At 44.6% G+C, this 111383-nt stretch overlaps 1 protein-coding gene across 5 annotated transcripts; it reads right to left on the bottom strand.

Annotated features, from left to right (window-relative positions):
- Positions 1–46064: 46064 nt before the first annotated feature.
- Positions 46065–110815, bottom strand: ERCC6L2 (ERCC excision repair 6 like 2). 5 transcript variants are annotated; one of them, XM_081213529.1, is made up of 19 exons: positions 110603–110808; positions 106211–106635; positions 100558–100677; positions 99176–99369; positions 97211–97372; positions 96617–96824; positions 94553–94693; positions 89685–89798; positions 88686–88805; positions 84777–84848; positions 82668–82813; positions 80684–80779; positions 80478–80577; positions 70200–70352; positions 67699–67779; positions 64653–65829; positions 60601–60755; positions 49660–49847; positions 46065–48959 (listed from the first exon to the last, which is right to left on the bottom strand). In XM_081213529.1, exons 1-19 carry the CDS (start codon positions 110613–110615, stop codon positions 48041–48043), a joined length of 4584 nt encoding a protein of 1527 aa, XP_081069655.1. In that variant the 5' UTR covers positions 110616–110808; the 3' UTR covers positions 46065–48040. The 5 variants fall into 5 exon arrangements, with proteins under 5 accessions (XP_081069655.1, XP_081069654.1, XP_081069653.1 ...); XM_081213528.1 differs by lacking the exon at positions 110603–110808 and adding an exon at positions 110426–110597; XM_081213527.1 differs by lacking the exon at positions 110603–110808 and adding an exon at positions 106834–106887.
- Between the last annotated feature and the right edge of the window lie 568 nt (positions 110816–111383).

The raw sequence follows: 111383 nt of genomic DNA, 5'->3' as shown, positions 1-111383 counted from the left end.
CTTCGTGACCCCATGGACCAGAGCACGCCAGGCACTCCTGTCTTCGACTGTCTCCCGCAGTTGGGTCAAACTCATGCTGGTAGCTTCAAGAACACTATCCAACCATCTCATCCTCTGTCGTCCCCTTCTCCTTGTGCCCTCAATCTTTCCCAACATCAAGGGCTTTTCCAGGGAGTCTTCTCTTCTCATGAGGTGGCCAAAGTCTTGGAGCCTCAGCTTCAAGATCTGACGGCCCTGTGTATCACCAAGTAAAACCATGGTTTAGCATGATGACAGCAGACCAGGTGAGGAACAGAAGAGCACTGCAGCCACAGTCTTTGCTGTGGAAATCTGCTCATTCATACTAAACCATTATTCATAGAATCATAGAGTTGGAAGAGACCACAAGGGCCATCGAGTCCAACCCCCTGCCAAGCAGGAAACTTAGCATTATGTAGGAACCGGGTCATTTTTGTGTTCCGTTCTGCATGAGATAATCTGGGTGCAAGTTCATTATGGAAGGCTTCTCTTCGGACGACAGAGGCAGTTTTCGTTATAATGTGAAATTCTGGGGGTTTTGACACAGAAAATGCAATGCGCACAATCTCATTAGCCATTCAAGGAAAACACAGACAAGTCCCACGGCTGCCTGCTTGGGGGTTTAAGCCTCAACCAACTACGTTGGCGGGCCTGTCAGAGCCATTATGAAAAAGTCCTATCCGGAGGCACTGCATGTGGGAATGTTACCAATTGGGAATCAGGCTGTCTTTGTAGTACAAAATGTTTTCGTCAATTAAAAGTGTGCTCTGGGATATAAAAAAAAACCTTGCTAGGTGCTGATAGATGAGGTTACGTCATTCTCTCTCTATTTACCCCCCGAGAAATAAATTCCTCAATATAAAAATATAAATTGTCTCTCCTCAGAGAGGGTACATTTTGCTCCCAATGGTAAAGTGGTCTGTAATCTTTTCAGTCCCAGAACCCATCTTCAAACCCAATCTGCTATATGAGATCCGCTTTTATTTTTTAACTGTGTATATTCTTTTTCTGCTTCTCCCTTTCATGATTTTTCCTTAACCCACCCCCAATACAATCTTTCTGCTATGCCCTCTCCTTCCTTCCTTCCTTCCTTCCTTCCTTCCTTCCTTCCTTCCTTCCTTCCTTCCTTCCTTCCTTCCTTCCTTTTTTGCACACTCATGCCTAAATCAAACTGAATAAAATAATGGTTGTGTCCTTGGTATAACCCACCTTAGGTTGGCGCGCAATCTAATTTTTGGACCCAAACCACTAGTTGCAAAATCAGAGTATCAGAGGAGCCAGAGCAACACTGCTATAGAGCCAAGACCCTAGAGGAGCCATCAGATATCAACTCCCAAGCTAATGGTTAGCATAAGGATTTTTCGAGAGTAGTCTTCACCAACCCGGCACCTTCCTGTTGGTTTGGACTACAACTCCCATCAGCCACAGACAACACAGACATTGGCAAAGGCTGTCATAGGGTCTAGCCTAATAAGCATCTAGCCTAAGCGTACTTAAAGGTAAAATTAAAGGGACCCCTGACCATTAGGTCCAGTCATTGCCGACTCTGGGGTTGCGGCGCTCATCTCACTCTATGGGTCGAGGGAGCCAGCGTACAGCTTCCGGGTCATGTGGCAGCATTACTAAGCTGCTTCCGGTGAAACCAGAGCAGCGCACGGAAACACCGTTTACCTTCCTGCTGGAGTGGTACCTATTTATCTTCTTGGACTCTGACGTGCTTTCGAACTGCTAGGTTGGCAGGAGCAGGGACCGAGCAACGAGATCTCACCCTGTCGCGGGGATTCGAACCGCCGACCTTCTGATCGGCAAGTCCTAGGCTCTGTGGTTTAACCCACAGCGCCACCCGCGTCCCTACTTACTTACTTAAGTAAGTAAGAGTACTTACGCAATAACAAATCATTATATCAGCAGGGAAGTAATATATTGCGCAAATTTATTTATATATATATTTTAAAAAAAAAATGTTTCCAATTGCTCCCCAAATGTAAGTAAGTTATTAGGTGTTACAGTAGCAAACTCTGTTTTATATGGTACTTTGAAGAATACAAACATTAAGTCACATGAAATCAAAGTGTTGGCCAATAAGATCTCTGGATGGCTTGCTCTTTTTTCAGCTGTAACAGTCTTGTCATGCTGTTTTACAAGGCAGTAATCCGGCCACCAAACAGAGGGACTCTCAAAGCAAAGCCTTCAAACTTTATCCCAGCAATGGTGGGCGGGGGGGGGGGGTCAAGTTATGACCTTGTAAAACAGCACGACAGAGCTGGGACAACCTTTGCGTCAACTGCCTAAAAACTATATTTTATTTTTTTAAAAAGAAAGAAATCATAGTAACTTGCTCAGAGGAAGAGTTGAGAGAAAAGCATTACAGGAATGCCCCGTTATAACAGCGGCAAGTGATCAAATCGTCTAAGAGCCGTTCCCTTGCTTTAATCAATATCACTGGATGTGAACCAAGAAATCAAATTATACTTGCTGGGGCTTCATAACTTGAACAAGACATTTCTTTCTTTCTTTCTTTCTTTCTTTCTTTCTTTCTTTCTTTCTTTCTTTCTTTCTTTCTTTCTTTCTTTCTTTTGTCCTTCCTTCCTTCCTTTTACAGTGGCAACTTCATAGTCGTCATCGTCGTAACAACAACAACAACAACAACAACAACAACAACAACAACAACAACAACAACAACAATATATTACTTATATTACCAATCTGGCCAGGCCTCCCCAGCCACTCTGGGCAGCTTCCAACAGGATATTAAAAACATGATGAAACTTCAAACATTAAAAACTTCCCTAAACAGGGCTGCCTTCAGATGTCTTCTAAAAGTCAGAAAGTTGTTTATTTCCTCGACATCTGATGAGAGGGTGTTCCACAAGGTGGGCGCCACTACCAAGAAGGCCCCCCTGCCTGGTCTCCTGTAACTTTGCTTCTCGCAGTGAGGGAAGGCCCTCAGAGCTGGACCTCAATGTTCGGGCTGAACGATGGGGTTGGAGGCGCTCCTTCAGGTATACTGGGTCAAGGCTGTTATGCTAAATATTCCCATAACACTACCTGCTGGATTAATTTAACTGTCTAGAGCTAATTGTTGTGCTCTATAGCACCATCTCTTAACAGAAAAATTCTCAGCATTTTCCCCAGACGGCATGATTTCAATGTATGCTGTAACTAGAGGTTTAGCTATCAGATCTTTATGAGGCCTGTGTTCCTTACCTCTGTGAAAATAGAGAGCAGCGCTAAAACTGGGTTTCACCCTACAATGTAACTACTGGTGACAAAAAACACTTCCTCAAAGGACTTGGCTAGATTGGTAAAGAAAAAGTGTTTTATATGCGTTGTAAATACATTATATGTGAAACTGGGATAGCTCAGTTGGTAGAGCTTGAGACTTGTTATGGTAAAATCTGGGTGCGAGGCTACTCTGCCACCCAGCTCGTCGGACTAAGTCCGCGGGTCCCTGCGGAAGAATATGAGCTCAGCCGGACGCAGGAGCAAACTGCAGAAGATCCAAGTTTATTGCGCAACAGGTTCAAGACGAGATTGAACAGCGAGAAAGGGGGAACTTTTGAAATTTCCCTCCATGTCCCAGAATACAGTGCAAAATACATCCCAGTTACATCATGAATACATTAAGAAGAGGTTGGGTTACACAGATTACATCATGAATACATTAAGAAGAGGTTGGGTTACACAAATTACATCATGAATACATTGAGAAAAGGTTAGGTCACACAGGATTAACATATGGAGGAGGGAGGAGGGAATATGCAGAGCTGGAGATATGCGCAGATAAGCACATCCTGAGTACCTGATGAGAAGACAATGGTCCATGTATGCATGGTCTGCCACCTGGCATTGCCCGGAGGAAAGGCTTGGCAGAGTGGTTTGACAGGATTAGGGTCTTGACACCTTGCTTGAGGGATTATGGAGGACAGGGGAGGTGTCATGGAGTCCTAGAGAAATTGAGCAAATTGGCACGTTGATTTCCTATGAATTTTATAGATTTTAGTCCCTTTTGACATTGACAATTGGAAATAAATGGATATATTGTAGCGAAGAAGGAGGTGAAGAAGACATGCCCCCCTTCCGTATCAGACTCTTAATCTCAGGGTTGTGGGTTCGAGCCCCACATTGGGTCAAATATTCCTGCATTGCAGAGGGTTGGAACAGATGATGCTTTCTCTTTCATCTCTATGATTCTATGAAATCTTAGGGACACGGGTGGTGCTGTGGGTTAAACCACAGAGCCTAGGACTTGCCGATCAGAAGGTCGGTGGTTCGAATCCCCGCGACGGTGTGAGCTCCTGTTGCTCGGTCCCTGCTCTTGCCAACCTAGCAGTTTGAAAGTACCCCCAAAAGTGCAAGTAGATAAAGAGGTACCGCTTCAGTGGGAAGGTAATGGCGTTTCCGTGTGCTGTTCTGGTTCGCCAGAAGCGGCTTAGTCATGCTGGCCACATGACCCGGAAGCTGTACGCCGGCTCCCTCGGCCAATAAAGCGAGATGAGCGCTGCAACCCCAGAGTCGGCCACGACTGGACCTAAAGGTCAGGGCTCTCTTTACCTTTATGTCTGAATACAAATCCCAATATTAGTTTTAGTTAGATGTACACTGCTGTATAACTCATGCATGAACTATGTGCAAAACCTGCTGTGGATTTGTTGTCCATCAAGCGTGCGTTGAGACACAGCAACAACACACAACTGGCACTAGAGAACTGAAATTGCTGTCCTGTTGTGAAACAGTGTTTGTACCACAGGATCCCGAGCTACTCCAGGCCTGGTTTGGGGGTTGCCTCAACCATTTTTCCAGAATTCTGCCATATCAGTCCCACAACTTTGGACTGTGCAGCCGCAGCCCAGTATGAAAACTCTTTTTCCTTTCAGCCCACAATACCAATAAACAAGGGCCAGCTCTGCATTCCCCGCCCCAGGAGTACAAACCAGCACAATCCATTCTTTATCCCTTTAAATCATAAAAGCTTAGATTTTGAGGGAAACAACTCTAATTGATGACAGATACATCACTGACTTGTGGATTCCACATTTATCTCACCGTAATAATTTTCCACTGTGTTGAGTAATGAGAAACAAATTGCCAGCAGCCTGGCACCAAAGCGGATGGGAAGGGCAGATTCAACAGACTGTCTAATTGCAGTAAATATTTAGGGAAGGAAATCTCCTTACGTTTCAATCTAAGTTCTAAGTTCAATTTGTTTGTTGCATCCAAGCAAATTGAATTTCCAAATACAATTACCAGCATGCGTACATGAAATCTTGTAAAGGATTCATTAGGAAAGGAAACTGGCAGCCTTCACAATAAAATAAACAATGAGGAAAGCCCATCGCCCTGCAACAATTTGATTGCATCCCCGGAAAGAACAAGTCAAGAGGCAAAGTTGCTGATAATTCTACATAGAAGTAGAAATTCCTGGGGCTGTTTCAAACCAAGGGTCACTAGTGGTTCCATGGTTCCATGGAAGAAGGAAGACCAACCTGGCCACGTCTACCGGTCAGTGAAGCTGAAGCTGCTCCAAAGCTTGCTTTCCTCTACCCTCCCCATTCCTTTTTCCTTTCATGTGTATTACAAAAGTGAGTCTTCAGGCAGAGACTGACTTATCTACTTGTACCAGCGCTTAGAATATGTTTAGATGATTTAGAAGTACCACACATTAAAAAATAATGCGTATGTCCTACTCAGCAAGTACTCCTGTATATAGTGGACAGTGTATAGATTGCCATACGTTTCACTGATCCAGTACAAATGTAGCATTTCTTATTTCCTAACCAAGGCTTGTACACTCTTTCCCTTCTTTCTCATCTCCCATATACATGGTTTATTTTAACCATGGTGCAAGAGTACGTCTGAACCAGAGTTAACTATGGTTAATGTTCCCTCATAATAGGGATGCAGGTGGCGCTGTGGTCTAAACCACTGAGTCTCTTGGGCTTGCTGATCAGGTCGGTGGTTTGAATCCCCACGATGGGCGGAGCTCCCTGCTCCTGCCAACCTAGCAGTTTGAAAGCACACCAAAAAAAGTGCAAGTAGATAAATAGGTACCGCTCCGGTGGGAAGGTAAATGGCGTTTCCGTGCGCTGCTCTGGTTCACCAGAAGCGGCTTAGTCATGCTGGCCACATGACCCGGAAAAACTGTCTGAAGACAAACACTGGCTCCCTCAGCCTGTAAAGCGAGATGAGCACCACAACCCCAGAGTCGTTCACGACTGGACTTAACTGTCAGGGGTCCCTTTACCTTTTAATGTTCCCTCATAACTATGGTTTGCAAACACATTTCAAACCCCAGGGAAATGCTGGTCAGTAACCAGTGCAGATGTGACACTGTACTGTGGTTAATACAAAACAAGGAAGGAAGGGGAATTAGGTGCAACCAGAAAGCAAGTGTGCAAGCCCATGACATGCTCCCCATGTCCTAATCACAGGAGATTGGGAACAGTTTGTATGCACTGGGCCACTGTGTAAATGCACATGCAGTGAAATAAATGCATGTGTGATCATTGGAGTCCCATTCCCCTGCCCCTAGTTCTTCCTACATGGATGTGATTTCAATGCGCCATGTTTGAAGCGCCCCATGTATATTGTCCAGACAAAGGTTTTCGTTTTGCTTTTTCAAGAAAGAAAAAAAGATTGAGTTGAGAATGGGATTTCATTCAAGGCCTCAGAGTAATTATACATTTTACATATCTTTCAACGCAATGCTTTACAAAGCCTGGGAATGCTCTTGCAGGCTTGTAACAATATTTCCACACTGCACATTTACTGCAGTTACTCATTAAGTCAAATTGTTAGCACATGAAGTCATTGTAGCGGGGGGGGGGAGGGGAGAGATGTAAGGCACAATATTTGCTGGATGCAAAGATGAGCCTTTAAAAAACCCCATAATTGTGCTTTGCTTCACAGTCAAAGCAAAATTCCATTGACCATACAGATTGCGATTAGTATGAAAATGACTTTTGCATTAGATTTCAAAGCAACTTTTTGTTTTCAGCTTCTTGTCAAATCACTGGTAGATATCAGAGTTTCAGATCTGTTCAAGTAGAAATTAAATAATAACCCATTAGTCTATATATATATATATATATATATATATATATATATATATATATATATATATATATGACAAAATAAAGATTATTAGAACTGCAAGCTTTTCTGGGTAGAATAATCAACTAAAGTTTCAGTTGATTAATTGGTGGGGGTCAATTTTAATAGGGGGAATCATTTCTAATCAGTAAAGATGTTAAATATGGGCAGGCTATTTTGGTTCTGGCATGTTACTGAAGCATGTAATAAAAATAAAATGTTTTACATATTCTTCTTTTCTGACAATGCAGAACAGCTTTTTGCACAGGGGTGTTGCTTAGGTCACAATTTGGGGACTAGAAAAATTGCTTTATTATAAATGCATACATGTTGGTTTTTTCAGTAATGTATGCGCTTTGAAGATGATTGAATTTGCCTTCTCCCTCCGCCACAGACGCCCCCCCCCCCGAAATCCTTTGGCTGTAACATGAAAAGTGATTGATACAGCAAACCAGAAAAGTGATACTGAAATAATGATACGTATTTTGGCTATGTGGTCCAAGAAAGACGCCTGGAGAAAGACAATATTACTATTTGCAGCTGTAGCAGGATGAATAATGATAATTTCCAAAAGGGGAATCCTGACCTGTAGGCATGAAGAGTCCACCTGCCTTATTCCATGCTACAAGGCTCAACTGCACATTATGTTCAAAGGCAAGTTTGCACTTGTTTCTTGTTTTCTTTCTTTTTCTTTAAATGAGTGCTGGGAAAGAGGGCAGAGAGGTAGGTCTGGGCCACAAAAGAGGCAGAAATGGTTTTAACCCTTTCTACTCACACCAAAGGGACACGGGTGGTGCTGTGGGTTAAACCACAGAGCCTAGGACTTGCCGATCAGAAGGTTGGAGGTTCGAATCCCCGCGACGGGGTGAGCTCCCGTTGCTCGGTCCCAGCTCCTGCCAACCTAGCAGTTCAAAAGCACGTCAAAGTGCAAGTAGATAAATAGGTACTGCTCCGGCGGGAAGGTAAATGGCGTTTCCATGCGCTGCTCTGGTTCGCCAGAAGCGGCTTACTCATGCTGGCCACATGACCCAGAAGCTGTACGCCGGCTCCCTCGGCCAATAAAGCGAGATGAGCGCCGCAACCCCAGAGTCGGCCACGACTGGACCTAATGGTCAGGGGTCCCTTTACCTTTACTCACACCATTGTGGTGGTCAATTCTGTCCCCCACCAAAAACAGGCTACTGTTTGTTCTACAGAGCAAAGCCACTACAGTTGTACCTCGGAAGTCAAACAGAATCCGTTCCAGAACTCCGTTCGACTTTCAAAATTTTCAGAAACCAAAGCGCGGCTTCTGATTGGCTGCAGGAAGCTCCTGCAGCCAATCAGAAGCCGCGGAAGCCCCATCGGACATTCAGCTTCCAAAAATAGTTCGCAAACCAGAACAGTCACTTCTGGGTTTGCGGCATTCGGGAGCCAAAACATTTGAGAACTAAGCTGTTCAAAAACCAAGGTACGACTTTATTGGTGCCAATCATATAAAGCAATATGACTAAATGCAGGACAAAGTGGGGTCTCATCCATGACTGACCTTCCTTCACATTTGGTCCCCACAAATATTTTTCAGTTTTGTATTTATTGACTATCCTGAATCATCAGGAACTCACTTCTCTGTCGACTCTTTGGAACCTTAATTTGTACAGAGAGATAATTCTCATTTTTCGGGCGTGGTTGCCTTTGTGTTCCAGTCTTGATATATGTGAAGCAAAGATGGGAAAATCCATCAATTTCAGCTTCTCTCATTTCATCATTTTTCCTGTACCAAGTCCAATTCTCCACATTTTCATTTCATGCAGTTTTTTTTTTTAAAAAGTCCTCATGAAAATTCACCAGCGTTTTAGTGTGAATTTCTACTAATGTACACATTTTGTAAGTAATGTTGCCAAAAATATTTTTGCAAAACAATTTCTCCTACTATAATGCATTTCTATATGCAATTTTCATTAATCCATGCATTTTATGTATGCTTTACCCGAATGCATGCATTATTGTGATGGGCTTACTTGGCTGGAGAATGGAATTGCAAAATTCAAAGAAGTGCAAGTTTCTTTTTTTCCCTTGGCTTAAAAAAAATTTATACAGACAGCAAAACAAAGAAGCCTAAATTAACATTGCCTTCTACCGATAAGAAATAATAATAACTGTCAGAGCTGCTTCCAGATCCTAGCTCACAGAGGATCACGCTAGCCAGCGTTCACTTTATAAAAGTCTTTATTGAGTTACAGTTTCCATTCTTAAGCTGCTGCGTGCAGCTCTACGTCTTATGGGTTAGACCGGCGAAGCTCCGTCTGAGTCTCCGCCCCCTGTGCACCAGCTTACTAACCTAGTCTTACTCCACCTTTTCCGCCTGACCGTTCTTCTCTGGGTCCCTCTGCCCCCCGTGGTCTCTTCCTTCCGGGATTCTTCTGACGCGGACCCCCCGGACCCTCCTGTCTCCTTGCGCCGGGCTTTAGGACCTGGCTCCCTTTCCGGGCTGCTTACTGCGCCACCTTCCTGTGCATTTGAACTTGGCGCGCGCGCCCAACCTTCCACTTTCCGCCTGACCGTTTCTTCGCTCCCCGATGGAGGTGTGGCCACTCCTGACTCGTGCCCTCCCTCCTGTTGCGAGCTGCCAGCGCCTGATACCTGGTGCCCTTCTTCTCCCCTGCTCTCTGTTGGTGACGCTGGTCCCGGTTTCCAACTGCTCCCCTCTGAGCCCCCTTTGGACCCTTCTTCCTGGGGTGTCCCCCTAGGTTCCCCCCTTGTTCTGGCCACTGGTGCTCCTTTCTGTGAATCTTCTGATTCACTGGAAAGACTCGGAGATCTTGGGTCGTCGTCATCACTCATCTTTTCCTCTGCCTCCTCCCCCTCACTCTCTGTTTCCTCCCTTGCCCTCGCCTCTGCTCCTGAACCCCTGACAATAACTATTAAAATAATGAAAATACTAAAAGTACATTTACTTCCCTTTTTAAACCTATTCTGGTTACAATATACTACTATTCTATAAGAATCTATTATATCCTTTGCTGTCCCATATATTATTTTATTTCCCAAATTCAACCTAAACCTCCCCTCCTCCCCACTGCTTCCCTTCACCTGTGTGAGATCTTCCCATCATCATATTTTTTTTCTAGTTGCTTTGAAAAAATAGAGTAACATGAAAACTGTTAAATTATAATCACTTCTTTTGTCCTTACACTCTTAACAATTGCCTATTAAGAGTTCTGCTTTAACACCACATTTCTTCCTGTATTCCCCTATGTATTCCCATTCTGTGTAGAATTTTTGATTTGAGCAGCCCCTGATTGCTGCAGTCATTTTTGCCATCTTGGCAAACTCACAAATCTTCACTTGCCATTCTGTCATTTGTGGTACTTTTTCTGTTTTCCAGTATTTTGCCATAAATATTCTTGTGGCTGCGGTTATATACAAAAATATATTCCTTTTGTCCTTGGGTATGTTGTTTGTCAATAAACTCATACTCATTGACTCTGTTTTTTTTTAAAATAGAGCAAGTTTCAAAGGATGACTGCCTTTATGTTCATGTATTGTTTTGGGAAGGGACGCGGGTGGCGCTGTGGGTTAAACCACAGAGCCTAGGATTTGCCGATCAGAAGGTCAGCGGTTCAAATCCCAGTGACGGGGTGAGCTCCCGTTGCTCGGTCCCAGCTCCTGCCAACCTAGCAGTTCGAAAACACGTCAAAGTGCAAGTAGATAAATACCGTATTTTTTGCTCTATAAGACTCACTTTTTCCCTCCTAAAAAGTAAGGGGAAATGTGTGTGCGTCTTATGGAGTGAATGCAGGCTGCGCAGCTATCACAGAAGCCAGAACAGCAAGAGGGATTGCTGCATTCACTGCGCAGCGATCCCTCTTGCTGTTCTGGCTTCTGAGATTCAGAATATTTTTTTTCTTGTTTTCCTCCTCCAAAAACTAGGTGTGCCTTGTGGTCTGGTGCGTCTTATAGAGCGAAAAATATGGTAGGTGCCGCTCCGGTGGGAAGGTAAACGGCGTTTCCGTGCGCTGCTCTGGTTCGCCAGAAGCGGCTTAGTCATGCTGGCCACATGACCCGGAAGCTGTACGCTGGCTCCCTCGCCCAATAAAGCGAGATGAGCGCCGCAACCCCAGAGTTGGTCACAACTGGACCTAATGGTCAGGGGTCCCTTTACCTTTACCTTATTGTTTTGGGAAGTTGGCATTTTATGTAAAGTTACCTTCAAAGGTGACCTGAAACAAATTTCTCCTTCATCCCTAATGGAAAGACATCTGCCCACATGGTTCAGATTCCTAGCATGTCTATAAAAGCCTTTGCAGTGTGGTTGCTTCCACCCTCCTTGTTATTCCCATGCTACCTGGGCTACCTGTAAGAACCTGCCCAAGCAGTTAAGCTTCCTGGCTTCTGCACAAACCTCACAAGAAGCGCCTTGGGAGGTCCTTCGTTTGCGTGGTTTGTAAGCGTGCCTGGAAGGGTGAGGTGAACCGTACAGGCAAGAATCCTCTCACCTGTGTGGACTGCATGTAGCGGCAATTGCACAAGCATCCCGAAATCTCTTTTCAAAGAAAACAGGGGTGGGAGAAATAAAGAAGGGGAACATACAGTGGGCCGGGGGCTAGCTTTCTTCCTGTCAAATGTTGCATTCCTTTAGGGGCAATCTGTGGAGAGCTTCTTGTGGAGCTGAAGCCGGGAGTGGGCAGGGCCAGAGCGAAAAGTAGGGTGGCTAGTTAGACATTGCTAGAAAATAACAACAGCAGCAAGAAATTCAAAGACTATTTAACTCAATATTGTAATATAAGATAAATAGAAAATTCTTGGAAGTAACAAATAGGCCTAGGGGTAGAATAAGGATATGTGGTAGTAAATATTAAGGATTAGAATAATAATAAAGGAGAAGTGGTTAGTTAATGAAAAGGATGAATATTATTAGAAATAGGAAGTTGGAGAACTGTTATACAGGTGATATAATGAAATTCAGATAGAGGGGATTCGAGGAAGTCAGTTACCAATGTAATGAAATTATCGATGTGAAATAATAATTCTATTTTGTGGTTTTTTTGTTTTTTTATTGTATGTTTTGTAAAAAAAATCTTTCTGTGATAATTGTGAAAATCAATTAAAAATTTTGAAAAAAAGAAAAAGAAAACAGCAACAACAGTGGCAGCAGCAACAGCAACAGCAATTTTATTATTTATACCCCACCCATCTGGCTGGGTTTCCCCAGCCAAATTAAGATTTGCATTGGATTCCGAGAAAGAATCCAAAAGAGAACACCAGTCTGCATGATACTTGCATACGGAAAGGTACACGTATTCAGGCAAATTTAGAAATAATGACTGAGATTTAAATGGAAATACAATACATATCACCAGAGCAAGGAAGACACCTACTACTGTATAAAGTAGGAGACATGGCTACTGTGGCCAAAATAAGACAGGGCACCTCGTTCTTGCTTTCTCTCTCTCCTGTGGGGCAGCGGTGGCATGGCTAAATTACTCTTCCAGAGGTATGAACTTGTACAGAGTTTTTGAAATTAGGCCAAGAAGGGCCTTGTGTGACACCAGGGCTGCAGATTGTTGACTAGCCACAAAACAGAACCCATTCCTCTAGAACAGGCATAGGCAAACTTGGCCCTCCAGATGTTTTGAGACTACAATTCCCATCATCCCTGACCACTGGTCCTGTTACCGAAGGATGTTGTGAGTTGTAGTCCCAAAACATCTGGAGGTCCGAGTTTGCCTATGCCTGCTCTAGAATGAGGAGAAAGGCGATCATAAGGGGGTGTAACCTACAGACCCTAAGCACCTGATCTTAGAAATTAAGGACAAGGGCATAATATGCCTTGTTTGCTTCAACGTGGGCACACGGCTGTGTGTGCAGAATGCTTTAAGTGTGAAGTACAGTGGTGCCTCGCAAGACAAAAAGAATCCGTTCTGTGATTCTCTTCGTCTAGCGGTTTTTTCGTCTTGCGAAGCAAGCCCATTGAAGGATTAGCGGATTAGCGCTTTTAGCGGCTTTTAGCGGCTTATCAGCCTATCGGATCAGCTGATAAGCGGCTTAGAAAAAGGGGGGAGGGGAAAAAACCCGCAGGAACTCGCAAGACATTTTCGTCTTGCGAAGCAAGCCCATAGGAAATTCGTTTTGCGAAGCACCTCCAAAACGGAAAACTCTTTCGTCTAGCGAGTTTTTCGTCTTGCGAGGCATTCGTCTTGCGGGGCACCACTGTATAGAGATTTGAGGACTTTTGAGTCACAGGTTTGGGATTCTATGAAAAATGACGGGATTTAGTAAAATGACAAATTGGTACTCTCTGAAAGGATTAACACACTGTGTGTGTGTGTGTGTGTGTGTGTGTGTGTGTGTGTGTGTGTGTGTGTCTTTCGACCTCCAATCAGCTACAAAAGCTGGGGCCTCACAACGGCGCAAACACAAGAAAGCAGGCAGAACAGCAGAGCTGTTTCCTCTGTCCCTGTGCGAACCCCAGAGCAAGAAACAAAAAGCAAGCAGACAGCTGGCACCTTGAGATATTTGATATGGCATCGGAGGAAGACGCTTTCTGGTTTAAATCCAGAAGGGGAACAGATCCTCTTGCTTTTGCTGATCTTCACTTAAAAGCCTGACTGCCAAAGACAGAGTTGGTTTTAATTTCAAAATCAATACGAGGATTTCAGTTTTCCTTACTTCTTCTGCTGCTCCTTGTCATTGACACATGGACATTTTGTTCCCTGTTTGCTCTTCCCAGGACTCTTCAGTGGAAGCCATGGCTGTTTGAAGTGGGAAAACACTGTTTTAAAGTGAGAATGAAGACGGGCCCCCATTTTCTGCTTCCTTCTCCATTCCCTCCCTCTGGCTTTTCCCAGCTCCAGCTCCCTTGCATTCCACCTTTCCTATGGCCCACACCCTCTCTAGCAAAATATGTCACTTGATTAGTAAAAATGTTTGTTTTCGCTTTCCCCCGCCCTCCTGAAAATCACACTCTTTTACCCATTTCAAAACGAATTGCATCAAGGTGCTGAGTGGAATCCTGGGCTACCATCAAACAGAGCTGGCTTGCTGCATCCAGAACAAATTGTTTTGTTTTTACCAGCATTGCTTCAAGGCAAGCTGTGCATCTTTTTATCCCGGTTAATTTATAAGCACTGTGGATTGCAAACTGTCATTCCACGAGCAAATGCCTCCTCCCAGTTTTACCAGCTGCTGAAATATATTTGGGAGTTTCAGCAGCACATATAAGCAGAGCGAGTCACGCAAATGGGTTTAACTGATAGCACTTTATCCACACTTTTGCCAAAACAAGCTACAACAGTGAGAGCGGTTTCCTGTAATTCTGTGGTCTTTTAAAGGTAAAGGGACCCCTGACAATTAGGTCCAGTCGTGGCCAACTCTGGGGTTGCGGTGCTCATCTCGCTTTACTGGCCGACGTAGGGAGCCGGCGTACAGCTTCCAGGTCATGTGGCCAGCATGACTAAGCCGCTTCTGGAGAACCAGAGCAGCGCACGGAAATGCCATTTACCTTCCCGCCGGAGTGGTACCTATTTATCTACTTGCTCTTTGACGTGCTTTTGAACTGCTAGGTTGGCAGGAGCAGGGACCGAGCAATGGAAGCTCACCCCGTCATGGGGATTCGAACAGCCAACCTTCTGATCGGCAAGTCCTAGGCTCTGTGGTTTAACCCACAGGGCCACCTGTGTCCCTGATTGGTCTTTTAGCAACACACTATAGAGCTGACCTAGTATCATTTCAGTGCCATATGGGCGAGTTTAGTGTTGACTTTGCATGATTGTAATTCCAACTAGGTGCCACAAAAACACAGCTTTGCTGTGGTAATGCATCTAGGTAATACATCTAGGAAAACAAGTCAGCACCAATATGGCTCCTGGCTACACTTTTCTGACTGTTTTTCATTCTTTTTCTCAGCATGAACCCTTCAAGCTTTTGCCTGAGCTTGAAAGCAAACATAAAACCTCCATAGCAGGCCAGAGGAGAAACAGGGCAGAATGAATGCTAGCTGCAGGCAGCTAAAGGTATTCAAAAACAACGACTCACCCCCTGTGGCACAGTCCACAACTTTTCAGCCATCTGATTTTGCTAAAGTACAGATTAAGCCATCTGTGCACAAGAGGGAGGTATCATAGGGTAGCAGCCAGATGCAAAAGCCAGGCAAGGCTCCTGTTTAAATTTTTATCTTCTGCAGAATTCTTAAAGGTGCAGGAAGTCCTGCTTTCTCCACCTGGACACCCTAAGGTATCAGCAGTGTCAGGGGAACCTCAAAGTTTCCAAAAATACAAAAAAAGAACCTGAGTGGGGGATTAAAAAACAGCCCAGTGAGGACTGAGCATGCTCAATGGACATGGAATACAGACTGACCATAGACTGTACCTAGTAGTTTGTCAGTGAAGGGGTGCTTCTAGGTGCTCAGAAATGACTTAGTATGTTGTGTTTCATGGCTGAGAACTGCACTTTGACATGGACCTCTGACTGCAGGGGAAAGGAGGGCCAAGGCATTTTCAGAGTTAACACGTGCCCTTCTTGTCAGGATTGGCCCTACCATTATATATGGTCCAGTATACCTGAAGGAGTGTCTCCACCTCCATCGATCTGCCCGGACGCTGAGGTCCAGCGCCGAGGGCCTTCTGGTGGTTCCCTCATTGCGAGAAGCCAAGTTACAGGGAACCAGGCAGAGGGCCTTCTCGGTAGTGGCACCCTGTGGAACGCCCTCCCACCAGATGTCAAAGAGAAAAATAACTACCAAACTTTTAGAAGACATCTGAAGGCAGCCCTGTTTAGGGAATCTTTTAATGTTTAATAGGTTATTGTATTTTAGTGTTTTGTTGGAAGCCGCCCAGAGTGGCTGGGGAAACCCAGCCAGATGGGCGGGGTATAAATAATAAATTATTATTATTATTATTATTATTATTATTATTATTATTATTATTATTTATTTATTTAGAGTGAGATGGTCTCCTTAGGCAGCAGGCAGGGTGGGGAACAATGGTGGAAAGCTGGGAATAGACCTGTGTGGGCCTTGTGGCTTGCTCTGGGCCTCTGAAGCCCCCCTGTTCCCCTCAGTGGTGGACACTGACCCATCATCAGTATCAAAGTAAGAATGAGCAGCCAGTCTGGTTGGTTTCTGTATATGGAATGGGGAATGCTGCCATATTGTTCTTCACCTCAAGCAGCAAAATGTCTTGGGGTGGCCGTCTACCTTAAGCAATACAATATCATCTATGCTTGTAACCCAGGAATGGGGAGAGTTCAGGTATATATACGATACAAATGGTTACAGCAGGGATTGGAAATTGGTGCTACGCATAGGCGCCGACTCCATGGGGCTTGAGGGGGCCCGAGCCCCCTCAAAAATTCGTTTGGGGGGGCTCCGCCCCCCAATAATCTCCGGCGCCCCTCCAGCAGAGCGCCATCGCCGCCCCTCCCCCAGCCCAAAATGCACAGGGTCGGGCTGCATGCCTCCTGCCCTCCCTCCCGAGCAAAAGCTCCACCCAATTTCCTTCGGAGCTGATTAATAGGCGCAGCACGCTCTCCCCTATTCGCTCACGAGGAGGCGGCACCACTTTATTTGCATATTCATGAGCTTATTTATTATTCATGAGCTTTCCCGGGCCCCCCCCCCAATATTTTTTATAAGTCCGCGTCCCTGGTGCTACGCCAGATGTTGATACACTGGAGTTCCTATCAGCACTAGCCTGCTTGGCCTATGCTTGGGGCTTATAGCTCCTGCAGTTCCCAACCCCTGCTATAAGCATGTGGTCTAAACCACTGAGCTTCTTGGGCTTGCCGATTGCAAGGTAGGCAGTTTGAATCCCCGCGACGGGGTGAGCTCCCGTTGCTCCGTCCCAGCTTCTGCCAACCTAGCAGTTCGAAAGCATGCCAGTGCAAGTAGATAAATAGGTACCGCTCCAGCGGGAAGGTAAACGGCATTTCCACGTGCTCTGTTTTCTGTCACGGTGTTCCATTGCACCAGAAGCAGTTTAGTCATGCTGGCCCCATGACCCGCAAAGCTGTCTGTGGACAAACGCCAGGTCCTTCGGCCTGAAAGCAAGATGAGCACCGCAACCCCATAGTCTCCTTTGACTGGACTTAACTATCCAGGGGTCCTTTACCTTTGCTGTTACTTTTTAGACATACCTGAAGTCCATCTCTCATGTTTAATAGACATTTCATTCCTTTTCAGCCATGCAAATGATAACGCTTTCTAGCCATTTCAAACCTGGAGTGAGAATCAAGCAGCAAAGACGACAGGGCATGAAACTCTTTCGATGAGCACGTTCAGAATTTGACGATCAGACTGGATGGGCAATGAGGACACATGACATCTGGTAAGCGACATTTCGTACTCTTTGTCATAACAGCACAAGTCTAACTTCCCTGAAACGAAAACAAGGTAACCTAAGCTTTCCACACCGTTAATGTTGTTAAAGACCTATGGAGGACTGAAAATGCAAATGCAGCAAAGCAAGAGAGCAAGGGAGCTGTGTTTTAGGAGATTAATTAATTAGGGAAAAAAACACATTAGAAGCAAAGGCACACATGTGAATATTATTATTATTGGAAAGATGATTTCGCTAAAGAATTTTTATAAATGGAAACTGCTTCAAGTTCAAGCCATGCTTGAAAACACAACCATATGGGACAGTTGAGAGCAACAGCTGTGCCTAAATATTTTCCTAAGAGGGGAACATTTGTACTTGCTCTACTCTGTATCAAAACAACATCTATGTCTCGTTGGTTAATTTGTAAGCATGTTTGCAAGAGTCGTTGTTTTTGCCACTATGGAAACTTAGATGCCCATCTTCAAGCAAAGTGCTGTGTTGCCCAATAAATGTGATAAAACAATGCTTTTGAGGCTCTGGCTCTCCAAACTGTAAAGAGGGGGGTGTCTATTTTTCACTGTTAAAAAAATCATTTAAAAATAAAACATCTGAGAGCAGTCCAAAGTACTGTATTTATTACTATAAAAACATAAAATTGGAGGCCATATTGAAATATATCCTATACATATGATCATAAATCACAAAGTGCCGTAAATTTATGTAGCACTTTGCAAGGAATGGCAATCTAAATAGAAGAGTGACAGGCGCATGAAACAAAGCAACAGTTTTGCAGAGACGCAGTGGAGGAATTATTAATGGTGAGAAAGGAGCTGGCATTGTTGAAAATGCTCTGTAGAATAAACAGGGAGGAGAGAATAGAAAAATAAAGAGTTGCTTTGAGATGATTAATGCACCATGTGGCCCGGTAAAGTCTACCCTGATGCAAGTGAGACGGAACATGGCCATGTGTCATATTGTCATAAATTACGCTGGCCCTGCCACGAGTCTCAAATTGCACCTCCTGGTAACTTGGGCTTGCTGCCTCTTGGTGGCAACAGAAAGATGGCTCTAGCCATCTCAGGAGCCATGGTGGGTGGCAGCCAAATGGCTTGTGCGGTCAGGGACCCTTCATAAGCAGTGGAAGAAATCTGCTTCATGCTTAGTCAGACCACTGGTCCATGAATTATTACCGCTTACTGGCAGTGGCCATCCACTGTTTCAAAAAGGGTTCTATCCTAGCCTCATCTGGGGACATCTGAGATTGAACCTAGGACTGTCTGCATGCAAAGCAGATGGTGCTGGAGTTCATCGTCTACGTGCAGCTTGGCAAGTGAGCAATTGGTGCTTTGACTACAGGCTAGGGAGACAGAGCACTGGATAAATTTGCCTGGAGATAAGAGGACCCAGTAACAGCTCGGTGATGGCTGAGGTCTCTCATATAGGCAGCATGACCTATGACATCGTTTGGCTAGTTAGGAGTATTCTGGGGTGCTTGGAGAGTCATGAAGTTCGTGTCTGTATATAGTAACTTGTATACATCTTGTGAGTTTACTGCTGTATATAATAAACTACAAAATCAAGTTACAAGTTATCAGCTTTGTTCCTGATCGTCGCCTAGGAAAAGCTGCACTACTCTGCTCCTTACGGGGTCCTCGCCGTGGGACCACATTCACCCAGTGCTTTTCCAGCTTCACTGGCTCCCGGTGGAGTATAGGGTCAGGTTTAAGGTTCTGGTTTTGACCTTTAAATCCCTTTGCAACCTAGGACCCTCGTACCTCCGGGACCGCCTCTCCTGGTATGTCCCGCGGAGGACCTTAAGGTCCACAACACTCTAGAGGTCCCAGGCCCTAAGGAAATCAGATTAGCCTCAACCAAAGCCAGGGCCTTTTCAACATTGGTGGAACGCTCTGCCTCATGAGACCAGGGCCCTGCAGGATCTGATTTCTTTCCGCAGGGCCTGTGAGACAGAGTTGTTCCACCTGGCCTTTGGCTTGGAGCCAATTTGATTCCCTCCCTCTCTTTTCTTTTCCTTCTGTGATGGAGCACCTATTTGGGGATTTCCCTGGCTTTTTTCTGGCCCACGTAGGACCAGTTTGGATAATTGGCCTTGGTGAAGATTTGACATTCTGTCCCCCCCAAACAGTTTTTGATCTGGGCTTCCATTGAAATGAGGCTGCATTTTAAGTAGTATTTTAGTCTTGTTTTTAAGTTGTATTTTAATCAATTGTTTTTATACTTGATGTTAGTCACCCTGAGCCCGGTCTTGGCCAGGGAGGGCGGGGCATAAAATAAATAAATAAATAAATAAATAAATAAATAAATAAATAAATAAGCAAGCAAGCTGTGCATCATTGAAGAAGTTCAGAGGTAAAAAGACTGGTCCCAGCAGCATTCGAAAGGACTTCAGAAAGTGCTCACTGTTAGGATATTTCCGTTCCACCTTAAAAGGGAGCAGGCTTTGTGAGTCAGGGTCTGCACATGTCCTGTTCACAGGATGTTTATGTTTGCTATTGCTTTCGTTTTTCTCTCTCTGCTGGAGACACTGACTCAGGCAGTCATGTCTTTCTTTGTTCTGATCAACGCTGAATAAAGCTTGTAAATAATGCTCTCCGGAGTGCAACTTTTGGCTGTGCATTATCTGCTGATAGAGTGTGCATGAGCTCTAGATCAGTGTTTCCCAAACGTTTTTGGGCAACGGCACACCTGCTTACTGAAAAAAAATCTCGCGGCACACCACCATTAAAGCCCCGCCCCGTGACGTCAGCGCGCAGCGTCACGCCGGGAGGGACGCACAAAAGTGAAAGTTTTTCCCCTCCCCCTTGCCGGGGAACCTCCAAGCTTTGGGCAGGCAGGCAGGCAGAGCTGGGAAGGGGGTTTCCAGGGGACACGGCAGCTCCTCGAAAGGCTTCTCTCAGCTGCGCTCAATCCTCCTCGGAGAGGATTTCCCCTCCGGTCCCATGCCTTCGTTTGGGGCATCGCTCCGGCTGCTCCCTCTCCCGCCGCGCAGGAGCGATGCCTCTCTCTGGCTCTCCCTCCGCGCAGGCTGAGGGAGGGAGGTGCGCGTGTGACCCGTCTCTGCTGGGAGACCAAACCCAGCGAGGCAGAGTCGCACGGAGGCGCCCAGGCAGCGCTGCCGGCTGCGAGGAGGAGCGCCAGGCAGCAGCAGGAGGCGCGGCCTCTCCTCGCCGCCACCGCCCCGCCTCTCGCCGCCCGACTCGCCCGCCTCCCTCCAGGCATCTCGCGGCACACCAGCCGATGTCTCACGGCACACTCGTGTGCCGCGGAACACCGGTTGGGAAACACTGCTCTAGATGTTGGGCTATTTTCTAGAAACTCATGTCGCTAATTGCTGATACTGCGTGCCTACGGGAGATCGATGGATCGTCCGGCAGACGGCTTGGGGCCATGATGGACTTTATCTCCCTGGCAGTATCCCAACAACACAGGCTTCAGAGTTTTACTTATGCCTCTGAACACCACTTGCTAGGGAGAGTGCTGTTGCAACCAGGTCCTGCTTTCAAATTTCCTGTAGGCATCTGATTGGCCGCCGTGAGAACAGGATGCTGGAATGGATAGACCTTTGGCCTGATCCGGCAGAGCTCTTCTGATCCTTCTGTTTAGGAATGCTGCCTTCAAGCTCAAGGTGCTGTGAGCAGAGGTGAACCTAGAAACCAGCCCTTGCCAGGAGTGCAGGCCCATGGTATGGAGGGCGGGGTGGTGCAAAAATCACCTATCAGGTGGACCTGTAAAAGGGTCAAAGAGTATTGGGAAATAATCCATAATCAATTGAAAAAAAAATGTTTAAAAGTACTTTTCCAAAAAACAATAACAACAGAGTCCTTTTGGGGGGGGATAATTCACTACTATGGCCTGTGTTTCGTTAGCCCAGAAATGGAAAACAAGTGAGGTCCTAATTAAAGAAGAATGGCAACTTAAGCTGACAGAATATGTGTAGCTTGCAGACTTAACATATAGAATAAGAGAACAAGAAGAACATACGTTTAGAGAAGACTGGAAATGTTTACTGAATATATGGGGGGGGATTGTGTACACTTGGAAACACTGGCAGCATTAAGATTAATTCAGCAGTGTAAATAAGTTTTGATGGATGTATTAATGGAATACTGAATGGCTTAGTTTATGTAAAATGTGCAGGGATTTATGATATGCAAAATGAACCATGGAAAGAGAAGAAGGGGAAGTCATTGATATTTTAAGGATGTTTAAGTGAGGATTCTAAATTGTAAAACAGAAAAATTAATAAAAATTATATATATATATATATATATATATATATATATATATATATATATCAGAAAGTGAGGAGGAATTAAAGAACCTTTTAATGAGGGTGAAAGAGGAGAGAGCAAAATATGGTTTGAAGCTCAACATCAAAAAAACAAAGATCATGGCCACTGGTCTCATCACCTCCTGGCAAATAGAAGAGGAAGAAATGGAGGCAGTGAGAGATTTTACTTTCTTGGGCTCCATGAGCACTGCAGATGGTGACAGCAGTCACGAAATTAAAAGACACCTGCTCCTTGGGAGAAAGGCGATGGCAAACCTAGACAGCATCTTAAAAAGCAGAGACATCACCTTGCCAACAAAGGTCCGTATAGTTAAAGCTATGGTTTTCCCAGTAGTGATGTATGGAAGTGAGAGCTGGACCATAAAGAAGGCCGATCGTCGAAGAATTGATGCTTTTGAATTATGGTGCTGGAGGAGACTCTTGAGAGTCCCATGGACTGCCAGAAGATCAAACCTCTCCATTCTGAAGGAAATCAGCCCTGAGTGCTCACTGGAAGGACAGATCCTGAAGCTGAGGCTCCAAGACTTTGGCCACCTCATGAGAAGAGAAGACTCCCTGGAAAAGACCCTGATGTTGGGAAAGATGGAGGGCACAAGGAGAAGGGGACGACAGAGGACGAGATGGTTGGACAGTGTTCTCAAAGCTACCAGCATGAGTTTGACCAAACTGCAGGAGGAGTGGAAGATAGGAGTGCCTGGCGTGCTCTGGTCCATGGGGTCACGAAGAGTCGGACACAACTAAACGACTAAACAACAACAAGTGTGTGTGTGTGTGTGTGTGTGTGTGTGTGTGTGTAAAATCAACTATCAGACTATGGAGTGTAGGATGCATATGTGTGCTGTGACGCACTGCCACTGTTGTGGTGAGATCAAACACAGGAGAAGCTTCCTGTCCTTCTTACACCATGGCACAAAGACATGTAGCAAAGTGATTGGGGGGGAGGGGACATTAATACAACTCCTTGCCCCTGGCTGTGGGCCTGGAAAGTCCCCTCCCTATTACCTCTCTCACATGTGCCAATATCTGCCTTCCCAGGGATGTCAACTGAAGCCTTGGAGAGCCCCATCCTTGAAGGACAGCGCTGCCAATCAGCATCGCAGCACAATCCTTGTCTGTGTATTATATATCCTGACTGCTCAGTCATTTTATAACCTTCACATCTCATTTTACAGATGGGTAACTGAAGTGAGGGACACAGGTGGCGCTGTGGGTTAAACCACAGAGCCTAGGACTTGCCGATCAGAAGGTCGACGGTTCGAATCCCCGCGACGGGGTGAGCTCCCGTTGCTCGGTCCCTGCACCTGCCAACCTAGCAGTTTGAGAGCAGGTCAAAGTGCAAGTAGATAAATAGGTACCTCTCCGGCGGGAAGGTAAACGGCGTTTCCGTGCGCTGCTCTGGTTCGCCAGAAGCGGCTTAGTCATGCTGGCCACATGACCCGGAAGCTGTACGCTGGCTCCCTCAGCCAGTAAAGCGAAATGAGCGCCACAACCCCAGAGTTGGTCACGACTGGTCCTAATGGTCAGGGGTCCCTTTACCTTAACTGAAGTGATTATAAAACTACCCAGACCTGATGAGTAAACTTTTGGTAGCTGTGTACAAAAAGCTCTTTTTCAGGTGACGAAAGGGAAATTATGCAATGCAATAAACAGGCCAGTAAGGGATAGAAGCAGGAATGGGTTGTGAGCATGCTAAGTAGGGGTGGAAAAGCAGAGTTGAAATGGGCGATCTCTGCCCATTTATTTAGCTGTATCATTTGCTTTATCTGAAGGGCTTAGGAAGATTAACAGCAATTTCTCATCCAAGTCTATGTCCAGCACTATGAAAAGGAAGGTCACAAACTTTCTCAGCGATCTGTCATGGGGAGTTCATGGCTTGATGGGCTGGCTTGTTTCAGCTAGCCTTGTTTTTCTTTCCAACCTCATTTGTAAGTCAATGCTTATATTGGACATTTGCTATATTGCAGTTTAACTACCTAGTGACAAGCCTTGTGCAGTTTCCAAGGAATTATTTACTCTTGGCCTTTGGAGATAGAGCTGTTGTCACCGAAGGTTTTCTCAGCCAGCATCTCCTACAATCACATTAAGATAAAGCTGGATCTTCCAAGGGAGTTTATGATGGCTGGTGTCTATAGAAGGATAGAACACTGCACTTTGGGGGGTGCTGACATTAACCATTTTCCTGATGGTTAAAGGATGCTTCCAGACGGGTGTTTATGGTGGGACTGTGCTTCTCCTCATTCATGCAAGGGGGTTTTATGCTTTTGGGGTTTTTTGCAGCATCTAATGACATTGTCAACATCAAAACAGCAGCCTATATTTCCCCCTATTTAATCCAGATTTACCATTTATCAGGGGAAATCTGATAAGTAACAAACAAAACTGTCGCCAACGAGACATTTGCAATATCTCAGCAGCCCATTTACCAATTAAGCCCCAGTCTGGAAGCACTAAAAATCTACTTTTACAATGATATATTATCTTGTTACAAATAGTGGTGGGTTGTTGTTGTTGTTCTTTGTTGTTTTTTAAAGAAATGATCAATTTACCAGGATTTGGCATAGAAAGAGGTTAACAAATAACACACACACACACACACACACACACACACACACACACACTTCATCCTGGCATTCATCACAGATTAAACAAGCCTTCCAGATTTACATTTGAATCTTTTAAACATCTGACTTATTCCGGAGTGAAGGTGCATCCTGTGAACATGCCACTAACCCCTGGTAAATTTCTATGTGCCCTGAAAATCACTAGATTTCCTCCTACTGCCAAAGTAAACTGCTTTGAGGAGTGGGTTTTTGCTGTTGCTTTTGCTTTTGCAAGCTGCTTTGAGGCCTTTTGTGTGTGTTTGTGTGTTTTTTACAACCAAGCAGTATATAATTTTTATGAAATAAATGAATAACTGCCTCAGAAATGTTTGTTGAAAATTTCTGATTTTGAAGTGTTAGGAGAAGGGGGAAATGCAGCAAAATCTTTATCCTTCAAAGTTGGATGATCAGATACTGGTGCAACAGTGGGTCATCATTTTGTAGGGACCAATTGCGTAGTGGGGAAGGGATGGGCAGAGCCGAAGTGTCACTACTGTGCTGTAGGAATTGTGTCATTTCATGTGGTGCTATTTCCCAGTCCTCTGCATGACAAACAGATGCAGTTTTCTCAGACAGAAGCCCACCAAAGCAGATAAGAGAGAGAGAAAGAGAAAGAGAGAGGGTGTGTGTGTGTAAATGATGACCCACTGTTAAGCTGCCACCTTTATTTCAAGAAATTTATTATGAACAATCAGAATGTCACAAAACAGTGAGCAAGCTTTGGGTCCACTAGAACTTGTCCTTAGGATGGATGTTAAGCAAAGGAGGGACAGGAGATGAGAATAAAGCCAGCTTGGCATTGAAGCCATTGGTCAAATTGTTAATTTTTGTTGTATAAAATCTTTAAAAGGGCGTGGCTATACTGGGTGCCACAAAGAGCTCCTGCACTTCAGGATTTAGCATTAGGTGGGAGCTAAGAAGAAAGAGAGGGATGCGGGTGGCGCTGTGGGTTAAACCACAGAGCCTAGGACTTGCCGATCAGAAGGTTGGCGGTTCAAATCCCCACAACGGGGCGAGCTCCCGTTGCTTGGTCCCTGCTCCTGCCAACCTAGCAGTTCAAAAGCACGTCAAAATGCAAGTAGATAACTAGGTACCGCTCCAGCGGAAAAGTAAACGGCGTTTCTGTGTGCTGCTCTGGTTCGCCAGAAGCGGCTTAGTCATGCTGGCCACATGACCTGGAAGCTGTACGCCAGCTCCCTCGGCCAATAAAGTGAGATGAGTGCCGCAATCCTAGAGTCAGCCATGATTGGACCTAATGGTCAGGGGTCCCTTTACCTTTACCTTTAAGAATAAAGAAATATTGTTCTTTTAAGACAACAAAAAACAGAACCATATTTCTACGTCTGAAGCACATTCAAATCATATTCTGTCCCTCAAAGAATTTTGGGCACTGTAGTATATAGCCCACAGAGTTACAGTTCCCATGAGCCCTTAACAAAACTAGAGTGCCCAGAATTCTTTGAGGGAGGAAATCTGCCTTAAATGTATACCTTTTAAATGTATTGTGTGTACATAGCCTTAAGAGACAAACCGCCAACTCCCAGTAGTCAGACAATGATGGTTCTAGATAACTCAATGGTAGTTGTCTCCTTAGTTATTCAGATATTTCTTCCAGCATAATGTACACACTTCCCCTGCTTACTGTAAATAATAAAAGAATATCAAGTGGTAAGAAAAAGAAGAGAAAGGCAAATGGACATTTAGGGTAGATTCATGGACTAGTCTTCACCTCTTCTTCACTTTTTTTTATAAGATTTTTATTGGTTTTACAAGAATTTTTATAAACACACACAAACACATAAAAAAAAACATATATAATTTCATATCCTTTTTTTCATAAACCTTACTTCATCGACTTCCCCAAACCTCCCCTTTCTACATCCCAATTTCCAAAATTATTTCAGCAAATCCTAACACTTAATTTTATCAAATTTATCCCTTATTCTTTTCTTTTACTTAATCTTTTACAGCTGTAGCCCCTCTTTTTTCCTAAAACCTCGACATTTTAGCTTTCATTAATTTTACAATGTTTCTTAAGATAGATTTTAAATTTCTTCCAGTCTTCTTCCGCCGTCTCTTTCCCCTGGTCACGGATTCTGCCAGTCATTTCAGCCAGTCCCATATAGTCTATCACTTTCGTCTGTCTTCTTCACTTTTTGCAGCAATCTCTTTGTGGAGGCTCTTTGCTGAATGAATGACGAACTTACTGCGATTGCAGTAACAGAAAAGCCTGTTCAAACTTTCTACTTCTGAATTACATCAGTATGCGAGGGGGAGAATGACGTCAAGCATGCTAGCTGGGGCTCCTTGCGGCTATCCTCATCGAATAAGCATGAGTTGGAGAGATACCTTGTAAAGAAGAGAGTCTACACAACTCATGCTAGATCCCCTCCAAATTGCACAGGGAATCTTCACAAGTTGTTTCCTCGCTTCAGTTCATTGAGGGTGATAGAGACAGTGACAGAGAGGTGGACCCAATGTCCTTGTATGCATGTTGATTTAACTCTGAGGTTGAAAACTTGATTAAGTCTTTTATCATCTATCTATCTTTCCAGCACTGTTTTTAGCATTTTCGCCGCCGGGATGAAAAGATCTGCCCAGCGCCCCCAAATTAACTTTTATTATGCTTATGTCAGACACCACGCTTTCACCTTATCTCGTTTACAAAAGAAGGGAGGAAAAAGAAACAAACTTTTTAATTTGCTCCTTTACAATACACTTATACTTAAGTACACAACACCACCACACTTAAACTTATAAGTATTGTTTAGGCACCTTCTTAGGAGAAACATCAGTCGTTTCAAAGGTGCCGCTGACCCCGCTGCCGCAGAGCAGCTCAACACAATACGTAACACAATATGTTGATGTAAGAGTTAATTTTGCGTGCACAGCACCATTGTGAATGACAAGCGCTGCCACTGGTGTGGCGCGTCTTTGGTAAATGAGCGCACAAAGCCGAAAGTCCTTTAGTGAAACAGTAGGTATACATTTTGGTAATACCTAGGTATATATGTATTTTGTTTTTCTAGCTTGATCAAAATTACTATTTCATAACAGGTAGATAGTTAAGAGCTTAGGCGGCTTCAGCGGCGGATGCCTGGTGCCCCCCAGAATTTGGTGCCCAGGTGCCCTGTACCCCTTGCACCCCTGGGTAAAGATGGCCCTGTATCTATCTATCTATCTATCTATCTATCTATCTATCTATCTATCTATCTATCATCTATCTATCTATCTATCTATCATCTATCTAATCTATCTGTTTCTCTAGGTGGAAGGAGGTCATGTGAGAGCATCCAGAGCAAATTAGATCCTGGAAGCAGAAAACAATAAGCCACAGATAAATTTGCAGCCTCTGCAATTAGAATCCTCGTAATACTTTCATCACAGGCAAATATGGAGAGTTGCCAAGCTTCCCAGCTGTAACTAGAGCAGGTGACATTAAACCGCTCATTGCTTCTGGCTCTCCGTGGAGCACTGACAGGTAAGCATTTGCACACTCAGCCACAGCCTCTTATGATCAGAGGGCGGCTGCTATCAACAGTGACAGCAGGCATCCAGTTTCAGAGATACGGGGCTATGTTTGGATTGGGAAAATCCTTTAAGGTTTATGATGGTGAGTATGTCATAACATTTCTTGTTTGATGTGATGCAGTGTAAATGCTGTAATGCTCAGTACTTGACGTAATAGGTAACATATTGCCTGTCACAAACTTTTGCATTTAAGCTGACTCGTAAGGCATGCATGTACTCCAAAATGAGATGGCTCAGAATCATGCGCTAGCTCCCATGCAACCAGAAAAGGGCTTCTGAGCAAACCACCCACTTCTAACATTGATCACTCGCCAAGAGCAACAACACACACATTTAAAGTAAAAAAATTGAGTTAAATCTGAACTTGCATATGATATGGATTCTGTTCTGCCTGAGTTCTTTTAACTTAAAGTGGGCTTTAATGCATTCATCTGGTCATGACAGTTGCCCTGCAACCAGAAAACAAACTTCAGGTCACAAAATCCTAATGTCACACACATACTGATGGGAGTCTGAACTGGCTGTGGCCTTGGAATTAACAGTGGAGGAAGAAATGAGATCCAATTTGCATTGAAAGCCAAATCTATCCAATTCACACTGCCTCAAACAATATGGGAATCAAAATGCAACCATCTTTCAAAATTCACAAATCTGAATTTTGCGATGTCGGGGAGTGTACATAAAAATGGATATATTTGTGAAAATAACACACACAAATGCAATATATTATATTACATCTTATTATCGTGTGTACATTAGTCAAAACTGCATACAAAAATGTGTTCCTTAGCTAAACTGCTGAAGAACTTTAATGAGGACCCTTTTTAAAAATTGCAAATTGTTGCAGAAATGTGGGGAACTGAATTTAAGATTGGAAAAATGAGAATCTGAGAGAAGTGAAATTGACAGATTCTTCCATCCCATCTCTTCCCATCAAGGGAAGAGATCATGGGGGTCATCGTGAGTGAAAGCTCACTGGCATCAGCTAACATCAATCCATTGTGCCCAAACAGTGAAAGGGGCATTTTAAATTCTGTATGTGTGCCAGGGGAATAATTTATTATCCAAAAGGCAAAGGGAAGCTTGTAAAAATCTACGAGAAACAGATTGTTGCTTGCCCACTGGCACACTGATTAGATCCAGAGGAACAATAAAACAGAATGGATATACCTTAAAGCAGCCTTCTCCAATCTGATTTCCTCCAGATGTTCTGGACTACAACTCCCATCATCCTAATCATTGGCCATGCTGGCTGGGGCTGATGGGAGTTGTAGTCCACAATTCCTGGAATACATCAGGAATGGGGGGAGCTGCCTTGAAGGATGAGCACATGTGAAAGAAGAGCAGTACTGGAAGAAGAAGATGGGGAAATGGGGGGGGGGGAGGCCATTAAAAAAACCAACATCTGTAAACTGCATGAGCTGAAGGACCAAACAGCTGCATTAGTGTCCTGCTTTGCCCTAGAATAGATGCTGTATTTTACCAATATTTAAAAATATTGGAACCGTTTTGAACAAAAGAGCAGCCAATCTTTATTCCTATACAAACATGGTTTTTGTCAAAGAACAAAGTTAGTAGCAAACGCCAGGGATTATATCAGAGTACTGACTCCGAGTGCTTCCCAATCATTGTTCCTGATGAACTAGCTGCACAAATTGCCTGCCGGGCACTCTGGTGCACAACAACAATTTTCTCTAAATTCAAATCATTTTTCCATTCTGCATCCTAACCAGCTTATTTGCTTGAAACAGCAGTAATAGTCCATACAAAAGGCACTTTCAGCATATCGCACATTTGGCCTGCAGGCCTGAGGTTCCTCATTCCTGCTCTTAAAATATAGAGAAACATAAATATAAATGCACAACTATTGCTGCGGAGATGGTCTGAGAAAGCTCACCTTTTTGAGTACTCTGGTTATCAGTGTTTATTGTGTCTGTCGCTCACAAGTCTGATCTTCCTCCATTATGAAGACATACCCTCCAACATTTCTCTGGTGAAAATAGGGACGTCCCATTACTGTTTATACCCCACACATTTTACTGGGTTGCCCCAGCCACTCTGGGCAGTTTCCTACATATATAAAAACATAGTACAGTGGTACCTCTAGTTATGAACTTAATTCATTCCGGAGGTCCGTTCTTAACCAGAAACTGTCTTAACCTGAGATACCACTTTAGCTAATGGGGCTTCTCGCTGCCACTGCACCGCTGGCGCGCGATTTCTGTTCTTATCCTGAGGTAAAGTTCTTAACCCGAGGAACTACTTCTGGGTTAGCGAAGTCTGTAACCCGAAGTGTTTGTAACCTGAAGTGTTTGTAACCCAAGGTACCACTGTAAAACATTAAACATTAAAAAAAAAACCACTTCCCTATACAGGATTGCCTTCAGATAGCTCGGAGGTCGGATAACTCCAAACCCTCCAATATTTCTCCAATGAAAATAGGGACATCCTAAGGAAAAGTGGGCCCATCACCTCCTGGCAAATAGAAGGGGAAGAAATGGAGGCAGTGAGAGATTTTACTTTCTTGGGCTCCATGATCACTGCAGATGGTGACAGCAGTCACAAAATTAAAAGACACCTGCTCCTTGGGAGAAAGGCGATGGCAAACCTAGACAGCATCTTAAAAAGCAGAGACATCACCTTGCCAACAAAGGTCCGTATAGTTAAAGCCATGGTTTTCCCAGTAGTGATGTATGGAAGTGAGAGCTGGACCATAAAAAAGGCTGATCACCGAAGAATTGATGCTTTTGAATTATGGTGCTGGAGGACACTCTTGAGAGTCCCATGGACTGCAAGAAGATCAAACCTCTCCATTGTTAAGGAAATCAGCCCTGAGTGCTCACTGGAAGGACAGATTGTGAAGCTGAGGCTCCAATACTTTGGTCACCTCGTGAGAAGAGAAGACTCCCTGGAAAAGACCCTGATGTTGGGAAAGATGGAGGGCACAAGGAGAAGGGGACGACAGAGGACGAGATGGTTGGACGGTGTTCTCGAATCTACAGACATGAGTCTGACCAAACTGCGGGAGGCAGTGGAAGACAGGAGTGCCTGGCGTGCTCTGGTCCATGGGGTCACGAAGAGTTGGACACGACTAAATGACTAAACAACAACAAAAGGAAAAGTGGGATATTCCAGGATCAAATCAGAAACCGGGACAGCTTCTCTAAATCGGGGACGTCCCTGGAAACTAGGGACACTTGTAGGGTCTGTGAAGAGCATTTGTGTGTCATACAGGGAAAACGTAACATGCAGTTCGTCCAAAAAAGGATAGTGGTGGCCTAAGCAGAAAGAAGGTTATGCATGGGAAGAAAAGGTTAAAAAAAAATGTTTTTCCATGCCCCCCTCCTTAAGGAATTTACCAGCATTACACTTATCCTCTCCCCAGGCATTCTTTTTTATATAAGGGTACAATAGGGTGCTTAAATTTTATTACTATGTTAGCCAAGTACTTCAGTCTATATGCCGTATGTCCCTCTAGAGGCCAGCAAAGTATCATAAAACAGCTGCGGCAAAAAAAGAAAAGAAAAAAAAGACGGCTGCTGTGTAAATCCAAGAGTTACTGCACTCTGTATATTGCATTACAAGCTTCCGCCAGCTTTCCAAGGTCTGCCTGGCTGTTTTATTCAGTCTGATTCACACAGCACTTACTGCTGCAATTTAAAACCATTCTGTTCCTTGTTAGGACCACAGATGTTCAAAATGCAAATATACCACTCAGTTAAGGCCTCTTGCCCTGATGTGCGTAGATGGATCTGCTGGGTTTTTCAACATGTACACAAGCACATTCCCGAGAACAAGGAAACCAAACCTCGCCGTTGCAATGTGTTTTAGTTAGAAGGATAGAGGCAGGGAAATTAGGGCCCTGTGCAAATTCCTGATTTATGGTGTCTCTGGCATGGATTGCTACCTCTACCAATATTATTTCCCTTTCTAAATAATGGATTTTACATTTTATCTCCCCAATGGAATGTTTTCTAAAACTCTTTGCACACGGATTCACATTACTGCTTCCAGTTGCTGTGGCTGGCAAGATGGCGACACCATGATGGGGAGTAGCAATGGGAGGAATACCTTGAAACTTTCTGACTTGAGGTAAAAACACAGCTAGGCCATTCTTTTTCTCAATCTGGATAAATCTGGTTTGAGAGGAAATGCACCAAAATATTTAATATAAAAAGAACAGATTCAGCATGCATGTGGATTGTGGCAAATGCCGTGTGTACCCAACTTCCCAAATCCGTGGTTGGAGCACACTGGTTTTAAAGTAAACAGGAGTGTTTACACAACCATGTTTCTTCCAAATATAGCCTTTGCCTCTCCGAAAGGCGACGCATTGTGAGCTGGATCCATGTCTGCAATGGCTGGATTGAAACATCATTTCTGGTCTATGAGGTGCATCCTTCATCAGGGAAATGCTTCTCTGGTGGTTTCTGTTATGTACTGAAGTTCTCACCCTGGGCCAGCAGGGGGATGCTGTAGATAGTTATGCAAATAAGGGATCGAAAGTGACGTTTAGTGATTGGATAGTTTTAGAAAATTGTTACAGTTACATTGTACTGGAGCTCTATATAAGCAGGCTGACTGAACCCTTCAGTTCAGTTCTGTCCTGGCCTGTGAAAAAACAAGAGCTGTTTGAAGAATCGCTGTGTCGTCTGATATGTTCACCCACAACTTAACAGTTTCTGAATCATGAGCAAGGCTCATATTACGCAGAATCAGCAGCCCAGACTGAGGAGGAGAAGGTGTTAAGGTAGGAAGAAGGTACAGTGGTACCTTGGTTTACAACCATAATCCGTTCCGGAGGTCTGTTTGTAAACCCAAACAGGTTGTAACCCAAGGCGCGCTTTCGCTAATGGGGTCTCCAAAAAAAAATTGTTTGTTAGCCAAAAAAAAAGGGGTTGTAATCAAAAAAAAGTTTGCAAACCGGGACACACACTTCTGGGTTTGACGTGTTTGTAATCCAAAATGTATGTAAACCAAGATGTATGCAAACTAAGGTATCACTCTACCTGTGACCTTCCAGGTGTTGGATTCCAACTCACAATCAACCTGAGCCAATATGGCAGGTTGTCAAGGATGACAGGAGCTGTAGCTGAGCTATATCTGGAGAGTCCCTGGTTCCTCACCCCAGGCTGATTATCATGTCATTCCCCGCTCCCACACAAACCAGACATAGGGCTATTAATGGTGTAGCACATCTGATCATGAAGAAGCCATTCCCATGGGACCCAAGTGACATTTGAACAAGCCTGATGTGTCAGGGCATTCACACAACCAGTCAGCACCACCGCCAAGAAAATTTCTTGATGTTGGTAATCTGAATGCTTATCTGAATACCACTTTATGAAGTGGTGGGGGGGGGGACCCAGATTGGTGAAGCTGCTTCCTTCTTCTGTTGAGAAACATGCATAAACATGTTTCAGTTGCTGTTCTGTCCATTTAGGACTGATTTGAAAGTTTTGGATTTTCCCCCATGGGATATATTTTATATGGATTCTTAACTAAGTAAATGACTTCTATGGGAGATGAAGAAGAATGTGACTGAGTAATGTTATCAAGACTCTTTCTTATGCAATGTTGTTGTTTGCTGCTGTGAGAGAGAAATAATCTGCAAGACAGCAAACCTTTCTTTCTTTCTTTCTTTCTTTCTTTCTTTCTTTCTTTCTTTCTTTCTTTCTTTCTTTCTTTCTTTCTTTCTTCGCGACATTAAAAGCTCCAGATGCAATTTTATCTCTTTGGTTTTACCATAGGGCTGAAGACCCAGTGTGGGGAGTGGGGGGGGGGGAATTGAAAAGCAGAATTTTCCACACTTTCTGTAAGAAGGAGGCATTTTTCAAAGCCCTTCTAGTCATGTGGGTGGGCAAATGGATGGATAGATAGAGAGACGGAAAAGGGAGTTTCCTTCATGGGTTTCCAATAATTGGTATGTGGTTTACATTCCATTCATCTGAAGGGCTGGGATATTAATCAGAACCAGGCATGGGCTACTAAAACTACCTCTAGCATTCGAAAACATGCGCCAGTGTGTTTTTTCACATGTGTCTTTGCCTCGACACCCACAGTCCCCTGAGAGAACTTGTGGTCATTTACTAGCCTAAGCTCAGCTGCAGGTACTATAATAGGAACAGCCTTGGAGATTTTTTTCCAGGGAGAGGTTTTGATGATTGCTAGCTTCAGAAGTGAATTCGTTTTATAGCCGGGGAGGCCATTCTCTCTCTCTCTCTGTCTTCCTGTCAATTGGCTTAACTCAGACGCAGGAGAGATGAAGATTTTTTTGAGGGGAGAGCTCATCTGGACGGAGTCATGGAGGTCTGGCAGTTTCGTCTGGCACCTGGGAGCCGGACATTAAAGCGGCCAGGCAGTGAATAAAGCCCTGCTGCTGGCAGTGGGGTTTACTGTGCGGTTAGGAAGCGTACAAAGAATCCGTCTGGAAGTACCTCGTGGTCATACAAACTTACTTTTCAGCTCTCTCCCCGAGGAGGGGGAGGAATGTGGCATTTGGCTTCGACCACTCACACAGGGAACTGGCTAATGAGAAAAGGATGGGCAAGGAGGGCTGGGATCGTGGCCTGCGATTTTTGGCTAGAGTCACTGCAGATTGCATACTGGAGGTCCGAGTTCAAATCCCAGCACCACCATGGACTTACTAGGTGGTCTTTCGTTAGGTGCTCTCTCCACTTGCGAAAAAAATGAGGGGGCATAATTATAAATGCCCCTTGCGGCCATCACAGCTGCCCTGTGTGGAAGACACTTTAAGGCTATGTATACAATGCACATTTAAACACACACACCCCTCCGAATCCTGTGAACTGTAGTTTGGGAAGGGTTAACTACAGGATATATAAGAACAGAACAAAACATTAAAAAATTTTTTTAAAGAAAAACAAACCCTCCCTATGCTGGGCTGCCTTCAGATGGCTCGGGGGTTTAATAACTCCATACCCTCCAACATTCCTCTGATGAAAATGGGACACCCTAAGGAAAAGTGCTGGGACACGGGTGGCGCTGTGGGTTAAACCACAGAGCCTAGGACTTGCTGATCAGAAGGTTGGCGGTTCGAATTCCCGTGACGGGGTGAGCTCCCGTTGCTCAGTCCCTGCTTCTGCCAACCTAGTAGTTTGAAAGCACGTCAAAGTGCAAGTAGACAAATAGGTACCACTCCGGCGGGAAGGTAAATGGTGTTTCCATGCACTGCTCTGGTTCGCCAGAAGTGGCTTAGTCATGCTGGCCACATGACCCGGAAGCTGTACTCCGGCTCCCTCAGCCAATAAAGCGAGATGAGCGCCACAACCCCAGAGTCAGCCACGACTGGACCTAATGGTCAGGGGTCCCTTTACCCTTAAGGAAAAGCGGGACATTCCAGGATCAAATCAGAAACAGGAAAACTTGCAACACTTGGAGGGTCTGCTGGATTTTGTTAGGGGGCAGACATGTGCTTTAAACATATGGTGTATAAGCAGCCTAACTCTCAACTAATGGGGGTCTGTCATGGGCAGTTCATCGAGAGTACCAGACAAATTTTCTCCACATGCCACAAGGAACTCAAGAGGAGACTGCCCAGTGCTTGTAGAATTGCTGCACACAAATGGCTCACCCCACAGAGATAGCTGCCAGGTGATGTGAATTAAAGTGGCATCCAGAAGATAGACTAGACAAGAAGATGGTTGCTCATCCCAGAATGAATTGTGGCCCATTGAGCAGCCCGGACAAAACTTCAAAACCCTCCAAGGGTAAGTCTGAAAGGGCCCAGTTCTCCCACTCCTACCAACCAACCCATCCTGTTCCCAAAGTAATCCTGTATAAATGTAGTGCTGCTCTAGGCCTTCGGAGCTGAAGGGCAGCACACTCCGGCTCCTGCTATTGGCCAGGAGATTTTAAGAACATAAGAAGTTGCCCTACCCCAAGTCAGGTCCTTGTAGCTTTTCTGAGTACCAGGTGACATGTGGCCATCGTGGAGTCGCAGCGCAGATAAAACGAAGGTCTAATACTAACACTAGCTGACTTGGAGAAGGGGGAGATTGCAGATGGTGTTTTGTTGCAAGTGAGTGCCAAACTACATGTCACATTACCTGTGTGATTAAACAGCACGGCTAGGACAGGGCACCAGGGTGAGCCCGCTGCATTCTGGGAAAATAAAAATGTCAACTGCCTGGCTCCAATGCCAGTTTAAAAATAAAGTAAAATAAGGATAGTAAAGGTAAAGCATATAAAACCATTGCCTGAGATTTATTTCCTTTCAGTAAGTGCACTTACGTTGGGAGTAACTGCAATGGGTGTGCAGGTCGAAAGGTAAATAGCCTGAGGAAAGCTGAACACACACCATCCATTTAAAGCACATTTCCTCTCAAAAGAATATTGGGAATTATAGTTCCTCAAGGGTGCTGGGAACTGTAGCTATGTGCAGGGAAAACTACAGTTCCCAGAATTCTTTTGAGGGGCAAAATGAGTTTTAAATGTATGGTACTTACACAACCAAAGTTACAGCCTGAGCAGTGTCATTTAATCATTTCCCCAAACCTTACCCCCATTTCCTTTTCTGACCATGATTTTATAGCCCCTTGTGCACATCAAGACCCTCTTTTTCCATGGCCATATGTTGCTTTAAAGTTGTTATGTTTAAGCTTTGGGGGAGGGGACACCTGAGTTAAATAAGTTCGCTTATTCACTTTTGCTGATAGTTGCAGTCCGCCCACAGAGCCCTTTCAATTCTTTTTTTTTCCCCCTCCCAGTGTTTTGGAAAGTGGATAAGGGGCTCATTCAGTGACGCACAAGGTTTGCTTGAGCCCAGAATGAAGCATGCATTTCATAAAACGAGAAAATAACCTCAGACCACACACACAGTGCAATTTCTGAACTCCGGCTCACTCCTCCTTTTCCTCCCCCCCCCACCGATCCTGCCACCCCACCCCCCGCTCCTGCAAAACAAGATGATGACTGACATTCTTAAATCCTTTAAGCATCCATCTACAACTAACGGCAAAAGGAGGTTTTCAGAGCTTAGGTGGCTGATTGTTAGCAATAAGCTGATGAAAAAATGGATTACTACAGTATATGCCTGCCATGCTGAAGGGGAAATCACAGAAATCCGTCCTCCCGACCCTTCTGCTTTTATAAGGCAGGTTTTGAAGGGAAAAGGCAGCTGATGTCCTTGCAGTTTTAGACAGTGCCTATTAAAGGGGAGGCTGGACACAGCAAGAGGCACAACTTTAAAGCTAGACTTATTGCTGCTTGCAGAGACCATCCCTACATAGAAGATGTGAAGGTTTGACGATGCTTTCCTTGAGCAATCAGTGCCTTTTTGTCCAGTTAAATGTGCTGCTTCTTTTGACTGGTGTAACAGCCCATTCTCTCAAGGTATTTCTACTGTTTGTGGGGTTTTACATTTTGCAGGCACTGCTATATTTTCTACCCGGAAAGCTGTGATACACACAGAGCATGGAGTCGGATACTAAGTACAGTCATACCTTGGGTTACAGATGCTTCAGGTTGCGCTTTTTCGGGTTACAGGCGCGCCAAAACCCAGAAGTACTGGAACGGGTTTCTTCTGGGTTTCGGCAATCACACATAAGCACTAAATCGTGCTTTGCACATGCACAGAAGAGCCGAATGGCAACCCTCGCATGCGCAGGTTGCGAATGCTGCGGGATGCGAACGTGCCTCCCACACAGATCACGTTCACAACACGAGCATCCACTGTATTAAATGGGTATACCTAGCAGTTCGAAAGCACGCCAAAAAGTGCAAGTAGATAAACACGTGGGAAGGTAAACAGCGTTTCCGTGCGCTGCTCTGGTTTTGTTGTTCCATTGCGCCAGAAGCGGCTTAGTCATGCTGGCCACATGACCCGGAAAAACTGTCTGCGGACAAACGCCAGCTCCCTTGGCCTGTAAAGTGAAATGAGCGCCATAATCCCAGAGTAGACCAGGGATGAGGAACCTGTGGGTCAAATTTAGCTCGGCACCAGTCCCAATTTGGTCCACTTTCCTCAAACCAGTTATTGAGTTTTTGTTTTTGTTTTTAGTTTTGTCCAAAGTTGTTGACCTAAATCTTAAAAAAGATAGGTGAAGATGCAGCTAGGTCAATTGTATGATCAAGCTGGTCATGCAGCAGAAACCAAGATTTGAAGCCACACTTTTTGTACACCACCCTGCAACCTTTAGATAAAGTGTGACCCCTGGGCTCTCACTTGTGGGGTGCCTCAGGGTTCTGTCCTCCCCCCCCCATGCTTTTCAACATCTATATGCAGCCGCTGGGAGAGATCATCAGGAGGTTTGGGCTGGGTGTTCATCAGTATGCGGATGATACCCAGCTCTACCTCTCTTTTAAATCACAACCAGTGAAGGCGGTGAAGGTCCTGTGTGAGTGTCTGGAGGCAGTTGGAAGATGAATGGGGGATAACAGATTGAGGCTGAATCCTGACAAGACAGTACTGTTTTTGTGGGACAGGGCAGGCAGGTGTGGAGGATTCCCTGGTCCTGAATGGGTTAACTATGACCCTGAAGGACCAGGTGCGTAGCCTGGGAGTAATTTTGGATTCACAGCTGTCCTTGGAGGAGCAGGTCAATTCTGTGTCCAGGGCAGCTGTCTACCAGCTCCATCTGGTATGCAGGCTATCTGCCCACGGACTGTCTCACCGGAGTGGTGCATGCTCCAGTTATCTCCCACTTGGACTACTGTAATGCGCTCTATGTGGGGCTACGTTTGAAGGTGACCCGGAAACTACAACTAATCCAGAATGTGGCACCTACACTGGTGACTGGGAGAGGCCACCGAGACCATATAACACTGGACCTGAAAAACTCCGAGTACGTTTCCAAGCACAATTCAAAGTGTATACCTGAAGGAGCGTCTCCACCCCCATCGTTCTGCCTGGACACTGAGGTCCAGCTCCGAGGGCCTTCTGGCAGTTCACTGCGAGAAGCAAGGTTACAGGGAACCAGGCAGAGGGCCTTCTCAGTAGTGGCACCTGCCCTGTGGAACACCCTCCCACCAGATGTCAAAGTAATAAACAACTATCTGACTTTTAGAAAGCAGCCCTGTTTAGGGAAGTTTTTAATGTTTGATGTTTCATCGTGTTTTTAATATTCTGTTGGGAGCTGCCCAGAGTGGCTGGGAAAACCGAGTCAGACGGATGGAGTATAATTTTTTTTTAAATTGTTGTTGTTGTTGTTGTTGTTGTCGTCGTCAAGAAATGAAATGAAATTCTGAATATTGTTCAAGGAGAAGCAGTGAAATTGGTAAAGAATTGTCTTCTGCGCTTTATACTTTTATCCAGATATGCCAGTTTATCTCATTAAATGTTCACTTGACAGATCTTTTATAATGTGGATATGTTTTTGCTTTCAAACGAAGAATCAGCTTATTTACTTTTTTTTTTGCAGTAGTGATGGAATACTCTGCACCCTTCACAGACACATGATAAACAGCAACCAACATTTGTGTGAAGTGTAGAAAAACAGAACGCTGCCCTAGTATAGCTTGTATCAACTCTCAAAAGCACTTATAAAAGGTAGGATCTTTACCATATGGGGCATGTGCAGAACACATGCTAGATTCTGTGAGAGGTTTTACCCACACTTATATTGGATAGATCATCATAACTTCCTTCTCGTTTCACCACTTGTGAGTTATGTGGCTATCTGAATACAAAAAGGTTGGGGGGAGTCTGCTATCAGACTACATAGTCATTTATTTAGTCCCTTTTTAAAAAACCACAGCTTTTACCCTTAGGGCAAGATACAATCAATATCTGTTGAGGAGAAAACAGAAGCAAGCAATCTTCCCTTCTGGTGGTCCCTGTTATCAGATGTAAGGGCAAACAGGTCGTCCCCACAGTAAATCTTCTCTACCTCAAAGCTGTAATTTATGTGTCTGGTGGTGTGGGTGGGGGCATATTAACATGTTACAGACCATCCTCTGCAACAGAGGAGATTGACTGAAGGGCCTTGGTAATAGCAGTGGCAGGTTTTGAATGTAACTCTAAGACAGGCATCCCCAAACTCGGCCCTCCAGATGTTTTGGGACTACAATTCCCATCATCCCTGACCACTGTTAGCTAGGGATGATGGGAGTTGTAGTCCAACAACGTCTGGAGGGCCGCGTTTGGAGATGCCTGCTCTAAGCCATAGAGGAGGTCATAGCCACTCTACTCCTCCCCCAGTGGCCCTACACAACCATGTGCTAAGCCATGGCTTGGCTTCAGTGCATCATCCAAACCTGGGTTCATGGATTATCTCACTCCACACAAACTGCAAGCTGTAACCAAGCTTGTTCTTGGTTTTACAGCTCATGGTTTGTCTGGAGGTGAGAAACCATTAGGTTTAGCTGGTGGGAACGTGGAAGCAGCAGGACCAGGGGAGTAGCAGGGCAGTCACAATCTCCTCTCTGAGAACTCCCCTGTCCAGGCATGGCCATGGTTTATATAGAGCAGCAGCAGGCAGGATTAGGTTCTCAAAAGTTCTATGTGGCTCAGTGAAAGGCACACACACAAAAAAAAGTTCTCAAAGACCAAAAGAAGGTATGGAGGAAGGACAACTCTCAGCGTGAGTGTATTTTTTTATTAGTGTCTTGTATTTCGAGACTGAATCCAGACAATGTTTTTTTGGGGGGAGGGGCTTCCATGCAGAAACCTTAATCCAGTTTATTTTCTTTCTCATCCCTCTTTTATCAGGATGTGGGATACCACAGTGGCATTCACAACTTGCCAAATTTTATGTGTGGAGAGGGAGTTTGCTGGGGAGATGGGAGACCAGTCTTTTGGACATGAGCAAACTTATAGCAACTGCACTTGCCATGCTCTTTCAGATACCTGATGAAAACTTTTATATTTCAGCAAGCTTACATATTTTAAGAGTTTTGCTGATTTTATGTTTTAATTGTTGTTGTTTTTTTAAATGTATACAGTGGTACCTCAGGTTAAGAACTTAATTTGTTCTGGAGGTGTGTTCTTAACCTGAAACTGTTCATAACCTGAGGTACCACTTTAGCTAATGGGGCCTCCCGCTGCCGCCGCCCGATTTCTGTTCTCATCCTGAAGCAAAGTTCTTAACCCGAGGTACTATTTCTGGGTTAGTAGAGTCTGTAACCTGGAGCGTCTGTAACCTGAAGCGTCTGTAACCCGAGGTACCACTGTACTTGTTTAGGAGTTTTGTGGGTTCTAGTAGGGCTTTATCAATGATGGAGATGGAGTCGGGTCCCTGTGTCTACTTAACCCAAGAACTTAAGAGCCTGCTGGATGAGGCCAATGGCCCACGTAGCCAGGATCCTGCTCCCACAGCGGCCAACCACAAGCCTGGGGATCCTGCAAACCGGACCCGGGTGCAAGAGCACTCTCCCCTCCTGAGGTTTGTAGCAACTGGCATTTTGAAGCATTACTGCCACACACCACGGAGGCATGGTATAACCCAGTGTTTCCCAAACGTTTTTGGGCAACGGCACACCTGTTTACCGGAAAAAAATCTCGCGGCACACCACCATTAAAGCCCCGCCCCGTGACGTCAGCGCGCAGCGTCACGCCGGGAGGGACGCACAAAAGTGAAAGTTTTTTCCCTCCCCCTTGCCGGGGTGGGAGGAGGCAGCAGAGCGAGGGACTGAGGGACGGCGGCAGCTGAGGCGGCGGCGGCTGTTGTGGTGGTGGCGGCGATAGCGGGCGGAGGAGGGGGCGGCGGCGGGGCTTGAGGAGCCGTCGCCGGGAGTTGCTGCTGCTGCTGTTGCTGCTGCTGCCCGGACATGCCGGCCTCCTCCTCCTCCGCTGTCTCGCACTCCTCCCTTTTGCGCGCGCTGCCCCGCCGCTCGGCACCACCACCGCGGAGCCGCCCCCGGCTCGACGCGGATCCTCGCCGCCGCCGCCTCTCGCCGCCCGACTCGCCCGCCTCCCTCCCACGGCACACCAGCCGATGTCTCACGGCACAGTAGTGTGCTGCGGAACACCGGTTGGGAAACACTGGTATAACCCATCATGTCTAGTGGCCATTTATAGTCTTAAAGGTACAGGGACCCCTGACCATTAGGTCCAGTCATGGCCGACTCTGGGGTTGTGGTGTTCATCTTGCTTTATTGGCCGAGGGAGCTGGCGTACAGCTTCCGGATCATGTGGCCAGCATGACTAAGCCGCTTCTGGCGAACCAGAGCAGCTCATGGAAAAGCTGTTTACCTTCCCGCCAGAGCTGTACCTACTTATCTACTTGCACTTTGACGTGCTTTCGAACTGCTAGGTTGGCAGGAGCAGGGACCGAGCAACGGGAGCTCACACTGTCGCGGGGATTCGAACCGCTGACCTTCTGATCGGCAAGCCCTAGGCTCAGTGGTTTAACCACAGTGCCACCCGCGTCCCTTATTTATAGTCTTACCCTCCATGAATTTGCCTAATCCCTTTTTAACCTCTTAGGGGTGCCATATAAAAACTCCTGCTCAAGAAGCCACTTCCAAAGAGGAAATGACTTGAATCCCACAAGAATTTGGTTATGTGCGGCCAGGGCAATTGCATCTGCTCTGCCACTTTGTATATTGCAGAGAATTTGTTGCGTGCCCTCCTTTTAGACATGTGGACACACGGTGGGGGGGCGGGGAGCACAAATATATATCTTGGCATTAAGCTAGAAGAGAAATAGTAGTTTTCTAAAGGCCATTTTAAACTTAAGGCAGAAAACATGAGACCCCACAGCTAATTCTCCCCTGGCCTCCTCGCTGTCCCAAGTAGGACCAATTCAGCCAGCTAGCCCTGGGGATTATCTAATGCTTATTTCCACCAAATTGATTTTTTATTTTTGAATTTTATTGTTATTCATGTTTTTATACTGTATTTTATGCTGCTTTTATAATTAAGTGTTTTTAATTTGTTGTTAGCTGCTCTGAGCCCGGTTTTTGAACCAGGAAGGGCGGGGTATAAATAAAAATGTATTATTATTATTATTATTATTATTATTATTATTATTATTATTAACATATCCTGGCTGTACTTGCTTGTGTAAACAGGTATGTTTTCAGCATATTGCTAGATGCACGAAACTGTTGTGAAATTAGTATTTTTGAAGTTGTTTGGTGCCAACTACCTTGAACTTCGATATTTAGCAAACTAAAATGCATTATGTCTACTGCGAGGACAGAGTGAAGTTTATAGCATCTTCCCATGACCTAAAGGAGAATCTGCTACAGATGAAATTTAAGTTTATTTTCAACTGGGCAATCCTCCAGACCACAAAACCCACCACAGTTCAGAGATTGCCGTGTTCAGTTTTCAGTGCCCAGGGTTCAGAACAATTTCCCGTTGCATAAAATAGCTTATACAGGCAAGGACACCCACAAGTCCTTTTATTAATGTAGTGTTAAATCTGAAATTTCAAAACTTTCAGGAGTCACGCAAATCAAAATTGATTCACCCCCTCCCCGGAAACTATGCATCAGAAAAATCCCTCCCATAACCTGGTCCATTAATCCTTAGGCTATGCAACATAGTTTGCAGCAAACAAGAGACTATGCTGCTTTTAGTACTGTACAGGCAACTCCCCATTTATGCAGGAGTTACGTTCCAAGGCACCACATGTTTAAGTGAAATCGCATATATTTGAAATACCTTTGAAAAAGCCTGCAAACATCATATTCCTCCCCCACGCCTTTTTGTGATGTTTTGGGGCCACTTCCAGGTTTGGTCTGATGTGTGTATGTGTAGTTGCCCAAAGATTGAACATCCATGAATGTGGGGTTGCCCGTATAGTAATTTTGTAATCAACAAAGGACTAGTTTCTTACTAAGTGATTGCACTGCACACAGCAATGCTTTTGGAACAAGACATTAGCAGGAGGACTTGAACATACACATTCGTACCTTGGAAGTCAAACGGAATCCATTCCGGAAGTCTGCTCGACTTCCAAAACGTTCGAAAACCAAATTGCAGCTTCTGATTGGCTGCAGGAAGCTCCTTCAGCCAAATAGAAGCCGCGGAAGCCCTGTCGGACGTTCAGGTTCCAAAAGCACGTTCACAAACTGGAACAATCATGTCCGGGTTTGCAACGTTTGGGAGCCAAAACGTCCGAGTTCCAAGGCGTTTGGAATCCAAGGTATTTTCATACAATTGAACAAACTGAGGTTGTATGCTACCTGAAAGTCTATGGAAAGGACAGTCGAGGCTTTGCCAACCTAGTGCCTTCTATATGTTCTAGACCAGGGGTCAGCAAGGTTTATCTTGCCTGGGCCGGATCGGTCCTGCCGAGATCCGGGGACCGGATTGTGCATGCACATGACCTGCGATATTTGGCGTCTGCACATGCACAGATGCGATTTCCGGCGCTGCGGAAGTGAGTCCCTGCACAGCACTGGTTTACCACAGCATGCGAGTGGGCAGCTCAGTTCGGGGGCAGCTCGTGGGCTAGTCAAACGACCTCAGCGGGCCGCTTTTGGCCCATGGGCCTTAGGTTGCTGACCCCTGTTCTACAGTTCCTTTTGTCTGTAGCCAGCACAGCTTATATCTGAAGAGGTTGGCAAAGGATGTGACTGACCACCTGTTTGCAAGCTTTCACGAAAAGCTTTTTACACATCACCTTGTCTTCTGCAGACTATTCTGTGGCATGGCCTAGGCTATTCTCTTCTGCACTGTCTCCTGACTAGCTGATAGAGGCCGCAGGGAATTCTTACTGTTTTTAATGGGGAAGCTGGGTGGCCTGGAGTGCAACAGGGTCATAGTTCTTTGGCAATAAACCTAAGATTTTCATTGTCTTAAATAACTTACGTGGGATGTAATGATAATCTATCCACAGTGCAGGCCATTCATAAAACTGAAAAGTGCCTCTCAGTACAAGAAATTAGCTTTCCTCAACAAATGTTTGTTTTAGTAGAACTCTATAGAGATGTTTTTCATTGAAGGAACTGTCAACAAAGGGTATTAAAAAGTTTTAAAGAAACTTAATTATGAGGTGCTCTACTCCATCTAGTTAAAGCAAACACTACCCCATTATGCTTAATTATAGGCTTGCAAGCATTTTAGATTTTTATTTATTTATTGTATTTTCAATTATTTAATTCTAACTCACCCTGTTCACCGCTATTGAAAGGGTGAATACAAGCTTTAAAAGGTAAATATAGTAACACAGAAGATTAAAATCTAAAAGGCTGAGAATACTTTTGCAGGCAAAATACTGATAATGGAAGAGGCAAACGTGAGCTTCCAAATTTGCAAGATTCTTCTCTTGCTTTTGGGGAAAAAAATCCAAATCTAGCTAGTTTTAAAAATTGTTTTTATTAAAGATTTTCTTGGGTTACAAAAGTACATACAGTGTCTCTGCTTTCAGTTCATAGAGTCCTTTTTACAGATCAGTTACATTCAATGTGAGACAGAAATGTTATAGACCGTGGGTAGGCAACCTAAGACCCGGGGGCAGCCCATCACCTTCTCAATCTGGCCGGGAATCAGCGTGTTTTTACATGAGTAGAATATGGCCTTTTATTTAAAATGCATCTCTGGATTATTTGTGGGGCATAGGAATTTGTTCATTATTATTTTTCAAAACACAGTCCGGCCCCCCACAAGGTCTGAGGGACTGGCCCCCTGCTGAAAAAGTTTGCTGCCCCCTGTCTTACATAATGCATGGGCAAGGTTACTGTTTCAGCATCAGGTGGGTAGGTTCTTTAAAGGTAAAGGTAAAGGGACCCCTGACCATTAGGGCCAGTTGTGACCGACTCTGGGGTTGCAGCGTTCATCTCGCTTTATTGGCCGAGGGAGCCGGCATAGAGCTTCCGAGTCATGTGGCCAGCATGACTAAGCTGCTTCTGGCGAACCAGAGCAGCACAGGGAAACGCCGTTTACCTTCCCGCCTGAGTGGTACCTATTTATCTACTTGCACTTTGTGCTTTCGAACTGCTAGGTTGGCAGGAGCAGGGACCAAGCAACGGGAGCTCACCCCGTCACGGGGATTTGAACCGCCGACCTTCTGATCGGCAAGTCCTAGGCTCTGTGGTTTAACGCACAGCACCACCCGCGTCCCTATGAGTAGCTTCTTTATCTATTGATTTATTAGCTTTTGTTGGCAATGAGAGAGATTGGGGTGCCGAGGACTTGCTTATTTGCCTTAGTTTTTACTACCATCTTAATTTCATCAAAAGGGACAGTACAAATCGATCCCCAAAAGGAGCATGTTCTACAAATGTACTTTGAAGGAAGTGAAGCACAGAAGAACCAATGATACATTACTGATTTTATAAATGCTCACAGCTGCACACGTGAGGTATCGTATGTAAAAGAATTTTATTTTCAGACAAAATGCTTGCAATAAATTCATCCAAGCTGAAATTTCATCATTTTTTTGGGCAAAACCACTTGGCAATTCAATTTAGTGATGCGGACTTAGCCAATTGCTTATGCACTTAGCCAATTGTAATTAATTCAAGAAAGCGGCACGGTGAAGTGAAACAGCAAGCAAAGGCTGCTATGCAGTTTTCATTCATTTAAATGAGGCTTGTGCATATGTTTCACAAAACACATTACAGCAGTGATGGTCAAACTTGGCCGTCTAGCTGTTTTGGGACTACAGTTCCCATCATCCCTGACCACTGGTCCTGTTAGCTAGGGATGATGGGAGTTGTAGTCCCAAAACAGCTGGAGGGCCAAGTTTGGCCATCACTGCATTGCAGTATCTGGCAACCAGTGCCCAGCAATGCCAAATGCAGTTAAAGGATGTACCAGAACTGTTTAAACTCTCCTGTTATGATGGCTAAGAAGTGGATTAATAATAGAGATTTGTGATTTAAGCTGATTGGAAACAAATCAAACACTATCAACCACCCAGACATCACATGGGTGGAAACACATCCCATTGTGGCAAGTAGTGGCAGGTCGGATCACAAATCACCTTTATAAAATGTGCATTTATTTTAAAATTAGGATGAAAAAATATGTACAGTAAGGATGTGTTTTTTTAAGTCCTCAGTTTAAAACACTAGCATTAAAAGCTTGTATCCCCCAATAAAATCTGACAGGTTTCTGGTTACCATACTGCTTTTTTCATACACTGATACCTCCAAGTTTTAGTTTCCAGCAGGTGTGAAATGAGACAGCAATACATGCCTGCAAGGCTTGTTTTGCTAAAGTTACACACCTTGCTGTATAAACGATCCCAGTGGAACTGCCCTATCTTTCAGAATCGTTTCAGATATCACAAAGTAGCAGAGTATAGCTACCTCTTCTTGCTCAATACCCCCTCCAGGCTAACTTTGTGATGTCTGGTGACACATACTACTTGATAGATTCGCAGGAGCCTCTTATGCTATCAGCTCAGCAGCTGCCAAACTAGTTCATCATCAAACAAGAACTTTTCAAGATGTCACAACGTTTGGGACAGAGCAATCCTGATTAATCCCAAAGTGTCTGCAACAATTAACTTCGCTTGTTGTTTTTTTAGATGTCTGAAAGTGTGCTAGTGTTAATCCAGTAGCTCAGAGGAGTACCAATCAGGTATCTGGTTAAATCCCACACTTTTGCCACTTGCTTTGCTGACAGAAAACATGACAAAAATGTTGGAGTGTACAGAGGCCAACAAATTACAATGAAACATAAAAAGAATGTGGCCGTTCAACCCATGATGTTGCAAGTCCTGTGCACAGAGGGATCGGTGTGTGTGTGTGTGTGTGTGTGTTTACATGGACACAAGTAACTTGACTAAATGGAAGGGATGATCTAGATGGGAATATGGAAGGCGGGCAGAGTTTTCATGTGTGCAGACAAGCAGGGGAAATGGGACTCTAACAGGACTCTGATATGGGTGCTGCACTGTCTTATGGGGAAGGCTCACGGCTTTGGAACATTATTTCCCTAGTTTAACTGTTTAAAACTGAATTAGGAGCCAGAAGTAAGAGCACTCACAAGTCAACAGCCAAACAGGAGGAAAATCTCCACAGGTGCTGTAAGAGCAACCCGCTCTTATTCTCAATACCAATGCAATGTGTTTTGTATTTCTTCAGCCTCTTTTCAAGGATATTTTCCTTTCACGATTCCTTCAAAACATAGAGGTTTCCTTCTTTCGAGAGAGAAAAGAAAACAACCTTTCTTTTGAAGGAGTTGTGAAAGGAGGGGGAAGGAAACTGGCGGGAAGAGCACTTAAGAAGCTTGCAAATTCATTGGGCCAGTTCCAGGGGGGGTGGGTAGGAATGATCTTTTTTGTTAACACCTGTGGATGTTTTCCTCTTGTTTTCTTCGAAATTAGACATCATGTGCCAGACAAAGATTTGTCATCTGTGTCACTTGCATATCTTTTCCATAAAAAATTGTCATTTTTCTTCCAAAGAGACTTCTCGTCATCCTCTTTCTTCTGGGATGAAGTGACTGCAGAAGCTCTTTCGCACAGTTTCTCTATGGCTGCCACGTCCGTGAGTTTTTCGAGGCTCTCATCATTCGGTTCATTCAGCATGTCCCAGAAGTCTTTTGGCCGAGTTCGTGCTTTTTCTGCAGGACCTGAGAGAGTCTTCCTAGGTGCCTCTGTTGGTCTATTTTCATGGCTCTTGAAGAGGTCGTTTAAAATAGAGATGTCTCCTAGCATGTCTGCGAAAGAGCTTTTCTTGCACATTTGAGCATGTCTGCTTTCTGGTGGAGACAGAAAGGGTTCTCTTGGTGACTCCATCCCCTTCAAGTTTGGCTGTCCTTTTGCAGACAGCCCCTCAATTATTCCTGATTTACTGCTTAATGAGTCAGATGCCATAAAGTCCTTGAATGCCTGGCTGTTTCTCCTACTAACGCTATCTTGGGTAATGACAGTGGGCAATTGTTTATCTTCCACATTATGGCACACAGCAGCCTGTATGAAGGGATGAAGTTGAAACTGCTTTGCTCCTGCGTCATGTCTTTCTTGGCCGCAGAGATCTGTTGAAGACTCAGACTTTGATTTTCCACGTTTAGAAATTGCCTTTCTTTTTCTAAACGGGGTTCTGTGCACATCTCCTTCCTCGCTTCCTTCTGAAACAGATACTGGAACATCAACTTTTAATAGGTCCTTTAATTCTGGATATTTAGCACTGTAAAAAATTTTCAGCATTTTCTGCCTTTCTTCTGATGTAGTTTTGATAATATGCTTGGCAAGTTCTTCCACTGAGGCCTTCTGAAAATGAGATGCCATTTCTTCAAACTGTTTCCTACAGCCATCAGTGAAACAAAGCATAACTAATTATCCCAATAATGTAAAAAAAATAAACAAAAAAATGGATGGATATCTTACAACATGAATCAGTAACACTAATTTCCAGGTGTCCAGAAAAAAGAGAATTCAGAATTATTGCCAAGCCATGGTTTACAAAGCCTTAGTTTACAAAAAGCTGATATAACATGGTTTGCAAAAACATGAGGTGAGATTCACCTAATGAGTCCCAGCAGTGGAAGTCCTGTGGGACTTTTCCTCATCTCCTCCCCCCATTTATTGGCTAGACAATAAAAGTTCTTCTAAAAATTGCAATTCCAACCATTAAAAGGAGGACACAATTCCAGCAACACTAAACTACTGTAGAAAAATTTCAGGATACACCAATATTATGTTTTAGACATGATCACTCTAATAGAAAACTAGAAGAAGCGGCATGCTCTAACTTCTCAGGAAAGCTGAGCAAACCTGACTGAAGGTATTTGCAATGCACCATCAGAACTGCTCATTTTGCTGTCTTTCCACAATATTTTCTGTTGTTTATTCCCAAAAGGTTACACTTAAAATCACAAAGGCTTCAAAACAATACTGCTTTTAAACATAACCTTATTAATAATCCCCACTGAAAGCTAAAGTTTCTATAAAGCAAACTAAGAAAAAACAGAAATGGAGGTCATTTTTGCAAATTGTATTCTTACCTGCGGATTCTTTGGGGTGTTTTTCCAACCAGGAAGGCAATGGAGCCAACTCGGTGAACCTCCTTCTTCTTTTGACAGACAGGATGTCTAATGTAAAGTACTGAAGGCTTGCTGGTTTCATTTACTGAATTATCCTTTTTGGTGTTCTTCTTCCTTGAGAAAGCTTCCCACGGACTCTTCCTGCTTTTCTAAACCAAATGTGAAATATAACATGTTAGTCGTTTTTCACCTAACTTTTTCTCCTATGCTCCTAGCCGAGGTTTGGTTTTGGGTTTGTTTGTTTTTTACAGGGGACAGATGTGGCCTTTTTGAGTTGTTAAGGTCAAGGTCCCTCAACAGCTGTTTGATATTTCTATTAGGAAATCGGACTGCTATGTTTTAATAAGTCATAACTTGTCCCTGGAGCCCAAACATGTCAAAAAAATGCTCTGTGAAAAACCATCACTTTCAACTGTCTCTGTATTCAGTATACAGTTAGTTTGCTGACACCAAAAAAGGGTGCCTTCTAAAATGGGAGAGGGAGAGGGAAAGCTAGTCATTGAGAAACTGGTCATGTACACTTCATTATTATGGTCTCATTTATGCCCCACTTTTCCACAACAGGCTGCATTCAAGCAGACTACAAAAACAATTTATTATTATTATTATTATTATTAGTTAGTAGCACATTTATTTAAATATTAATAAGTTGCACATTCATAAAAATACACTATGCACAATTACAGTAAGAATAATTTTTAAAAGTTAATAAATATTGGCTGGTAAAATATAATTCAGATTGCAGAGTAACATCATTTTAGGAGATGTTTCAAATGAGGCAGGACTGATTTCCTGCCGTTTTTGCACCCAGATTTCTCAAAGCAACCTGCGCAGTGAAAACCGAAATAATGAAGACAACAACAACAACAACAACAACAGTCACCTAAAATAAAACTATAAAAAGTATGTAAAATTTAAAATACAATAAAATTAACTGTAAGAAGTCCTAACACTGCAAACTAAGCGACATCATAGAATTAAAACAAAAACAAGCAGAATGGTAAGCATGGAAAACCAGTCTGACAGGAGTAGCCCAGTGTCTGCAAAGGCTTTTCCTGGAGCTTACATGTTCCAATAGTAATATAACATACTTCATTGAATAGCAATTGCAGTTTCTGAGCAGCCTTCAAAGATCTCCCTGCATATCACACATTTCAAAATATTTATTTACTAAGCTGTGTACCAACATCACCAACAGTTTCAACTTCTCCCTTTTCAGTGCAGTCGATCCAGAAGGTCCAGGCTATAGGCTGCAACCCACAGTCTCCTTGATCAACACACACATACCCCAAATTTCACTTAGCTACACTGCCGCCTAAATTGTCTGCTGTGCCACAGAAAACTTCACTTTTTGATTCCCTGGTTCTATTTTCACCCAGCCACCTGCCCTGGTATCCCTGTTAACCCATAGAAGGGTACAGCCCCTACAGTGTCAATTCACAGGGGATGCAGACATTTAGCAAAGGATGGAGCTTATGGTATGGCAGCTGTAGCCCCACAGATGGGGTGCTGTCTATAGCCTCTGGCTGCGGTGAGCTAAGCATTATCATGTTCCTGCAACTGTCTGGAAACCTAGAGAGATGAAGGGTCATGGTAATGCTTGCCTCACCAATGTAACTCTTCAAAGGAATAACGGCACCAACAGCAAGGTGACCCAGCAAGGCGTAATCAGAAGATATATGCAATACAGTTCAGAACTTTTTACATCTACCTTGGTTAGGGGTCTTCCTTTTTCACTAGAGATTTTCAGAGCCAAACCAATACAACTAGCTTTAAGGGAGGGACATTTAGAGGAGGGGGTGGGAGGAGTTGTTTTTATTATTATTATTATTATTATTATTATTATTATTATTATTATTATTATTATTATTACAGTGGTACCTCCAGTTGTGGATGGGATCCGTTCCAGAGCTCCGGTCAGATCCCGAGGTTTCTGCAACCGGAGGGACCACTTCTGCACATGCATGCGTGGTGGAAGAGCGCTTCTGCGCATGCACGTGTGGCAAAACCCGGAAAAATACTTCCAGGTTTGCCGTGTTCGCATCCTGAAGGATAAGCAACCAGAGGTGTGTATATCCAGAGGTACCACCGTATTATTTATACCCCGCCCATCTGGCTGGGTTTCCCCAGCCACTCTGGGCGGCTCCTAACAGAATATTAAAAATGTGATAAAACATCAAACATTAAAAACTTCCCTAAACAGGGAGTTGGCTGAACTCCATCTATCCCGCAAGTTACCACTTCCTTCACATACTTGCTTTCCCCCTAGGTTAGCAATCTAGGGCTGGATCTTGACCTGGGGACTCCAGTTCCCGATCCACATAGTTTTATATCAGCCACTGCAGAAATCACAGGGGTATTAACATTTAATAATGGTATTAATGGAAAACAAACCAGCATATCACCTTTCAAAGATTTTTTAAAACATCAGAATGTTCATTTATTCATCTCATTCATTAAACAGTAGCAAATGCTTTGACCAACACGTATGTTTAAATGTAAAAGGTGGTGGTTTTTTTAAGTCTGTTTGGAAAATAGCCAAATTTTGTGTTTGTAATGGAACAAAATTACTGGTAAAACTAATACTGTTCACTGTAAATAAATACCCAGATGGCACCCATAGTTGGAAAAGGACAAAAACAATTCTAAATGTGTCTAAAACATAAATTGAAATTACAGAGTCATGAGAAATTGAAGACCAAAGTACGAGATTGGCTCCATTATTATCAAATAATGGAGGTTTATAAACAAGACAGGAGAATTGGCTTCCAGGTGGAGAAATCAAAATTAGAAACAGAATTGTTAGAACCTAATGCTAAGAATTTGTCTAGAATGTATAACTTGTTGCTGAAATGGAATACACAAGATGAAACAGTGAAATCAGCTATGATCAAGTGGGCACAGGACATTGGTCATAATATTATGTTTGCTGACTGGGAACAGTTGTGGACCACCGGTTTGAAATTTACGGCATGTAATGCCTTAAAGGAAAATATTATGAAAATGATTTATAGGTGGTACATGACCCCAGTCAAGCTAGCAAAAATTTACCATTTGCCTGATAATAAGTGCTGGAAATGTAAAGAAACTGAAGGTACTTTCTATCACATTTGGTGGACGTACCCGAAGATTAAGGCTTTCTGGGAAATGATATATAATGAAATGAAAAAGGTACTTAAATGTACCTTCCCTAAGAAACCAGAGGCCTTTCTCTTGGGCATTGTCGGCCAATTGGTGTCAAAGAAAGATAGAATTTTTTTTATGTATGCTACCACAGCAGCAAGAATACTCATCGCAAAGCATTGGAAGACCCAAGATCTACCCACTCTGGAAGCATGGAAGATGAAGGTGATAGACTATATGGGACTGGCTGAAATGACCGGCAGAATCCGAGATCAGGGGAAATAGACGGCGGAAGAAGATTGGATGAAATTTAAAGTTTATCTTAAGAAACATTGTAAAATTAATGAATGCTAAAATGTCGTGGTTTTAGGGGGGGAAAAGGAGACTACAGCTGTAAAAGATTAAGTAAAAGAAAAGAATAAGGGAAAATTGGATAAAACCAAGTGTTAGAATTTGCTGAAATAATTTTGGAAATTGGGATGTAGAAAGGGGAGGTATGGGGAAGTCGGCGAAGTAAGGTTTAAGAAAAAGGGATATGAAATTATACATGTTTGTCTGTGTGTGTCCCAATCCGGCCCAATCTCCTTCTAAATCCAGCCTGCAGACGGTCCAGGAATCAGCGTGTTTTTACATGAGTAGAATGTGTGCTTTTATTTAGAATGCATCTCTGGGTTATTTGTGCGGCATAGGAATTCGCTCATTATTATTTTCCAAAATACAGTGGTATCTCAGGTTACAAACGCTTCAGGTTACAGACGCTTCAGGTTACAGACTCCGCTAACCAAAAAATAGTACCTCAGGTTAAGAACATTGCTTCAGGATGAGAACAGAAATCGCACAGCAGCGGCGCAGCAGCAGCGGGAGGCCCCATTGGCTAAAGCGGTACCTCAGGTTAAGAACTGTTTCAGGTTAAGAACCGACCTCCAAAGTTCTTAACCCGAGGTACCACTGTATAGTCCAGCCCCCCACAAGGTCTGAGGGGCAGTGGACCAGCCCCCTATTGAAAAAGTTTGCTGACTCCTGGTACCAGCTTCTGCTTCCCAGTAACCACCTTGCATTGAGCTAAATAATAATAATAATAATAATAATAATAATAATAATAATAATAATAATAATAATAATAATAATATCTTTATTGTCATGATATCTGAGACATGATAATCTGTTTGGTTGCCCATCTCAGACCCAAGAATAGAGTTGCACTTATTAATGCAACACTTGTTTGCACCACGGTCCCGACCATCACTGAAGTTCAGAAAAGGCTTCATCTCCAAATTCTAATCCTTTTAGAAATAGTTCGACATTAAAAGCCAAAGCATGTACCATCAGATTAAACATAGCAGCCCCTCTAGCAAACATGAGTGGTTTCACCATACCAACCATTAAAAAAACTCCCACAGTATCACTTAAAAGACGTTTAAAACTACAGGTTAGCTATTTGTTGTGCAGTGAAACTGGGATGTTCAATTGTGGGGATTTTGTGCTGTGTTTTATTTTTGTTTCTTGTTTGACTCACTGTCATGGGCCAAAAAGACCATTGGAAAACCTATGGGCTGTGCATCCTCTTTCAGCTTTCTTGGCCGAACCTAAGATCTGCACAGATGCTCTGCGCTCAAATCTACTGCAGCTGACAGAAATCCTTTTGTTTACATGACCTATGAAAAATACCTATGTAATACAAAATACAAGTGGCACAAAGGGTTCTTAATAACGCTACTTTTGTATTTACAGTACTCCACAGAGCCCTTAAACCTGCACTGGGCATAGAAAGGGCACGTCGTTGAACCCCAAGCTGACAGAATGCTTAGTTCCCTCATTTACACCACACTGCAATAACATAAAGAGGGGTTTACCATTAATCCAGGTTTTACTACAAAGCATCCTGTTATTTCTCTGTCAAAACACTGTCAAGAGTGCCAAGTGTCTGTCATCCAATTCAGGGGATTAAGTCTTCTTTTATAGTGCGATACTTGTACCAATTTATAAAAATACAGATATAGTTTCTTAGGGCTGGTCATAGTCTATATTTTGGACTGGATTCACTCCGCAAAGGTTGAGTATGACAGCTGGCAGGAAGCTGAGGGGAGAATACATCCTCCCCCTTTTCAGTCACCACATTTCAGTTGCCATAGTGATTAATCCTCCATTCAATGGCTGTCTTTGTATATTCCTTTTCAGTAAAACTTTAAGTAAACTTAAGTTGAAAACAAGCAATTGGTGGGGGGGGGGGGGGAAGCCTCCACATAAAACCAAGGTACAGTATTTTAAAAAGCAAATTAATTCTAATGCGGAATATTATTTCTTCAAACCTTTGAAATGTATCCCGTTTCTTTTCATATAATTATTTTTCCTCCTTTTTGCTACCAAGAATAGGGATGGGTGGGTATTGCTTAAAGAAGATCTCTTACACATAGTGTTCAAAGGAGCCAAACAAGGGCCATTCCAGAAACCAGTAATTTCGAATTCTTATTTAGGCTGTTTCACAGAAGCTGTTTTTGCCAATTAACACATAAATTAATTAAGGAATCAAATAAGGAACCCAGACATCCAATTCAAAATAGATTGGAAACAGTAGAAGAGGATGTTTTCCCTGACTCCAGAAGGCTCGAGTTACTTTTATGTTGTTGGAGTTTTTTATTTTTCAAAAAAGGATGCAGGCAACCCTTAAAGCAAAATAAATTAAAGGAAATAAACCTGGAACACCCAATATGCAGACCAGTCAGAATGTGATGGTCCCCCCCCCCCCAACATAGCTGTAATGTAAGCAAAGTAGAAATAAAAGCTTAAGAAATATTTAGTGGACATTTTGGTTGGCACACTTCAATTAGAAAGGATATACCGTATTTTTTACACCATAACACTCACTTTTTTCCTCCTAAAAAGTAAGGGGAAATGTCTGTGCGTGTTATGGAGGGAATGCCTACGGGTGGCATGCCTACGGATTTTCCTCCTCTAAAAACTACGTGCGTGTTATAGTCGGGTGCGTGTTATAGAGCAAAAAATACGGTATCCAGTTTTATTTAACTCTACCCCATAAGGGTATTCTTCCATTTTGCTCCCATCTATTCAATTTTGAATGGAAACAGCCATTATTACTATTCTTCTTCTTCTTCTTCTTCTTCTTCTTCTTCTTCTTCTTCTTCTTCTTCTTCTTCTTCTTGTTACTACTACTACTACTACTACTACTACTACTACCTTTAAATGTTTTCAAATTAGATATACCTCCTCAAACAATGACAAATACATAACAATATATTAGTATTTGCAGAAGGAGCAGTAGCAGAGCTGTAAGAAACTGAAGGAAGATAATCTGTAATTGATCTGATAACCACCACAGAGGCACCAACTCTATAGGCCTGAGGTGTTTTCAGCTCGGTTGGGATGGGGCTGAGGCACCCACAACCTGAATGGGGCACGACCCCTCTGCCCAGCACCTGTCTCACAATGGGGCGGCCAGGACCGTCCGGAGTGTCCCGGGGGTGTTGGACCACAAGGGTGGGGGCCCTGCAAGGCTGCCTGGAGCGGCAGCAAAAGGACAGTTCCCCTCTCTGGTGCGGCTGATAAGGGACAGAGTGAAGTTTATAGCATCTTCCCATGACCTAAAGGAGAATCTGCTACAGATGAAATGTAAGTTTATTTTCAACTGGGCAATCCTCCAGACCACAAAACCCACCACAGTTCAGAGATTGCCGTGTTCAGCTTTCAGTGCCCAGGGTTCAGAACAATTTCCCGTTGCATAAAACAGCTTATACAGGCAAGGACACCCACAAATCCTTTTATTAATGTAGTGTTAAATCTGAAATTTCAAAACTTTCAGGAGTCACACAAATCAAAATTGCATAACCTGGTCCATTAATCCTTAGGCTATGCAACATAGTTTGCAGCAAACAAGAGACTATGCTGCTCTTAGTACTGTACAGGCAACTCCCCATTTATGCAGGAGTTACCGTATTTTTCGTCCCATAGGACGCTCCGCCCCATAGGACGCACCTAGTTTTTTTGGGGGGAAATAAAGGAAAATTTTTTTCCCTTTATCTCCCCCCCCCAAAAAAAAAAGCAGGTCGGGGAAACCGAACCAGGTCGAGGAACAGCGGGATGGCGGCGCTGCGCCTCCCTGCTGTCCCCCGAGCTTGTGGGGCTGGCCCATGTCTGCCTGGAGCGAGGGGCGCTCTGCTTCAGGGCGCCCCGCCCACCGGGCGGCAGGCTGCTATCCGCAGCGTGGGGAGCCCTGCGAGGGCCTCCCACAGGGCCCCCCACGCTGCGGATGTGTTCCTGAAGCGCCGGGTGCTCTGCTTTCAGGGCGCCTGGCGCTCCGGGAAGCAGGCTGCTATCCGCAGCCTAGACAGCCCTGCAGGAACTCCCGCAGGGCTGCCTAGGCTGCAGATGTCTTCCTGAAGCCTGGAGAGCGAGAGGGGTCGGTGCGCACCGACCCCTCTCGCTCTCCAAGCTTCAGCGAAAGCCTGCATTTGCCCCATAGGACGCACCCAGATTTCCCCTTCATTTTTGGAGGGGAAAAAGTGCGTCCTATAGGGCGAAAAATACGGTATGTTCCGAGGCACCACACGTTTAAGTGAAATCGCATATACCGTAGATTCTGGCGTATAAGACGACTTTTTAACCCCGGAAAAGAGGTTAAAAAGTCGGGGGTCGTCTTATATGCCGGGTATGGGTGGCGGGCGGCGGGCTCCGCGCTGGCTTATAACACGAGCCAATTTTTTTTTTAAAAAAAACATGAATTGTATGTAAAAGCAGTTTGTATATAAAAGCAGACGGCTTAAGCTTCCCACCCACTTCATTCCGTGGAACCGAAAGAAGACAAACTTCCTCTTAGACTGTGTCCATTAAGAATAAGTGAATAGCCAGCAGAAAAAGATAAGAGGCCAGAGCAGCCGTGATTTCCTAGTTCATGAAACGTTCTTTGAGTTTATTACAGGGGCTGAGCTAGAGGAAAGCAGAGGAAAGCAGAGAGAAAGTGTAGTCTTTTAAAAATATATATATATGAATCATCAGCAATTAAACAGCGCACAGGAAAATTAGCCGTACGCTGAGGACATAGCAGTCAAAGACTGCAGAAAGATTAATGGCTTTGTCAAAGTATGTGGTAAAGGCAGTAAATGAAATCACTAGGCATTTCACCACCAACAGCCCTGAGGTTCCATTTCCTGTTCAGACTTCTGTCCAAGTAAGTATCTAATGCACATCAAGAATCTGGCAACTCCATCTCCACAGACGGGGTGGTGCATGTGGTGCCAATCCATGTGCTGGCAAGGTATGATTCTTAACAACCATTACCTTGTTGTCTCCTGCTTCTATCCCTGCATTTAACACTTTCTGGGACAAATAAGGTTAACATATATTGCAGCCTCGCAATGTAAGTGGCTTGCAAAGGCATTGTTTGAGAAATGATGCACCGTAGCTTTAAAGGTTTTCTTGCACTGGTGTATTTATGCACTGGTGAACTAAGTGGGCAGTATCATGAATAGAGATGGCAAGATAGGGGAGGAAGATCTGATGGTCCCAATGAGGACTGTGTGCTCAGATAGCAGCTGGGTCACAAAGGAAAAACTGGAGTCAGGGTCAGAGATTGGAGGGGCAGCAAATCTTCAAAAAAGATTCTCATTTCTTCTCTTCTGTGAGCTTTTGCAAACCTGTAGGAGTCTTCAGGGATCTGTGTGTGACTATAGAGCTGATATATCTGTATACTTATACTACTTTGAGCATTAATATTTTTTATAATTTCGAAAAACTACTAACTATCATACATTACTAACAGCAATGAAAGCATATTACTGGCTTATAAATCATTTGGAGACTACTTTGTAGTGAACAGCTAACAAGTCAAATAAATAAATATCATACAGTATAATTAATCTTACACAGCACATATAAATCTTAAAAATCTTATACTGTGCATACACACACACACACACACACACACACACTGCACATATAAATCTCTGGCGGGATAGAGGTACAAAATAGTTGTTTAAAAAGCAGATCCACAGCACATACCTAAAGCATTTCAGCAAACACTTTAAAGCATACGACTTCCCCCAAAGAATGCCTTAAACTACAGGCGCAATGTTTCACTGGGCAAAGCTGTGTGCTTCACATAAGTGATAGATGTGCTTAAAATGCATTGTGTGGATCTGCTCTTAGTATTGGCACATGAGGAAATAGACGAATTGCCTCATTGGATGTGTCACTATCAGTCCCACACACCAGTCCTGTCAGCAAAAACTCTATCCCTGCAAAATGAAACAGATGCAGCTTTCCCCAACGCTGAATCCCTAATCTGGGAAAGCTACAGATTTTCCAGTCATAGCCTTCCCTGAAGCTTTTGAAGATGCAGAAACCATTCCACAGGCAACCCTACACACAGCTTAAGCACACAAAGAATGTGTAAATGGGAAAAGTACGACTGCCAACTTCTTTCTAGCTGTGTTTCCATGCCATTGACAGTAGCTGACAAAGAAAGTAAGTAGGTCAGATTTTCCTCATCACTCTATCTCTCTGCTAGGAAACGCTTTCTTAATTTCTTCATAAAAAGCTATTGTTAAGGGCAGATACTGGTTCTTTCATCTGTATGACATGGCACTTGTGACAGTTAAGACTCTGAAACCAATTTGGGGAGATTAACAATAGGTTGTATCCAACAAAGTTGTGCCAATAGCACAAGACCTTCCACCTACACAAACAGAATTCCTCTTCTTGACTGGTGCAGCACCACCCAATCTATTAGTGGGTTTCTCCAAACCTTCTCCAGCAGATCTAAACAGGGTGCAAGAGGAGAGGAGGGACAGAAGTCCTGTTGCGCAGGTGGAAGTCCTTGCACCTAATGGGGAAACTCCATTGGGTACAACCTGATATTTCCATCAACATGTGAACTGCTCTGGGAACAAGAAAAGTTTTACAGTGCAGTTTTTGTGAAAGATGGTAACTGTCAGTTGGCTGGGATTAAAAGCTTCTCTGACTTGAAAGCTGACCTCAGGGATGTCTCAGAAGAAAGAGAACCAAAGGAGAAGAGAATCTAGGGGGCAGGGGGAAGAGGGATTGAGAGAAAGGACTTCAGGCTCCAGGTTAGGGAGTCAAGTAGCATATGACTGCCATGTCAGACACCAAGAGCTCTCCTGTGTCTGTAAAAGCAGCGCAGAAGGAAGACGTTTGTCCGGTGCAGTTTCTACCATCACTGTAATGTTGTGGCCTATAAATCCTAAACTGGAAATAGAAGCCAAGAGACAAAGGAGGATGTGTGCTTAAATATATACAGTGGTACCTCTGGATGTGAACGGTATCCGTTCCGGAGCCCCATTCGCATCCAGAAGCGAACGCAACCCGCGTCCGAGCGTTGTGATTCGCTGCTTCTGCGCATGTGCATGACATCATTTTGACCGTCTGCTCATGCGCGAGCGACAAAACCCGGAAGTAACGCACTCCGCTACTTCCGGGTCGCCACAACGTGCAACATTAAAATACTTATCCCGAAGCTACTTCAACCCGAGTTATGACTGTACATTAATGAAATGTCCGTTAAATATTTCCCAGTGAAAATATATTTTATCTTTTATAAGGTATTATCCACCAAACTCCTAGCTCCCTTGATACAAAAATAGCAGCAAGCGCTTTGTTTGGACTCTGTTGGAGGCACCTTGTCCAAGGAACTAGGCCTCTGATCACTCACGGTTGCTAATATTGAAAAAGGCAGGTTTAAAAAGCAAGGGGTCGAAAACCAACAACAACAACAGAAAGAGAAAACATTCCACAAATCCTTCTCTTTACCTTGGCAGGGCGCACTGCTACATTTGCAGGGAGCTGCGAAAACTGCTGCAGTTCAAAAACGTCTTGCACCGCCCACCGACTCATCTGATTTTCTGCCTTGCTTGAACCAACCACATTTTGATTTGAGTGGACATACGACACTTCTGCAACATCACCTATCAGTCGAAAAAGAAACACAAGAGTTCATTCATCTAAGGATACAAGAAGATTGGCAGGTAGGCATTCAATGAAACCAAAGGAAACTTTGCACCAGCAGGCATTGTTAGGGGAAAACTGAGCCCTGAATCTCCTGCCCTTTTCCCTCTTTTCTTTAAGTCCTCTTTTTAAAAAAACACACAACAGTATTTGTATACAAAAGAGTTTTCTTTCTGAACTTTGGTCTGTGTTTGCAGCTACACTTAAGCAAATTCTAAGCTTCGTGAGCCTGTTCTACAGCCTATAAGGATCCTAAAGGTAAAGGGTAAAGGGACCCCTGACCATTAGGTCCAGTCGTGGCCGACTCTGGGGTTGTGGCGCTCATCTTGCTTTATTGGCCAAGGGAGCCGGCGTCCAGCTTCCAGGTCATGTGGCCAGCATGACTAAGCCGCTTCTGGCGAACCAGAGCAGCATATGGAAACGCTGTTTACCTTCCTGCTGGAGCGGTACCTATTTATCTACTTGCACTTTGACGTGCTTTCGAACTGCTAGGTTGGCAGGAGCTGGGACCGAGCAATGGGAGCCCACCCCATCACGGGGATTCAAACCACCGACCTTCTGATCGGCAAGTCCTAGGCTCTGTGGTTTAACCCACAGCACCACCCACGTCCCTTCGCCACCCACGTCCCTTCTAAGGAGCCTAGCAACTCTTAATTGCCTGGTTAGCAGAATGCACATTTCAAACCAACAACCTTGAACTTTTAACCTTTTAAGGAAGATTAACCTCTCTGAAGGTGAAACCCAACCCCCTTTTTGTGCTGTGCTGTGCTTGGCAGAGGACTGAATTGGGCAAAAGCTGTCCCTCCACCCAGCTCTGCTGGCGTCCGCTTACAAAGTGATGCCAGCACCCTGTTCTGGGAGCTCAACAGGCAGTTAGGCAGAAGAGCTGATGCCCAGGGGAGGAGGAAGGGGGTGCGGTGGGTGTGGCCCACCCCAGGTGTCACCATTGAGGGGGGTGACAAAATAATAATATACCGTATTTTTCGCCCTATAAGACGCACTTTTTCCCCTCCAAAAATGAAGGGGAAATGTGGGTGCGTCTTATGGGGCGAATGCAGGCATTCGCTGAAGCCTGGAGAGCGAGAGCGGTAGGTGCGCACCGACCCCTCTCGCTCTCCAGGCTTCGCGGACCTCTCCTCAAGCAGCGGGAACGTTCCCGCTGCTTGGGGAGAGTTGCCGGCATCCCGAAGCCTGCGCGCGCTGATCTCAGCGCACCCAGGCTTCGCGGATCTCTCCCCAAGCAGCGGGAACGGTCCCGCAGCTTGGGGAGAGTTGCCGGCATCCCGAAGCCTGCGCGCGCTGATCTCAGCGCACCCAGGCTTCACGGATCTCTCCCCAAGCAGCGGAAACGGTCCCGCAGCTTGGGGAGAGTTGCCGGCATCCCGAAGCCTGCGCGCGCTGATCTCAGCGCACCCAGGCTTCGCGGATCTCTCCCCAAGCAGCGGGAACGTTCCCGCTGCTTGGGGAGAGTTGCCGGCATCCCGAAGCCTGCGCACGCTGATCTCAGCGCACCCAGGCTTCGCGGATCTCTCCCCAAGCAGCGGGAACGTTCCCGCTGCTTGGGGAGAGTTGCCGGCATCCCGAAGCCTGCGCGCGCTGATCTCAGCGCGTCCAGGCTTCGCGGACCTCTCCCCAAGCAGCGGAAACGTTCCCGCTGCTTGGGGAGAGTTGCCGGCATCCCGAAGCCTGCGCGCTGATCTCAGCGCGTCCAGGCTTCGCGGATCTCTCCTCAAGCAGCGGGAGCCACCGCTGGGCTCCCACGGCTTGCAGAGAGCTGCCTGTTTGGGGGCTGGGGTCGGGGGAAGCTTGGGCTGCCCCAGCCCTGCGCCTGGGGGGAAAATATTTTTTTCCCCTTTATTTTCCCCCCAAAAAACTAGGTGCGTCTTATGGGACGGTGCGTCCTATAGGGCGAAAAATACGGTAATAATAATTTATTATTTATACCCCGCCCATATGGCTAGGTTTCCCCAGCCACTCTGGGTGGCTTCCAACAGAATATTAAAATACAATAACCTATTAAACATTAAAAGGTTCCCTAAACAGGGCTGCCTTCAGATGTCTTCTAAAAGTCTGGTAGTTGTTGTTCTCTTTGACATCTAATGGGCGGGTGTTCCATAGGGCAGGTACCACTACCAAGAAAGCCCTCTGCCTGGTTCCCTGTAACTTAGCTTCTCGCAGTGAAGGAACCACCAGAAGGCCCTCGGCACTGGACCTCAGTGTCTGGGCAGAACGATGGCGGTGGAGATGCTCCTTCAGGTATACTGGACCGAGGCCGTTTAGGGCTTTAAAGGTCAGCACCAACACTTTGAATTGTGCTCGGAAACATACTGGGAGCCAATGAAGATCTTTCAAGACCGGTGTTATGTGATCTAAGCTGGATGGCACTCACTGCAGGGCGCCTGCGCCATAAGTCTCTCCTACCCAAACTGTCTGCCCACTGCCTCTCCCCCAGCTGTAGGGCAGCTGTGTGGGAGGAGGCAGGCAGACTCTGGATGCCCCACGGCTTGCCCCGCCCTCACCCTGCCCCTGGGCGCGTCACCCCAGGCGCCCAAGCAGCTTCCTCCGCCGCTGCTGATGCCCACAGCAGCCAGTGGGAAGTCTGGGGGCAGGAAGAGATATAGAATCATAGAATCATAGAGTTGGAAGAGACCACAAGGGCCATCGAGTCCAACCCCCTGCCAAGCAGGAAACACCATCAGAGCACTCCTGACATATGGTTGTCAAACCTCTGCTTAAAGACCTCCAAAGTAGGAGACTCCACCACACTCCTTGGCAGCAAATTCCACTGTCAAACAGCTCTTACTGTCAGGAAGTTCTTCCTAATGTTTAGGTGGAATCTTCTTTCTTGTAGTTTGGATCCATTGCTCCGTGTCCGCTTCTCTGGAGCAGCAGAGAGCAGATTTAGAGCAGATATAGGCAGGGCCAGTCCGAGATCCATTAGATCCCAAGTCAGCCCCACTGCTGTCATGTGACGGCATCAGCCCAAATCCAGGCCTGATTGCTCTTTGCCTGCCCTGCTGACAGATGCATCTGAGCTGTGGATCTTTCGCTTTGTTAATCCTCATTGGGCAGTACCCCAGGGTTTGGACTGCACTCCTAAATAAGAACATGAAATCTCTGTTGAAAGCAGCAAAAATTCAGAAGCAATTTTTGATCATCTTGAGATGCTAACAACACAAATGGTTCTGTATTGTCTGTAAGTTCACACAATACAAACAGTGTTTGGTTAAAGTAAGCACTGCACTATTTAGAGTCCAAAAAGATAGAATAAGAGCAACAGTGAATCTACCATATTTACTCAAATCTAATGCTCACCTTTTTTTGGCCAAATTACTTTGTGAAAATTAAGGTGCACATTAGGTTTATGGCACATTTACGTCTTCCAGCAAATCCTTTTTTTGGTTTCAAGGTTCTGAAAATGGAGGTGCGCATTAGATTCGATGGCGCATTAGACTCCAGTAAACACGGTAGTAAGACCAATAAAACAGAAGAAAGTTTTAACTTGAAATAAAGCTTAGTTTAGACTGTAATGCAGACTGGCAGTAAACCTGTCTCAAAAGCTCCCCTAATTCTAAGCGCTAATGGCAATTTCAAAGAAAACTTCAATTGTTGATATAGGATTATGAGACAGCTAAGGCTTTTGTCTTCACCAATATTTGTTCTTGTTTTAGAAACAGGTCTTTACAATTATTTGACAAAATAATCCTCCAGGTTTGTAAAGAAATTCTTTCCAACCCTGTCCTGCTGTAAATACACTCATTTGAGGAATAGGAGAAAACTCAAAGTGCCTTTGCTTTAAAGCATCATTCACGGAACCCTATTGGTTATTCTGCACTGTATGATATATTTGTAATTACCAAGAAGTCTGTCCAGGGATCCCACATTTTTTCCTTGGCTTTCAAATGTTTGCTCGCTGAAAGAAGTCTGGCACTTATCAGAATGGTTTCGTTTTCTCAGAGTCAAAGAGAGACTCTTAGGATACACTGGCGATTTGGGTTTAATTTGAATTCCACACCTCTCACTATTTAGCCTCCCTCTTCGTATATTAACTGGGAAGCCGTCTTCTGGTGATGAGAACTCATCTATGTGAGAATCGGCATCGCTTTCCCCAACACTCAAATTGCTCTTGTGCAACACAGTTCTTGTGGAGGAGGTATCAAGCCCCCTGTTAGAGAACCGTTTTTCTTTCAGAATGCCGGTAAATTTCTGCTTTCCTGATCCAGACATCTCAATATCATCAGACTCATCACTGATATCACTTGCTTCTTTCACTGATGTGATCTTTCGGGTGTTTTCAAATGGTGTCATTTCGCTGTAAGGTGAAACACTCCTGCTACTGTGCTCAGAAGTCAAATGCTTTTGCAGAGATGTATGCGTGGAGCCTTTTACTCTTCCTAAACATTCACAATTTGTTGCTGCACCTTTACTGCTTTTAGCAGATTTCTGGTCAGTAGGAACTTGAGAAGGAAATATGATATCATCACTGTCACTTGAACTGCATTCTGTCTCCATAACGACCCCAACTTGATTCAAAATACGCATGTCTTTGTATTTATTTCCAGGGTCCTTTTCTTCTTCAGGGTGTAGTGAAACACGATAATCACAGTCTGTAGTTTCTCTATGAAACTCTTGTTTCGCAGCTTTGATTGGTGACAATAAGTCTCTCTCAGGTCCTGCAGTACTGCAGTGGTCCTCAGTTTTCAGGGAACATTCATTTCGGGAGCTTTCTTTAGATATTTGCCACATTGATTTACCGCCAACACTTTCACCACTGGAGACAGCAATGCAACTATCATCCTCAGTAACTCCAGTGCCCTTTTCTAGTAGTTTAGGAAACCCACACTGCAGCAAAGTAAGCTGTCCCTGCAGAACTTTGCTGTTTTTTGTATTGCAAGATCGGCTTTGTTCTGCTTTGACTTTGGAATTTCTCGCAGGCTCCTCGTCACTGAAGTCACTGCCACAATCAAACTCTTCCCTTTTCGACAGTTTCCTGGGACTGGCAGTGTCTTGATCTTCAGAACCAGCCTCTGCGTGCTGAAATCATGCGAGAAACAGGAAAATGTGAAACAAAACTGCAATTTAAAACGTGTCTTCAAACTATCAATGCTTATGCCATAGTCATAATTATTAAAACGGGGTGGGAGGAGGCTCCTGTAAACCTTTTCTAGTGCACTGTGGGATCTACATAGGAACTGGAACAGGGGCTCCCCTCCCTCTTTGTCCAGATTGCTGGATCAGAATTCCTGCCATGGAGAGATGGAGCCCTCCTATTTGAAAAGGATGTGCATGGATCCAGCTCATAAAATACAATTATCAGACATTTAAAAACGTAGGAAAACGGCATTATATATATATTTCTTTTTAAAAAAACCACAACTAAAGTTTGTAAATGCTTCTAAATTACCTGCTTATTGACTCTTATTATCTGCTTATTGACAAACCATTCCCTCTAGTTTGTTACCTACTATTTGGTTATGGAGAAGCAACTTCCTCATTTTCTTACCATATCTTCCAATGTCTCATTTTTGTGCAGCTTTTAAAGATGCATTATTATTTGACCCGACAGCAACCAAAACTAAAAAGCTCAACTTATAGGCTGATGCTTACAGGGCAACTGGGAAGCAAGTCCAAGTCCATTCCGTAGGGCTTACTTTTCAATACACTTAAAATTACAGGCTTAATTGAATTATTTGTAAGAGGGCGCACTGCAGAAGTAGCTAATCTTTAATGACAGAAACAAAAAACTTCTTGATAAAAAAATACATTTTACTTATTTTTACAGGACTTGTTTGGATGTTTAATGTAGTCTCTGTTTTATTGTGTGACATTTTGATGATACCGCTTACAGTATATTTATGGTATAGTAGCTATGTGAGCTACATTGGACTTCTTTTAGAAAGGTTTTTAAAAAAACACCTACACAAATAGCAAAACTAATTATAGATAAGCCAAGGTTCCCAATTATAAGAACATTAGAATTTAAAAGCAGAAAACAGGCCTTTCTAAAATGATGTAGAATTATACCCATTTGTGCCCACCCCTCTTCTGATGGAAAGCTCTTTGATCCAGTGGAGGAAGGAAGCTGGTCCAGTCAAATGCGACTATGGGGTTGCGGCACTCATCTCGCTTTCAGGCCGAGGGAGCCGGCATTTGTCCACAGACAGTTTTCTGGGTCATGTGGCCAGCATGACTTAACCGCTACTGGTGCATGGAGGACCATGACAAGTGCCAGAACACATGGAAACAGGACACCGTGACAGAAACCAGAGCGCACGGAAACGCCGTTTACCTTCCCGCCATAGTGGTACCTATTTATCTACTTGCACTGGTGTGCTTTCGAACTGCTAGGTTAGCAGGAGCTGGGACAGAGCAACGAGAGCTCACTCCGTCGTGGGGATGCGAACCGCCGACCTTCTGATCGGCAAGCCCAAGAGGCTCAGTGGTTTAGACCACAGCGCCACCCACCTGCTGGAAGGAAGAAAGCTTCCATCAGCCAAGGAGACACCATTAAACTCAACCTCTAACGGCCACATTTTATTTCTTTCACAAGTGTATGTTTTAAAAATATCAATAATGTGTTATTAAATTCCTTGTTTCTCTCCATTTATTATTTGGTACGATACACTGTTCTGCCAAAAAAATCACTTGGCAGATTCAAAATGAAAAAAGACACATAAGTTCATAAGCCAGAAAAGTAACTTTATACAATGTGCACAGAAATGTTTTGAAGTAGGGAGAAGTTTCGGACACTTCTAACCCTGTCGTCCTAGGTTTTTCCCCTCCAGTTTCCTCCGGGTCTACTCCAACTGACAGCTCAAGACTTTATCACAGTTAGCAGATCCAAAATCTTAAAGCAGTACATTTCATAACATGTGAAAACAGAAAGGCAAGTTGATAATTTACCGTTTCTGCTGCGTCTCCCTGGGGTTCCTCTTTTAACCATGTAGTAGCTGTCATGACACCAGCTTCCACTTGGCCCTCTCTCTAAAAAATGAAGCAATTTACTAATGGTTAAGCTTACATCATGTAGTCTCGCTGGTCTGATCAGTCACCTTTCTGCACATCAGTGCATGCCTGTTCTAGATACTAATAATGGAGCCATTCTCTGAGTGCTGATCCTTGTGTAGCCAAAATGGCAACACAGACACAGAGAGAGAGAGAGATGTCAGGGCATCAGCAGGCTTGGGGGAATTGCTTTATTTGCATTCAAGGACAGAGTTAGCAGACCTTAATTCATAGCTGTCAAGCGTCCCTTATTTGGCGGGACAGTCCCTTATCCCAACGCCATGTCCCGCTGCTCTTATTGATGATGTCCCTTAAATAAGCTACTGAAGGTAATGGGGCCCTTTCTATGTCCAGCTGTCCTTTGTCAACAACAAATTGTTGCTTTTTTGTGTTGAATATATGCTATATGGTAATTTATGGACCTAATAGGTATCTAAAGCCATTTGCACATAACAAAATATGTATTTTATCAAAGTAATTCTTGATCCCTTATTTTGGCTGCTGATCCCTTATTTTCGAGGCTGCTGGTCCCTTATTTTCAAATCCGTAAGTTGACAGCTATGCCTTAATTCCTGATATTTTCCTCGTTGGGGATTATTACTATATATAAATATATATACACACACACACACACATACACACAGGCGTACCTCGGAAGTCGAACGCCTTGCAAATTGAACGTTTTGGCTCCCAAACGCCGCAAACCCAGAAGTGAGTGTTCTGGTTTGTGAACGTTCTTTGGAACCCCAACGTCCGACGTGGTTTTCACAGCTTCCGATTGGCTGCAGGAGCTTCCTGCAGCCAATCGGAAGCCGTGCCTTGGTTTCCAAACATTTTGGAAGTCGAACGGACTTCCGGAACGGATTCTGTTTGACTTCCAAGGTACGATGTATGTGAATAATTAAAATATCCACAATGTGGCAACAAATGAGAGGGTTTTTCTCAGTAATGACGCTCTGCTCAGGGAATGCCTCCTGCTCTCACATTTGACTGGCGCTATGCTGGGTTTTCGGCACTAGGTGGGTTTTTTTTTTTGTTTTAAACCATTCAGCTTGATTGGTGCAGGTGGGCATCTCTGCCCTTGATGGACTTGTTTAAGTTGTTTATTGTTTACTCTTTAGAACTATACTGGCTTTAACTGTATTTTATTTTGAATTACTATGATGTACCCTGATCTGGGAGCATATTCAATGAAAAACAGGTTAGGAGTTTCTCAAACAAATAAATATTAAAATATCAAGTTACAGTGGTGCCCCGCAAGACGAATGCCTCGCAAGATGGAAAACTCACTAGACGAAAGTTTTCCGTTTTGGAGGTGCTTCGCAAAACAAATCTCCTATGGGCTTGCTTTGCAAGATGACAATGTCTTGCGAGTTCCTGCTGGTTTTTTTCCTTCCCCCCCCCTTTTTCTAAGCCGCTAAACCGCTTATCAGCTGATCCGATCAGCAGATAAGCCACTAAAAGCCGCTAATAGTGCTAATCCGTCAATGGGCTTGCTTCGCAAGACGAAAAAACCGCTAGACGAAGAGAATCACAGAATGGATTCTTTTTGTCTTGCGAGGCACCACTGTAATGTGGTGGTGAGGAAGTTCAAGCCTTCAGAACTCTTCCCAGGTTATACCTTTTCTCTGTCTGGGGATATTCTGTGCCCTTCTCAAATACTTTTGCCTGGCTGGAATGTTTCTTTGAACTGTGAACATGCTGGTTGCTTGCTTGGGTGTAAAGATGGCCTTGGCCCAGTATACCTGAAGGAGCGTCTTCACCCCCATCGTTCTGCCCGGACGCTGAGGTTCCCTCATTGCGAGAAGCAAAGCTACAGGGAACCAGGCAGAGGGCCTTCTCGGTAGTGGCGCCCACCCTGTGGAACGCCCTCCCATCAGATGTCAAAGAGAAAAATAACTACCTAACATTTAGAAGACATCTGAAGGCAGCCCTGTTCAGGGAAGTTTTTAATGTGTGACATTCTAACGTATTTTTAATCTTTGTTGGAAGCCGCCCAGAGTGGCTGGGGAAACCCAGCCAGATTGGCGGGGTACAAATAATAAATTCTTATTCTTATTCTTCTGACTGGAAGGTAGCCTACTGTACAAAGGGTTACACCAACTGCTTGGCCTACGTTTTGCCTCTGGCCCCAGCCACCATTGGCATGTGCCCCCCAAATGGATGCCCATTAGGGAATGCTGCCCTTGGGACAAAAAAGTTGCCCCAGCCCCAAGTTAAGGAAAAGTTACACTTGCAACTAGACTGGATTTCTCTTATGTGGTGAGAAAAGCAATATTACTAACTTTACTGTTGTGAAAATCCTCCCACATTTCAAAACATGTGTTTCTTCACAAGCCTGATAAGATATAGAGAAAAGACGCAGAAATATTCAAAAGGACAAAGGTAAAACACCACACCTCCAGAATCTCTTTTGTCAGACAGGATCCATGGTCCTGAAGCTTGAAAAGGTTATGAATACCAAAAAGTTCTCCTTGGTGTTGCTTTGATCCTTGCACAGCCTCAAAATACCGCTTGGCATTTTCACTTCCCACTACAGCACAATGCAGTTGCTAAAACAGAGTAGAACATAAAAAAATAATAATAATAATTCAGGAGCATGTTCCTGCAACATGTCAGAATTTCCTGGCATTTACAGTTTATGTGCAGATTTAGCCAGAGCAGGCAGAAATTCCTAAAAGAGTAAAATATTGTGTTTTATTTTCCCTGGCAGATGCCACCATTGTGGAGTAATATTAACCTGAACAATGTTATTGGAAAATAAAGAAAATGTGCTCTGAAGTCTCCCGTGTACCCTGTATAACATAGGAAATCAAATAACTGTGCTAATGTACTCCAGCAGATACACCGTTTTGCAACACACCCAGCTACATACTGCAAATAACGAAACAAGCTGGGCAGTAGATGATCTCCAAGTGTAGGCCACAGCCCCACTGCCACCATCCTCAACAATCAAATAAGAATTTAGTTAACATGAGCTAGGAGAAAGCAATATACAATCCACAGGCTACATCTGCACCACCAAGGCTTTCATATTACTTGAGAAACAGCCTACTTGTCCCTTCCTCATAGTCAACAGGCAAAATCCAATGTGGGACCACAACTGGTGAAAAAAGGCTTCCCACTACTCTCCACCACCTTGCTGTAGAGCAATAGAATGCTCAGATCAGAGGCTGGTGGCACAGTATATAGCACAATAGGGGAAGACATTGGAGATAGGACGAAAATAAAGGCATCCTTTGCCGCTCATCCTTCCTGAAAAATCTACATGCCTGAAAAGCAATATGAAGCTCCTGTTCAAGGCTGCCTAGAGCACAACACTGGAGAAATCCTTTTACAGATCTGCAACGTTTTTTGCAGGTTTCACCTGTTACTTACTATGTTGTACCATGTTGTGAAGCTTGTTGTCCCCTGAATTGCCAAATGCCAGAAAAATCTCCGGACCTCTCTGTTAAGTATATTTGGTTTAATTGACACAGAAATGGAAAATGTATGTGTATCAATGAAGGTTTATAATGGAAAATGGCTAAATGTGTATTGCTAACATTGGCATACACAGTAGTTTTCTAAGTGGACTCAAAGCTCTGGATGAGTTGATAATTAACTAACTGTTGTTTTCTGCTAGCTAACATGTGAGTGTTGTAACTTGAGATCAGATGACAAAAGTATTGAGTTGCAGATTCGCCATCTTGAAAGGATGGTGGCTGTTAGCTTTTCTCTGATAGAGAACAAAAGGATAGGATAGTGGCTTTTCAAAAAAGCTGCATAGCCTTAGGCAGGCTAGAATAGGGGAGAGAGGCACCGTTTTAATTCTTGGAGCTACCTTTTATTTCTAAGATGCTGAGCCTGTGCTGGATGGCACATGGATATTTTAGATGTACCTTTGATGCTTATGTTCTGTTTTTGAAGAGTTCTGCACGTAAAAGTTTGAATCATATTTTTATGGGTCTGGACAATGATTTCTTTCAAAAGGAGTCAGGTCTTATGCTTCTAGTCGCTTCAAACTGTACAATATTAATATCTGCAATACTCTCTTCCTAATCTAACAAAAAGGTGTAATCACCACTTGCTGGTCAAAATCCTGGCACTATCACAATTTAAAGTATAATTTGTTTGCAAAAACGGCACTGCGATTTATTTATTTTTAAAGGTTTTACACAGATACTTGGAATGACACCATCTGAAAATACTATTGGGAAAATTCATTTGAATTTACAAGGCAATGATTTCAATCAAGTTTCTCAAACATACATCAATGCTGCCTGTAAGCTAATTAACAAAATGTATAGCGGGCAGGATTTTTAACAATGTTTAAAGTCTTGCCAAAGGTAGTTGGCCTAAAAACTGAGCTGTTTTGACAGTGTTTTTCTGTAAAAGACCTGAACTTCAGGACCTCTACAATTATTTATTCTGAACTGATCACATTACCAGCAATATTACTTCCCTCCTCCCCAAACAAACAGTGAGGCCAACACTAGTAACATTCATTACTTCAAATTATTTCAAGAGGAATATTAGCTGCAATTTGTGTAGAGAACAATTCATTTCCACACAGAATCTTTAAGTTGTACTCAGCATAGATCCACTAAAATTCATGAATTTAAGCCCCTAGGTTTCAATGGATCTGCTGCTCTGAGTAGAACTTAGTTGGATATAACCCAGTATTGTTAAAACCATTAAATGTTGGTTCTTGGGTAATTCTTATTTTAATTTTAATATTTTATCGGCCAGGTGTCAAGAGAAGGAGTTCAACGTTGAAGGAGTTTAATATACATAACCCATTAGTGCAAACACACAATAATAAGGTTCCCTGTGGAGGAGATTGCAGCTGCTGCACTCCTCCTCCGATCCTCTTGCCATAAGCTAGGTCATGGTTAAGTGATGTGGCTCTCCAGGCAAACCATGAGCTGTAAATCCAAGAATAAACCTTGGTTACCGCTTGTGACACATCTGGAGAGAGATCAATGAAGAGCCCAGGTTCAGACAACAAACTAACTCAAACCGTGAGAAGATAAGTTTTAGAAGGCCAGTGAACAATGTCAGAAAATTCTAATGTTTATCAGGGAACTTATTTATAGAGCACCACCAGTGTATACAGCATTTTACAATGTGATTAATAATAATAATAATAATAATAATAATAATAATAATAATAATTTATTATTTATACCCAGCCCATCTGGCTGGGTTCCCCAGCCACTCTGGGCGGTTTCCAACAGAAGATTAAAATACAACAATCTATTAAACATTTAAAGCTTCCCTAAACAGGGCTGCCTTCAGATGTCTTCTAAAAGTCTAGTAGTTGTTTTTCTCTTTGACATCTGGTGGGAGGGTGTTCCACAAGGCGGGCGCCACTACCGAGAAGGCCCTCTGCCTGGTTCCCTGTAGCTTTGCTTCTCGCAATGAGGGAACCGCCAGAAGGCCCTCGGCGCTGGACCTCAGTGTCCGGGTAGAATGATGGGGGTGGAGACGCTCCTTCAGGTATACTGGACCGAGGCCGTTTAGGGCTTTAAAGGTCAGCACCAACACTTTGAATTGTGCTCGGAAACGTACTGGGAGCCAGTGTAGGTCTTTGAAGACCGGTGTTATGTGGTCTCAGCAGCCACTCCCAGTCACCAGTCCAGCTGCCGCATTCTGGATTAGTTGTAGTTTCCAGGTCACCTTCAAAGGTAGCCCCACACAGAGCGCATTGTAGCGGTCCAAGCGAAAGATAACTAGACCATGCATCACTCTGGCGATACAGTCTGCGGGCAGTTAGGGTCTCAGCCTGCATACCAGATGGAACTGATAAACAGCTGCCCTGGACACAGAATTGACATGCACCTCCATGGACAGCTGTGAGTCCAGAATGACTCCCAGGCTGCGCACCTGGTCCTTCATGGGCACAGTTACCCCATTCAGGACCAGGGAGTCCTCCACACCTACTGGCAGGGAGAGGGTTCCATGCCCTAATGAACTTATAATCTAAATTTGTACAGTCAAGAGACTACAAGAAGAAGAAGAAGAGTTTGGATTTGATATCCCGCCTTTCACTCCCTTTAAGGAGTCTCAAAGCGGCTCACATTCTCCTTTCCCTTCCTCCCCCACAACAAACACTCTGTGAGGTGAGTGGGGCTGAGAGACTTCAAAGAAGTGTGACTGGCCCAAGGTCACCCAGCAGCTGCATGTGGAGGAGCGGAGACTTGAACCCGGTTCCCCAGATTACAAGACTACCGCTCTTAACCACTACACCAAACTGGCTCTACAAAGGAAGTGAAGCAAGGAGCAAAGAAAAGAGAGAAGAGGAATGAGAAAAGAAAAGTATATAAAAAAGATTAATGTGACGCAAAGCAATTATATATGTACTTATGCTTCAAAATCAAAAAGCATGGGCACAAATGATATAAATGAATGTGAAACTTGATAAGTCATTGTAAGAACTAGGTGCTTCTTAAGAAATAAAGGGGCGTGTCAGAAGTGTTTAGGTGTTTTATTATTTATGGCTCTGCCATGATAAATGTTGCCCTTTACTAGTTAATGATGAATTAAATGTGAACATTTATTTCAGGCACCCTGGTATATATTCTTTTGTTATATTCTCTCTAGGAAGATGTAGTGGTTGGGAGTTACTCGTGCGTAATCCTGCTCCGTTTGAGCATTAGATTGCCTGGTTAAACCCTCCGGACTGCACAGCCCATCTCAGCGTGGCTGCCCTTAGTCACTCGTAGAATCTGTCTGTGGGCGTTTCTTAAAGCGCTGCCAACATAAGAGCTGTTTGACGCCCAAGCGTCTCCGCCTCTCACTGCGCGGGAGTCTCCTGCGCAGGGTGGGCGTGGGCAGCGGGGTGCTTGGGCTCTCCTCACTCACTTCCAACGAAGAGTCCTGGAGCCCCTGCACCTCCCTGTCCCGTTGCTCTCCTGGATCCCTGGTGTTACACTCATTCTCTTCCCCTTCTTCCCAGCTGAGTCTCCCCCTAGCGCTGGGACCTTCTCCTGCAGAATCAGAGACCCTCTCCTTCTCCCGTGCCTCTGATGTCAGTTCCCTGACAGAAGAGTTTAAATTATATATGAGAATTATTAAATTAGCTTAAAAGCTGTCAGGGAACTGCCATCAGAGCATCAGGTGGTGGAGGGACTCAGGCAGGATGAAAGAGACTCAACTGCTGAAGCAGGGACCAGCAGGGGGAGGAGTGGGTCTCTGAGGGAATGCGAGCAGGAGGGAGGGCTCAGGGAGGCTTCCAGCGAGAACAGTGGGGAGGTATCGGAGTCTCCCATAGGGAGACCCATACCTCGCAGGAAACTGTCACGCCGTGAGTCCAGGAGACGCGTTTCCGTTAAGGAACTTCTTTGCTGGAAACGCTTCCGCAGACAGCCACTGTCGGACTCTACTAGTGACTAGAGCAGACATGTCTGAGGAGCTCCGTCACACACGGAGGTTTGTGGGGGCGCACAAACTCTGAGGGAGCACGTTTTCACGCACAAGCAGCTAATCAAACCCTCACAGCAGTCCGACAGTCTTTGTACGCTGCCTGTGCAAGAGAAGGCATCATGAGCGAACCAACCGGAACCGGAGGAGCAGGGGCTGGAGCTGGTCCAAGCTTGGAAGATAGATACCGAGCGTTGGAGGTTCAACTGGCCCTGCAGACGGCGAGGCTGGAGGAGAGAAGGGCTCAGGATGCAGACAAGAAGGGGAGAGCCACTCAATTCCCCAGAAAGGTACCAGGATTGGTGCAGAAATTTGGGGGGGACCCCAAGGACTACCATGCTTTTAGGACAGAGATGCAATATGCCCTTAATGTGCAGTTCGATGAGTTCCCTGATGAGGAATCGCGAGTTGCTTTTGTAATTGGGCATCTTGAGAAAGGGGCTAGAGACTGGGTTCGACCCCTAATGGCAACGCACAATGACATACTAAAGGACACAATGAAGTTCTTTCGTGCAATGGATATCATGTTTTCCAGCGATATTGAGGAAGGGGTGGTGCGCAGACAGCTAATGGCTTGTAAGCAGGGGAGTCGATCTGTCCGTGAATATTGGACTGAGTTTACCATGCTGATTCACAGACTGAGTTGGGATTTATCGGCGGCACCCGTTCAAATGCTATTTGAAGAAGGTCTTTCTTCGGGGGTGAAAGACGAGCTGGCACGGAGCCCCAGGGCGGAGTCTATGGATCAGCTGACCAAATCTGCGCTGACCATAGGAGCGCGGCAGGAGGCAAGAGCCTTGGAGAGGCGGGAAGGGAGAGGGGAACGTTGGAAGGAGTTCCGCATTCCAGACATTCCTGAGCCAGCTTTCCCGCCGGCAGAGCCGATGGAAATCGGAACAGCGCGCGCGCGCGCATTTTCAAAAACCAGCGAGGGAGCTAAGAAGGAGGGAAAGGGCCCCCGGAAATGCTATCTCTGCCAACAGCCAGGCCACTTTGCCAGAGTCTGCCCCCAGAGGAAGGAATGGCAAGGGATGGTGGGAGCTGTTGAGGGGGGAGAAGAAGGGGGAGCGGAGCAGGTAAAAGCCAACGCCTGGTTGCCACAATTGGGGCACTGCAGCCAGGCCAAAGAGCAGTGAAAGTGCCCGTGCCAGAAGCTCCTCGACCTGCTCTAGTGATTGAAGTGTCGCTAGAGCTGCAGAATGGGCACCCCCTAAAAATAAAGGCGCTATTGGACTCAGGCAGCTCCTGCAATTTTATGAGCAAGGAGTTTGCTGCTGAACACCAGATACAGACCATCCCTTTAAGCAACCCCCTGCAGGTGACCACGATTGATGGCAGGGAGTTGTTGGGAGGAGGAGTCCGCTTGCAGACTGTCCCAATGATAATGAGGGTGGCAAGGCACACAGAACTGATAGCGTTTAATGTGGCCACCCTGGGAGGCGCTCCCATTATTTTGGGAATGAGCTGGCTAGCTCTACATGATCCGCTGGTTGGCTGGCATCAAAGAGTGGTGTCCTTTGGTTCAGCACATTGCCTAGAACACTGCAAAGGGGAGAAGGGTTCAGTAGGGGCCCAAGCCACCCTAGCAGGGACTGAAGTAATGGGGAAGGTGAAGGTACCACCACAGTATGCAGATCTCAGCGACGTGTTCAGCGAGAAGGAAGCTGACCAACTACCACCTCATAGACCCTTTGATTGTCAGATCAATTTACTCCCTGGAGCACAGCTTCCCGTGGGCAAGTTGTATGCCATGTCAGACAGGGAAATGCAGGAGTTGCGAGGGTTCATTGACAAGAACCTGAAGAGAGGCTTCATCAGAGAGTCCAAAGCAGCAGGGGGGAGCCCAGTGTTCTTTGTGGACAAAAAAAATGCGGACAAGCCGAGACTTGTATGTGATTTTAGGCGGCTGAATGCAGTGACTGAACCGGTGGCGTTCCCTATGCCCAGAATTGATGATATTTTGACCATGGTGAGGAAGGGAAAGATTTTCACAAAGCTGGATCTAAGGGGGGCGTACAACCTGATACGCATAAGGAAAGGGGATGAATGGAAAACCACCATGTTTACCCCTTTGGGGGCGTTTGAATACCTCGTTATGCCATTTGGATTACAAGCAGGCTCCGCGTGTTTTCAATCTTTTATGAACCACGTGCTGGGCCCTTTGCTCTACAAGAATTGCGTTGCCTTTCTAGATGATGTGTTGGTGTATTCTGAGAATGAGGAGCAACATGTGAGAGACGTCAGAGAAGTGTTGAGCAGACTGCAAGCCAACAGGCTGTGGGTCAAACTGGAGAAGTGTCGGTTCCATACCAAGGAGGTGGAATTCCTGGGGTACCGCCTGTCAGACAAGGGATTGGCCATGGATCCCGGCAAGGTACAGGCAGTGCTGGAATGGAAAACACCCAAAACCAAGAAGGATGTGCAGAGGTTCCTAGGGTTTGGAAACTTTTATCGTAAGTTCATCCGCAACTTCGCCCATCTGACGGCGCCCATCACTGACTGTCTCAGCAGTAAGAAGAAGTTTGTATGGACGGCGGAGGCGGAGCGAGCGTTTGAGGAACTGAAAAGGGCCTTCGCCTCTGAAGAACAACTTCTGCATGTGGATTTACGAAAGAAGCTAAGGGTTGAAACAGACGCATCTGACAGAGCCATAGGGGCGGTGCTTCTTCTGCAGCCGGGGAAGGAGGAGTCGGAGTGGCGTCCGTGTGCCTTCTTCTCGCGGAAGCTGAACAAATCCGAGAGGAACTACACGGTGTACGACCGAGAACTGCTTGCTATTCATGAGGCGTTCCGGAGATGGAGGCATCTGCTAGTTGGTGCACAACATAAAGTGCAAGTGTGCACGGACCATAAAAATCTAGAGTACTGGAGAACGGCGCGAGTGCTCAACCAAAGGCAGTTGAGATGGGCCCAAGAGTTCTCCAAATTTAACTTTGAGATTTGTTATGTGCCAGGCCCAGAGAATGTTAGGGCGGACGCTCTCTCACGCAAACCTGAATATTTGGAGGGGGAGGGAGCACCCGAAGAAACCCATATCATTCCAGAGGACTGCTGGGTGTGTGGGGCGACTTTGGTGGGGCAAAGGGAATTGGTAGAGGGTACGGTGCAGGATGCATACGCCCAGGGGAAACTCAGGGATCTCAGAGGGGAGGAAGACAAACCCGGTGGTTTTGAGGAGAGAAATGGGGCATTGTATTATAAGGGAGCGTTATATATACCTGAAGGGGAATTGAGGGAGAAAGTACTCAAGCAGCTGCACGATAGCCCCACAGCAGGGCACTTTGGGCAACACAAAACCATGTGGCTGGTTACCAGGGAATTTTGGTGGCCCAAGGTCAGGGAAGATGTGCGGGAGTATGTGAGAGGGTGTGAACAATGCCAAAGAGCCAAGGGGGAGAGGCAGGCGCCGGCTGGTTTATTAGAACCACTGCCCACACCTGAGAGACCGTGGGAAGCAGTGGCAATAGATTTCATGACTGATCTGCCAAGGTCTAGAGGGAAAACAGCCATCATGGTTGTAGTAGACCTGTTAACTAAAATGGCCCACTTCATAGCCTGCTCACATGCGGTTACAGCAGAAGAAACCGCCAAATTGTTTGTAGAGAATGTGTTTAGGTTGCATGGCGCCCCCTTGAGGGTGGTTTCAGACCGAGGGAAACAATTTACTTCCAGGTTCTGGAGGAAGCTCATGAGCTTACTGCATGTAGAGGTTAATTTCTCGACGGCCCGTCATCCTGAAACCAACGGGCAGGCGGAAAGAGCAAATGGGGTTCTCCAACAATATTTGAGGTGTTATGTTAATGACAGAGAGAATGATTGGGTGGAGAAGCTGGCGTTGGCAGAATTTGCCTACAACAATGCAGAGAACGTGTCCACGGGGATGAGCCCCTTTTTGGCTAATCACGGGTGCCATCCCAGAGCCTTCCCAGGGGGGGAGGGGGAGAACTGGAGCGTTCCAGCTGCAGAACAGTTCGTGGAAGAAATGGAAGCGATCCATCGCCAGCTCCAACTCAACTTAAACAGGGCTAAGGAGGAATATAAGAGGCAAGCAGACAAAAACAGAAGGGAAGGTGAAAGCATCAGGGTGGGGGACCAGGTGTGGCTGTCAACCCAAGGGTTGCCATTCAAAGGAGGTTGTAAGAAATTAAGACCCAAAAGGCTGGGTCCGTTTGAAGTCATACAGCAGGTCAATCCAGTGGCTTTCAGGCTCCGGTTACCGAACCACATGAAGCTGCACCCAGTTTTTCACAGGTCGTTGCTGTCACCGTATAGAGGAGACAGTGAGGGGAGGGTCACTAGGGGACCAGCAATGGAGGAGAAGGAACACAGCTACCATGTAGCGGAGATCCTCGATTCCAGGTGGAAGGGAGATCAAGTAGAGTATTTGGTAATGTGGGAAGGGGAACCGGAGTCGGAAAACACCTGGGTTAGGGCAGAGGATGTCAATGACGAGGTTTTAATAGAGACTTTTCATCAGAGGTTCCCACGTAAACCTCAGCCTGTAGCGAGGTTCCGAAGGGAATACTTTGCCACCACCGACGAGGAAGAGGAGTTGGAGGGGTTCCCAGATTCTGAAGAGGAGGAGGATTCAGCTGGCCAGGACGACGATCGATGGAGAGAATTGTTCGAGACGTCAGAAGATGAGGAAGATTCGTTTCGGGGTTTTAGCCCTTCACCTCCCAGGGGGGAGGAATTGGGAGGGGGTGAGGGGGGCCCTGGAGGGGAGGTGGATGTCAGGGAACTGCCATCAGAGCATCAGGTGGTGGAGGGACTCAGGCAGGATGAAAGAGACTCAACTGCTGAAGCAGGGACCAGCAGGGGGAGGAGTGGGTCTCTGAGGGAATGCGAGCAGGAGGGAGGGCTCAGGGAGGCTTCCAGCGAGAACAGTGGGGAGGTATCGGAGTCTCCCATAGGGAGACCCATACCTCGCAGGAAACTGTCACGCCGTGAGTCCAGGAGACGCGTTTCCGTTAAGGAACTTCTTTGCTGGAAACGCTTCCGCAGACAGCCACTGTCGGACTCTACTAGTGACTAGAGCAGACATGTCTGAGGAGCTCCGTCACACACGGAGGTTTGTGGGGGCGCACAAACTCTGAGGGAGCACGTTTTCACGCACAAGCAGCTAATCAAACCCTCACAAAAGCCATAAAGCAAAGATAAAGATTCTGTTATATTCGGTCAACTTTAATTTTTACAGAAACAACTGGTTAACAAGTGCTGTGATTTGATATAAAAAATCAGCAATGTGAACAAAAACACAGTGAAAACCTGACCTGTTTATAAACCTGCCGTAAGTACATCATCTCCTCCACCGTCCCCAAAGAGATTAGCCGAAATACTTTCACATCCCTGCATTGGCCAATCCTGTAAGCTCTGAAAAAACCAAAGTCCTGGGTCAAAAAGAAGAAGAAAAGAGAAGGAAAAAAGAGAAGCAACATCTATATTTCAAAGTAGCCAGTTTTTAGCAAGTTGACTGTACCTGTCAATGGCTTGAAGATCATTCGCTGGGTTCCATGTTGGGTCAAACAGTATAACAATATTTGCACCAACAAAATTGAGCCCCAGTCCACCAGCCCTTTATAACAACAGAAGAAACAAAGAGGTGAAGAAATGTGGGTTTTTTTAAATGAGATCACCACTTGTATATAAAGTAGCATTATTTGTTACGAGCATTTTTCCTAGACAAACTGGCAGAAAGTTCTCAAGTTTCCAAAAGGCTATAAATAATGCCACTAACTATACTGCTTTCAGTAGAAACCACAAATAGCATTTCTCTCATCATAACGAACAAACTTACTGCAGTTTCACTGTTCCTGTGCAATAGAGCTACTGTCCCATCATCTTCCATAATCTCACAATACTAGCGATGGAAAGTGACATTCACATTTATTACGCTACAAACAATGTACATTTTCCAACTATGTTGTTTTGTACAAGATACCTCAAGGTCATTTTCATTCTTCCCCAAAGCTATACAGGATGAAAGAAGGGGGTACAGAGGTTTACATTAACTACGCTGTTCCATTTACAGGAAAAGTCGCTTGCCACATTCAATTAAACTAACGTGCTGTACTTCAGTTTGAAGGGACAGGACACAATTTATGTTCACTTGGGTTCAGAAACTCCAAGGAAATGAAGCTTACTAAACTTTTAAAACGTTATGCTTCTACTTTCCTTGCAACAATTCTTTTCCAACACTTAATAAACTAGACTGAAAACAGTCCAAAATAAGCCATTAAGAAGACACTCTTTTAAATAAATTGGCTAAACCTCAACCATATTGACAAGTTGCATGGACAAGATGTGATGACTTGCTTTCATTAAAATCCTCAGAGTTTTTGCTTGGATCAGAGATAAGTCACCCTGCATGTATATTCCAGGGAGTCAAATTATATGTGTCAATGTGGCATTTTTTTCTCCAACAGTTGCATATTGAACACATTTTCCTTACAAATAAAGCAGCTCAAATTCTGGGTAGGCTTCAAAGATGAAATCTGAAGCATTTTGTAGGAATTTTACATCACATCAATAACATCACATGGGTGTGCAGTCTCTCTTTGAACCCAATCCACCAAATTCCAGTGAGTAATCCTATTACATTTCAATTGGCAGGAAATAACTTCAAGTAACTAAAAATACCCTCCCCATACCTCAGGTCTTCTCTTTTAAGAAAAGTTATTGGAATTAAAAATAGAAAACAAAAGAAACGTAGTTGAGAAAAATTACGGGTTTTTAATTGGGCTTATTTTTTCCTGACACAATATTATTACTATATTTGATTACTTAAAATATGTATATACCACCTATTAGGATAACATCTCAAAGCAGTTTGCAATAAAATTCATAAAAAATGCTACTGTCTGAAACTAGCCCTATAAGTGGGAGGCCTTAAGAATGGTCTCTTTTTGGGGGCTTCATGAGTGACAAACCAAATGGCATCTTGTGAACAGGGATGTGATATTGTGAAGGGCGCGTGAAAAATATAGACCGATTAACTCTAAGCATTAAATACAGCCGAGGCCATGACTGAATTTTTAATTGAATTTCTGAGTTTCTATTTGTGCATGTCACTACTAATTTCTTTCAAACGAAACTGAGGATGGTAGCTTTCAAAAACAACTGCATTCAAGATTATTCTGGTTCCAAAAGGGGAACAAAAAGGGGGGGGGGCTTTTATTTATTTAATATTATCACTCGTCATTTTCGATCTCAAGCGATCCTCAGAAAGGGTAGACAAAGATGAAGACCGAAGAAATATGGAAATACGTAAGGGATATGACTCATTTCTACCCTAATAGTCTTGATTGATGCCGTCTACTTCCCAGTCTTATAACAGCAGACAGTAATGTTATTGCTTCTTCCCAAGGAAGTGACAAAATGCAAGATCAATCAAGTGGGAGTGCAGTAAATTTGCTATAAATCTCTTAACTACCTAGACAAAAGCAGACACAGCATTTTCTTACATTGTAGAAACGAGGCAAATGTTAACTTCTTCCATGCTGTTGAACTCTTTTACTATCTTGACCCTTTCCTCCGCTTTTGTATTTCCATCGAGTCTTCGGTAATCTAGCCCAGATGCCATGCAATATTGCTCCAGAACATCAAGCAACTGGTGGAAGAGGTGGGGAGACCAGGCAATTAGTACTATTTAAAAAGAACCACAATAAAACCGGCAGATCAAGTGTCTTGAAGGTCTGTAACAGCTCAGAGTTTTCCTACCATCACTCTTTCTCCAAAGTCATAGAATCACAAATATTTAATTAACTTGCAGAAACACTTAACATTTTCCATTTTCCATTTACTGCAGTGGTATGTTTAAATAGTGTGTTGCTTTTCCAGTGGAAGCAACGAACTATTAATTTGATATGGAGAACTCAGATAATGTTTACATTCATTTTTTAATTCAATCCAGGCAACCCTGCCTTATCTCATGTGCCATTTCCCCAAGTCCTATTAGTCAGTTGCAGGAATTCACACATAAGAGAAAGAGGCAAGACGGCTTGGCCTAGGCACTGACAAGAAAGTTTCGCAGGATAAACCACATCTCTGCTCAGAAGTAAGTCCCGCTGAGTTCAATGGGACTTACCCTCTGGAAGTGTGAACAGGATCACATCCTCAGTTTATCTAAGAGCTGCCTCACACCTTACATTTTTCCAACAAGGAAATCCTTCTTTGTGAGGAAAAGCATTAATACTTCATAATACAGTGGTGCCCCGCAAGACGAATGCCTTGCAAGACGGAAAACCCGCTAGACGAAAGAGTTTTCCGTTTTGGAGGTGCTTCGCAAAACGAATTTCCTATGGGCTTGTTTCGCAAGACGACAATGTCTTGCGAGTTCCTGCTGGGTTTTTTTCCTCCCCCCCCCCTTCTCTAAGCCGCTAAGCCGCTTATCAGCTGATCCGATCAGCAGATAAGCCGCTAAAAGCCACTAATAGCGCTAATCCGCTAATCCGTCAATGGGCTTGCTTCGCAAGATGAAAAAACCGCTAGACGAAGAGAATCACAGAACGGATTCTTTTCGTCTTGCGAGGCACCACTGTATAATCATTGTACATGCATCTGTTTTGTTATGCGCACATGCAACTGAACAGCCATAGGTGTGATTGTTATGGGGTATGAGGAAATACTCCCAAGTTTTTCCTACACAAAAGTGTTCAGGGGTGTGTGTGTGTCATGGTTTGACTTTCTCCAAACAAGAACAAGGTTTGTTCTTGGCTTACGAATCATGGTTTGTTTGAGTAAAACAAACCATGGCTCCTGGTTCAGTTATACCGTTAAACTTTGTTGCTCCTGCTGGATTGAAGGGAGGCGCAAAGCAGGAGCAAACACCTGGTAAACTATGAACTGTGAAATACTGTGACATGCAGACTGGGCTATTATCATATTTAATACTTTAAGTGGATGATGATGCAGATATATTCAATGCTTTAGGCTTTACTATACATAGTTATAGTAAGTTCCATGTTCTCTTACGTTGCCCCTATTAGCTCGTACAGAGACTATTATCCCATTGCTTAGAAGAGTGCCCAGAAGTTCAAAGTCTGGAATTTAGCCATTTTACTTCTTGAAGACGGAAAACTAGAAATTAAAGCATTATTTGGAATATTTTGCATGACAGCCTACAAAATACATCAATCATTTTTACCTACTAGGCCAACATGGACTTTCTATCTTTCTATAAAAATACAAAATAGCCAACCTAGCAGTTTGAAAGCACGCCAAAGTGCAAGTAGATAAATAGGTACTGCTCTAGCGGGAAGGCAAAGGGCGTTTCTGTGCGCTGCTCTGGTTTCACCAGAAGCGGCTTAGTCATGCTGGCTACATGACCCGGAAAAACTGTCTGTGGACAAACGCCAGCTCCCTCGGCCAGTAAAGCGAGATAAGCGCTGCAACCCCAGAGTCGTTCGTGACTGGACTTAACTGTCAGGGGTCCTTTACCTTTTTTACCATTTTATTCTATATCATTTGAACTGTACTAGTACTTATTGTTGTATTAAATAGAGTACGCTGGTTTTTAACCATATAACAAAGAAAGCTATAGTCAGTTTTGTTACAAATCAGATGAAGCTCACCTTGGTTGAGAAGGAAAAAAGGAGCACTTTATCTTTGTTTTTTCTGAAGTGATTTAAAAGTTTCTGAAGGACCTGGAAGTAAACCATAGAAAAGAATTATTGAATAAACCTCAGGCAAAATATACTTTCACATATATTACAACTTTCCAAAGTTGAGGGTTTAAAAAACACAACACAAAATCCTGAAGAAGAAAAAACAAGTCAACTGATTTGAAGTGACCTCATACAAACTAAAAACATGAGCAGGTCAATGGAAATGACAGGAAGCCAGTGCAATTTATGCTGGGATATATTATCCTGGTGTAAACTTCCCCTATTTCAAACTCTGTTCAGGAGTAGGCCTACCGCCAGCTGAACCATCCCAAGTCTATCAGAGGCAAAACCAGCCTTTAAAATTGTGTTTGCTTTACACCATGCTATTTGCCAATGTAACTTATGCTGGGTTGCATTTGACTGAGATAGGGGTAAATCTCTCCTTGCTATGGTTTGTCCGCTGCCACTACCCCAGAATGCCCCGTTTGTGGAACTTGCCCCAGGCGAGCTGCGGCTGTGCTAGAATGAAGGGCTTACACCAGTGTATCGCCAGCTGAGCCAGGATGAGGGACCCCAGCTGGCCTAACCCCAGGTGAGCCTGTTAGAATTCCTGCTCCATGACTGCAGTCATGGGATTGTTGTCTATCACATGATGGTGTATGTTTTGACTCCACAAAGTGGGAAGAGACGGAGACAGGATGTTTGTGTTACTGTGTTACGTGAAGTGGGACTATTGTCCTTTGTTCTTTCTCTTTGCTGTCTGATGCTAGAGAGGGAGGGAGCCATGTTGCAATGCTCCGTGTGTGTTTATATGTAAATAAAGTAGATTAGCCAAAATGCTGAGTTGCTGAGGTCTGTTACGCAAGCTGCGAAGACTCTGCGGATCCCTAAGTGTGCCGATTTCTGTTGGCATTGGTCGCTGTGATGTTCGGGCTGAAGAAAGCTTTTGAAGCTCCCGAACAATTGACCAGGAGGGAGAGAACATGCCACTCGGGCATGTATCTCTGCCAGAGTCCTACTCGAGTGTAGGACAGACCCCAGACCCAGCTAATTCTGCTGGAGACGCACCTATTCCAACCTCGTTTACACCAGTGAATCTTGTGTTTGGATTGCGCCGTAAGAAGATATCCAATAATCAGAGATACAGATGTGTGCACGCACTCATTTAAACATGTATAAAGTAAACATTTTACAAAATGTACAGATAACGCACGGCTTTGGTTAAAACAGCTATAAAAGAAAATTCACGAAACAGTGCAGGAGGTGTGATCTTAATGCAAACACAATGCAAGGATGGCAAATCACACATTTGTAGCATTGTAGCTGCCCAGCAAGTGATAGCCTTAATCTACAAGGCCATGACCACACGACATTTTTTTAAAAACCCAGAGCGTAATAGTCACCCTGAAGCGAGCCAACCCCCTTTTAAGCCTGCTGTACAACATCCAAGTTCAGAACTTCTTGGAACTTGGCTTCTCATAATAATCAGCCAGCTGTATGCCCTTCCCCGCTCCCAGTGTCCTCTCTTGGTCTGTTTACAGTAGGTCGTGGCTTCCCAGACTTTGCACAGACCTTGAACTGCCAATAATCCGCCCACACGCAATGCTCTTCTGGTAGGGAAGCAAATAATCCAGAGCATTCTGTATAACAGTGATACTGTTATTCTCCAAAGGAGCATGTCCACATCTGGCAAGCAGTAATTCCAGAGCACCGTGCAGAAGCAAGACACAAAAGGGGAAAAGAGGAATTTTTCTGTCCATTGTCGGTAGCCTATTCCCAATGGGCAATAAATATTTAAACAATGCTATTGATTCAGTGATAAATACTTAACCTCTTAATTTGCACAGATTTTCCTGAAAGCAAAACATTCCAAATGACAGGAGGAGACTTATCTGATTAATTCTATAATGGCAGATAAAAATCTTGAATACAAAGCAGCAATCGTACTGTTCATAACCCACACTGAAGGCCCAATCATCCAATTTCACGGTGAATTGAAGAGGCACGAATTGGAAATATTTGGAGAGCTTTGGTTTTCAATTCAATTAGAAATTGTCAAAACTGGATCGTTTTAATGGGTAAAACAATAATTAACTCCTGCCATTTCAGACTCCAATTTTATTTTCTTAGGTACAAACAAGGAGGTCAAATTAAAGGGTAAAATGAGTTTACCTACAAAACAACCAGGGGAGAAAGTGAGGAGAACAAATATGCTCACATAATTAATTCCCAAATGGGTATCCTGAAAACAAATCCACTTTGCTTAAAGAAAATAAACCAATGTCATGTCATTTTGGAATTTAAGAGGACTCCACAGCATGGTAGGTATTTCAGTATTCCACAGAGCAGATCGGAAGAAAGGCAAGGAACAAATAGATAAGCCTGAAAAGGAAATATATGAATCCAGAATGCCCAAAGCCTAAAGGATAAGCAGACTGACACAAATGGAGAACCAATGTGGTGTAGTGGTTAGAGTGTTGGACTAAGACCTGGGAGACCAGGGTTCAAATGCATAAAGCCCACTAGGCCAGTCATTCCCTCTCAACCTAGCCTGCTTCTGAATACAGTGGTACCTTGGTTTACAACCACAATCCATTCCAGAGGTCCAGTTGTAAACCAAAAGAGGTTGTAACTCAAGGCGCGCTTTCGCCAATGGGTCCTCCAAAAGAAGGGGGGAAGGGTTGTAATCCAAAAAAAATTGGGTTGTAATCCAAAAAAAGGGACACACACTTCTGGGTTTGACGTGGTTGTAATCCAAAATGGTTGTAATCCAAGATGGTTGCAAACCAAGGTACCACTGTACTGGTTGTTGGGCATTCCCAATGGGAAGAGTATATCGCTCTCAATTCCTGCTCTGCGGCTTCCCATAGGCATCTGATTGGCCACTGTGAGACCAGCACACTAGACAAGCCACTGGCCTGTTCAGCAGGACACTTTAACAGTCTTATTTCAGGAAAAAACACTCACTAAGTGGTGCCCAATAATGGCGTGTCAGATGCCTCCTGTGTTATTTCACACAGAAGCTATCCTTGATACTCTGTGGATGAACAAAAGCAGGGGCACGGCAGAGCTGAAATACTTTGGAAACTGCACAAGTTGATGCAATAAAAAGTAAAAATCCCAAACCCCACCTTATTACTGCCATAGCTATTCAGCCAGCTCTTTCACTCTTGCTCAATTTCTCAGCCATAGTGGTTTATTGATATAGGTTATGCCTGCCTTTTTATATGTTAAAAACCCCAGAATTAAAACAGTTGAGCTTTTGAAGTAAAATATAATTTTAAAAGCTGTCTTTGCAATATTTTTATAACCTTTTCTTAGCTGCAGCTTGGCAGACTGTTTAAAATTAGAACCAATCTCCGGAGGGCAACAATATCTGATTAAAGCCTTTATTTTACTGGTGTCTTACTATTTTCATTTTTAAAGTGCATCTGTAGTAGTAAAGTATAGATTATAAAAATGCAGAAGACTGTAAAACCAGGGACCTGATTACATGGAGAAGAAGGTTCATTCTTTTCCATGTGTGTTCTGGTCTGTTTCTTTCCAGACATCTTACCTGCAATGAAGTTAGGCTGGAAATAGGCAAATTCAATATATACACAACCTGATCTACAGGAGCTTCAACATGCACATTGATGGTACATTTGTTTGCACAGAAACTCAATTTCTTGTACTGGTAGCAATACATTTGCACCAACATATTTGTCATGAGTGGAATAACAATGAAATATGCAGAAAATTTCAAATTTCATGAAATTACATGGTAATGGAAATGTAAACAGAGGACCTTTATCTTAAAGAAACCATGTATGCTAAATAAAAGCTAATACTATTTTTTGCCACATAATGTATACTTCAATCCCTTCATATATTTACCTTCATTTTCCCACTATACTTTGGATCAGAAATGGTTTCAAAGGCTGCATCTTTGCTAAGCTTCACAAAATCAGGAAATTTGGAAAACACTTGGCTGCACACCCTTGTGATGTAGGCTTCCTGCAAGGAAACACAAATTGTGCAGAGGGAGGATAAAATCTGGCAAATCTGTAATTAACATCCTGGGCATAAGAAGAAATCGAAAGCACTTTTTCAACAGTTACAGAAGCAAGATGATCCGACTAACTTTAAGGGTTGAAAAATAGATTAAAAGCTATAGGAATTACCGTATTTTTCGCCCTATAGGACGCACTTTTCCCCCTCCAAAAATGAAGGGGAAATCTGTGTGCGTCCTATGGGGCGAATGTAGGCTTTCGCTGAAGCTTGGAGAGCGAGAGGGGTCGGTGCGCACCGATCCCTCTCGCTCTCCAGGCTTCAGGAGAGCAGGGCTCCCGCAGGGCTCCCTAGGCTGCGGATAGCAGCCTGCCGCCTGGCGCGCAGGGCATCCTGAAGCAGAGCGCCCCTCGCGCCAGGCAGATATCCGCAGCCTGGGGAGCCCTGCGGAAGTTCCCACAGGGCTCCCTAGGCTACAGATAGCAGCCTGCCATCCAGCGCGCGGGTGCCCTGAAGCAGAGCGCTCCACGTGCCGGGCAGACATCGGCCAGCCCCACAAGCTCGGGGGACAGCGGGGAGGCGCAGCGCCGCCATACCGCTGTTCCCCGACCTGGTTTGGTTTCCCCGACCTGATTTTGGGGGGGAAATAAAGGGGGGGGATTTCCTTTATTTCCCCCCCCCCAAAAAAAACTAGGTGCGTCCTATGGGACAGAGCGTCCTATGGGACGCAAAATACGGTAGTACTGTGTTTTCTGAATAGGAGCTGAATATGACTGAAACAATTTTCAGCAGTATAAACAATTAACAGAACATCAAAATGGGAAAAGCAATGTAATTTAGCCATTAAGTTCTTCCTCAAAATATTGTGGGTTCAAGGAGACTGACCTGCTGTTTGCTTGTGTGGTTCGTTTGTAACAGTGCAGCATGGTTAGCAATCTTACGAAGGACCGTCAGGTAACTGAAATACAGTGCCCGCATTGTTTCGCCATGAGCATTTGTCTGCAGAAATATATAAAAAAAAATTAAGCATCTTAGAAAGGGGAAGAGAAGCTCAAGGCAGCTCACTGGCAGGAAGCTTTGGCAGAATTTTCAAAAATGGAACTGTTCCCACCTGCACTTGGAAGTGGCACAGGCCACTCTCAACCACCTTGTGCATCTACTTGGCATGCAACTGACAGGAATTTTTGAATGCACAACATTGAAAAGAATGCAGACAGTGCAGAGCATCCCATTTTACTGCTCAGTAATAATTTCTCTCGGACAGTACAAACTTATAGCACAGATCTCCCTCCTCCCACCTCTGTAAAATTGGTCTTGCCTGTTGCAAAAACTGGATGGTTGGTTGGTGTCCTTTAAAAAAAAATTTAAGACCCCTATGGTGCTGGAGGAGACTCTTGAGAGTCCCATGGACTGCCAGAAGATCAAACCGATCCATTCTGAAGGAAATCAGCCCTGAGTGCTCACTGGAAGGACAGATCCTGAAGCTGAGGCTCCCATACTTTGGCCACCTCATGAGAAGAGAAGACTCCCTGGAAAAGACCCTGATGTTGGGAAAGATGGAGGGCACAAGGAGAAGGGGACGACAGAGGATGAGATGGTTGGATAGTGTTCTTGAAGCTATGAACATGAGTTTGACCAAACTGCGGGAGGCAGTGGAAGACAGGAGTGCCTGGCTTGCTCTGGTCCATGGGGTCACGAAGAGTCGGACACAACTAATCGACTAAACAACAATGTTTAAGCACTTTACGTTTCTTATCGCCTGGTTTGGCTTTATAGCCAGACACAGTAATATGGCATGTGTGCCTATTAATTGCAAAAGAGCGGAATGACCACAACTTGTTGGCTGTTCCTGTTGCCAACCATAACTGAGTAGCTCTGTCAGTGCTTGGAAGACGGCGATACACAGGGTGGCACAAATCTCTCTGATTCTCAGACTATAAACCTGGAATTCTAATGCTGCTGCTTGTTGGTGTCATCCAATCTCAGCAGATCTGGATACCAAATAAAGATGCAAGGAAATAAAGCTGCAGGTGCAACTTCAAGCAGAATTTACCTTTTAACCTCAATTTCCCCTAAATTGGAAATGAGGCCAATTTAGGGTTCATGGCTGCCGCAGGCCTGGGGAAGGTTCCCTCACCACAGTGTTTCGTTTCCATGCTGGAGTCTTCCCTGAGGGATTGTATCCCATTTCTCACAATTGTTAACACTCATTGCTTTCTTTAGAGGAAAGTTAGGCTATGATCTTACATAGACTTAAAGGTAAGGGAAAGGTACCCCTGACCGTTAGGTCCAGTCGCGGACGACTCTGGCATTGCACGCTCATCTCACTCTAATGGGCCGAGGGAGCCGGCCTTTGTCCGCAGACAGCTTCCGGGTCATGTGGCCAGCATGACTAAGCCGCTTCTGGCAAACCAGAGCAACACATGGAAACACCGTTTACCTTCCCGCCGGAGTGGTACCTATTTATCTACTTGCACTTTGACGTGCTTTCGAACTGCTAAGTGGGCAGGAGCAGGGACTGAGCAACGGGAGCTCACCCCATAGCGGGGATTCGAATTGCTGACCTTCTGATCGGCAATTCCTAGGCTCTGTGGTTTAGACCACAGCGCCACCCGCGTACATAGACTTACTCCCCAGGGAATTAATGCCAAACTACGTATGCTTAGGATTCAGGGTGTTGTTTCTCATATATCTAAAACCTAAAACAACTCAGAAAGTATAATCCAACAGCTTCTTAGTGTACCAGCGATGACATCAGCACCTATATCAAATAACTACTTTCCCGGCCATGCCTGGCTGATTTTTAGGTGATGATTCACTGACCATTTACTCTGTGGTAGTTCCACTGAGGTAAACATGACAAAAAATTAAGACCGTGCATTTTATGACTCTCACGAGAATAGCAATAGTAAAGCTATTCTTTCATATACCATGATTTAGCAATATAACGTCTAAGAACATGTCACAAAACATTCACTATCCTCCCCACCTTCTCCTCTATTTTGCCATATTTTAAAAAGTAACCGACTAGCCTGCTTTATGGATAACTTCAGATCAACTGGAATATTTTAAGGGTACAGATATATGAACAAATATCTGCCAGCAGATCAGTCCAATGTAATTTTGCACCATAAAAAAGTCACTCAGAGAACAAATTAATATTCAAGTAAAAAGGAACTCACTAGGTATTCTTTTCCAGAAGTGTTTTCATAATTATTTTCTACATGTTGTCTGCTTACTACTATTTTACCAATGCTGATGAAAAAGTACAGCATACATAACAATGTTTTACAATGTTATTCTTCAACCCTTGTCTATTTGTGGGGCTTTATTTTATTTTATTTTTAAGTCAGCTGTTTTGGCTGAAGTCAGTCATGAGAGTACAAATGCAAAGAAACCACCCACCACAAAGGTTTATAATAGCAGAAAGAGAATCGTGTAAAGGAAATGTTTATATTAGTGCAAAAAGACCACAGGCAGTGGGGGTAAACCTACACGGCTTAGTCCCTTAACCCCACGTGAAACAAAGGCTCAACGTGCCTGAAACACCAAGTCTCGGTTTGGCAACTGGAAGCCTGCTCAGTAGACACCCTCCCTCATTTTTATCAGCAGGTTCGCCATGACACCTAAATGGGCAACCAATGATTGTTGTTGTTGTTGTTGTTTAGTCCTTTAGTCGTGTCCGAAACTTCATGACCCCATGGACCAGAGCACGCCAGGCACTCCTGTCTTCCACTGCCTCCCGCAGTTTGGTCAGACTCATGCTGGTAGCTTCGAGAACACTATCCAGCCATCTCATCCTCTGTCGTCCCCTTCTCCTTGTGCCCTCCATCTTTCCCAACATCAGGGTCTTTTCCAGGGAGTCTTCTCTTCTCATGAGGTGGCCAAAGTACTGGAGCCTCAGCTTCACGATCTGTCCTTCCAGTGAGCACTTGGCTGATTTCCTTAAGAATGGATCGGTTTGATCTTCTGGCAGTCCATGGGACTCTCAAGAGTCTCCTCCAGCACCATAATTCAAAAGCATCAATTCTTCAGCGATCAGCCTTCTTTATGGTCCAGCTCTCACTTCCATACATCACTACTGGGAAAACCATAGCTTTAACTATATGGACCTTTGTTGGCAAGGTGATGTCTCTGCTTTTTAACATGTACTTTTTAACATGCTTTTTAACATGTACTGATGATTAGTACCTCCCTTCTAAACCAGAATTTGAAGTGATGGTTTCCAAACCCACTTCAAGCCATGGGTCGAGGCACCAACCACATTCTGTCAAAGTGGATGTCTGCAAGCTATGGACTAAGAAAGCCAGGAAGTTGAGAAGCAGTGGAAAGAGCTCCTGAGCCCACAAAACTTATTCTCAGCTGTCTGATTTGAGCCTAAGCACATGCAACTGCTTTTGAACATTATGACCCCTAGTTCCCCTACCTCACGCCCCACCTTGCTGCTTCCCACACCGTTCCATTTATGCCTTATATGTGTAACTAATAATGGTGACATTCACTTGTAGCCAGCCAATCCACACTCGCATCTGAAGAAGCAAGGCTCCAATGTAAACCTGTAAAACTTTATGTGGTATCAAAAATTAAGTCTGAAAGGGTGTTTCTGAATACTTTAAATGCCAAACCAGCGGTGGAGGAAGCCGCTCCATGGGTGCCTGGGGTGGCGCGCCCAGGGGTGGGGCGAGCTGCCCATAGGGGTGGGGCAAACCACGGGGCCTCCGAGGAATCTGCCTGTCTCCTCCTACTCAGCTGCCCTACAGCTGGGGGGGAGGCAGTGGGCAGACTATTTGGGCAGTGTGGAGACTGCACATACCGAAGCCACCGTGTGAGATGCGTGGCTCGGGCACGCTGCAGGCACCACGTTGAGTGCCGCCTGGCATTTTGTCACACACACCCCAGTGGTGACACCCAGTGAGGACTGCACCCACCGCACCCCCCTTCCTCCACCCCTGCATAAGACTAACAAGTCTAACAACAACAACATGTTTTGGCTATTTAATGATGACTTTTTGAGTAACTCAGCCTCAATGCTTATGAAATCCAAACAGAAAGAAGAAAAGTGAGTGGTAAAAGAAAGTACAGTGGTACCTTGGGTTACATATGCTTCAGGTTACAGATGCTTCAGGTTACAGACTCCGCTAACCCAGAAATAGTGCTTCAGGTTAAGAACTTTGCTTCATGGTGAGAACAGAAATCGTGCAGCAGCGGCACAGCAGTAGCGGGAGGCCCCATTAGCTAAAGTGGTGCTTCAGGTTAAGAACAGTTTCAGGTTAAGAACGGACCTCCGGAACGAATTAAGTACTTAACCTGAGGTACCACTGTACAGTCATACCTCGGGTTAAATATGCTTCAGGTTGAGCATTTTCAGGTTGCGTTCCGCGGCGACCCGGAAGTAACAGAATGGGTTACTTCCGGGTTTCACCGCTCACGCATGCACACTCAAAATGATGTCATGTGCATGCGCAGAAGCAGCAAATCACGACCTGTGCACGCGCAGACGTGTGTTGCATTCTGCTCGGGTTGCGAACGGGGCTCCAGAACAGATCCCGTTCACAACCAGAGGTACCACTGGACTGGGAATCCAAAAACCTAGACTGCCAGAGGGATGAGTAAGTGAGCTTTATGCCACATTGTATCCATCGTCTGTGCCCCACTTTCAGATCCATGAAAAGTCGGCATGGAAGCAGAGTGTGCCAGATGCACACTGCAGAAGGGAACCTGGCAATACAATTAAACATGTCCAAACATCTTACTTTGTAGCAGCAATATTTCCTTTTGCGACCGCTGTTGCAGCTGCACGGCTCCCCTGCTCGCAGCACCAACTGCACGTCCTCTGTCTCCAGCACAGTCTTATACACAGCTCTCTGGAACTCTGTCAGAGAACAATAAACCATCTGGCAGGATAAAATGCAAAACGGGGGGGAAGAAAACACCACAAATAAAAATGTTAAGCTGTTATGAACAATTGCAAGAAGATAATGATCGTGACAGGCACAGCCCAACTCAACACGATGTTTCATTGTTGTTGCAAAATAAATGTAAACTTTAGTACCATATAAAGGGGGGGGGGTCGTTGGCTAATATCTTAGATTTAAATGACACAATCTGTCGCGAATATGAAAGTTAAATTGTGGCAATCCTTCTCAATCTGCAATCAGTATGTGCTGGAGGGGAAAGGACTCAAAATGCATCGATGTAAGGCTACAAAGATTTTGAACCACTTAAAAGATCTATTTTGCCATTTCCTGGCACATACTATTGCAGAACACTAATGCAGACAAAGGGGATAAAGAGAAACAGCCAGCTCTTTAGATATCCATTGACATTCTGAATTGCTGATGTAGGAGGGAGGGGCTCTGTACAGTGGGATGACAAACTTTATCCTTCCTCTCAAAGACCATGGGTGGCATCTCCATGACATCTTTTGGTCTCAACCAGCAGGATGCAGAAATCCCAGGATCACTCCTGAACTTAGGCCACCCACAAAGCAGCAGCACCATGCTGTGCTATAATAATCCAAAAGTATCTTGAACATATACTCACATTATCAAGAGAATGAAATGAAATGAAAGCTGCAAGATTAAAGGCAGCCGAGTGGCGTTGCTGTTAATCTTCTCTTTAGAAAGCCCAGTTTAGACTGTATTATTACAGGCTTTGGCTAAAAGGTAGGTATAAATAAGGAAGGGAAAGCAACAGACAAATGTGCATCTTTATTAAAAGTATGTGTGATTGTGTATTCTCTAAAATGTACTCTTATGCTCAACGTACAAGGCAAGACATGTGAAATGCACGCACTCTTTCACGATGGTGATGCCAAGCCCAGGCAGTCTTTTTCCATTTAACAATTCAATTAGGTTTTTACATGCATTTATCAGAAGAAAAGAAAGTATGAGAGCAAAATGCCTCTCGCTAGTCTTTTAAATGAATACATCTTCAGAACTCTGGTCCATTAACAATTTTTTGCATGGGAACTGAAGACGTTAAGCTTGCAGACTGAGCTATGGGAGTTATTTGGGCTTGTAATTACAAATTCTGGACAAAACATGAATGGTTAGATGTGAAAAATCATTCGTCTGTGGAAAGTCCCACATTGAGAAAAATTGCAAATGACAAATATAATATTGCTTAACAGCAGTATTCGATCCTTTCCTTACACTGACTCACAATACTAAAATTACTAGAAAAAAACATTTTAGCAATCAAGGAGACGATCCAGTCCTTCTCTAGACCCATTTGTGCCTATGTATTTGAAGAGCACTGCTAACAGCAAATGGATTTCCCATAACTGCACCTGACAGCTCCACCAGCCCCAGTCCAGTGCACAAACACAGCTGCGCTTGTGCATTCCCACATGCAAAAGACAGACTGGATCTCCCACCCACCCCAGATGTCTACAAGGTAAGGTAAAGGTAAAGGACCCCTGACAGTTAAGTCCAGTCGCGAATGACTCTGGGGTTGTGGCGCTCATCTTGCTTTACTGGCTGAGGGAGCCAACATTTGTCCACAGTTTTTTCCAGGTCATGTGGCCAGCATGACTAAGCTGCTTCTGGTGAACCAGAGCAGCGCACAGAAACGCCGTTTACCTTCCCGCCAGAGCGGTACCTATTTATCTACTTGCACTTTTTGGCATGCTTTCGAACTGCTAGGTTGGCAGGAGCAGGGACTGAGCAACGGGAGCTCACCCCATCGTGGGGATTCAAACTACCGACCTTCTGATTGGCAAGCCCAAGGCTCAGTGGTTTATACCACAGTGCCAAATTTCATTAAATCCACATTGAAAAGCTATAGACAAATTTATTGTAGCTGATCACTCTTACTCTGTCCTCCTTCTTGGGCAACTGATCATTTATAAGAGCCTTTGTACGCCTTAAGAAGTAGCGAGATATTTTCTGAGCTAGCCTCTGCATTGCTTTTCGACCTGTTGCCAGTTCTCTTTTGGTTGCAGTGTGCCTCTGACCATGTTCTACTGGATCAGAAAATTCCTCCTTGAAGCGCGCTTCGTTACCCAAAAGTCCCGGTACAGCCCTAAGAGACAGGAAAAAATTAGTAGACATATTATCATTCTTGTTGTCACATCTTTCTTCCGTCTGCTGTGATTTCTTGTGAGTCACTCACATATCCAGTAGGTTTCTAGAACCAAAGATCCAGATTCTCTGTCTGCTGTTGTGTTCCAGCTGCTGGCTAACTAAATTCCTATGCATACTTTTAAATATGTTCGTTTTCTAGGTACTCGAGGATGTACCCCTAAGAGGGACTGAAATGTAATATTGGAGCATTTATAAAACTGGCCGTGCCATAACTAAAACACTGTGCAAAAACACTATCTGTGTATGTAGATAAATAATAAAATGGCATCAACAGTGAATGAGCATTCAACCTATACTTGCAAGCTTCACTTTTATTGTGCTTACCAGTCCATGACACACCAAAGTTCCTTCATGTTGTTCTGCAAAATCGTCCCAGTAAGTCCCAATCGAACCTTGCACTTTAGCGCCTTCATGGTCTGGGTTATTTGTGATTTCGGATTCTTGATTCTATGCACTTCATCTACAATGACAGCCGACCACTCTAAGCTGGGAAAACAACCAGAAATTATGAGAGTCTCCCTAAATCTTCCAAATATATTATTTCATAAGCTATTGCCAATGAGGTTTCCCATATTATGCAAAACAATGACACTCAAGACTGAACTTTCCATGGTTCTGGGAGAATGAGAGTACAGAGTATCAAAACTAAAAAAGGAGGGGGAATAAAAAATACAGCAAGTTTTTGTTTTTTTTAAATGTAGTTGAAAAGTAAAAAAAAAAGTTTCAATGCACTCCCTCCCATCTGTGCTCCATATTACATGTTTGTCATGGCTCAAGCCCCAAATACCTCACTTTCCCTACAAACACCCTCTTGGCTGTTCCACCACCCTCAGAAATTTGGTAGTAATAAATTATATGGATGACGATGACGACCCCCAAACCCAACCCCTCATACAAGCTTGAAGAAGAAACAGATAAGGGGAAAATACAGACCATTCCACTCATGGGAGTCAACCTCTCCCCTGAGCCTCCTTGGCCTGTGGACATAGCTTGCTTGGTTTTCTCAGAGAGAAGCACCCATTGACCTCCCCTCCAGCACAGATGTCAGTACTGACAGAATAGGACAAGGGCCTTTTAAGTCAGCATTGTCCACGCCTCAGGGAACTGGTGCCAAGTGCAGTATAGTACTTGCAAGCTTGCAGAACACCTAATATGGTCTTAGGTCAGCCAGCAGGGCCCATTTGGAGATGCCCAGGTACCTGGCTTGATCAGAGAGACCTGGCTTGTCTTTCCCTGGGAATAGATAGATAGATAGATGATAGATAGATAGATGATAGATAGATAGATAGATAGATAGATAGATAGATAGATAGATAGATATTTGCTTGCTTGCCACCCATCTGACTGGGTTGTGCCAACTGACCGTGACCAGACTTTCCTGCGTATTTGTACCTACAGCGAAATTCTTGACACTCCTTACAAACAGCAAGAGAAAAGAACTGATTTCTGTATTAGGGAGAAAGGGTTTATCTTTGAAGGGAGACAGGGAGAGAAACTGAATATAACTTTCAGCTAGGATTTTGTAATTATCCAAAGAAGTCCATAACAGCCATAACTTAACAGCTACAGGCAGGGCCAGATAACATTTGATCGCACCAATTCGGAATGACTTAGAACTGATGGCCGGGAGATTAAACCAAGTACAATACATTATTTGCCATCCAGCAAGAATTCATTTCAGAGTGATTCATACTTTAGGGGAGAAGTTAGGGTTGGTGCTCAGTTTACTGAATAAAGTTTTCAAAATAACATGAAGAAATAGGGCTAGCATTTAATAAAAGTGCTAAATGTTTCACATTTCAGAAATATCATGGCTCTGTTGCATTACTTAAGCTTGCCTAGAATGAGAGTGGTGTTTTTGGCTACAGCCCTTTTCCCTACACTCTCCCACTGACTGGTGGTTGCCAAAATGTTCCCTGCCCCAAACTTCATCAAATGTCACTCATTCCAATTAAAAAACTCTAGAGAAGTATTTCTCCACTCCAAGCAAAAATCTGACCGTTTCCCCTTTGCGCATATATTTCTGCAATGCAGCTGAAGACATTTTCATTCTCCTGTGCATGTTTAATTGAAAATTAAGTCCCACAGTTTGCAATGGAACGACTGACAACTTGTGTGCATAGGATTACAGCCACAATATATATGCTCAATGCATTTTCTCTTATTTCTCCCAAAGGTTTCAAGAATTCAGTGTCCTGGGTTTGCAAGAGTATATTTAGGATGTAACAACAACAAGAACAACCCCACATTCATTGTCTGCAGTAGAAGTAATTTTTAGAATTGTGTTACCTGTTAAGGTCATCCAAACAAAGGCGAAGGGTTTCATATGTTGTTAGTGCGACTTCACATTTCCCCTGCTTGATTCGACTCATTTCGTAGTCCTTTCTATTGCCATGCAGAACTATCACCTTGAAATAGCCCCAGGTATCCAATTCATCTTTCCAATTATACAGGACAGAAAGGGGTGCCACAATCAGGAAAGGCTGGAAAAAAGAATGTGATGTGGTTTCTGAACCAGATACAAGGTGCTGAATACATACAAGCTGCGACTGAGTACAAAACCCACACACTGTTAATATTCCTACGCTATCCTATACTTTTCAGCAGCCTGGGCACAGCACAATGAGAGAAACCCAGAAAAAAGGTCCTTCAAGCTCATTAAGACCCAGTCAGAAGAGTTTCTTTCAATGTAGCCACCATCTTGTTTCTATGGCAAGCTTATGTACCATATTTTTCGCCCCATAGGGTGCACCACCCCATAGGACGCACCTAGGTTTTTTGGGGGGGAAATAAAGAAAGAAAGAAAAATCCCCCCCCCAGGCTTCCCCGACCCCAGCACCCAGAACAGCCTGCTATCCGCAAGCCTAGGGAGCCCGGCGCGAAGTCGCGCCGGTCTCCCCAGGCTTGCAGAGAGGTGCGCGAAGCCTGAGCACGCTCTTCAGCGCGTCCCAGGCTTCGGAATGCAGGCAGCTCCGCGCAGCCGTCGGGATGGCTGCGCAGAGCTGGGCGAAGCCCGGGGCTGCAGGCAGCTCTGCGCAGCAGTCGGGAGCCCAGCGCGACTTCGCGTCGGGCTCCGGATGGCTGCGCGGAGCTGCGTGAAGCCCGGGGCTGCAGGCAATAGTGGGTGCATGATTTTTTTGGTGCAAGCTGTAGCCATGGACATGCTATGTGATCTGATGGTGAATTTGGGGTGACCCAGTGCAAAAATCCTGAGGATCCATGTGGCTCCGTGCTTTGTAACCACGTTTTAAGTGGGGAGGGAAGGAAAAGCACTCAAGGGACAAGGAACACGTGTGGGGTGGGTGGAGAAGGATGCTGTTAATAATGCAGAAGAGGGGTATAAGAGGAGAAGGCTCCTCTCCTCTCCCGCTTTGCTCCTTTAAAGCAAGCAGGCTCTCTGTCCCTCTCTCCTCCCCACTCAGCGGCTCTTCTCCCGCTTTGCTGTTTCAAAGCGAGCCACGGAGGAGGGAAGGAAGGGGAACGATGGATCCTCTGCTCACGACTGAAGCAGATCCCCCCCCGCCATCCGTAGGCATTCGCTCCATAACACGCACAGACATTTCCCCTTACTTTCTAGGAGGAAAAAAGTGAGTGTTATGGTGCAAAAAATACGGTATCTCCATTTAAAAATGGTTTGTACCGTTGTATCTTCAAGATGCCCCTAAGCTTACTTTCTTTGGAACAGATGGCATGTCTTTTTTCATAGTTCTTCGCAAAAATTCAGGCATGTTATTTTCTATATCTGCACGTGTCCCCTTTTTGTGCAGCACTGCGGCCAGAAAGGAAATAACCTAGAAAGAAACGCAATTTGAAGTGTTTAAGAAAGGGAAAATAATAACCAAATCACACTCCGAACAAAACTCCGATGCACAGCGGAAGACTATATATCTCTGTTCGCATATCCAAAGAACTGTGGGAACAAGTAGGAATTTGACGATGGTTCAACTGGTGAAACGGCCTTTTCCACAAACAAGCAGTTAAGATTCACAACAAATGCAAAAGACAGTTTGCTAAGACTTGTTTTCTCAGAACTCATATAGACACACTGCCTCAAGACTCCAAAGACAAGGAATCTCAACAGAACCTCAGCCAGCCCCACTGCTGCAACTAAATACAGTGGTACCTCAGGTTATATACGCTTCAGGTTACATACGCTTCAAGTTACAGGCTCCGCTAACCCAGAAATAGTGCTTCAGGTTAAGAACTTTGGTTCAGGATGAGAACAGAAATCGTGCTCCGGCGGCGTGGTGGTAGCAGGAGGCCCCATTAGCTAAAGTGGTCTGATGGATGGCGGCTAACAGATTGAGGTTGAATCCTGACAAGACAGAAGTACTGTTTTTGGGGGACAGGAGGCGGGCAGGTGTGGAGGATTCCCTGGTCCTGAATGGGGTAACTGTGCCTCTGAAGTACCAGGTGCGCAGCCTGGGAGTCATTTTGGACTCACAGCTGTCCAAGGAGGCACAGGTCAAATCTGTGTCCAGGGCAGCTGTTTACCAGCTCCATCTGGTACGTAGGCTGAGACCCTATCTGCCTGCGGACTGTCTCGCCAGAGTGGTGCATGCTCTGGTTATCTCCTGCTTGGACTACTGCAATGCACTCTACGTGGGGCTACCTTTGAAGGTGACTCGGAAACTACAACTAATCCAGAATGCGGCAGTTAGACTGGTGACTGGAGGCGGCCGCCGAGACCATATAACACCGGTCTTGAAAGACCTACATTGGCTCCCAGTACGTTTCCGAGCACAATTCAAAGTGTTGGTGCTGACCTTTAAAGCCCTAAACAGCCTCGGTCCAGTATACCTGAAGGAGCGTCTCCACCCCCATTGTTCTGCCCAGACGCTGAGGTCCAGCGCCGAGGGCCTTCTGACGGTTCCCTCATTGCGAGAAGCAAAGCTACAGGGAACCAGGCAGAGGGCCTTCTCGGTAGTGGCGCCTGCCCTGTGGAACGCCCTTCCAGCAGATGTCAAAGTGATAAACAACTACCTGACATTCAGAAGACATCTTAAGGCAGCCCTGTTCAGGGAAGTTTTTAACGTGTGATATTTTACTGTATTTTTGGGGAGGCCCAGCCAGATGGGCGGGGTATAAATAATAAATTATTATTTTCATTATTTATTATTATTATTATTATTATTATTATTATTATTATTATTCAGGTTAAGAACAGTTTCAGGTTAAGAACGGACCTCCGGAACGAATTAAGTACTTAACCTGAGGTACCACTGTACAGCATCCCACAGCTAAGCAAGGGAAGGGACCCAAAACACTCTTCATCTGTCACAAAGGCTCCAGCTCTCAAGATGAGGAAACATGTGCCAACTAGCCCTTCTTAAAATGTGCAGGTTGCAGAAAGGAGAGTCCTCCTGACAACAAATGCAAGTAATTTGTGTTGGCGAGTGTAACAGAGAGTCCAACCTCTTCTGCTGGGAATATCTCACTTCTTTTATTGATACACAAGACTCGTTCTTCCTGGGCAGAATCAGAGCCAGGGCATCTGGAGCCACCCGAGGTCCAGTTCTTATGCAAGTCCCAAGATGGAATGGGCAGCATATAAATAAAGGGTAGCAAACAGTAGCCTTCCAGATGGTGGATTGCAACACCTATCATCCTTGACCCTTGGCCACACTGGCTGGGGTGGATAGGAGCTGGAACCCAAAAATAGATAAGTGTCACAGATTCCCCACCCTTGCTATAAAGAGATCCATGTAGGGACAGAAAATGACCCGTATAAGACAATTGCAGCACTTGCTTTGATTTCACTAATTTAGTTACATGCAATGATGCCCTTAGCTTGTTGTAGCATTAAAAGTCAATACAGTGGTGCCTCGCAAGACGAAAAGAATCCGTTCTGTGATTCTCTTCGTCTAGCGGTTTTTTCGTCTTGCGAAGCAAGCCCATTGACGGATTAGCGGCTTTTAGCGGCTTATCTGCTGATCGGATCAGCTGATAAGCGGCTTAGCGGCTTAGAAAAAGGGGGGGAAGGAAAAAAAAACAGCAGGAACTCACAAGACATTGTCGTCTTGGGAAGCAAGCCCATAGGAAATTCGTTTTGCGAAGCACCTCCAAAACGGAAAACTCTTTCGTCTAGCGAGTTTTCCGTCTTGCGAGGCATTCGTCTTGCGGGGCACCACTGTAGATTACTTTAATCACATTCACAAGCTAATGTCCTGCTTAAAACAGAATTTTACTGTTCAGCTAGTTGACCAGGATGGGGGAAAAACAGGCAAGTTTAAAATATCCCTCCATTAACCAGCTTTATCATTTCTTCTTGTAAATGTAACATCCCATGCCAGCCTTGGTTTGGATTCAGCTTGGTTTTTATGCATTTGTCCCATGAAGTTTTATTTTATTTGGGTAATGTGGATAAAATTCCATGAAAAATACTTTTAAAAAGAAAAGAAAATATTCATCCACATATCCACTTCCAGCTTACAATGAAATTCAAACTGTTGTGAAAAAGATGTTTCTAATTGGATTCCTGGTTCTCATCATGAACCACTGCTATTATCAAGTATAATGACACACAAAATAGGTGGCAAGCCATGCATGGAAACTTTTTTTTTTTTTTTTTGAGAAAGTGGTAAATTATGGAAAGAAGCTGTAGAATAAAACCAGTCTGGAGTTTAATCCCTGGATGTCTCACACAGCAGAGTGCTGTTTCTTCCTTGGAGTGAAAGAATGAATTGCCATTCTGAGAAAATAATGTTGCAGGCTTCCTTCCCCACGCTGACAAGAAAGCATTTTTACAGTCTATCTTTCCTCACATACTGTCATTTTGCAATCAGTGGTATATACCAGTGTCTGGGAAAGAGTGTAATAAAATTCCCCAACAGGCAATATAAAAAAAGCAAGAGGAAATCAGCCTTGTTTTTAAAAGGAAGCATAGAGACTGTATACTCATGATCACTGTCGTAAGTTATTTCCCACTTTGTGACAATTCTGGAAAATTAAAGACCTCACTCCAGTCTCACCATCTGTTTGCCTTCCAGGTTTATCAAATATCATGGTCAGGACAGAAGAATGGACTCCCAACTTTCTCATTAATATCATTAGCTTAATTCTTTCTAGAGGTCTTTCTTAAACACCTGAAACATCTAAAGGCCTCACAACTGAGGAGAGAAAAACTGGGGGGGGGGACGTGGCTGTGGCTTACTAAATTTCATTTCGTTAATTATTTAATTATAAAACCCAGGTATAAAGGTAAAGGTAAAGGAACCAGGTCCAGTCATGACTGACTCTGGGGTTGCGGCGCTCATCTCACTTTATTGGCCAAGGGAGCCGGTGTACAGCTTCCGGGTCATGTGGCCAGCATGACTAAGCCGCTTCTCCCGAAGTGGTTTGGAGGCTGACGGCGGGGAGAAGAGCGCTTCTCCCCGCTGCCTGCCCCACCACTCCGGACCTGATCGCAAGGCGGGCGGGGGGAGAAGAGCGCTTCTCTCCGCTGCCTGCCCCACCACTCCGGGGACAGCAGGGAGACGCGCTGCGTCTCCTTGCTGTCCCCGGACCTGATCGCAAGGCGGGCGGCGGGGAGAAGAGTGCTTCTCCCCGCTGCCTGCCCCACAAGCGCCTGGGGGGGAAATAATTTTTTCCCCTTTATTTCCCCCCCCCAAAACTTGATGCGTCCTATGGGCCGGTGCGTCCTATGGGGCGAAAAATACGGTACCTTCCCGCTGGAGTGGTACCTACTTATCTACTTGCACTTTGACATGCTTTCAAACTGCTAGGTTGGCAGGAGCAGGGACCGAGCAACGGGAGCTCACCCCGTCGCGGGGATTCAAACTGCCGACCTTCTGATCGGCAAGTCCTAGGCTCTGTGGTTTAACCCACAGGTATAAATATTATCAAAGCAGCTACAGACAAACACAATACTAAGAAGCAGAACAAATTAAGGGGCAGGAGAAATTTAGTTGTCCTCACAAGTTCACGCAATGGGTTTTTCGCCCCTGTCCTCCCCCTCTGGAGAGGAAAGGGTGATCGTTCCACCTGACAAGCTGCAATACTTGGCACAGACTAAACACACTGTTGAATTTCACCAAAGGGGGGTGGATAGGCAAAGACATAGCTGAGATGCTAAGGGCCAGGTGTAAAGGGTTGGCCAGGTATGAAGGAGGGAGAGTTGACAAAGGGGTAAGCGGGCTTGATGAGCGGAGCAAACAGAGATGGTAGCCCCTAGCGAAAACTTAGAACCATTAAAAGCAGGAAAGAACAATCATTCAAATGACTAGTAACTCATTAGAATTTAGTTACAGATAGGTAGCCGTGTTGGTCTGCCATAGTCAAAATAAAAAAATTCCTTCCAGTAGCACCTTAAAGACCAACTAAGTTAGTTCTTGGTATGAGCTTTCGTGTGCATGCACACTTCTTCAGATACACTGAAACAGAAGTTGCCAGACCCTTCTATATAGTGAGAAGGTGGGGAGGGGTATGACTCAGAAGGGTGGTGGGAATGGGAGATTGGCAGATAGCTGAGATGAGCCTGTTGACGACTCTTAACGACTGTAATAGGTCTTACAGGAAAAGGCAAGGGGTGAGAAGGTGAGAAATGGCTTAGTCATGTATAATGAGATAAGAATCCAATGTCTTTGTTCAGACCAGGTCTCTCCATGGTTTTAAGTTTGGTAATGTGTTGCAATTCAGCAGCTTCTCTTTCCAGTCTATTTCTGAAATTCCTTTGTAGTAAAACAGCTACTGATTTGACATCAAGAATCACAAAACAGAGAAACCAGTAGGAGAACACTTCAATCTCCCAGGACATTCTATACAAGATCTCAAAGTAGCTGTTTTACTACAAAGGAATTTCAGAAATAGACTGGAAAGAGAAGCTGCTGAATTGCAACTCATTACCAAACTTAAAACCATGGAGAGACCTGGTCTGAACAAAGACATTGGATTCTTATCTCATTATACATGACTTAGCCATTTTTCACCTTCTAACCCCTTGCCTTTTCCTGTAAGACCTATTGCAGTCGTTAAGAGTCGTCAACAGGCTCATCTCAGGTATCTGCCAATCTCCCATTCCCACCACCCTTCTGAGTAATACCCCTCCCCACCTTCTCTCTATATAGAAGGATCTGGCAACTTCTGTTTCAGTGTATCTGAAGAAGTGTGCATGCACACGAAAGCTCATACCAAGAACTAACTTAGTTGGTCTTTAAGGTGCTACTGGAAGGAATTTTTTCATTAGAATTTGTGAGTGCCCAATATCATCACGAGCACAAATCATCATGAACACCAGAGACCCTCACAAAATCCAGCCAATTCTTTACTCTGCTCCAGACATCAACACATTTTTGTCCTTAGAATAGCAGAAAGAAGGTAAGATACCTGTATAGTTTTTCCAAGGCCCATGTCATCTCCAAGAATGCACCCGTTACCACAAACAGCGTGTCCATATAAAAACAGGGCCCCTTTTCTTTGATAATCACGTAGGTATCTATTAATTGTATATGGGATCCGATCTCCATCCTTAGACAGCTCATAGTCAACTGCAGATGAGGGAAAGCTTCTGCCAGGGAAATGAGGCTTCTCCAAATCTTCGTCATCAAATATTAAGTTCTTCTGGGCATATTTACTGGTTTTGATACTACAGAGTTTTGCTACTAGTATTTTCTTTCCTTGAGAGCCCCTAAAAGATACAACTGCAAAAGAATTCCCATTTTCATCTGTTTCCAAGGATGTTATCGTGGCTTCACAAAGCTTCTCGTTTTCAGGAAAAGGAGCAAGGCATTTATCTCCAACATGCCACCTGCCTGTTAAAAATCACATACAACAAAAATAGTGTTTCAACCTGAATGAAATTCAGTGGAGTGTACTTAATTAAATTCTATTCATTTTTTTTCTGAACAAGCCCACATAAAGTTGGGATGCAAACTGTTTTAAATTAGTCCTGCAAAAATCAAGACACATCCTAGCAATGTTCTCTTCAAGGTAACAGATAAATCACCCACCTGCCAAATCATCGCACATTCTTAGTTATAGATAAACATGGATCCCCAAACGTCCTGGCCGGGGGCGTGGCTGGGTCAATTTAAATTGGAGGGGCGAGCCAGAATTGGCAGTGCCCATTTGGTTTTCGCCTACTTCGTAGCAATCGTCACAACTTTGTTAGGGTTGCGGTTAGGCATTGTTTGACCTTGTGATGGGGGAAGGGAGGTGTGGCCATCACCTGCCCCTCCAAGCTTAAGGGTATTCCGTTAAAGGAATCCGGGGGTGTTGATCTTGTCTGAAGCCCGGGTCGGGGGCTAGGGCCTTGACACAACCCCGACGGGAACACCAGGGGGAGCTCGAGTTGGTATGCACCGACAGAGCTCCTCCATCCAATACCACTCACATTCTGTAATTCAATAAAGTTGTGGCCAAATTTGCCCAATAACATAAACCTAATACAGTGGTGCCCCGCAAGACGAATGCCTCGCAAGACGGAAAACTCGCTAGACGAAAGAGTTTTCCGTTTTGGAGGTGCTTTGCAAAATGAATCTCCTATGGGCTTGCTTCGCAAGACGAAAATGTCTTGCGAGTTCCTGCGGGGGTTTTTTCCCTCCCCCCCCCCTTTTTCTAAGCCGCTTATCTGCTTACCCGCTAAAAGCCGCTAATAGCGCTAATCCGCTAATCTGTCAATGGGCTTGCTTCGCAAGACGAAAAAACCGCTAGACGAAGAGACTCTCAGAACGGATTCTTTTCGTCTTGCAAGGCACCACTGTATCCGTGTCCTTGTGTGTGTTATTTCCCAACGAGGAGGTGGCTGCGGGGTCTTGACACACAATCAACAGTTGTAGTCGAGCATCTTCTGGAGGGATTCGGGTTAGTCATCCATGCTTTAGGAGAGGAGGTGAGGCATCATATCAAGCTAAGAGAACAGCCCCTCTTCTCCCGCATCCCTATGAGAGGGAATAACAGTGCTCTGCACTTAGGACAAAAAGTCTCCCCCTCAATTTTAATTATTTTTTTTAAAGGTGACAAGCATAGCTGAAGCGGGGTTCTTCGTGAAATACCAGTCTGCAGGAAATCAGTATAAAATGCTGACAGTCTGATGTCCTGAAAAGGGACTTTGGCCCAGGTAAAGCGTGCAGTGAGCTGCAGCCTAAACATCTCTTGAGAAAGGGGCTAGTGTGTGGCTAAACTGACTCAATTATCAGCAAGCAGCAGGTGGTAGGAACGAGAGCAGAAGCTGAAGACTATTATTTGTTTATTGGTATTTATAGGCCGCCCATTAACCACATCCTCTGGACAGTAAATGTAAGAACGTAAGAAGAGTCTGCTGGATCAAGCCAACAGCATTCTCTTCTCACAGTGTCCAACCAGATGCCTGTAAAAAATTCTCAGGCAGGACCCGAGCCCAAGACCACTCTCCTCTCCTGCGGTTTCCAGCAACTGGCATTCAGCAGCATTAGCATAGTCATTATGGCTAGTAGCCACCAATAACCTCCATGAGCTTATCTAACCCTCTTTTGAAGCTATCCAAGATGGTGGTCATCACTGTCTCCCATGGGAGCAAGTTCTAAAGTTTACCTATGCGCTGTGTGAAGAAGTGCTTTCTTTTATCTGTTCTGAACCAATAGGGCCATGGACGTAGCCAGGGGCAGGGGGGGCAGTTGCCCCCCCTCCATCAAGTAAATAAATAAAAACACTTAACTAAAAGTAGAAATAATCATAATATTTGAAACTGAAATGCATGTTGAAGTCACTTGGATGATGTTGTGGCGCATTCTAGCGATGCAACTGGCAACCCGACTGAGTGATGGACTATGGTACACCATGGGGAAGGAGAAGAAACTCAGTAAAGAGCAGTTGAAAGAGCTGGACATAGCAGATCTAGTAAAAGAGGCAGAAATCTTCTATCCTATCACAGAAAAGGTTCTCCTCATCTCTCGTGCTCAGCCATGCTCCCCTTGTACCCTACAACAGTCATTCAGTACACTGCGGAGAGTATAAACCTGGCTAAGGGTGATGATAAGGGACGCGGGTGGCGCTGTGGGTAAAACCTCAGTGCCTAGGACTTGCCGATCGCATGGTCGGCGGTTCGAATCCCCGCGGCGGGGTGAGCTCCCATCTTTCGGTCCCAGCTCCTGCCCACCTAGCAGTTCGAAAGCACCCCCAAATGCAAGTAGATAAATAGGTACCGCTTTATAGTGGGAAGGTAAACGGCGTTTCCGTGTGCTGTGCTGGTGCTGGCTCGCCAGAGCAGCTTCGTCACGCTGGCCACGTGACCCGGAAGTGTCTCCGGACAGCGCTGGCCCCTGGCCTCTTAAGCAAGATGGGCGCACAACCCTAGAGTCGGACACGACTGGCCCGTACGGGCAGGGGTACCTTTACCTTTTTTAAAGGTGATGATGGCAGGGAAGCGTCTTCATGGGTAATGCTTACTGAGCGCACACACAAAAACCGGATTTGGGGGAAAGGAGGAATTGAAGAAGGAAATGCTGAGAAGCATTTCAGCAATTCCAAGAAAAAAAATGAAAAAGAAAATAAGATGAGAAAAGGCGTGTTCTTTGTAATTTTGCAAAATATACTCATTAACTGTGGGAAAGGTACTCCCTGGTGTTAATTTTTATTTTATTTTTTGACTTCCAAATCTGCTAGACAGACCAGACAGAGGAGGATGACAGGTGGGTGTCCTAACCTAAGGTTACCCGATGTCCCCGTTTCCCGGGGACAGTCCCCAGATTTACAAATCAGTCCCCATACAAAATCCTATCATTCCTACTGAAGTTGAAAAGTGTCCCTGGATTCACTGAAAAAAATCTGGTAACCTTATCCAACCCCTCCCCCAAACATAAATCCTAGCTATGCCCATGAATACGACGTGAACGAAGGGTAAGGCCCTGCGCTTACAACACCCCTGACCATGTTGAAAATGCAACTGAAATGCAGCAACCTCTGGAGGGCCACAGATTTCCCCAGCAGCCCTGACATCAGGTTAGAGCAGTCTCAGTCCAATAACACACACAAAGGCAGGGCAGGAGACCCTTCTTCTAGGCCAGCATTAAGATGCACAAGATAATATCACCAAGGCAACTATCTTAAATAAACAGTAAGCATCCATAAAAATGGCAAAAGAAGCTTCTTTCCCAAATCAGTTTTATCTTGAACAATAGCAAACACAGTAAATAAAGAGTTCACTTGTCAGTGCTTCAGTGCTCATTTCTTCTCTTTCCAAAATATATTTTATCTTGAACAATCGCAAACGAAGTAAATAAAGAGTCCACTTGTGATATACCAGAGGTTCAGTGTTCAGACTTCATTCCGGTAAACCGGCGTTTCGTTGCTAAATACCTTTAGTCATTGAGCTGTCAAAATCTACTGTAACAGAACTGCACCGAATGAACAAGGAAAATTAAATCAAAAAATAGGCTGAGAAAGCATAGTTAAGGCATAACTTTGTAGTGTAAACGATATACAAGAGAAGATGGTATGTAAGCGGCTTAAAGGTATAAAGGTGAGCCAATAACTAGTCTATTTGCACGTACCTAGTTCCTACCCACCCCAGTCCCACTAATACAATATATATATATATATATATATATATATGTAGAAACTTACCTGTCCCCATCTGCATGTTTCCTTCGGGAGGAGCATAGAAGGAGGGCGACGTCCTTCAGTTTGTTAAATCTCCTTAGGAAACATGGGCAGAGCTCACAAGCCTAAACCTATTTGGGGAAAGAAACTACTTTTGCCATTTTCAATGGACGTTTATTGTTTATTTACAGGTGACATTACCTGTAAACAACATTTCATGTAATTGTTGGTATTATCTTGGTGTCGACTGCAGTAGTCAGCCCTGTTCATTATTTTAGCATTAAGATATAGGCAGGAATAACTGGAATTAAAGGGCACTTCCGGGCTGGGGGAAAGGAAGTTCCCCCGCGCGAGGCAAAAGCCCCGAACTCACGTGCCGAGAAGCCGCCGCAGCTTCTGCCACTTCCGGGGTTTCAAAGCTGCCCTATTTCGAAGGGAGCAGCAAGGTCTCGCGAGATCTAGCCGCGGTCTCGCGGGGTCCGGGTCTCCACAGAGCATCTCCTCTCAGGATGAAATCGCCCTAGACTTAACAGTACAGAGTCGCCCGCCCGGCCTCAGAGTCGATGGTTGTTATTCGAGCGCCATTTCCCCTTCCTTGTCTCACCCTCGCTTGTCGGCGCCGAAGGAGGAGAATTCCCACAGGGCACTATGGTGGGGCCGAGCAGAAGAAGGCTGCCCAAGCCAAGGAGAGGAGCAGGCAGCAGTTCCTGCTCTTAAGAAACTCCCGACTCTACACTTTTTCCTATCTCTAGCGGGAAAACGAACGGCTTTTGATGCCGGCTCGCGCGGCCAATTCTCGCGATAACGAAGTTAGATGTTTCCCCCTCACCCTCTTTGCTGCTTCCCCGGCTGCCTTCAGTTCTCGCTTTGCTCTCAGGGAGGTCGGAGGGTCAGCGCTCGCTCGCAGTCCCCGCTTGCTCCTTTGGCGCGGCGGCTGGAGCTCAGACCGCAGCAATAAAGGAGTCAAAGCCAAGGAGCTGTG

The sequence above is a fragment of the Podarcis bocagei genome (assembly GCF_964188305.1).
Source record: "Podarcis bocagei genome assembly, chromosome: 11".
In the NCBI taxonomy this organism is placed as follows: Eukaryota; Metazoa; Chordata; class Lepidosauria; order Squamata; family Lacertidae; genus Podarcis; species Podarcis bocagei.
The sequence above is the reverse complement of the archived record's forward strand: the minus strand, read 5'-3'. Positions and strand labels throughout refer to the sequence as shown.

Bases quoted from the DNA above. Each gene is read 5' to 3' on its own strand.
- ERCC6L2 (XM_081213527.1), bottom strand. The intron at 97,373-99,175 runs GTAACACAATTC...TTGTTTTCCCAG, and splicing joins TGTTTGGATGACCTTAACAG to CTTAGAGTGGTCGGCTGTCA. The intron at 49,848-60,600 runs GTAAAGAGAAGG...CATTTGGTTTAG, and splicing joins TAGCAGTGCGCCCTGCCAAG to AAAAGCAGGAAGAGTCCGTG.